General features: G+C 46.5%; 2 protein-coding genes across 24 annotated transcripts in view; both read right to left on the reverse strand.

The window, feature by feature from the left end:
* Window positions 1-52,615: 52,615 nt before the first annotated feature.
* Window positions 52,616-113,756, reverse strand: LOC146036271 (uncharacterized). 23 transcript variants are annotated; one of them, XM_083160164.1, is made up of 36 exons: window positions 113,596-113,756; window positions 110,343-110,476; window positions 107,314-107,425; window positions 107,045-107,141; window positions 105,576-105,671; window positions 104,689-104,769; window positions 101,933-102,031; window positions 101,558-101,629; window positions 100,900-100,998; window positions 100,363-100,434; window positions 99,748-99,846; window positions 95,740-95,811; window positions 93,995-94,093; window positions 93,689-93,760; window positions 91,125-91,196; window positions 89,243-89,341; window positions 87,171-87,242; window positions 85,443-85,541; window positions 85,134-85,205; window positions 84,515-84,613; window positions 83,595-83,666; window positions 83,016-83,114; window positions 82,722-82,793; window positions 81,512-81,610; window positions 81,197-81,268; window positions 80,742-80,837; window positions 79,035-79,121; window positions 73,025-73,096; window positions 72,404-72,502; window positions 72,103-72,174; window positions 71,081-71,179; window positions 65,072-65,170; window positions 64,808-64,879; window positions 64,016-64,114; window positions 63,120-63,191; window positions 52,616-53,781 (listed from the first exon to the last, which is right to left on the reverse strand). In XM_083160164.1, exons 5-36 carry the CDS (start codon window positions 105,634-105,636, stop codon window positions 52,733-52,735), a joined length of 3,669 nt encoding a protein of 1,222 aa, XP_083016290.1. In that variant the 5' UTR covers window positions 105,637-105,671; window positions 107,045-107,141; window positions 107,314-107,425; window positions 110,343-110,476; window positions 113,596-113,756; the 3' UTR covers window positions 52,616-52,732. The 23 variants fall into 23 exon arrangements, with proteins under 23 accessions (XP_083016290.1, XP_083016292.1, XP_083016291.1 ...); XM_083160166.1 differs by having other exon boundaries at window positions 105,576-105,694; XM_083160165.1 differs by lacking the exon at window positions 113,596-113,756 and adding an exon at window positions 113,449-113,555.
* Window positions 113,757-133,258: 19,502 nt separating this feature from the next.
* LOC146036275 (uncharacterized) overlaps window positions 133,259-144,179 on the reverse strand; it is a 15,273-nt gene continuing 4,352 nt past the window's right edge. The window contains exons 3-11 of the mRNA XM_083160187.1: window positions 143,726-143,858; window positions 142,371-142,472; window positions 141,682-141,750; window positions 141,514-141,594; window positions 140,842-140,940; window positions 138,505-139,623; window positions 136,784-136,885; window positions 135,958-136,050; window positions 133,259-135,044 (exon numbers count right to left, since the gene is read on the reverse strand). Of these exons, the coding sequence (XP_083016313.1) occupies window positions 133,318-135,044; window positions 135,958-136,050; window positions 136,784-136,885; window positions 138,505-139,623; window positions 140,842-140,940; window positions 141,514-141,594; window positions 141,682-141,750; window positions 142,371-142,472; window positions 143,726-143,858 (3,525 nt within the window). The 3' untranslated portion in view covers window positions 133,259-133,317. The remainder of the gene's footprint in view (window positions 135,045-135,957; window positions 136,051-136,783; window positions 136,886-138,504; window positions 139,624-140,841; window positions 140,941-141,513; window positions 141,595-141,681; window positions 141,751-142,370; window positions 142,473-143,725; window positions 143,859-144,179) is intronic.

Raw genomic sequence — 144,179 nt, forward strand, 5'->3', positions numbered from 1 at the left:
CAGGTGTGGAATTTCTGCACCAGGATGAACTCAGCCTATCCCACGGACAAATCTGATCTAGAATAGGAGCTGGGAATATGTCATTCCCCAGGAGCCCCATTCATCAATGGCTGAACCCAGTCTTTGATTGCTTGGATCTTGGCTGGGTCCATTTGAAACCCGCTGGGCGAAATGATGTAGCCAAGAAAAGAAATGTTCTCTTTCTCAAATTCCCATTTCTCCGCCCGTGCCGGCTGATGACGTAAGCCGTGCATGGAGCCGCCGAGCGGAAGTTCGGGGACGATGCCGAGCAACGCCCCGACACCTGGTCGGTAACATAGGCTCGGGACGTTGCCTGGCAACGTCCCCAGCGCTCCCCCGCTGCGTCATATCTGCCGCCCATCCGGGATCTCCGGTACTCGGACGGCGGCATCTAACAGTACATTTGTGTCCTGACGAAATACAGGGGCTGTGACTTTTCTGTAGGACAATGTCTCTTGGGAATAGTTCTCTTGGTTACAGAAGCTTATTTTCTATGTGACATTAGTTTTATTATTTCGCTGAAAACATTCATTTTTTATTCATAAAGATAAAATGGCGAGATATACCGAACCAATAATGTGGATCCATATCACAAGAAATGAAAAGATCAAATATAAAACAAATTAAACCTTTATTCTATAACTTTTAGTGTACAACAATGTAAACTTTATTAACTATATAAAGAGGGACAAACTGTCAGCAATGCACTGGGAGAGTGATGCCACAATAGCTTGTGATGTCACAATGGAGCTTGAACTGGAATAAAAAGCTGCGCACTGCACAGAGACCATTATTGTTGCAGTCACAGGACGGAGAAGCAGCTCTGACAGATTTTGTCTATTAATCTTCTCAAACTATGGCGGAAATACCCTGCAACGTAGCGGTACACAGTACTGTGTGTATGGATGAGCAAAAGATTGACTTGCTCTATTCAGTGAGGAAGAGAGTATGTGATGATGGTGAAATAATACATCCAGGGGATCTACAAGACGACCAACTGATGGTGACCATCAGAGATGGCTCTACAGAGATCGAGATGGTTGGTGCTCCAAAATCATGGAGCTATGATCGTTAATTAGGCTGGATAGAAGTGGCCTATAACTATAGTGCCAACTGGACCCTCACAGAAAGTCTACTGCCTCATACTGTCAGCACGGACATGCCTAATGCACACCTGATGCTCATCTCTTAGGTGTGGAATGTTTGCACCAGGATGAGCTCAGCCTTGGGGCTTCAATGGTCATCTCTCAGGTCTGAAATTTCTGCACCAGGATGAACTCAGCCTATTCCACGGACAAATCTGATCTAGAATAGGAGCTGTGAATATGTCATTCCCAGGAGCCCCATTAATCAATGGCTGAACCCAGTCTTTGATGGCTTGGACCTTGGCTGGGTCTATTTGAAACCCGCTGGGCGAAATGATGTAGCCAAGAAAAGAAATGTTCTCTTTCTCAAATTCACATTTCTCCGCCCGTGCCGGCTGATGACGTAAGCCGTGCATGGAGCCGCTGGGCGGAAGGTCGGGGACGATGCCGAGCAACGCCCCGACACCCGGCCGGTAACATAGGCTCGGGACGTTGCCTGGCAACGTCCCCAGTGCTCCCCCGCTGCGTCATATCTGCCGCCCGTCCGGGATCTCCGGCACTCGGACGGCAGCATCTAACAGTACATTTGTTTCCTGACGAAATACAGGGGCTGTGACTTTTCTGTAGGAAAATGTCTCTTAGGAATAGTTCTCTTGGTTACAGAAGCTTATTTTCTATGTGACATTAGTTTTATTATTTCACTGAAAACATTCACTTTTTATTCATAAAGATAAAATGGCGAGATATACCGGACCAATAATTTGGATCCATATCACAAGATATGAAAAGATCAAATATAGAATAATGGTTTAGTGTAAAACAGTGCAAACTTTATTAACTATATAAAGAGGGACAAACAGTCAACAAAGCACTGGGAGAGTGATGTCACAATAGCTTGTGATGTTACAATAGCTTGTGATATCACAATGGAGATTGAACTGAAATAAAAAGCTGCTCACTGCACAGAGACCATTATTGTTGCAGAGTCGCAGGACGGAGAAGCAGCTCTGACAGATTTTGTCTATTAATCTTCTCAAACTATGGCAGAAATACCCTGCATCGTAGCGGTACACAGTACCGTGTGCATGGATGAGCAAAAGATTGACTTGCTCTATTCAGTGACGAAGAGAGTATGTGATGATGGTGAAATAATACATCCAGGGGATCTACAAGACGACCAACTGATGGTGACCATCAGAGATGGCTCTACAGAGATCGAGATGGTTGGTGCTCCGAAATCATGGAGCTATGATCGTTATTTAGGCTGGATAGCAGTGGCCCATAATTATAGTGCCAACTGGACCCTCACAGAAAGTCTACTGCCTCATACTGTCAGCACGGACATTCCTAATGCACACCTAATGCTCATCTCTTATGTGTGGAATGTCTGCACCAGGATGAGCTCAGCTTTGGGGCTTCAATGGTCATCTCTCAGGTGTGGAATTTCTGCACACGGATGAACTCAGCCTATTCCACGGACAAATCTGATCTAGAATAGGAGCTGTGAATATGTCATTCCCCAGGAGCCCCATTCATCAATGGCTGAACCCAGTCTTTGATGGCTTGGACCTTGGCTGGGTCCATTTGAAACCCGCTGGGCGAAATGATGTAGCCAAGAAAAGAAATGTTCTCTTTCTCAAATTCACATTTCTCCGCCCGTGCCGGCTGATGACGTAAGCCGTGCATGGAGCCACCGGGCGTAATTTTGGGGACGATGCCGAGCAACGCCCTCGACACCCGGCCGGTAACATAGGCTCGGGACATTGCCTGGCAACGTCCCCAGTGCTTCCCTGCTGCATCATATCTGCCGCCCGTCCGGGATCTCCGGCACTCAGACGGCGGCATCTAACAGTACATTTGTGTCCTGACGAAATACAGGGGCTGTGACTTTTCTGTAGGACAATGTCTCTTGGGAATAGTTCTCTTGGTTACAGAAGCTTATTTTCTATGTGACATTAGTATTATTATTTCACTGAAAACATTCACTTTTTATGAATGGCGAGATATACCATTCCAGTAATGTGGATCCATATCACAAGATATGAAAATATCAAATATAAAACAAATTAAACCTTTATTCTATAACTTTTAGTGTACAACAATGTAAACTTTATTAACTATATAAAGAGGGACAAACTGTCAGCAATGCACTGGGAGAGTGATGCCACAATAGCTTGTGATGTCACAATGGAGCTTGAACTGGAATAAAAAGCTGCGCACTGCACAGAGACCATTATTGTTGCAGTCACAGGACGGAGAAGCAGCTCTGACAGATTTTGTCTATTAATCTTCTCAAACTATGGCGGAAATACCCTGCAACGTAGCGGTACACAGTACTGTGTGTATGGATGAGCAAAAGATTGACTTGCTCTATTCAGTGAGGAAGAGAGTATGTGATGATGGTGAAATAATACATCCAGGGGATCTACAAGACGACCAACTGATGGTGACCATCAGAGATGGCTCTACAGAGATCGAGATGGTTGGTGCTCCAAAATCATGGAGCTATGATCGTTAATTAGGCTGGATAGAAGTGGCCCATAACTATAGTGCCAACTGGACCCTCACAGAAAGTCTACTGCCTCATACTGTCAGCACGGACATGCCTAATGCACACCTGATGCTCATCTCTTAGGTGTGGAATGTTTGCACCAGGATGAGCTCAGCCTTGGGGCTTCAATGGTCATCTCTCAGGTCTGAAATTTCTGCACCAGGATGAACTCAGCCTGTCCCACGGACAAATCTGATCTAGAATAGGAGCTGGGAATATCTCATTCCCCAGGAGCCCCATTCATCAATGGCTGTACCCTGTCTTTGATGGCTTGGACCTTGGCTGGGTCCATTTGAAACCCGCTGGGCGAAATGATGTAGCCAAGAAAAGAAATGTTCTCTTTCTCAAATTCACATTTCTCCGCCCGTGCCGGCTGATGACGTAAGCCGTGCATGGAGCCACCGGGCGGAAGTTCGGGGACGATGCCGAGCAACGCCCCGACACCCGGCCGGTAACATAAACTCGGGACGTTGCCTGGCAACGTCCCCAGTGCTCCCCCGCTGCGTCATATCTGCCGCCCGTCCGGGATCTCCGGCACTTGGACGGCAGCATCTAACAGTACATTTGTTTCCTGACGAAATACAGGGGCTGTGACTATTCTGTAGGACAATGTCTCTTGGGAATAGTTCTCTTGGTTACAGAAGCTTTTTTTCTATGTGACATTAGTTTTATTATTTCACTGAAAACATTCACTTTTTATTCATAAAGATAAAATGGCAAGATATACCGGACCAGTAATGTGGATCCATATCACAAGATATTAAAAGATCAAATGTAAAACAATTTAAACCTTTATTCTATAACTTTTAGTGTAAAAACAATGTAAAACTTTATTAACTATATAAAGAGGGACAAACTGTCAGCAAAGCACTGGGAGAGTGATGTCACAATAGCTTGTGATATTACAATAGCTTGTGATGTCACAATGGAGCTTGAACTGGAATAAAAAGCTGCACACTGCACAGAGACCATTATTGTTGCAGAGTCACAGGATGAAGAAGCAGCTCTGACAGATTTTGTCTATTAATCTTCCCAAACTATGGCAGAAATACCCTGCATCGTAGCGGTACACAGTACCGTGTGTATGGATGAGCAAAAGATTGACTTGCTCTATTCAGTGACGGAGAGAGTATTTGATGATGGTGAAATAATACATCCAGGGGATCTACAAGACGACCAACTGATGGTGACCATCAGGGATGGCTCTACAGAGATCGAGATGGTTGGTGCTCCGAAATCATGGAGCTATGATCGTTATTTAGGCTGGATAGAAGTGGCCCATAACTATAGTGCCAACTGGACCCTCACAGAAAGTCTACTGCCTCATACTGTCAGCACGGACATTCCTAATGCACACCTAATGCTCATCTCTTATGTGTGGAATGTCTGCACCAGGATGAGCTCAGCCTTGGGGCTTCAATGGTCATCTCTCAGGTGTGGAATTTCTGCACACGGATGAACTCAGCCTATCCCATGGACAAATCTGATCTAGAATAGGAGCTGGGAATATGTCATTCCCCAGGAGCCCCATTCATCAATGGCTGAACCCAGTCTTTGATGGCTTGGACCTTGGCTGGGTCCATTTGAAACCCGCTGGGCGAAATGATGTAGCCAAGAAAATAAATGTTCTCTCTCTCAAATTCACATTTCTCCACCCGTGCTGGCTGATGACGTAAGCCATGCATGGAGCCACCGGGCGTAATTTTGGGGACGATGCCGAGCAACGCCCTCGACACCCGGCCGGTAACATAGGCTTGGGACATTGCCTGGCAACGTCCCCAGTGCTTCCCTGCTGCATCATATCTGCCGCCCGTCCGGGATCTCCGGCACTCAGACGGCGGCATCTAACAGTACATTTGTGTCCTGATGAAATACAGGGGCTGTGACTTTTCTGTAGGACAATGTCTCTTGGGAATAGTTCTCTTGGTTACAGAAGCTTATTTTCTATGTGACATTAGTATTATTATTTCACTGAAAACATTCACTTTTTATGAATGGCGAGATATACCGTTCCAGTAATGTGGATCCATATCACAAGATATGAAAATATCGAATATAAAACAAATTAAACCTTTATTCTATAACTTTTTGTGTAAAAACAATGTAAACTTTTTTTTTTAATCTTTTAATTAAAATTTTCAATAGCAATATGAACAAAAATCTCGCTTCACATGCATGCTTATGATAAATAACATATTATATAGATTCCCGCATTGACAGGGCTGAGCATATACATATCAAAGAACATACTTGGGTTGGTCATGCAACATATCGAAAAGAAAAAATGAAAGGATGAAAGGAAATTAAATGAATGTTGGTTTACATTCAGCAATTACCACTCCAGGCCTCATCATACGGAATAGCAATTCAAGCGTGCATACAAAATATCAGATGTAGCATGTATTTAACGAGTAGATATATCTGCTTAACATATAGACGTAGACTTATGGAGGAGGGTAGAGGAAGGAGGGGGGGAAGGAAATAACTCCAGTTGTGAATAGAGACATAGACTATAAACATAGCCATCTGTGGTTGAGGACTTAAAGTACAAAACATTATAGGCATTCATTCAAAAAGACTGATACAGTACTGATATAGTTTACATTAGATTATATAAAACAGAGTTATGTATCAGTGTTCAAATTAATTAAGGAGAGGAGGACCATCGATATCCCTAATAATCTGATTTCGGGTATTATTATCCAGGGTATTTATAAAAAGTGACCATTTCAAATAGAACTTGCTGGGCCCTTGAGGTTGTTCCAAGCAGGCATATTTTTTTTCAAAGTATTGGAGCATTTTCCGTTTAACGTCCATTAATGTTGGAGCTGCTTTCTTAGTCCAGTAAATAAGGATGCATTTCCGGGCCACTGTAATCAGGATAATTAAAAGGGGTATAGTATTTTTATGTATCGAGTCCATCGACCAATTTTGAAATGAGAGTCCCATGCAAGCAGCGGGGTCAAATGTTTATTTTACTGTGAACATTTTGTTAATATATTCGACAATTTTGCACCAGTATCTCCTAAGCTTTTAACAGTCCCACATACAGTGCATAAATTTGGCTTTAAAGGAACCGCATTTATAACAGTGACCCATTTCATCTGCAACCATGTATTTACGCTGGTGAGGCGTTATGTAGGCTCTGTGAATTGAACGAATATATACCTCTTGAAGGTAAGCCGATTTGAGGGATTTAAAAGTGAGGAGTTTTAGTTGAATAATATGGTCTAACTCATTAATGCAGGGTAAATCAGCATGCCACTTTTCAACCAATCCTGACCAGTGCATTGTATCAGTAAACATTTTCATAGTAAGTAATGTATATAGATAGGATAATTTGTAAGTTATTTTTTATGTATAATAATATCTGGACTATTGACTCTAGATTTGACATGTTACCGCTTATGGGATTTGTAGGGGCACTGGGGATGGATTGGGTCGCAAAGTGTTTGGCCTGGTAAAACATAAAAAAAAAATTAGACTTTGGTGTGTTAATTTTCTCAACCAATTCCAAATAAAGGAAGAGGACGGCCCCTGGGATCGAACATTTTACTTGACAGGTCAAGTCCATTATCTCTCCAGATGCTAAATCGAGCGTCCAGCAGTGAAGGGGGGAAAGCTGGGTTACCCCAAAGAGGGGTATAGGCAGTTGGGTTTGTGTTCCTGCGAAGTATGCGACTAATCCGAAGCCAAGCTCCAAAAGTATCTTTAAATAAGACATGATCTCTGATCTCTGGCGGCAGTGCACCCCGTGTTTAATGAAGCAACGCCCCTGGAGAGTAGGGATGAAAGATGTCCCTTTCTAAAGCTTGTTCAGTGTAAGTAGATTGGTTTAAAAGCCAATCTCCAATATACCTAAAGTGAATGGCTAATACATAACTAGATACCCATTACAGGAAATCGTAGATGTAGGTGAGGAATATAAAGTTTTTATAATGTCGATGAAACTGCTGGGAAATCCAAACTTTTCAAGGCAATTGATCAGATGAGGCCAGAGCACCATGTCAAATGCTTTCTCGGCGTCCAGAGTCAGGATTAAGTTGTCCACATCTCCAGACGCCGAGAGTGCATGCGACCGCTGAATGGCTGCTAAAAGCCTTCTCATGTTGGTTACCGAATGACGTCCAGTGATGAATCCCATCTGATCGGAACCAACAATGAGTGGCAAGATGCCCCTCAATCTCTCAGATAATATTTTTGCGAATAGCTTGTATTCTATATTCAAAAGAGAAATAGGCCTATAAGATCCGGGCTGATTCAGGTCTCTGCCTTTTTTAGGGATAACTTTAATAGTTGCATCGGCAAATTGTGGAGGAAGGGATTTCTGGTCTATTATAAGATTAAAACTTTTCGTTAAAGTTTTGGTAATAAATGGCTCCATTAATTTAAAGAATTAGTTCGAGAACCCATCCGGTCCCGGCGCTTTACCCGGCTTTAATCTCCCGATGTTCCGTGATCGGGGCTGACAAGGGGAGTTTTACATTTTCTGGGATTTGGGGATAGGGGAGGGAATACCAATATAAATGCGATGAATGTTGTGGGGAGGGCGACGTGTCTGTAGATGTACCTATAGAACCGATCAGGGGAGAGTCAGGTACAGAATATAAGTCCTCATAAAATTGTTTTAAAATCTCAGCAATTTGAGCATCCAATGTTGTCAGAGAGCCATTTTTCTGATATAGAGGTTGGACTGAAATACGCGGTTTGGATCCCTGTAAGCATTTTACCTATTTTATTACCGAATTTGTAGAATTTTGAATTTATGTTAAACAGGTATTTCTCTCCTATATTTTTGAGAAGGGAAGGGGGGGAGGAAAATACATAAGGAATACATAAGATGAATAAAGACAAACATTCTACCAAGTAACAATGCAGCCCAAGTTAGCATTAATATTACAAAAATATGACTTCCAACATGTGCTAATTAGAAGTCCTTAAGGGACTACTAGACTAGGAATTAGAGTATCAACCAAACCCGGCGGGCTGCATCCGGCCACCCCAGCCCTTTCAAAAGGAGATAATTAACGTTAAGCTTCACCTATACCATACCTTTCAATTCAAACAGATGGAGGAACTCCTTAAGAAATATTATAATAGCGATTATTTTTTTAAATTATTATTTTTTTTTTTCCCAATAAAGTAACTTACATAGGAAAGCAAAACTAACCCCAGTGGGCCAACTTTTAATAAGTCACTTTCTTCACTTCTTTCTTTTTTTTTGAGGATCTAAAAGAAAAAGAGAGTTCTTGAGTGAAAAAGAGGTTCAAAAAACTGTGGAGGAGGATTTTCGAGGACCACATATCTTAACACGGTAAAGATGTGTACAGCGAGAGGATTTAACCAGTATAGAGAGTTACAGACCTCATCCATTAGCAGACCCAGGATTGTCAGTAATGTCATCATCTCTCTGACGCCGTCCTTCAGTAGCAAGGAAGGATTCTGCGTCTGCGGCACTGGTGAAATCTTTATAACCTGAGCCTGAAAAAACTCGAAGAGTAGCGGGGAACCTGAGAAAGAATTTTCGGTTATCTTTTACAAGGGCAGAACAGACTTGAGTATAGGAGCGCCTGGCCTTGGACAAGGCAATCGAGAAATCTTGAAAAAGACGTAATGTGTGGCCCTCCCAAGAGATAGGGTTGATTTTCCTAGACGCATTCCACAACACTTGTCGATGTAAAAAGTTGAGGACTTTAAATATAACCACCCTAGGGCGGGTTTGATTTTGGGGATTTATGCGGCCCATTCTATGGACCCTTTCGATAACTATATCTGTGCACTGAGGCGAGACATTTAATAGTGAAGGAAGGGTATTTCTGACTAAATGGTCTAGTTGTGACCCTTTGATGTTTTCTTGGAGGCCAGTCAGTCTAAGGTTATTTCTCCTGGCCCGATTTTCTGCATTTTCTAGGCCTTCATGCAGATATTTATTCTCCTGCTCAAGTCTGCGGACCGATTTTTTAAGAGCAGAGAGCTCTTCCATATTTTTCCCCACGTGGAGCTCAACAGTGTCCAGCCTTGTAGTGAGGGAGCCTAACTGTGTGGTAATGTCAGCGACAGCTCTCTGAAGGAGAGGCTGAATGGCTGCCTGTATGAGAACTGTTAGCTCCTTACTTGTTAAGGAGGGAATACCTGTTGGGAGCTGTATCTCCTCAGGAGGTGAGAGGTCCTCCGTGATCGGTTTCTTTGAGGCAGGGGTGCCGCGTGTGATGTCTGCGTCCTGCGCAATACTGTGTTCACCTTTCCTTTTATCTTGTCTCTGCTGAAGCGGTGCCATGGAGGGTTTTGCTGCAGTAGCGGGACCGAGATACTTGTCCATGTCTGCAGGGACACGGCGTGGGGATCTTGAGCGGTGAGTTCTCGGGGTACTCAGCTTGGATAGATTATGAACTGAAGCAGGCAACAGATCTGTGAAGAGATGATGTTTATAAATATAAAGATCACATGGGAGCCTTCTTGTGATTTTTTATTTTATTTGTTTTTCATACACAATATAGAATGAAACTTGAGCCCAATAGCAGACGGCAGTATGACCAGCAGGCCTGAGGCTGCACAATGCATAAACAGTTCTATCGACTCAAGGATGGGTGACGTCTCATATATGTTACAGTTAAAGCAAAATCACGGGAAGCTTTGGGGTATTGGTGGAAGATGATAAAGTCCACTTGTGGCACCAGGGATAGAGAAAGTTGTTGTAAAAATGTAGTTTGAAGCACAAACTGTGAGTGTCTCAGGGTATGAAAGCCTGGAATATATGCTGTTATAGCCCGTTATATAAAGTTTACAGTATCCAACAGCCAAAGGGAGACTGCACAGAAATCAGCCCTGTAAAGATGGCCGCCAATGCTGCAGGGATGTGTAACAGAAACACCCTGTAAGGAGCTTCAGAGTCTTTAATAATGGTATATGGGGCTCTCTTAGGGGACTCCAAGGGTAGAGGAGGCTATGTAGAAAGTCAGAAGGTGATCAAATACCTTTTGCGGGTCCGTGTTCCCGCGATCGGCGCCATGGAGCTCGGGACCCGGCAGACCTCCAAACTTTAGTCCCCGGCTTCTCCGGCGGGGAAGGCCGCAGCCTGCAAAGACGCTGTGCAGCGTCTCCCGGCTCCGCAGCTTGGTCCAACAGGTGTCCCCGGCGTATGGCTTAGGAGGGCTCGATTCTGGGGGCAATATAGCAGGTGGTGGTCGTGCAATAAGCAGGCTAAGTTGGGTGATTGCAGGAGCTCCACTTATGTGCGTCCGTCCTCACTCCCGGTCAGGCCACCAAAAAACAATGTAAACTTTATTAACTATATAAAGAGGGACAAACGGTCAGCAAAGCACTGGGGGAGTGATGTCACAATAGCTTGTGATGTCACAATGGAGCTTGAACTGGAATAAAAAGCTGCGCACTGCACATAGACCGTTATTGGTGCAGTCACAGGACGGTGAAGCAGCTCTGACAGATTTTGTCTATTAATCTTCTCAAACTATGGCGGAAATACCCTGCAAAGTAGCGGTACACAGTACCGTGTGTATGGATGAGCAAAAGATTGACTTGCTCTATTCAGTGACGAAGAGAGTATGTGATGATGGTGAAATAATACATCCAGGGGATCTACAAGACGACCAACTGATGGTGACCATCAGGGATGGCTCTACAGAGATCGAGATGGTTGGTGCTCCAAAATCATGGAGCTATGATCGTTATTTAGGCTGGATAGAAGTGGCCCATAACTATAGTGCCAACTGGACCCTCACAGAAAGCCTACTGCCTCATACTGTCAGCAAAGGACATGCCTAATGCACACCTAATGCTCATCTCTTAGGTGTTGAATGTGTGCACCGGGATGAGCTCAGCCTTGGGGCTTCAATGGTCATCTCTCAGGTGTGGAATTTCTGCACCAGGATGAACTCAGCCTATCCCACGGACAAATCTGATCTCGAATAGGAGCTGGGAATATCTCATACCCCAGGAGCCCCATTCATCAATGGCTGAACCCAGTCTTTGATGGCTTGGATCTTGGCTGGGTCCATTTGAAACCCGCTGGGCGAAATGATGTAGCCAAGAAAAGAAATGTTCTCTTTCTCAAATTCACATTTCTCCGCCCGTGCCGGCTGATGACGTAAGCCGTGCATGGAGCCGCCGAGCGGAAGTTCGGGGACGATGCCGAGCAACGCCCCGACACCTGGTCGGTAACATAGGCTCGGGACGTTGCCTGGCAACGTCCCCAGCGATCCCCCGCTGCGTCATATCTGCCGCCCATCCGGGATCTCCGGTACTCGGATGGCGGCATCTAACAGTACATTTGTGTCCTGACGAAATACAGGGGCTGTGACTTTTCTGTAGGACAATGTCTCTTGGGAATAGTTCTCTTGGTTACAGAAGCTTATTTTCTATGTGACATTAGTTTTATTATTTCGCTGAAAACATTCACTTTTTATTCATAAAGATAAAATGTCGAGATATACCGAACCAATAATGTGGATCCATATCACAAGAAATGAAAAGATCAAATATAAAACAAATTAAACCTTTATTCTATAACTTTTAGTGTAAAACAATGTAAACTTTATTAACTATATAAAGAGGGACAAACTGTCAGCAATGCACTGGGAGAGTGATGCCACAATAGCTTGTGATGTCACAATGGAGCTTGAACTGGAATAAAAAGCTGCGCACTGCACAGAGACCATTATTGTTGCAGTCACAGGACGGAGAAGCAGCTCTGCCAGAATTTGTCTATTAATCTTCTCAAACTATGGTGGAAATACCCTGCAACGTAGCGGTACACAGTACCGTGTGTATGGATGAGCAAAAGATTGACTTGCTCTATTCAGTGACGAAGAGAGTATGTGATGATGGTGAAATAATACATCCAGGGGATCTACAAGACGACCAACTGATGGTGACCATCAGAGATGGCTCTACAAAGATCGAGATGGTTGGTGCTCCAAAATCATGTAGCTATGATCGTTAATTAGGCTGGATAGAAGTGGCCCATAACTATAGTGCCAACTGGACAATCACAGAAAGTCTACTGCCTCATACTGTCAGCACGGACATGCCTAATGCACACCTGATGCTCATCTTTTAGGTGTGGAATGTTTGCACCAGGATGAGCTCAGCCTTGGGGCTTCAATGGTCATCTCTCAGGTGTGGAATTTCTGCACCAGGATGAACTCAGCCTATCCCACGGACAAATCTGATCTAGAATAGGAGCTGAGAATATCTCATTCCCCAGGAGCCCCATTCATCAATGGCTGTACCCAGTCTTTGATGGCTTGGACCTTAGCTGGGTCCATTTGAAACCCGCTGTGCGAAATGATGTAGCCAAGAAAAGAAATGTTCTCTTTCTCAAATTCACATTTCTCCGCCCGTGCCGGCTGATGACGTAAGCAGTGCATGGAGCCACCGGGCGGAAGTTCGGGGACGATGCCGAGCAACGCCCCGACACCCGGCCGGTAACATAAACTCGGGACGTTGCCTGGCAACGTCCCCAGTGCTCCCCCGCTGCGTCATATCTGCCGCCCGTCCGGGATCTCCGGCACTCGGACGGCAGCATCTAACAGTACATTTGTTTCCTGACGAAATACAGGGGCTGTGACTTTTCTGTAGGAAAAGGTCTCTTAGGAATAGTTCTTTTTGGTTACAGAAGCTTATTTTCTATGTGACATTAGTTTTATTATTTCACTGAAAACATTCACTTTTTATTCATAAAGATAAAATGGCGAGATATACCGGACCAGTAATTTGGATCCATATCACAAGATATGAAAAGATCAAATATAAAACAAATTAAACCTTTATTCTATAACTTTTAGTGTAAAACAATGTAAACTTTATTAACTATATAAAGAGGGACAAACTGTCAGCAAAGCACTGGGAGAGTGATGTCACAATAGCTTGTGATGTCACAATAGCTTGTGATGTCACAATAGCTTGTGATGTCACAATAGCTTGTGATGTCACAATAGCTTGTGATGTCACAATAGCTTGTGATGTCACAATAGCTTGTGATGTCACAATGGAGCTTGAACTGGAATAAAAAGTGCGCAATGCACAGAGACCATTATTGTTGCAGAGTCACAGGACAGAGAAGCAGCTGTGACAGATTTTATCTATTATACCCCTTTCCCACTGCAGCTCTTAAACGGTAATTTGCCAATTTTTTTTGCCTTTTAAAATAGGTAGAGCTGCAGTGGGAATGCTCCAGGTTGTTGTACCCATTTAAAAATACCATTTTTTTTAAATGGGTAAAAAGCAGGGTTTTTCCCCTTTTAAGAGCCGTTTTTTTGCTAGTTGGAAAGGTTCTTAAATGGTATTTAGTAATAATAAAGGTTAAGAACATGATTGGCTTCCTGCTTGTGATGACTGTACAGTCACCACATCCAGGAAGTAATCACAGCAGACAGTAGACCGAGAAGAGCTAAAACGTTTTTGTGCTGTACTGCTGTTTGCATTCTGCTACCATGCCCAGTTGGACAGAGGAGGAGATCAGGGAACTCCTTCGAATTCATGCGGAAGAATAAATCATGTGTCAGATGACCAGTACGGTAAAGGATGCTGCAATATACCGTAATATCAGCAATATGATTGCAGCATCAGGATTTATAAGAACCACTACGCAAATTATAAATAAGCTAAAGGCATTGAAACAATCACATGCTGAATCCAGCAGCACAACAGCAGAAACAAGCATGAAATCAGCAGAGACATGTGCTCTGTCTGCCATTATTGCAACATTGATCAGACCACTCCTCACCCCTTCCTTTTGTTCTCTCAAAACGTCATCAGTGTGGGCCTGTGGGGGCAGAAATGTCCATTCTATATGACAGCCCATGTTTACTATGGGTTTAAACGGGTTGCTTAAACGGGTATATGTGAATGTGACAAAAACGGCATTTAAATGGCAAATTACTGTTTAAGAGCTGCAGTGGGAAAAGGTCTTTGTAACTGGGTCTTTAAACGGGTAAAAGCTATAAATACCTGGTCTTTACCCGTTTAGGCAGTGGGAAAGCAGCATTAATCTTCTCAAACTATGGCGGACATACCCTGCAATGTAGCGGTACACAGTACCGTGTGTATAGATGAGCAAACGATTGACTTGCTCAGTGACAAAGAAAGTATGTGATAATGGTGAAATAATACATCCAGGGGATCTACAAGACGACCAACTGATGGTGACCATCAGGGATGGCTCTACAGAGATCGAGATGGTTGGTGCTCCAAAATCATGGAGCTATGATCGTTATTTAGGCTGGATAGAAGTGGCCCATAACTATAGTGTCTATAGTTGCCCATAACTATAGTGGAAAGTCTACTGCCTCATACTGTCAGCACAGATGTGACTGGCGATGACAGGAGTGACAGAGAAATGAGCGGCCAGCAGGAGGAAATCATACAATCTACTCCAAATGACGATATGATGGATGCATTACAGCTCAAAAGAGAAGTGGAGGATGAAATAAAAAAGAAAGAAACTGAACTAAGAACTCCATCAAGTGAAGGAAAGTTTAAATAACATTCTACAAGAAAATAAACCATGCTCAGGCTGGCGAGTCTTCATCAGCAGGATTAGAGCGTCAGTGCACAATATATTTAGAAGACGCAGCAGCACTTCTTTCCTCACTACAGAGGGTGTAGCAGGCCCACTGGCTGAGACAGACATTCATCAATGGGGCTCCTGGGGAATGACATATTCCCAGCTCCTATACTAGATCAGATTTGTTCGTGGGATAGGCTGAGTTCATCCTGGTGCAGACATTTCACACCTAAGAGATGAGCATTGAAGCCCTAAGGCTGAGCTCATCCTGGTGCAGACATTCCACACCTAAGAGATGAGCATTGAAGCCCCAAGGCTGAGCTCATCCTGGTGCAGACCTTCCACACCTAAGAGATGAGCATTGAAGCCCCAAGGCTGAGCTCATCTAGGTGCAGACATTCCACACCTAAGAGATGAGCTTTGAAGCCCCAAGGCTGAGCTCATCCTGGTGCAGACATTCCACACCTGAGAGATGAGCACATGAAGCCAGAGCCAGATTAAGGTCTAAAAGGGCCTGGAGCTGAAAATGAACAAGGGCCTATTATGCGCAATAATAGGGGTTGTGGCCAGCGCCTAATAATGTGGGGGGCGTGACCAGTGTTCTGGTTGGGTGGTCTGCTCATGGGTGTGTCTCTATTTTTGTAAATACTTTCAACTAATTATGTATGCCTGGAAAAAGCAGGGGTCTGACATAGGAAAAATGCAGGGAGATATCCAAAGGTGCACCCGCAGGATGCCGATGTCCTAAGATACTTGCGGGGTGAGGCGGCACTCCAGTCAGAATAAAATATTGTGCCGAGCGTAGCAAGGCACCGTGCCCTCTGCTTGGTGAGTGCAGCGAACCTGAAAGGGGGAGCGATCCACAGCCCCCCCCCTTGTCGGCATTACGGCGGTCGGGAGTCCGGCGTCGGTATTTCGACCGCCAGCATATCATACCGGACCCCATATATCCCTTAGACAAATTATGCAACACAATAGTAACCCCTTTATACTGTACACACCCCTTTATACTCTTACACATTATTCCACATGGAATGAGAAAAAAATTCACACTGACTGAGCCAAAATTCACACTATGGTTCACGGATTGAGTCAAAATTCACGTTATGCCACACAGATTAAGGCAAAAATTCACATTCTGCCACATGGATTGAGCCAAAATACACACTACACCAAACAGATTGAACAATAATGCACAATATGATTCATAAACGGGCATTGCGCGCCAAAGGTGTGCATTAAAAATTACACCATATTATCCATTACATGTTAAGCCACACACCATAATGTCCATTACGTATTAAGCCAAACACCATAATGCCTATTAAAAATTATGCTACATAAGTGCTGCTTACCTATATGCTCATTGCCAGGGGTTCCATGCTCATTGCCAGAGTTTCCATGCTCATTGCCATGTGGGATTACATGCTCATTGCCAAGGGGGAATACATGCTTGTGGTAACTGAGGGACAGCCGCCGCCAGGCAGAAATGACAGCCACTGACAGCCGGACAGAGAGCAGGGGGCTGCCCGGCTGTATTCAGAGCAATGTAGGTCCCAGCTATTTGATATAATACCCCTTTCACACCAGAAAATGCAGGGATTTACCCAGGAATATTGACCCAGGATCATGCAGGGACATTCCCGGATTGGCCCCTTTTACACCAGCCTAGTTCCTGCATTTTCTGGTGTGAGGAGGAGAGAAAACTACCCTCCCCCTTTAAACAACCAGCTATATCTTCGGAACCAACTGAGCCATTTACACGAGGGATTCAAATTATTTTTAAATGAATTTGGTCCTGTGAAACTGGGCAATTTGGTTCCAGAGAAATCTGTCCTCAAACAACATGAACAACCATGAAATTACATTTCAAAAATGAAATTGGTTTACACGAAATATCTCTAGAACCAATGAACCCATATGGACCAGCCTGGTATCAGATTGAAGGCCCAGCAATTTGGGTTAGACTGAGATCAACCTTGAGCTTCTGTGATGCCGTTTGAACCAGGTGGGAGTTGGAATTTGTGGGTCCCATGTTATCCTATGGGGAAAACGTTCCAGCTTTGCCTGGCAGTATCTCCGGTTCCCGGGGGGCTAGAGACTCGGGGCTAGGCTCGTTGGAAAGCCCTGACCCTCAGCTACAAAATGGGCCTATTTAGAGAGTGGGCCTGGAGCTGTAGCTCCATCAGGCCCATTGTTAATCCGGCTCTGCATGAAGCCCCTGCCCCTTACACATCCTCTGCTGCACCACGTTATCCTGGAACAGAGATTCAACACCTGAGATATCATCACATACAGATTCTGGGGATTAGGGCTACTGGCGAAACCCCATTAAAAAAAATGACACAGTGCAGCCAATTCATGGGTGTGTTGAAAGAGCTGCTAATTATTTATAAAATGTTGATAGTTACATCCAACTTGTTGATAACTTAATAACCTGAATATTTAAACCCAGGCACCACTGGCTATTTCAGCTAGTGCAGTGATTCCCAACAGTGGTTCCCTGGGGTGCCACCTGACTCTTGCAGGGGTGTCATATTACAGTAGGTTGGTGGTCATGTACCAAATCTATTTATGGTCAAAACTATTGGCAAAACCAGCGCTAGTGGCTGCCAATGATAAAACATGTGGACAGACGCACAACTGTAAACCACCACAGAACTAAATAATGACAGGTAAGCAAAATTGACTTTATTGAATATTTTTCACAAATTTGTCACTATAAACAGCTTTTATCCTAGGGGTGCCATGAAAAAAGTGCTGATACTCTAAGGTACCGTGATTCAAGTAAGTTTGGCAACCACTGAGCTACTTTAATATATGTGCTGACTGTCATACCCAGTGCTCAGCAGCACCACAGCGCTCAGCTTGCCTGTCTTCTACAAGCCCACCCCCAGATTTCAGTAGGCTACTTTCCCTGGAATCTGGGGGGCGGGTTTATAGAAGATAGACAAGCTGAGTGCAGTGTTCCGTTCTACAGCAGGTCAGTGAAAAGCGGTTACGGTATAGGTGATGGACAATGTCTAGGTTGACAGTCACTAGGTCGACCACTAATGGGCAACTCTGCCAAAAGGTCGACACAGGTTTATGGTCAACATAGGCAAGATCAATAGTCAAAAGGTTGGTATAAGGGTTACATGATTTTTTGGTGTCTATGTAATCGTACGTCGACATGTACACCGTATATGTACCGCTTTGCTCGCCATACTATTATATTCCCACTTTCTGCACACTTGGATAGTAAAGTATAAAAAAACACCTTTTTCTGAAGAAAAAAAAATCATGAAAAAGTCATGTCGACCTTTTCACTCTCGGCTTTGCCCATATCAACCATAAGCTTGTGTCAACCTTTTGGCAGTGTCGACCTAAGCTAGGTCAACCCTTTTTAGGTGTCCATCTAGTCATTGTCGACCATTAGTGGTCCACCTAGTGACTGTCGACCTAGACACTGTCTATCCACTGACTGCGTAAACTGAAAAACACGGTGCTGCTGATCACTGGGTATGGTTGACAGCACATATATAACATACAACATTACATGTACATATGCCAACTGGCTCCCCCATGGTGCCAGATCACCAAAAGGTCATTGCTGGTGGCAGAGACAATGTGTTATTGATCTTGAGTGAAGAAGTAACCAATTAGTACAAACAGCAACTTCAGATTTGCAAGTACCTAGAAGTCAGCTAGGATTGTGAAAACGTCCCACAATGCACAATGGAAAGATTAAAAGAAAAAAAGTAATTCTGAGCATAAGCCATATAATAAAATCAAGGCTTTTAATACAAACTAGGCAAAAAAGAGAGAGATGAAGACCGAGAGGTTAGCTTAGGAAGAGCAAAAGTGTGGATTGTAGTGGGGAAGAGTAATGCCCCGTACACACTATACGATATCAATGACATCTTAAAACGAACCACCCGTAGGGTAAACACTGAACGATGGGCCTATTTCCGACTTGATCACAAAGCTGTTTTTTTAGCAAATGGACAAAACCATGCTGCACTCCAGGTGGGGCAGATATAACATGTGCAGTTAGATTTGGGTGGGTTATTTTGTTTCAGTACAGGGGAAAAACTGGCTGCTTTATTCTAACACTCCAATTTAGATTTGTCAAATCTAACTCTCAATGCACATTGAGAGTTAGCGCTATCCCGTGTGCTCCCAGTGGGGAGTGTGTTACCTTAAAATGAAGGTACCTGGCGTCCGGCGGTGGCTGTGGCTCCCCAATGCCCCGGGCCCCACCCGCATGTGGCGCTGCAGCTCCGGACCCGGGTGTTGGAGTAGCAGCACGGGTGTCTGATAGACCACCAGTTCTGCTCTCAAAAGCGGCCCCTCTCAGGTCTGTCCCAGCACCCTGAAAAAACTGAGTCCATTGGCCTGGAGGAGGGGTAGAGGAGGAGAGGAGCAGGGCTGCCTGGGAGGCAGTGAAGTTTAACCTCCTAATCCACTACTCACTGTAAAGCCTGTGGCCCCTGACGTATCCGAAGAGTAAAACAGAGTTAGCATTTACCCTGCACAGAAACAAAATAACTGCTCCAGTGACACCTAGTGGAGGAAGGAGAAACAAAATAACTAACCCAAATCTAACGCTCTCTGCACATCCTCTGCCCCATCTAGTGAACCAGAATTAGGACCACATTTTATTCAAGCAACATACAGTATTTGTCAATACAACTATGATGGGAAGAGAGTTCTGTAGAACTCGTCTTGCTAGATATATATGTAATTATTAATAAAATGGTTGAAATGACAAAACAATCAAGGTCAAAATAAAACAGTCATGTACCTTAAATGATATTTCAGTGGCCATAGTGAATCCGTGTGTAATTGTTGGGTCTTCCTCTGCAGTTCGCCCTTTCCAGCAGTCCAGTTCCAAACAGCGGCAGCCAGCCAGAAGCACTTGACGATACATCTCTACTGAGGAGTTACCAGCCAGCTGTCCCGCTGTGACAAAACGAGAAGAATGGAAGGAAAATACCATAAAATAATAACAATTAAATCCCATGTGCTATATGTTACTATGCTGCATGCTGATTGGCTGGTGGAAGCACTTATTTCACCAATAATAGAAACCAAATAGATTTTTCCAGACATTTGATTAGAGTAGTTTACTGCTAGACTACTAAGGGATATGCTTCAAAAAGTGATAAACTGTAGAGCAATAAACAACCAGCCAATCGGCTCCTACCTGTAATTTTTCATACAGCCAGGAACATGTCAGTTAGGGGCTGGTTGGCTGGTTGTTTATCACTCCATTTTATCCCTTTTTAGGTGCCCATACACGGTGCGACAGGGCAGTGCGATGAGATGTGCGCTCGCGTACACATCGCACAGCACATACAGTATGTGCTGCCCGTGCTTTTAGTACTAGATTGCATCGTATCTACCACAGAAAGCACAGTGCTATAGCACATTGTATGGTTTGTGTACTAGATTGCATCGTATCTACCACAGAAAGCACAGTGCTATAGCACATTGTATGGTTTGTGTACTAGATTGCATCGTATCTACCACAGAAAGCACAGTGCTATAGCACATTGTATGGTTTGTGTACTAGATTGCATCGTATCTACTACAGAAAGCACAGTGCTATAGCACATTGTATGGTTTGTGTACTAGATGCTATGCAATCTACTATAGAAGCACAGTGCTATAGCACATTGTATGGTTTGTGTACTAGATTGCATCGTATCTACCACAGAAAGCACAGTGCTATAGCACTATGTATGGTTTGTGTACTAGATTGCATCGTATCTACCACAGAAAGCACAGTGCTATAGCACATTGTATGGTTTGTGTACTAGATTGCATCGTACCTACCACAGAAAGCACAGTGCTATAGCACATTGTATGGTTTGTGTACTAGATGCTATGCAATCTACTATAGAAGCACAGTGCTATAGCACATTGTATGGTTTGTGTACTAGATTGCATCGTATCTACCACAGAAAGCATAGTGCTATAGCACATTGTATGGTTTGTGTACTAGATTGCATCGTATCTACCACAGAAAGCATAGTGCTATAGCACTTTGTATGGTTTGTGTACTAGATGCTATGCAATCTAGTACTGAAAGCACAGATGGCATCGCACCGTGTATGGGCACCTTTTGAAGCATGCTACATCTGGCCCATGGTTTATTATGTTGACATTCAAAATGTTGCTATTGTTTGATCGTCATGACATTTAGGATGTCAACATGTTCAGTAGCATTCACAGGGGAAAATTTACCAAGATGGAAGTTCTATTTCACATGGGATGTTGCTATGGGCAACCAATCAGATACTATCTATAATCTTCTAAAAGGTGCTAAATAAATAAGATTCTGATTGGTTGCCCATAGCAACATCCCATGTGAAATACAACGCCCATCTTAGTCAATTTCCCCACAATGTCAGCACTGACACAATAACGACTTTAAGGAGGACAACAGTCAAAATGTTGACAATGTAATTTGCAGATATAACTCACAATGTCAATGTCAACAATCTATGTGATATTGTGATTGGTCAACATGACTACATACTGTGTGCCGTACAATACTATCCAGGGATGGTAATAACCAAGTTGTTCATAATGGGGTGATGGATATTTCGGGGGAGATTAATCAAACCTTCTAAAGAGGACAAATTTATATGTAGCCTCCTATTATCGCTATAGATTGTAAGCTTGCGAGCAGGGTCCTCCTACCTCTGTTTCCTATTGTGAAGTGCAACAGAATATGCTGCGATATATAAGATCCAATAAATAAAATAATAAATAATGTAGCCCAAACCAACCAATCAGATCCTAGCCATCCTTTTTTAGTATGTACTGAATAAATGAAAAATTGAATCAGATTTGTTGTTATGGGAAAATCTTCATCTTTCGAAGTTTTGAGAACTCTCCAATTTGGAATCTGGAAGAACTAGATGCACAGTTGAACCATTTTATTTGTCACTGAAGGGGTCATTTGCAAAACAAAAAAAACGGCAGTTATGGTAGACTTATCTTCGTTTAACTCTCTTTCTTAGAGGGTCATGGGACCCACAGGGTGACATCGGTGTTGTAGGCAGATCCAGAGGACCGTGGCACCAATCAGCAAGGCTTTTGAGAAATCCCAGGATGCACGGCTCCTCTTCCCTATAACCCCGCCTCCATGCTCAGCTCCTCCTTTGTTAGCCAGCCAATAGCAGCAAGCAGAAAAGGAAGAAGACAGGAAAGAACATACCAGCACACGCATACATAGAGTGAGGGAAGCAATGACCAAGGTCGTTTAAGTCACATCTTGTACATCACAAAGGAATACCTCCGGCCTATAAGGGTGGGTGCCCTGTGCGTCCCATGAAATTTAAAGAAAGAGTTAACTGAAGGTAAGTCTACATAACGCTTGTTTTCTTCTTCGGGTTTCATGGTCCCCGCATGGTGACATCGGGGATATCCAATAGCAGTACCTAAAGGGAGGGCACAAGCCTGAGGTGTCAGTAGAACCTGACGACCAAAGGAAGCATCCTGGGAGGCGAACGTGTCAAATGCATAAAATGTCATGAAGGTATGAACAGATGACCACGTTGCAGCCTTGCACAATTGTTCAGCGGATGCCATCGGCGTGCAGCCCATGATGGACCTTCCAATCTGGCGGAATGTGCATGAACGGACAATAATAAAGGGAAATCAGTATGCTGGTAAGCCTGCAGAATGACCATTCATATCCAGCGAGCTAGTTAGTTTGTTCGCTGGCCAGCCCCTTTTGTGGAAACTGTAGAGCCCTAACTACATCCAAGGAACGATCAACCGGAGACAGATCCTCTGAGTTGAAAGCGGGGACAACAATTTCCTGGTTGATATGAAACCTGAACACCACTTTAGGAGGGTGTGTAGCTCTTGTTCTAATCAAGAAGAGGAAAGAGAAAGATTTGTCACTATGTGGTGCACCAAATTCAATGGGAGGTACTCCTAAAATGTAACTTTTATTAGTTAATCCAAAATGCGAAACATAAAAACACACGTACATACATGAAACTGATACAATACATAGATTGTCTAAAATGCTGGTGTGGGTGTTTCAATGCACTGTTTTTGTTGTACTTTTATTCCAATTATTTGCGTCTCCTTATATGTGTATCAATAGTGATCATTTTATGCTTTCCAGTCAAGTTCCAGACGGAGTGTCTCCATCTGCCCTCAAGACCTGTGCAACACATCTTTACCAGGATTTTCAACACTTCACTAGAAATGTGCAAGGTCCCCACCTGCTTCAAAGGCTCAATTATTGTCCCGGTTCCCAAGATCATAACTGCGAAAGACCTCAATGACTATTGCACTAACATCGGTGGTAATGAAAGTGCTTGAACGTATGGTGGTTCAGCACAATACGTTCAAACACTTTCATGACCACCGATGTTAGTGCAATCGGCCTGTAGTCATTGAGGTATTTCGCAGTCAAGCTCTTGGGAACTACCTCGTCCCCCTGCAGTTTGCCTACCGAGCAAACAGAAGTGTCGAGGATGCAGTCAACCTAGGGCTGCACCACATTCTACAGCAAATGGACAGTCCAGGCACCTATGCAAGGATACTATTTGTTGATTTCAGCTCGGCATTCAACACTATCATCCCTCACATTCTGGAGCCAAAACTCCGTTCACTAGGAGTCCCAGAACCTACATGCTCCTGGATCACTGACTTCCTGACTGAAAGGAAACAGGCGGTGAAAGCAGGCGCATTCATGTCAAACACATGCACAATTAGCACCGGTGCCCCTCAAGGGTGTGTCCTCTACCCCCTGCTCTTCTCCCTCTACACAAACGACTGCACCTCAGCAGAACAGTCAGTAAAAATTATAAAATTTGCGGACGACACAACGGTTATCGGCCTAATCATGGATGGAAACGAGTCGGCATACAGACAGTAGGTGAATCGGCTAACTAAATGGTGTAGCGGAAACAACCTTGACCTCAACCCCCTCAAAACGGTGGAGATGGTGGTGGACTTCAGAAGGAAACCAAATGCCATGCACCCACTCCTAATATCTGACAGAGTAGTGTCGAGGGTCGACTCCTTCAAATTCCTAGGAACAAAGATTTCCTGCGACCTCAAATGGGGTCCCAACATCATTACAACTGTCAGGAAGGCTCAGCAGCGGTTGTTCTTCCTGAGGCAACTCAAGAAATTCAACATCCCGCAGGAGCTGCTGCTCATCTTCTACACTGCCATAGTAGAGTCTGTCCTTTGCTACTTGATCACAATCTGGTTCGGAGGAGCAAACGAGAATGACAGACGAAGGTTGCAAAGAGTGGTGAGGATGGCAGAAAAGATCATTGGGGCGGAGCTCCCCACTGTCCAAGAACTATACATAGCCAGGGTCAATAAGTGTGCAGGAAAGATCTTGGCGGACAAGCTACACCCTGGCCACAACCTGTTTGAACCCCTTCCGTCAGGCAGACGTTTTAGGTCCATCCCAACAAAGACGACAAGAACTACAAAAGGCTTCTTCCCAATAGCTGTCCACCAACTAAACAGTACCAAATACTAAATACTAACTCGAACTGTTCTAGATATATGTGTAATGTATGTGATGTATGTTTATGCCCCTCTTCCCACCCCCCTTGTGTTCCCTGCTTGATGCTGCACTGTTACCACAAAAAATTCCAAGCATACTCAAGTATACCTGGCCAATAAAGATGATTCTGATTCTGAAGTCACAGATACATACAGATTAAGGTACACATAGGCCTGGAGCTGAACTGAATGAAGGGCATATTTTGTGACCAGCTAAACAGGGGTGTGACAAAAGATGTGAAGGGCACAACCAATGCTTTGGGATGTGGTCTATAAAGAAGGTGATATACACACACAGTATATTAGTGTATACATGAAGACGGGAGGAACACAGAGGTGGCTGAAGGTACAGTAGGCGGTACCTATGACCATCATATGCCCTAGCCCACACAGGTGTGAGTATTGCTGCCTGTGCTGCATTATCTTACCCTCAACACACTTGACTACCTGTCAATCAGTGCTGTATACAGAACCACTTACCTACTACTCATGGACACCAGTCACCATCGTTCCATGACCCCATACCACAGCCACTTAAAAAAATGCCCTTCACTTACCACCACCCCCTAACCCCATTTTTAACCATGTGGAATTTCTCTCAAGTAATCGTGATCCCCCCTTCACCTGCATGTCCTGTATCGCGCTCCCCCCTTCACCTGCCTGTCCTGTATCGCGCTCCCCCTTCACCTGCCTGTCCTGTATCGCGCTCCCACCTTCACCTGCGTGTCCTGTATCGTGCTCCCCCCTTCACCTGCGTGTCCGGTATCGCGCTCCCACCTTAACCTGCGTGTCCTGTATCACGCTCCCCCCTTCACCTACGTGTCCTGTATCGTGCTCCCCTTTCAACTGCGTGTCCTGTATCGCGCTCCCCCCTTCACCTGTGTGTCCTGTATCGCGCTCCCACCTTCACCTGCATGTCCTGTATCGCGCTCCTCCCTTCACCTGCGTGTCCTGTATCGCGCTCCCCCCTTCACCTGCGTGTCCTGTATCGTGCTACCCCCTTCACCTGCGTGTCCTGTGTCGTGCTCCCCCCTTCACCTGCGTGTCCTGTGTCGTGCTCCTCCCTTCACCTGCGTGTCCTGTATCGCGCTCCCCCCTTCACCTGCGTGTCCTGTATCGTGCTCCCACCTTCACCTGCGTGTCCTGTATCGTGCTCCCACCTTCACCTGCGTGTCCTGTATCGCGCTCCCCCCTTCAACTGCGTGTCCTGTATCGTGCTCCCCCCTTCACCTGCCTGTCCTGTATCATGCTCCCCCCTTCACCTGCCTGTCCTGTGTCGTGCTCCCACCTTCACCTGCGTGTCCTGTGTCGTGCTCCCCCCTTCACCTGCGTGTCCTGTATCGTGCTCCCCCTTCACCTGCGTGTCCTGTATCGCGCTCCCACCTTCACCTGCGTGTCCTGTATCGCTCTTCCGCCTTCAACTGCGTGTCCTGTATCGCGCTTTCCCCTTTACCTGCGTGTCCTGTATCGCGCTCCCACCTTCACCTGCGTGTCCTGTATCACGCTCCCACCTTCACCTGCGTGTCCTGTATCGCGCTCCCACCTTCACCTGCATGTCCTGTATCGCGCTTCTCCCTTCACCTGCGTGTCCTGTATCGCGCTCCTCCCTTCACCTGCGTGTCCTGTATCGTGCTCCCCCCTTCACCTGCGTTGCTCCCCCCTTCACCTGCGTGTCCTGTGTCGTGCTCCCACCTTCACCTGCGTGTCGTGCTCCCCCCTTCACCTGCGTGTCCTGTATCGCGCTCCCCCTTCACCTGCCTGTCCTGTATCGCGCTCCCACCTTCACCTGCGTGTCCTGTATCGTGCTCCCCCCTTCACCTGCGTGTCCGGTATCGCGCTCCCACCTTAACCTGCGTGTCCTGTATCACGCTCCCCCCTTCACCTACGTGTCCTGTATCGTGCTCCCCTTTCAACTGCGTGTCCTGTATCACGCTCCCCCCTTCACCTGTGTGTCCTGTATCGCGCTCCCACCTTCACCTGCATGTCCTGTATCGCGCTCCTCCCTTCACCTGCGTGTCCTGTATCGCGCTCCCCCCTTCACCTGCGTGTCCTGTATCGCGCTCCCACCTTCACCTGCGTGTCCTGTATCGCGCTCCCACCTTCACCTGCGTGTCCTGTATCGCGCTCCCCCCTCCACCTGCGTGTCCTGTATCGCGCTCCCCCTCCACCTGTGTGTCCTGTATCGCGCTCCCCCCTCCACCTGCGTGTCCTGTATCGCGCTCCCCCCTTCACCTGCGTGTCCTGTATCGCGCTCCCCCCTCCACCTGCGTGTCCTGTATCGCGCTCCCCCCTCCACCTGCGTGTCCTGTATCGCGCTCCTCCCTTCACCGTGTCCTGTATCGCGCTCCCCCCTTCACCTGCCTGTCCTGTATCGCGCTCCCCCCTTCACCTGCGTGTCCTGTATCGTGCTCCCCCCTTCACCTGCGTGTCCTGTGTCGTGCTCCCCCCTTCACCTGCGTGTCCTGTGTCGCGCTCCCCCCTTCACCTGCGTGTCCTGTATCGCGCTCCCCCCTTCACCTGCGTGTCCTGTATCATGCTCCCACCTTCACCTGCGTGTCCTGTATCGTGCTCCCACCTTCACCTGCGTGTCCTGTATCGCGCTCCCCCCTTCAACTGCGTGTCCTGTATCGCGCTCCCCCCTTCACCTGCCTGTCCTGCGTGTCCTGTATCGCGCTCCCCCCTTCACCTGCGTGTCCTGTATCATGCTCCCACCTTCACCTGCGTGTCCTGTATCGTGCTCCCACCTTCACCTGCGTGTCCTGTATCGCGCTCCCCCCTTCAACTGCGTGTCCTGTATCGCGCTCCCCCCTTCACCTGCCTGTCCTGTATCATGCTCCCCCCTTCACCTGCCTGTCCTGTGTCGTGCTCCCACCTTCACCTGCGTGTCCTGTGTCGTGCTCCCCCTTCACCTGCGTGTCCTGTATCGTGCTCCCCCTTCACCTGCGTGTCCTGTATCGCGCTCCCACCTTCACCTGCGTGTCCTGTATCGCGCTTCCCCCTTCAACTGCGTGTCCTGTATCGCGCTCCCCCCTTTACCTGCGTGTCCTGTATCACGCTCCCACCTTCACCTGCGTGTCCTGTATCACGCTCCCACCTTCACCTGCGTGTCCTGTATCGCGCTCCCACCTTCACCTGCATGTCCTGTATCGCGCTTCTCCCTTCACCTGCGTGTCCTGTATCGCGCTCCTCCCTTCACCTGCGTGTCCTGTATCGTGCTCCCCCCTTCACCTGCGTGTCCTGTGTCGTGCTCCCACCTTCACCTGCGTGTCGTGCTCCCCCCATCACCTGCGTGTCCGGTATCGCGCTCCCCCCTTCACCTGCGTGTCCTGTATCGTGCTCCCCCCGTCACCTGCGTGTCCTGTATCGTGCTCCCCCCGTCACCTGCGTGTCCTGTATCGTGCTCCCCCCTTCACCTGCCTGTCCTGTGTCGTGCTCCCACCTTCACCTGCGTGTCCTGTGTCGTGCTCCCCCCTTCACCTGCGTGTCCTGTATCGTGCTCCCCCTTCACCTGCGTGTCCTGTATCGCGCTCCCACCTTCACCTGCGTGTCCTGTATCGCGCTTCCCCCTTCAACTGCGTGTCCTGTATCGCGCTCCCCCCTTTACCTGCGTGTCCTGTATCGCGATCCCACCTTCACCTGCGTGTCCTGTATCGCGCTCCCACCTTCACCTGCGTGTCCTGTATCGCGCTTCCCCCTCCACCTGTGTGTCCTGTATCGCGCTCCCCCCTTCACCTGCGTGTCCTGTATCGCGCTCCCACCTTCACCTGCGTGTCCTGTATCGTGCTCCCCCCTTCACCTGCGTGTCCTGTATCGTGCTCCCCCCTTCACCTGCGTGTCCTGTATCGTGCTCCCCCTCTGTGTACATTATGTTGTCCCCCCTGTATCCATTACTAGATGTCCCCTGCAGTCTATTATTATGTCCCAGTCCCCTCTTACATCTATTAATAGATGCCCCTCCCCACTGTGTCCTGCTCCCACCTTCACCTGCGTGTCCTGTATCGTGCTCCCCCCTTCACCTGCGTGTCCTGTATCGCTCTCCCCCCTTCACCTGCGTGTCCTGTATCGCTCCCCCCCCCTTCACCTGCGTGTCCTGTATCGTGCTCCCCCCGTCACCTGCGTGTCCTGTATCGTGATCCCCCCTTCACGTGCGTGTCCTGTATCGCGCTCCCCCCTTCACCTGCGTGTCCTGTATCGCTCTCCCCCCTTCACCTGCGTGTCCTGTATCGCTCTCCCCCCTTCACCTGCCTGTCCTGTATCGCGCTCCCCCCTTCACCTGACTGTCCTGTATCGCGCTCCCCTTCACCTGCCTGTCCTGTATCGCGCTCCCCCCTTCACCTGCGTGTCCTGTATCGCGCTCCCCCCTTCACCTGCCTGTCCTGTATCTCGCTTCACCTGCGTGTCCTGTATCGCGCTCCCCCCTTCACCTGCGTGTCCTGTATCGCTTCCCCCTTCACCTGCCTGTCCTGTATCGCGCTCCCCCCTTCACCTGCGTGTCCTGTATCGCGCTCCCCTCTTCACCTGCCTGTCCTGTATCGCGCTCCCCCTTTCACCTGCGTGTCCTGTATCGCGCTCCCCTCTTCACCTGCCTGTCCTGTATCGCGCTCCCCCCTTCACCTGCCTGTCCTGTATCGCGCTTCCCCCTTCACCTGCCTGTCCTGTATCGCGCTCCCACCTTCACCAGCGTGTCCTGTATCGCGCTCCCACCTTCACCTGCATGTCCTGTATCGCGCTCCCACCTTCACCTGCGTGTCCTGTATCGCTCTCCCCCATTTACCTGCGTGTCCTGTATCGCGCTCCCACCTTCACCTGCGTGTCCTGTATCGCGCTCCCCCCTTCACAAGCGTGTCCTGTATCGTGCCCCCCTTCACCTGCGTGTCCTGTATCACGCTCCCCCCTTCACCAGCGTGTCCTGTATCGCGCCCCCCTTCACCTGCGTGCCCTGTATCGCGCTCCCCCCTTCACCTGCGTGTCCTGTATCGCGCTCCCCCCTTCACCAGCGTGTCCTGTATCTCGCTTCACCTGCGTGTCCTGTATCGCGCTCCCCCCTTCACCTGCGTGTCCTGTATCGCGCTTCCCCCTTCACCAGCGTGTCCTGTATCGCGCTCCCCCCTTCACCAGCGTGTCCTGTATCACGCTCCCCCCTTCACCAGCGTGTCCTGTATCGCGCTCCCACCTTCACCAGCGTGTCCTGTATCTCGCTCCCACCTTCACCTGCGTGTGCTGTATCGCACTCCCCCTCTGTGTACATTATGTTGTCCCCCCCTGTATCCATTACTAGGTGTCCCCTGCAGTCTATTATTATGTCCCACTCCCCTATTATGTCCCATTAATAGATGCCCCTCCCCACTGTGTCCATTATTCCTGTAAATAAGTACCCCCATGTCCATTGCTAAGCATCCCCCCTCTGGGTGAATTATAATCCCCTTCTCCCTGTGTCCAGTATAATGTTTTCCCACACCGCTATACATTATGGCATTCCTCCCCATAGGGTCTTGTTCTCTCCACCCTCACAATGGCTCACCTCTATTATCTGTTACTCGGCTCCTCCAGGCTCCATCCATGTGTCTTCTCTCGGTGCTGCCAGCTATAGCATAATGTACAGGCAGCGCTCCCCCAGCCACAAAAGTCTTGTCCTCAGTCCACCCCATCTCCATGCCGCCCAACTGCCCATGAATATTGGCGGCGGCAGTGCGGGACCCATGCAGAGGCCTGCGCGGCTGCGCTTATGTGAAGTCACGATGTGCGATGTCACATGAGAGGTGAGGCGCATTATGTGTGTATGCACTATACTAAATAAAATGGTGCGCGGAGGAGATGGAGGGGGCGGTGTTATTTCAGGGCAGCAGCATACTCCGTGACTTGATGGTGCGTACTGCGTAGCAGCGGGGCTGGGTCGGGGCGTGGTCAAACTGCCAGGGCCGCAGCAGGCAGAAGAAGTCGTTAAACCGCACTGCGCAGCAGACTCAGAGGCAGAGCAGAGGACGGAGCTGGGCGGGTCTCGTCCTCGACGCGACACGCAGGAGCGACGTCATGCGTGAGTCACTCACTGTCAGTGTCTGTCTGACCTCTGACGCCCAACTATGCACGGGGGGGTGGACTCTGAATCAGGCCCCTTGGCTGGAAGTAAAAACTGTTCACACCAGGCAGATGCGATGCTTTGTGCTCAGGGAACCAAGACATCTGTTACATAATCATTCTAAAAGAACAGGGAACTCCAACAGTTCCGTCTTGTCTGTATCCAGCTTTACATTGTAGGAAATCCTGATGATGGTGCTGCATCTCTGATAGGGGCCCATTTATCTTGTAATATTTGCAGCTAATTCCCCAATACCTTCTGCGATCCCTCAATTACCGGCAGCATCCTCCATAGGTTTCTATGGGCAACACACAGCACTGCCGCCTGGGCAGTAAGGTCAGTGGGGGGACCGCGCTAACTGCAAATGCACAGACCACGCGGCTAAGCGAATCGCAGGGACGGGCACCTTTTCAGGCTGTTACCCTGACACAATGGGCCCAATTCAGACTGGATCAGCGATAATTGATAGACTCTGCATGCGTAGGGATCACACTATGCATGTGTGACATCATCCTGTGATAAAGGGGGAAATTTACTAAGAATACGAATGCAAAAAGTTGCATTCGTATTCTTAATACTAATGGCTACGACTGCATATGTCGTGTTCCGAAGGGGGATTTACAAAGCAGTCAAATACGACTGCTTTGTAACCCTCCGATGGCGTATCCATTCGTATTTACCGGCCGCTAATATGAATTTGTGGAGCCAGTATGCACGGATCAGTCAGATCCGTGCAGGCTGCAGAGTGTAAAAAAAAAGAGAAAATTAAATAAATAAATGAAAAATAAACGGGGTGGGGTCCCCCACAGCCGCAACCAGCACCAGGCTGACAGAGCCGGGGCCGGTAATTAAAGATCAGGGAACCCGACAAATATGGGTTCCCCGATTTAACAACCAGGTCCGGGGCTGGTTCCCAAAATACGGGGGACAAAATTAGTAGGGGTCCCCTGTATTTTAAGAACCAGGCCAAACCAGCCAGCAGGGTAATGACACAGCCGGGGGGAGACTTTTTATACAAGTCCCCCCGGCCAAAGCATTCATCCCTACCGACCAGTCAGCCTGGCCAGGGGCCCAATAAAGGAGTCCCCCCCCTCCAGGACTTACCTGACCAGGCTGAAGCCTGGTGCTGTCCTGTGCGGTGGTCACCGGGCTGATAAAATGGTGTAAAAAAAAGAATAATCTATTGTTTAAAACTGTGGAACTATGAGTCCCAGCAAGCCTCCCCCGCAAGCTGGGACTTGGAGAACCACAAGTCCCAGCCTGCGGGACATTAAAGGACCCGCTGGGTCTTGTAGTTCCACAGTAATAAAAACAGTTAAATAAACACTGACACATAAGAAAAATAAAACTTTAATACATCCAAAGCCCATACATACTGATACTTACCTATCTTGAGCCCGTAGGTAGGTCCCGGGGTCCATTGCTCCTGGGTCCGGGCCTCCATGGTCTAGGTCCGGGGCTCCAGGGCTGAAGAGTCCAGGGTCCTGGATCCGAAGAAATCCATAGGGGGACCTGTAGAAATCCAACTTACCAAGGTCCTCCGGCGAAGATCACATCCTCTTCTGTCCGAAGTAGTCCTGGTCTTCTGAAAATAAGAAATTCCGGCGGTACCCGACACGGACTGAGATGTTTCATCTTCCGCGCCTCTCTTCCGAATGATTCTATTGGCCGCCTAGCGGCCAATCAGGAGCCGAGGAAGCCGGCTGCCACCGCAGCACAGTCTCTCTCCTCTGCTCAGTGCCTTGTGCTGAGCTAGGGAGATAGCTGCAGGGGCAGCCTGTCCTCTCTCTCCCTCATTTATTTATTTTTCATGGGGGGGCCTGCCCCACAACCTCCAGGAAGACCTCCCTTTTACCAAGCCTGGCCAACCTGTTGGCACTCCTTGCATTAGCCTCTTCAGTTCCCTGGCGCCCACACTTACCAAGCACCTCCAAGCCACCACTGGGTATATGGGGGCTATTGCTATGCCACTGTTGCCCCTAGCAACCAATTATATTCTGTCTGTCATTTTCTGCAATAGAGAAATTATCAGCAGAATCTGAATGGTTGCTATGGGCAACATCACCTTTTTCATTTTTAGAAACTTTAGCAAATTTACCCCTGAGGAGAGTTATATAAAATATCTCCAATTAGTAAAAGACAGAGAGTAACGCAAGGTGCTTAGACTTACTTTAAAAAGTTGTTCTCTTATTACTTCCTGTGGAATACAAGCAATAGAGGAGGAGCAGCAAATATATAACAGCACTGCAAGTTTAAACAGAGAAGCACATATTAATAACTAGCTGTCTGTTATACAAGGATACGGAGCAAAACTATTGATCTTAAAGTGTACACAATGATTAACCGCATACAGAGACTGTACCGTGTGTGTAATCACAGTGAGTGAAGTTTTTGAAACCTATTGTTGCTTTTATATATATATTGCTTGGATGAACCGGCACTTACGGGGTTAACTGTTGCTGTTAACTGTTAACTTGCTCAGGTGCCTTCCAGTGTCTGGAAGAAACTCCAGTATATGCAGAAATATGAAAGACAGCACTCAGAGAGGCATGAAAAAAGTGCAAATGGTGTTTTGGGGGCACAGCCTCCCCTTTCTCAAGCCTAATAAGTGAAAAAAAAAAAAAACCTGTTAAAATACCTGACTCCATAGATCTGCTCCTCCTCCGTCCGCGTCGCACGTGTCTCCAGCTGCTGGGATCCCACCCGGCGCCTTCTCCCCGGGTAGCTGACGTCACTAGAAGTTTACCCTGTCAGCTGGGATGCTCCGTGCTGAGCTGGGTGGTCAGGCATACAGGCGGTCAGGCAACAGAGCATGTTTTTCATGTCTCCACACACAATCAAAGGTGAAATAATTAGCTCCACCTGTGATCTTTTAAAATGTGTCAGTGACTAATGAGTGCACCTGTTCACCTGCCAGGTGACCTGGAAATTGTGCACTTGAGGACCGAGGTTGAGAACCACTGTCCTAGGTGACCGGCCTGAAAACAAGTATTTAATGAGTGCTGTAGGTATTAGCATGCAACAAATAAATGTATCAACAATATACAATACAAGCAGTACAATAATCAAACCCTGTGTATCAGGAAATAAATGTGTTCACGCCCTATAGTGCGGGCTCATTACTATATTATATAGTGAGTGTGGCATGGAGATAACCTAAAAGAAAACAGTGAAAAAGGCGCTGACTCCAACAGCTTGCTTTGCTGCGAGCATAAATTCTTAAAAGTGTTATACTCATCATTACTATATAATATAGTACTGAGCCCACACTATAGGGCATTTATGTGTCTTCTAAAAGGAATGAATGGCTGTTTAACCATCCAATCACTGCTGGTGACATGGGAGGCGTGTCAGATAATTGCATTTCTAGTTGTCTTTTGCAAGAGAATCTCAAACTTATGTAAAAGGAAATGTTTTCCAACTGTATGGCTATTATGATTTATTGGCGTATTTTCTGTTTTGCAGGAGCCAGCTCCATTGATTCCACTCACTACAATTAATGTGAACATTGAAGTTTGAGCAGAAGCATCTCTACTTGACTGCTCTGCTAGTGACAGTGTCGTACTGGGTGCAGCCAGCACTGCCTTCATGGGCATTATGGCGGAAATTTACTAAGATGGGTGGTCTATTTCACATGGGATGTTGCTATCTGCAACCAATCAATCTACTTATTTATTTTCTTCTATTTTCTACAAGGGTTGAGTATCGCTTTAAAACAGCAGCTGGTTGGACTTTAACCTGGTGCTTGCACTCAGTTTACAGTTTTCCTACTTGTATGTAGCACCTTCTAGAAGATAATAGAATCCGATTGGTTGCCCATAGCAACATCCCATCTGAAATCAAACTCCCATCTTAGTACATGTCCCCCCATCGCTGCTATGCAGTCTTGTAGTTGTTCCGTTCGCACTGTTTCTGTTATGTACGACCATATGTAATGCACTGTGACCCCCTGTGACACCATATAAAGAGTAATAATATTTACGGCTCATACGGAGCAGTATTGGAATAAAACAGTGGTCGTTCTAGCACTCTGCACCTTTCAACCCCCATTGCAGTTCCTCCTTTCTGCTTGGGGTGTCACTGTCTGCTATGTTGTCTTTATTACATTGCGGCCTGTATCTCAATACAGACTGAACTAGAAGCACTAAAACCAGACAGAGACACCTCAGGCAGGAAACAGGAACTGCACAGATGTTGCTATAATGATCACTAAATAAAATACTCTATTATACTTACAGTTCTTTGGGATACTTCCCCCCCCTTATACATCAAGCACCTACCCGTTATGTCCTCTCAGGTTTGTAGTTCTTACCTTGTCCCCGTAGATCAGCACTGGTAGTTGTCATTTATAAGATGGACAAATATATATGAGACTGTAGATTAGAACTTCAGCAGGAGCCAGTCCAATCACTGACACAAGAGGCCTCAATCCCATCACAGTGTACAAGAGGCCTCATTCAGCTTTGTTAGCAAAGCAAAAAACTCACAGCTGGGCAAAACCAAGCTGTGCTGCAGGTGGGGCAGATGTAACATGTGTAACCTGACTGATGTGTAAAAATAAAGCAGCCAGCATTTTCCCCACACAGAAATAATATAACCCACCCAAATCTTAATCTCCCTGCACATTTTGCATCTGCCCCACCTGCGATGCAGCATAGATTAGCCCAGATATGTGCATTTTTGCTTTGCTAACCAAGCTGACCCCAAGGCCAGACATTCCCGGGAACAGTAGTTACATTTTAGCTTCTATTTGTGTCATTCTGTGTCTTGTGTGTTTACGCAGATACAATATGCAAGTGCGGCTTTCTGATGGCAGATGCACTCCCTGAACACGACCAGGACACTCCTGTGTTATCCCACCCACACCAAATGGTCACTTCCTGTCCATGAAATTCTCATGCAAGCGGGATTGAAGCGGCCCCTCGGCACATGTGGATTGTGATCACGGCACATGCGGTCTGCTGATAATCTGTCTGTTACAGTGTAGTACCCGGCGGCAGGTGACACCCGTGTGCACCCCCCTTGTGATGGCACTGCAGATGTGTCCTGCAGCGATTGCCTGTGATGCACAAACATCGTGGGAGCGTCATACAGCAGGAAGCTGTGATCCATTCGCAGCCACGACCTTCCCATAGAAGCCAATGGTTTGTGTGTACGCTTGCACCTGCGTATCTCAGTCGTGCTGCATACAGTTCCCAGCAAGGCTGTAGCGGGATTCATCTATATATATATATATATATATATATATATATATATATATATATATATATATATATGACTCATTCCACATAGATCCACAGTAAATGTAATCGTTTCAACTTAAGTAACAGAATTAGGTCTTTTTAGGTTCTAACGGTCAAATTAGGTCATTTGATGTACTAACACCTAGAATAGGTAATTTTTGATCCTGTAGAAATTATGTATGTCGTTCCCGGGTACATAAAAGAACACTAACATTTTCATTAAATTCTGGTTTCATTACTTTTACTATGCTAAAGTATATTAATGAACCACTCTAAGACATCAGGACATAATTTTAACTAGATCGGAGCATCTTCACAGTTTTCGTCATTTTCACCAAAAAAGTGAAACTTTAGGCCTCTTGCCAGAACAGAAGATGTTGACTCAGATCAAAAAGCTTTTGCACGTTTCTTATTCAGGTCAAGTCACAACTTTCCCACACTAGCCGATTTTGAATTTCTCAATTTCATTTTTTTCACTCCGCCCTAATATGCAATTATTAACACTGCGAGTTCCGGCGATGTGCTGCCGGGGTTATTAGAGAATCCCGCCCTAGGTTAGTTGTATACCAGTCTTCATCTCTCTTGTTCTTAGGTGCAGGATAAAAAGCCAGCAGTAGTAGATCCTGATTCACATGGAAAGCAGTGATCACCTAGGGTAGAAAATTAGGACCACGATCTGTCAGCTAAGGGTGAAAGTTAGGCCTAGTGAGAAACAATTGCGCAGGCCGAAAACACTTCCTTCTTGTAAAAGAATCTGGATTACTTGCTCTGACAATACCTTCTGTCTCAACAGGTTCCCTTCAATCTCCAAGCATAATTTTGCTGGATCTGGATAGTATATCTGACCCTGATGCAGGTTTGGCGTGATTGGTAATGGACAAGGTTCCTGCATTGACTTTCCCAAAGCTGGTGTGAACCACACTCTCTTTGGCCAAAAAGGGGAGAACCGCTATAACCTCCACCTGATCAGATTGTCTTCAGGATGCCATTTATTAGAGGAAAAAAGGAGTAAAACCCATATCTACCTAGGCGACACTTCCAACAAATTAAAAAAGGTGTCTACTGCAGACATTCTGGAATAGAATGTCTGCCTTCTTGTTGACATGAGTTGCCATCAGGTCTACATCTGGCTGTCCAAACATGTTTATGAACCACAGAAAAACTGTGTCTCAATTCCCCTTCACCAAGAAGGATTTTCCTTCTGCTGAGAAGTCAGCCAATGTATTCTCTCATCTGGGAACATATACGGCCGTTACAGATTTCACATCTACTCTGCCCAGGACATAATCTTGCTGTAGTCTCCATTAATGGACTGCGTGTGGCTCCCCCTTGATGGTTCATCTATGCCAGGGGTGTCAAACTCAAATTCATCAGGGGCCGCATCAGCAGTTTGGTCACCCTCAAAGGGCCGCTGTATAATAATAATGCAATGACAGCACAGGCTGCTCCCGCTGTATAATATAACAATAGTAATGCCATGACACAAATTATTATACAGGGGGAGCAGCCTGTGGTGTCATGGCATTATTATTATACAGGGGGAGCAGCCTGTGGTGTCATGGCATAATGCCATGACACCACAGGCTGCTCCCCCTGTACAATAATAATGACACCAAAGGCTGCTCCCCCTGTATAATATAAAAGTAATGCCATGACACCACCAGATATATTGTTTTTTTTTTATGTAACTTACTGTATTTTATCCTCAGGCTCCTTTACTGCTGCTGCTGCTGCGGCTCCAGTAATTTCAATTCCACTCTCTGCGCCGCGGCCTGTCTGCTGCAGCCCCCCGACTCGGCCTGCCTTCCTTCCTCTCTGCAGACGTGTGGGTGGGAGGCGTCATCGTCATGACGTCCCCACCCAGCATCTGCCACTGCCTCGATAAGAGGGAACAGGCTGCCGGGCCCTCCTCCACGTAGCCGTGAAGGCCGGCGGCCATGTTCCTGTGGCCGCAGACATCTTAAAAGAACACAGGAGACGACTTCCGGTTCCGGCGGGCATGTGAGAAGCCGCAAGGAGACACAGCTCCGTGGAGTGGTGAATCGGGCGGCACCCCAGCACCACCGCCGAGCGGTCTCACCCTAGGGGAAGCTCCCCCACAGCCGCCGGACCACCGCCCGCTGCATGGAGAGATTCCTCTCTCCAATGCCAGGACGCCAACAGACACGCTGCACGAGTCAGCAAAAATCCAAGATGGCGGCCGCAAGCGCAAAGCCTCCCAAAGCAGGGAGAACGGACCCAGCCAGCCCACAGACGCCAGCACAGCACCTACAGATATCGGAGCCCTGCACCCATAGCCCCTCCACCGCTGGACTGCCTCAGGAGGAGAGGGGAGACACAGCAACCCGGGCTGCTGATCCAGCTACATACCAGGACATGGTAAGAGCGATCAAAGACACTATCACTCCCCTGTTTCAGCAGCAGGCAGACACATTTAAAGCCTCTATTGAGGAGCTTAAGGGACATTTAACACAAGTCACTCAGCGTGTCTCCCAGAATGAATCACAGATTGGGGCTATGTTCCATGAGGTGCAGGAGCTGAAAACACATAATACAGCCCTCCAGAAAACCTGCCACATGATGTCTAACAAAATTGACGACCTGGAAAATAGGTCTAGGAGGAATAACTTAAGGCTGGTGGGGTTACCTGAATCAGTGAGAGGACAGGCGCTGCACCATTTTATAAGAAACACCTTGCCCGAACTATTAGATGTAACCGCCGATTGTAATGACATGGTAGTGGAAAGAGCCCACCGTCTGGGCCCAGAGAAGGAGGGAACAAATACCAGGCCCAGAGTGGTCATATTCAGAACACTCAATTACCTCCATAAGGAGCTACTCTGGGCGGCATCACGCAAGATTAAAGGCCTAATGTGGGACACCCATAAGCTGCATTTGTTCCAAGATTATTCAGCGGAAGTCACTAGGGCCAGGAGAGAATTCTCAGTAATATGCTCCCAGTTGATCAAAGAAAACAAGAAATTTGCACTGATATACCCGGCCAGATTACGCCTGTTTGAAGATGGGTCGACTAAAGATTTCTCTACACCGGGGGATGCCCAGGCATACTTGGATGCAGGAGCAAACCGCAACCCTTCGAGGGAATACTAATAAGGGGACTTAACCGTGGGAATCCATAACTCATAATAATACAAGATCCAGATAAAAGGACTCATAACTGTCTGATAGGTATACCCCCCACTCATAATATACCTCTACATGGGGTAGGACTGCTTCATCTAACCGCAAGACACACCAGTTGGTGGGGAAGTCAAAGTATGTGACTTTGGGATCATGGGGGGGTCGCAGGACCCAAGCAGAACTTTTCTTGCTCCCAGAGGGAAAATTGCACTGGTGGAACACTTGGAAAAGGTTTATTGTATGAGTCCTGTCAATATATACTATAGCTATAGGAGTTGAAAGACTTTAGATTAAACAATGGGGTGCCAGCCCGCCTTGCTACTCCGGGAGGATCAGCGCGAGAGAGATGAGCCCTGAGAGGGGCCTTTACCTCCGGAGGTCAAGTATTAGGCAAATTGTTGCCGAGGAGAAAGACTTTCTCCAGTTTGGTTGTTCATGTTATGACCCGGATCTCATAGAGGTCTCGGTTTGTTTACTGTTTACTGTTAATTTTGTTTGTGGGAAGGGGAGGGGGAGGGGGGAGGTACAGGAGGGTAGATTTACAGGTCCTGGGGCAATGCTACTGATAAAAGTTAGAAATGTTATAGGATGTCAGTCTTAAGATTGTGCTCATGGAACGTGGGTGGAGTGAACTCTCCTATAAAACGTAAAAAAATTCTTATTTACCTTAAAAAACAGAAGGCAGATATTGCCCTGTTACAGGAGACTCACCTCACTGACACGGAACATGCAAAACTTGGGTCAATGGGATATGTTGTGGCAGCTTCAGCATCTTTTGGGTCAAAGGCCAGAGGTGTAGCGGTCCTTGTGAAGGCTTCCCTGAATGCTAAAATCACCCCAATTTACACAGACACGGAAGGCAGGATGCTCATTCTTAAAATACAGGTGCACAATAAGGAGTATACTGTATGTAACATTTATGCCCCCAATTCCTCCTCTAGACAATTTTTCCGTAAACTTTTGTCTAAGCTGTACCCCTATTCGGAGACCCCTTTGATAATAGGAGGAGACTTTAACATGGTAGCTAATCAGATACTGGATCGCTCGGCATGCCCTAGAAGAATACCCTCTCCACCCAAAATAGATATTAAATACATCACTGATCAATTACATCTGGTGGACTGTTGGAGATTACTATACCCGACAGATAAAGACTACACGTGTTTATCAGCTGCACATGGTACCATGTCCCGTATTGATTACGTGCTTACTGCTTCCTCCATTCTGTCCCACATTTTAGATGCCGGCATAGAGCCAGTCTGCATATCGGATCACTCGCTGATATGGTGTGACATAGCCACGTCGGTAGATACTGGGACTCACAGCCAATGGCGCTTCCCGGCTTATTTGTCTTCCTCTATTAGGTTTCGCAATATGTTGGAGGCAAAATGGGAGGAGTTTTATCATAACAACAATGGTCAGGAGTTGGACCCATTAGTGCTGTGGCAGGCTGCGAAAGCAGTACTCAGGGGGGAAATTATGTCATTTGTAGGTAAACATCGCAGAGATAGGGCCGCCCTGGTCCTAAAAGCCCAGGAAGAACTGACAACCTCCTTTGCCCAATTCAAAAGAACCCATTCAAATATAGACAAACAGAAATATATACAAGCTAGATCCCATTTTGATTCGATACTAGCGGCTGAAGCCACTAAAAATATATCCAACTCCAACTTTCAGTTCTATAACAATGGCAATAAAACGGGGAAGTACCTGGCCAACCTCCTTAGGGGAACCAGACCATCAGCAGTAGTCACCTCCCTCAGGTCCCCCGAAAATAAACTGACGCACAAAGGCAGTGAAATTTTGGAAATATTTAACAAATTTTATACTAAACTGTATAGTCAAGACAATATAGATCAGGCCAAAAAAGAGGGATTCTGGGGTTCAGTTGACAAACCTGAGATCTCGGACTTACATAGGGAACACATTAGCGCCCCCATCACTGAAGAAGAGGTCAAGCAGGCCATAGGCATGCTAAAACCCTTAAAAGCGCCGGGTCCAGACGGGTTTTCGGGGGAATTCTATAAGATATTAGGGCCAAAGGTGGGGGAAACGTTAACTAAAGTGTTCAATGCTATCATTTCTGGTGAGCGGGTGCCATTATATTTTAATTCGGCAGTGGTTAAAGTCCTGCCTAAACCGGGTAGAGACATGGAAGACCCAGGATCATACAGACCGATATCACTACTCAATGTAGACTACAAACTATTGACCAAAATCATGGCGGAAAGGCTAAAATATATCTTGCCAACGGTGATTGACCCGGACCAAACGGGATTTATATGCGGCAGACATTCTGCAATAAATGTCCGCAAGGTATTAGCAGTGATTCAGGGTGTAAAGGGAGGGGAGATCCCAGGTGATCAGGCGATTATATCTATGGATGCTGAAAAAGCGTTTGATATGGTCACCTGGGATCATTTATTTGAAACACTTCAACGTTTTAAGTTTCCATCAACATTTGTAGATCTTCTTAAAAACTTGTACTGGCACCCGCGCACCCAGATAGCTTGCAACGGATACCTTTCTGCCCCTTTTGAAATACAAAGGGGGACCAGACAGGGATGCCCCCTGTCACCCCTCCTGTTTGCGCTTGCACTGGAGCCATTGGCTATTGCATTAAGGAAATGTCAAGGATACAAGGGAATAAGAGTAGGGGATACAGAGGCAAAGATTTGCCTTTTTGCTGATGATATGCTCTTGTTTGCTTCTGACCTAGAAACATCCATGCCAGCGATAATAAAGGTAATCAAATCCTTCGGATCATTTGCGGGATATACAGTAAATGTGAGTAAGTCCGAGATCTTATGGATAGGGAAACGGGGATCACTTCAGGTGATGCCCCCGACCCTCAGTCAATTCAGGGTCACTACAGAATCGATTAAATACCTAGGAATTCAGATTCCGGGAGACCTGTCCAAATTATATCAGTTGAATTTTACCCCTATTGTTGACAAAATTATAAATATACTAGACAACTGGAACAATATACCCTTATCTATGATGGGTAGAGCGGCTGCACTACAATCCATAATTTTCCCCAAAATCTCTTACTGTATCCAGATGCTGCCTATAAAACTAACAGGGAAAGATATGGTCAGACTAAATAAAAGTTTCTTTCAGTTCCTGTGGCAGGGAAAGAAGCCACGTATGGCAAGACATAAGACATTTATCAGAAAGTCCGAGGGGGGGTTGGGGATCCCCAATATTGCTGCATTCACCCAGTCAGTATTTCTACGCTACATCCTAGACTGGCTGTTGAACAGCCAGTTATATACACACAGGGCTTTGGAGGGAGAACTGGTAGCCCCACATGCTCTAGCGGCATTGCTACATATGCCAAAGAACTTACTTCCTTCAGGGGCCCTGAATAATATAATGTTTGCTGACACCTTTAGAGTCTGGGTTGATATCAACAAGAAATTAAAACGAAAACACACGGTCACAAAATTTGCCCCACTGATGGGCAACCCAGCCTTCCCTGCTGGGACTGCTTCGGCAGGTTATCGCAGATGGGCAGAAAAAGGAATAATATCTATCAAAGACGTATTTGACCCTGGGGGAAAAGTAATGTCCTTTCAAGACCTTAAAGATAAATACACGATACCCAACAGTGACATGTTTATGTTTTTCCAAGTGCGCCATTATGCGCAATCGCTACCACCCCCCATGTTAAATCCAGAATTACCAGATATTCTACACTCGATATTTGTACTCAGCACAACAGGACCGTTCAGATTAAAATATATATATAGTGATCTTTTGCCGGCATTGCCGGATAATATTTGGACTGAGGCAGTCAAAGCATGGCAAAAAGACATACCGAGTATTGTAGAAGCTAAGACCTTTATGAAACCGATGGAAAAGACCCTTAAAATACTTAAATCTGCCCAATTGCAAGAGGTTCACATCAAGACCCTACATAGGGCCTATATATCCCAGGCACAGAGGAAACACTTTGTGCCAGGAGAATCGGGAAGGTGTTTGAAATGCAAGGGCATGGAGGCGGACTTCTTTCATAGTATGTGGGATTGTGGACGCATCAGGAAATTTTGGGATAAGGTGATGGGATTCATAAATGGAATATGCCATTTACACTTGACCAAGGATCCTCTGGCAATGCTATGCGCAGATTTTAAAAACTGGAACCTGCAGGGCAGGAAAACCGAACTTAGGCCATTTCTCACTATGGTGGTAACGGTAGCCCGGAAAACGATACTAAGAAGTTGGACGGTGCCCTCCCCACCATTTTTGCATTCAGTAAAGCAAAGTTTACTAGACATCCTTCACCTAGACAGGCGATCCACAATCCCACATATAGAGCAGGGAGTCAAAGGTTTTATGCGCAAATGGGGGGTGTACATAGATTCACTGGATGGGGAAACCCAACAACGTATTTATTCTTTATATGAAGGCACAACATGGTATTTAACTAGATCTCTTAGTAGGGATTGAATTGCACTCAGGACCTGATGTGGGCGGGTGGGTAGGGGGGGGGGGGGGGGGGAGGAGGGGAAGGGGTAGGGGAGGAGGGAAGGGAGGTTAAGTTGGGGAAACCAGTTAAGGGTATGTTGTTCTATATATATTCGTATGTCACGATATGTTTTGTGAGAAGAATACAGAAGACACCGAACAACATAGCTTGTTAAAACGTCATGTTTTATTTATGTTCATTATGCTCGTATGGGAAGAGACAGTATATTTTGAATATATGATGTACATGTGCAAAGCGAGATCCCTACTGTTAACAGACTGTTATTTACCTGTACTCCGACAAAACCAAATAAAAATTGTTTTGGAAAAAAAAAAGAACACAGGAACATGGCCGCCGGCAGTGCAAAAAAAAACCCTCTCAAAAAAAGATCTAAAAAAAGAGAATAAAAGGTGAAGGCTGGCGGCGGCTGCGCGGGCCACATGACGAGGTCTGTTGGGCCGGATTTGGCCCGCGGGCCTTGTGTTTGACACCCGTGATCTATGCTATGACAGTAACATGGCTGAGAAGACTCTAAAGGCCCATACACACTGGGTGACTTTGAGCTGAAAGTCACTCAAAACAGCAGGTTTGAGCGGCTTTCAGCTCAAAGCCGCCCAGTGTGTATGGCCCGGTGATGAGCAGTGAGCGCTGCTGCGCGCTCCCGCATCATTGCTGGGAAAGCCGTTCATCTGCTGTTAATACCAGCCCCCTTTGATGATGTCGGCAGCCTGGGACCGCCCCAGCTGTGACCTCGGCGGGCGGGCCGGTCCGCCCCCTGGCGCCCTGCCCGCTCTAAATGCTAGAGTGAACACTAATACATAACCTAGATCCTTTCTAACTTCTTCTGAACTGGCTGCAACATGACAGTCTAAATATGGGCAATCTGAATACGCTACTCTCCCAGATGTGCGATCAAGTTAATTAAAACCTTTGAAAATATCCCTGGCAATGTAGCTAGGCCAAAGGGTGGCAGATAAATAGGAAGCATTAGTTCTGTATACAGAATCGTAAGACCTTCCTGTCTTCTTGACTAACTGATATATAATATAGTGCCTGTCTTTCAGATCTATTGATGCCACGGAATCCTGTAGAAATCTTTTTAGACCTGCCAGTATAGTATACCCTGACAAATATATTTAGGAACTTTAAATACAGGATATTCTCCTGTACCTATCATCACTAAAAACGGTTTGTAGTAAAGACTTTTCTTTCTCTGGGTATTGGTTCTATCACCTTGATGTCTTCCTGGCAGTCTTGATTCCAAAAGCTTATTTCCCTTTGGATACTGTAGAAATGATATGTTGCAGTCTATTTGAGTTACACCAATGACCCACTTGACACAAATAAAATGTTTTCACTCTTCTACATAGGCGAATCTAGAATTATGGTAATGGGTGGTCCCAGATCTAGATATAACAGCAGGGGGACCTTTGCGTGGCGTAGCCGCGTGCCAAAAAGGGGTGTGGCCTCATGGGAAGGAGGCGTGGCATCACAAAAAGGGGTGTGGTACCCATTACACATGATGCCGCACACCATAGTACCCATTACACATGATGCCGCACACCATAGTACCCATTATACATGATGACGCACACCATAGTACCCATTACACATGATGCCGCGCACAATAGTACCCATTACACATGATGCTGCACACATAATGCCGCTTACACATGATGCTGCACACCGTAATGCCCCTTACACATTAAGCCACACATTATGCATAATGCCCCCACATAATGCCACTTGTAGCGTCCCTTAAGCAATGCCCCCAAAAGTGCCACTTACTGTAAATTTTTATATGAGCCTTCGCTGCTGCTGCAGGGAGAGATGGAGAGCGGTGCAGCTGCTTCTATGGGGAGAGGAGCAGAGCGAAGCGCAGAGCACGCTCCCACTCCCCTCCTGGTGTCCCCTCTAGCCGAGTGGACATTTGAAATATTGTGCGCGCTGTTGTTGTGCGTGAAGCTGCAGGGGTGACAGTCATTGACAGTTGGGCAGAGAGCAGGGGGCTGCCCGGCTGTATTCAGAGCACTGCAGGTCACGGCTGTTTGAAATAATACCCCTTTCACAACAGAAAATGCAGGGATTTACCCGGGAATATGTTCCCAGGATCATGCAGGAACATTCCCACGCTGACCCCTTATACACCAGCCTAGTCCCTGCATTTTCTGGTGCGAGGGGGAGAGACAGCCACTCCCCTCTCCCTACCCCCCTTTAACCAACCAGCTATATCTTCGGAACCAACTGACCCATTTACATGAGACCAGTATCATATTGAAGAACTTTTGAGTTGGCTTCAAATGATTTTGGTCCCGTGAAACTGGGCTGTTTGGTTCCAGAGAAATCTGCCCTCAAAGAACATAAACAGCCATGAAATTACATTTAAGAAATGAAAAAAAAAAAAAAAACGGTTTAACCTCAATATCCCTGGAACCAATTAACCCATATGAATCCAGCCTGGTATCAGATTGAAGGCCCAGCGATTTGAGTTCGACTGAGATCAACCTCGAGCTTCAGTGATGCCGAAGGGGGAACAGGTAGCCATTGAATTGGGTGGGGGTCGGAATTAGCGTGTCCCATGTTATCCTATAGGGAAAATGTTCCAGCTTTGCCTGGCCGTATCTCCGGTTCCCAGGGGGCTAGAGACACGGGGCTGGGCTCGTTGGAAAGCCCTGGTCCTCAGCTACAACATGGGCTAATGGGTGGTCCTGTGCACCCCCGGACCACCCCCTAGATTCGCCTATGCTCTTCTATAAAGGTCAGAAGCCAGGCTTCTACTAGAAGAGAACCGCTGTTATTATTATCTGGATTCTTCCTATGACTGCTATCTTGTCTACAGCTCTTGAATCCTTAAATGGTTGTTCGGACAATAAATAAATAAATGAAGGTAGAGGAAATCTAATTCTGTCCATCTGGGGTAGTCTGACAGACTTTCCTCCCGCAAGACTAGAATCACAGAACCCAGCAAAGTAGCACCAACATAAGCAACCACAATGCTCTTCTTGCAGTAACTTCAGCCAGGGCCGGTGCCAGGTTCCTCAGCACCCTAAGCAAATCTATCTCCTGCCCCCCCCCCCCTCACCTAAGTCGCGGGGGAGACCTCCACCCTCAGAGGCTACTGGAGACCCCTCTCTCCTTCCACCCCCGGCACTCAGAGTGCCTGTGGGAGCTCTCTCCCCCACCCGGCTCACCTGATCACAGCCCAGCTGCAGGAACCCTCTCTCTTCCACCCAACCCCAGTGCTCGGAGTGACTGCTGGAGCCCTCTCTCTCCTCCCACCCCCTCGCACTCAGAGCAGCTGCGGGATCTCTCCCCCCCCCTCGGTTCACCTGATCACAGCCCAACCACAGGAGCTCTCTCTCTCCCCCCCACCCCTGGTGCTTGTGTGGCACTTTCTCTCTTCCTTCTCTTCTCCCCCCCCCCCCCGTCGCTCAGAGCGGCTGCGGGAGCTGTCTCCCCCCCCCCCCCCCCCCCGGCTCACCTGATCACAGCCCAGCCACAGGAGCCCTCTCTTCCCCCCACCTCCGGTGCTTGGTGTGGCAGCGGGAGCCCTCTCTGCCCCCGGCTCACCTTGGCGTAGCTCAGCAACAGGAGCCACCTCTACCCCTGACGCTCAGCGGGAGCAAATCTTGTACAGGTATCGGGTATGCAGCGCAAGTAATTTTTTTTTCAATCAGTGCCGCCCTTGCAATGCTGCCGACCTAGGCAGGTGCCTAAAGCTCCGGTCCTGACTCCAGCAGCCATGGATCTAGCGGAGAACCAGATCAGCGCCAGAAAGGCTTTATAGAGAGCAACTGAATTTTTTTTCCAGCTTATCCTCTGTATCCGTATGCATATTAGAGCTCCAAACGCTGAGAGCCCTAGATGCTGAAAATACATACACCCAATTTAACACTGAGCACCAAGTAAATTTGTCCAAAAGGTGAAATTGCCAAACAAACATTTTATTCATCGTAATGACTTGTAATGTTTGTCTTGCAGCATATTGTAGTGGGTAAGTATCAGATGACCAATGGAAGGCAGAGGTATTGCAAACAAGTAAGCTTTATTTCTGGCTGCTATCACTAACCAGCTAAATAAAAAGTAAAACACAAATGCCCTTAATAAGGGGATTACCTCGTTTGGGCATTATGGGGGGGGGGGGGGGGGGGGGGGCATTTCCATCTAAAAGGAGAGACTTGCTTCTAGCATTCTGTATGCTGCATGAACAGGCAGCTCAGTGCCATCGTTAAAACATAAAACATGTACTCCTGCTGCACAGACGTACCCCCTTCTGGACTTAGGCAGACGCCAGATATAGTGAGAATGCTGCTGATCAGAAGTGCCAGGGATGCAGCAAAGCTCCTGGCACTGGGCTGCTGCTGTACCGGGGCCATGCTGCACAACAGGGCTCTCTGGCCGTCCAGAAGCAGACATGAGGCTTTCAGCACTTGGTGAACTGCAGATACATAATGGCCTTGGTGCCCTCATGGCTTGGTACTCTCGGTGTCCGCGATCCTCAATGTGGCCCAGTGCAGTTTTTTTTTTTTTTGGCAGCTACAGCCGAATAAGCAGGCGGCCAGGAGTCTCAAAAGACTACAATCCCTAAAAGGTACCAAGTCCTAGTGGACACGGACAGGACTCTATACAGGCCACACTCCCTAAAAGGTACCAAGTCCTAGTGTACACGGGCAGGATTCTATACAGGCCACACTCCCTAAAAGGTACCAAGTCCTAGTGTACCCGGACAGGACTCTATACAGGCCACACTCCCTAAAAGGTACCAAGTCCTAGTGTACACGGGCAGGATTCTATACAGGCCACACTCCCTAAAAGGTACCAAGTCCTAGTGTACACGGGCAGGACTCTATACAGGCCACACTCCCTAAAAGGTACCAAGTCCTAGTGTACACGAGCAGGACTCTATACAGGCCACACTCCCTAAAAGGTACCAAGTCCTAGTGTACACGGGCAGGACTCTATACAGGCCACACTCCCTAAAAGGTACCAAGTCCTAGTGTACACGAGCAGGACTCTATACAGGCCACACTCCCTAAAAGGTACCAAGTCCTAGTGTACACGAGCAGGACTCTATACAGGCCACACTCCCTAAAAGGTACCAAGTCCTAGTATACATGGTCAGGACTCTATACAGGCCACACTCCCTAACAGGTACCAAGTCCTAGTGTACACGGGCAGGACTCTATACAGGCCACACTCCCTAAAAGGTACCAAGTCCTAGTGTACACGGGCAGGACTCTATACAGGTCATACTCCCTAAAAGGTACCAAGTCCTAGTATACACGGGAAGGAATCTATACAGGCCACACTCCCTAACAGGTACCAAGTCCTAGTGTACATGGGCAGGACTCTATACAGGCCACACTCCCTAAAAGGTACCAAGTCCTAGTGTACACAGCAGGACTCTATACAGGTCATACTCCCTAAAAGGTACCAAGTCCTAGTATACACGGGAAGGAATCTATACGTAAATGTCGTAAATGGAGTGCATTCTATGGAGGGACATGTTACCAGTGGAGTACCCCAGGGATCTGTACTTGGACCAGTGCTCTTTAATATCTTTGTTAGTGACATTGCAAATGGTATTGAAGGGAAAGTATGCCTTTTTGCAGATGATACAAAGATATGCAACAGAGTAGACACACCAGGAGGGGTAAATCAAATGACTGATGATCTAAGTAAACTTGAGAATTGGTCAAGAGAATGGCAACTACAGTTTAATGCTAAAAAATGCAAAATTATGCACTTGGGACTCAAAAACCCAAAGGCTCAATATAGTATCAAGGGTACTATAATGGAAACTACTGAGGAGGAAAGAGATCTAGGAGTCACTATTTCAAGTGACTTAAAGGCAGGGAGGCAATGTAACAAAGCAATGAGGAAGGCTAGTCAGATGCTTGGTTGCATAGGGAGAGGAATCAGTAGCAGAAAAAAAGACGTAATAATGCCACTTTATAGGTCATTGGTACGACCTCATCTGGAATACTGTGTCCAGTTCTGGAGGCCATATCTTCAGAAGGATATAAATACATTGGAGAGTGTACAAAGAAGGGCAACTAAAATGGTTCATGGCCTACATCACAAAACTTACCTGGATAGACTAAAAGATCTTAACTTGTATAGTTTGGAGCAGAGAAGGGAAAGGGGGGACATGATAGAAATCTTCAAATATATCAAGGGTTTTAACATAGTACAGGTGGGAAATTTTCTTCAAAGGAAAACAAGTAATAAAACACGAGGACATGCACTGAAACTGGAGGGAGGTAGGTTCAGGGGAAATGTTAGAAAGAATTACTTCACAGAAAGGGTAGTGGATAAGTGGAATAGCCTCCCATCAGAGGTGGTAGAGGCTAAGACAGTAGAACAATTTAAACATGCTTGGGATAGGCATATGAATATCCTTACAAAGAAATAAGGATTAAAAAGGGTTGAGTTTACCTGAAGGGTAAAAAAGGGGCAGACTAGATGGGCCAAATGGTTCTTATCTGCCGTCAAATTCTATGTTTCTATACAGGCCACACTCCCTAACAGGTACCAAGTCCTAGTGTACACAGCAGGAATCTATACAGGCCACACTCCCTAAAAGGTACCAAGTCCTAGTATACACGGGCAGGACTCTATACAGGCCACACTCCCTAAAAGGTACCAAGTCCTAGTGTACACGAGCAGGACTCTATACAGGCCACACTCCCTAAAAGGTACCAAGTCCTAGTATACATGGTCAGGACTCTATACAGGTCATACTCCCTAAAAGGTACCAAGTCCTAGTGTACACGGGCAGGATTCTATACAGGCCACACTCCCTAACAGGTACCAAGTCCTAGTGTACACGAGCAGGACTCTATACAGGCCACACTCCCTAAAAGGTACCAAGTCCTAGTGTACACGGGCAGGACTCTATACAGGCCACACTCCCTAAAAGGTACCAAGTCCTAGTATACATGGTCAGGACTCTATACAGGTCATACTCCCTAAAAGGTACCAAGTCCTAGTGTACACGGGCAGGACTCTATACAGGCCACACTCCCTAAAAGGTACCAAGTCCTAGTATACACGGGAAGGAATCTATACAGGCCACACTCCCTAAAAGGTACCAAGTCCAAGTATACACGGGCAGGACTCTATACAGGCCACACTCCCTAAAAGGTACCAAGTCCAAGTATACACGGGCAGGACTCTATACAGGCCACACTCCCTAAAAGGTACCAAGTCCAAGTATACACGGGCAGGACTCTATACAGGCCACACTCCCTAAAAGGTACCAAGTCCTAGTATACACGGGCAAGAATCTATACAGGCCACACTCCCTAAAAGGTACCAAGTCCTAGTATACACGGGCAGGACTCTATACAGGCCACACTCCCTAAAAGGTACCAAGTCCTAGTATACATGGTCAGGACTCTATACAGGCCACACTCCCTAACAGGTACCAAGTCCTAGTGTACACGGGCAAGAATCTATACAGGCCACACTCCCTAACAGGTACCAAGTCCTAGTATACATGGTCAGGAATCTATACAGGTCACACTCCCTAAAAGGTACCAAGTCCTAGTATACACAGGCAGGAATCTATACAGGCCACACTCCCTAAAAGGTACCAAGTCCTAGTATACACGGGCTGGACTCAATACAGGCCACACTCCCTAAAAGGTACTAAGTCCTAGTATACATGGGCAGGAATCTATATAGGCCACACTCCCTAAAAGGTACCAAGTCCTAGTATACACGGGCAGGAATCTATACAGGCCACACTCCCGGATACTCTTCTTCCCTGCCGGGGAGCCACCCCTTTCAGCTCCATGCTGAGATAGAGGTAAGCCCTTGCAGGAAAGAAAAATAACACTCCCTACCTATCCGAACTAGTTAGAAGACAGGAAAAAGACAAGGAGGAGTGAGGTTATATACCACCAGGGGGGCGGTCCCTAGGAAGAAAAACATCCTGTCTAAACTAAAGGGAAGATATCCCAGAGTTATGGCTGCCATGGGGATCGTAGAAGAAAGCAGTGAATTATACTCACCGATAATTCCATTTCTTCTCAGAGATCCCATGGCTGCCATCTGAGTTATGGCTGCCATGGGGATCGTAGAAGAAAATACTTTTGGAAAGTTACTCTTTTTCACTGTAACTTCGATTTGATTGTATTGATTTCTTCTTTCTCTTCTTCATCTTATTTTATTTCTATGATTGTTTAGAAATCTATTGATATGACCTTAATTGATATCAGTATTCTGAGATGTTTTTAATTTTATTTCCATCCTGTTTAAAATGTCTGCACTTTACTTCAATCCGCTTGTGATTTTACTGTTTTTGTCATATCTTTTTATGTGCTAATTTCATTCAATAAAATGTTGGAAATTAAATTATTGTTTCATTATTACTCCTATAACTTGTTCTGTGCCATGATTTCTGTTGTACATTATTATCTATATATATGTCTAGTGTCTGATTTGTGTGTCTCCGAAACACTGACATCTGTTGGCAGCAGGTGAAACTACAACACTTTCTCTCTCACACATGCACCAACACAGAGGCAATCACAATGTAGCAGACTAGCTTTCGAAGCATTTGCTTTGAGTGGGCTTACTAGTAAAAGACGTTCTGTTGCTGGAAAAGTGTTGACACCCCACCTACAGGCCGCTTTAGATCCTGCACCCAGCGAAACTACCCAAATGTTGTACAATGATCCTGCTGCTGACCATTAGAATGTAATAAATAAATGCAATGCCTTCCGTTATTTTATTTATATGTTTGCTCAGTAGTTGTTGCTCGGTCTCATTTATTAATCTTAGTACATAGAAATGATTGCCTGGTGTATTACTACAGCTTTAGCGTTATAGGAGTCTAATAAGATCCTAGAACCTTTGCATATAATTTCTGGAGACGTCATTAGCAGCTGTTTCATAGAATTCCAACTCTCGTTTCAGTACAGCCATCCTTTAAACAGTAGGTCATATATAAAAACTACAGTGTTACCGCTTTAATCCAAAATGGTTTTAGAACATAATACCAAAAACAAGATTCATAATACAGTCCATAATAATTTACATGACACTAGTTGGGCACCAGTTGGGGTGGCGGGTTACAAGATGACATATGTGGGTAGAGTTTCCTCATCGTCCTGCACATACTGAACGAACGGTTGGTCATTTTTGTGGATTTCTTGATGGCGTATGAGATCGTACTGGTTGAGGAAACTTTCGCCGCACTGTGGGCAGTCCTGCGGCTTGTCCTCCGTATGAATTCTCAGGTGGCGGTTGAGGGCCGAAGTCTGCCGGAAACATCTGCCGCAATGGGGGCAAGGAAAGGGACGTTCCCCCGTGTGGACCCTGAGATGCCTAATCAGGCAGCCGTTATACAAGAACCGCTTGCCGCACTCCTGGCACACGTGTGGTCGCTCACATGTATGGGCCCTAATGTGTCTGTCGCAAGCGGCTTTGACGTTAAACAATTTCTCGCACATGGTACAAGGATAGAACACCTCCCCGGCGTGGAGGCGCATATGCATGTCATAGTTTGATTGCTTAATAAAGCTTTTGCCGCACTGCGGGCACGGGAGTGGGCGGTCCCTGATGTGCAGCATCCGATGCCTCTCCAGGCTGGACCTCGTAAACAACGTTTTGCCGCATTCGTAGCAAGGCCAAGAGGTTCCGCCTCTGTGTGTCTTCAAGTGTGTTTCCATATCAGATTGTGAGGTAAAACACTGAGCACAAACCGGGCAGACCCGTATCTTCTCCTCCATGTGACGGATCAGATGTTCCTCCAGAGAGGCCTTATCTTGGAAGCATTGACCACACTCTGAGCAGGCCATGTTCAGCTGGCCGGGGTCTGCCTGCTGTTTGGATAACCCTGAGATGTTGCTGAGGTTTCCCTGAGGTACAGGAGAGTTATAGTTTGTAGCTGGTTTCCTCTCACTGTTTGTATAACCCTCCGTTACATGATTGTCAGGTCCTTTCTGTTGGGAATTATTTCCTTCCCTGTGTTGTAGAACGTACGAAGATTCCGCTTCATCTTGGTTGTTGACCACGACTCTCTTCACGAACCACACATTTACTGAACTCCCTGAAGAAGGATCTTGACCCTTGTTGGCCTGTAGTGGGGTAACCACATCTTCAATTACCATGTCTGAAACTGAGAAATATACACAGTGAGTACCTGCTGCTGATGGGGACAACTATATACCTGACAAAGGAAATTATGTAATAGCCTGCAGGTTGCGGGTTCCACTTGATTCCAGCGAGTAAGAACTTAATTTGCAAAAGCATTTATTTTATCCAGCTCTTCAGTTTATTAGTGAATAACATTTCTCAATAACAATAATAGTCATTTCTAAACAAATATTAAAATGTCAATGACCTGCAAGTGCTCTAGGAACGTGGGGCCATACATGCATGTGCCCAGCACTTCAACTGGACGGGCATTCAAGGAAACCCGGGATGGCTTTGTTAAAGCCGATGGATTAATCATTGCTTACATTTCCCACCGTTTGATAAATATTGGATTGCTATCATAATGGTTTATGGCTCATTGCAAAATTGAGCCTTATCTCTTATATCCAACCAGCCACTAGCTACTGGACTAATCCCAGAGGACTGGAAAACAGCTAATGTAGTCCCACAGCACGAAAGTGGAAGCAAGGAAGAGGTAAGCAACTATCGACCAGTGAACCTTACATCAGTAGTAGGGAAATTGATGGAAACACTCTTAAAACAAAGAGTTGTAGAATATCTCAAAACCAGCAATTTACAGGATCCAAAACAGCATGGGTTTACTGGGGGAAGATCATGTCAAACAAATCTTATTGACTTTTTTGACTGGGTGACTAAAGTAATAGATCAAGGTGGGGCTGTAGATGTTTAGTAAAGCTTTTGACACTGTCCCACATCGCAGACTTAAATAAACTTGAAAGCTTGGGATTGGATTCTAAGATAGTTGAATGGATAAGAGCGTGGTTGCAGGACAGAAAACAGACAGTTGTATTAAATGGAGTACAGTCAAAGGAGGGAAAGGATACAAGTGGAGTACCCCAGGGATCTGTACTTGGACCGGTGCTTTTTAATATCTTTATTGGTGATATTGCAAATGGAATTGAGGGTAAAATGTGCCTTTTTGCAGATGACACAAAGGTATGCAACAGGGTAGACACACCAGGAGGGGTAAAACAAATGATTGATGATCTAGGTAGATTAGAGGAATGGTCAAGAGCATGGCAACTACAGTTTAATGCCAAAAAATCATGCACTTGGGTTGCAAAAATCCAAAGACTAAATATAGTATAAATGGCACTATAATGGAAACTACTGAGGAAGAGAGGGATCTAGGTGTCACTATTTCAGGGGACTTAAAAGCAGGTAGGCAATGTAACAAACCAATGAAGAAGGCAAGTCAGATGCTTGGTTGCATAGGGAGAGGTATCAGCAGTAGAAAGAAAGAAGTAATGCCACTGTATAGGTCATTGGTACGACCTCATCTAGAGTATTGTGTTCAGTTCTGGAGGCCATATCTCCAGAAGGATATAAATACATTAGAGACTGTACAAAGAAGGGCAACTAAAATGGTGCATGGCCTACATCACAAAACGTACCAGGAAAGACTAAAAGATCTTAATATGTATACTTTAGAGCAGAGAAGGGAAAGGGGGGAAATGATAGAAACTTTCACATATATCAAGGGTTTTAACAAGGTACAGGTGGGAGACATTCTTCACAGGAAGAGGAGCAGCAGAACACGAGGACATGCACTGACACTAGAGGGAGGAAGATTCAGGGGAAATGTGAGGAAGAATTACTTCACAGAAAGAGTAGTAGGTAAGTGGAATAGCCTACCATCAGAGGTGGTAGAGGCAAATACAGTAGTACAATTTAAACATGCTTGGAATAGGCATATTGATATCCTTACAAAGAAATATGGATCAAATATGGTTTGAGGTAACATGTTTAAAAAAGGGGCAGACTAGATGGGCCAAGTGGTTCTTATCTGCCATCACATTCTATGTTTCTATATATTTAGCCAGATCTGTCACTCATCCCCTGTGTGTATAACGCTGGGCGTGGTTACAAGAGTGATTGACAGCGTTATACACACAAAGTTCCCACCCAGCGTTATACACAAACCCGCCCCCCCTAGGGAATAGACCAGCGTTATACACACCACCACCCCCTTGACATCACCTCCCCCCGCCCAGCCAGGGCTACAGTACATGCCCACCATCCACCATGGTGTAGTTGAGCGGCAAAATCCCCCCCCCCCCCTAAACCCCATGCCCCCTCCCGCAATACGCGGAACCCCGCAACCTCCTTCCCGCGATGTCCCACCTGCAGTGCAGATGGTTTTGCCCATTTGAGAACAAATGTGTACTGTGATCAGATCTGAAGGGGCCATAACTCACCACCATCATCCATCGATATAATAATAATAATAGAGATTAATGTGAATATACTATATTACAAGTGGCTATTACACTGGGGAAATGATGCAGCTCTGTGTGCTTGGGTTAAAAGTTCTGTGGTTGGTCCTGACATGGACTCTGGGTTCATTGGGGACTGGGTCCTGATGTCACTATGGGGGTATACTGATAAAAGAGGTATGGTCCACAAGCATTAGGTCGACATGCTGAAAGGTCAACATGTCATTAGGTCGACACAAGCGTTAGGTCAACATGGGCAATGTCGACAGTTAAAAAGGTCAACGTTGGGTTTTTCACTTTTTTTTACCCGAATGTCGACACTGAAACGTAGCGCTTCGGGCACGGAGTCTCGCTACGCTCAGCACACTATTTTATTCTCCCACCGCGCCCTAATGCAGTGATGGCTAACCTCCAGCTGTTGTTGAACTACACATCCCAGCATGCCCTGCTACAGTTTTACTATTTGGCCATGCTAAAACTGATGCAGGGCATGCTGGGATGTGTAGTTCAACAGCTGCAGTGTCAATGTTAGCCATCACTGGCCTAGTGGATGGTAGGGCGTGAAATACTGTACCACCTGTCGGCACATGTTGCCTCAACAAAACAGTGAAAAGCTTCATGTCAAAAGGGGCAGACTAGATGGGCCAAGTGGTTCTTATATGCCGTCAAATTCTATGTTTCTATGTCGACCTAATGACCTGTCAACCTAGACCCATGTCGACCTAATGACCATATCCAGGTAAAAGGTAGGGGAGCATTTTGCCCTTTGAACCAGCAGGGCCCTTTCTTCGGAAAAGAGGATTTTGGTACTTACCGGTAAATCCATTTCTCTGAGATCAGCAGGGACCACTGGAATCACATCGGGTATTAGAGCTGGGAATGCTGGGAGCTAGGCACTTCTTAATATTAATTAGGGGATACTGGCTCCTCCCCTCTAAGACCCACAATCCCCCAGTGAGGAAATTGGCCCACCAGAGGAAAGGGTTACAGAAAACCATAAACATAACTATACATACAACACGCAGGTACCGGACCGGGCCGCAACAGCAACCACAACAGGCAGAATCCAACAGCCGGGCGGGTGTCCAGTGGTCCCTGCTGATCTCAGAGAAATGGATTTACCGGTAAGTACCAAAATCCTCTTTTCTCTGACATGCAGCAGGGACCACTGGAATCACATCGGGGAGGTTCCAAAGACCAAGCCCCGGGAGGGAGAGTGCTGAGGATTCTGTAGAACCAGACGACCAAAAGTTGAAGCCGAAGCTGCAAAGGTATCGAACTGGTAAAACCTTACAAACGTGTTCTGAGACGACCAAGTGGCCGCTCTGCAAAGGTGAGAGATAGAAGCCCCTCTCTCAGCGGCCCACGACGTACTCCCCGATCTGGTAGAGTGCGCCGTCAAGGAGACAGGAGGCACCTGTCCCGCATGAAGATAAGCACTACGGATCGTCCACTTGATCCATCGTGCAATTGTCTGTTTTGACGCAGGCCACCCTCTGCGGAAAGCGTCATAGAGTACAAATAAGGAATCTGATTTGCATATAGACCTGGTTCTCTTGACGTAAATCCGAAGAACCCTGACCACATCCAAAGAGGATTGTTCCGGAGAATCTCCCTGGAAGGCCGGAACCACAATAGGCTGGTTAATGTGGTATGAAGATACCACCTTCGGAAGGAACCCGGCCTGAGTACGCAGTTCTGCTCTGTCCTCGTGGAAAATTAAATAAGGAGGCTTACAGGACAGAGCACTCAGCTCCGAAACCCGGCGAGCTGAGGCAAGGGCTAGCAAAACTACTGTTTTCCAGCACAAGAACTTCAGTTCCACTCTGTTCAGTGGCTCAAAGGTCTCAGACCTCAAGAAGGCTAGTACCAAATCCAGATCCCAAGGAGCTGTGGGAGGTACGAAGGGAGGCTGGACTCGAAGAACCCCCTGAAAAAATGTCTGTACCTCAGGCATGAGGGCTAATCTCTTCTGAAAAAGGACAGACAAGGCTGAGACCTGGACCTTAAGAGAACCCAGTCTCAGACCCCCGTCCAACCCTCTCTGTAAGAACAATAGAAGGCGGGACAATTTGAAGACTCGGAATGGCCAGCCCTTAGACTCGCACCAGCCCGCATATGAGCGCCATATTCTGTGATAATGCGCTGCTGAGGCCGGCTTTCGGGCCCTTAACATCGTAGGGATTACCGCTCTTGGAATTCCCCTCTCCCGCCAGACCTCGGTCTCAACAGCCACGCCGTCAAATGTAGCTGTGGCAGATTCTGATGAAAGAAGGGTCCTTGAAGGAGCAGATCCGGTCTGAGGGGCAATCGAACTGGCTCGTCTGCCAGTAACCTCTGGATGTCTGAGAACCACGTTCTGCGAGGCCACCAGGGCGCTATGAGAATAGCCTGCACTGGTTCCCTCTTGAGTCTCTTCAGTAACTGGCCCAGAAGTGGAAGTGGAGGGAACAGGTAGACGAAGCTGAACTCCCACGGAGTTGACAGAGCGTCTGCCGCTATGGCCTGAGGGTCTCTTGTACGTGCCACGTATGCTGGTAGCTGGTGGTTCTTCCGAGACGCCATCAGGTCCACCTCGGGAACTCCCCACCTGTCGGTGAGCTCCCGAAACACCTCGGGGTTGAGAGACCACTCGCCTGGGTGTAGGTCCTCCCTGCTGAGGAAATCGGCCTCTAGATTTTCCCGGCCTGGAAGGAATACCGCCAGCAGAATTACTCCTGACCGTTCCGCCCACTGAAGAATCTTCCTTACTTCCTTCATGGCCATGCTGCTTCTCGTGCCGCCCTGCCTGTTCACATAGGCGACTGCCGTGGCATTGTCCGACCTTATCTTTATGTGTTGACCCTGAAGAAACTCCTGAGCCTCCAGCAGAGCATTGTATATGGCTCTGATCTCCAACACATTGATGGACAAGCGACTCTCCTGCAGGTCCCACCTGCCCTGGAGACAGAGGTGAAGCACTACGGCACCCCAGCCGCGGAGGCTTGCGTCCGTCGTCAAGACAATCCAGTCCTGGACTGCAAACCGACGACCCTCTATCAAGTTCCTTCTGTGTCGCCACCACAGTAGTGAATGTCTCGCCTCGGCCGACAAGTGGATCCTTCTGTGAAGATTCAGGTGCGAGCCCGCACCCTTTCTGAGAAGATCCCACTGAAACGGTCTTGAGTGGAAACGTCCCCACGTCAGAGCTGGGAAGGCTGCCACCATCTTCCCCAGAAGCTGCGTGCACAGATGGAGGCTGATCTTCTGTGGAAGTAAGATCCTCTGAACTAGGAGCAAAATCGCCTGGACCTTGTCTTCCGGCAGGAAGATCCTCAGAGCCTCTGTGTCTAGCCAAAGACCTAGGAACAAGATCCTCCTGGATGGGACTAGAGAGGATTTCTTGAAATTCATTATCCACCCCAGGCTGGTGAGCGTCTGAGTAGTTAACCTTGCATGACTCTCCAGTAGCTCCCTCGTTGGAGCCTTGATTAGGAGATCGTCCAAATAGGGGATTATTGTCACCCCCTGACATCTGAGGTATGCGATGGCTACTGATAGAGTCTTTGTGAATACTCTGGGTGCTGACGATAATCCGAAGGGCAGAGCCCTGAACTGAAAATGATCCCGACCTATGGCAAAACGGAGAAAGGCCTGGTGAGAGCTCCAAATCGGGATGTGTAGGTAAGCATCCTTGATATCCAAGGATATCATATACTCCCCTGGTTCCAATGAAGCAATCACTGAGTGGATTGATTCCATCTTGAATGGTTGATATGAGACTAACAGATTCAAGGGCTTTAGGTTGAGAATGGGCCTGACTGACCCATCCGGCTTGGGAACTACAAAGAGGGTCGAGTAGTACCCTGTGTTCCTCTGAGCTGCTGGGACCGGCATGATGACCTGAGCCTCCAGCAAGATCCGAATGGCCTCTAGCAGGCTCGTTCTCTTTTCCTGAGATGTTGGTAGAGCCGTTGTGAAGAACCGTACCGGAGGAGTGGCATCGAACTGAATACGGTACCCCTCTGAAACTACCCTGCGAACCCAAGGATCCTCCGAAAGGGAGAACCATTGGGTTCCGAAGGCCAACAGACGGGCACCTACCGGTAAACTGCTGACGGAAGCTGGTAAACCGTCATGCCACCGGCTTCTGCTGGGGCTTAGGTTCCTGGACTCTTGGAGCAGCCTGAGGACGGGCTCTGGCTCTGGAACCTCTGGATGACTGGAAGCCTCTTCCTCTGCCCCGGAAGGGGCGCTGAGTCCGAAAGGACTGAAAAGACGGACCTGCGAACTGTCGCCTAGGAGGGGGAGGAGCTGCAGACGGTAGGAAAGCCGACTTCCCCCCCGTCGCCTGTGAGATCCATTTATCTAATTCAGGACCGAAGAGGATGTCCCCAGAAAAGGGAAGACCCTCCACAGCCCTCTTAGATTCCGCGTCCGCCTGCCAAGAGCGAAGCCAGAGGGCTCGCCGCGCAGAAATGGCGCTTGCTGAGATTCTAGAAGAGATCAAGGATACATCCTTAGCCGCCTCTCCTAAGAACATAGCAGACTCCCTAATGTGTTCCGCTAAGCAGCGTATCTCATCCATAGGCATACCTGCCTCCAATCCCTCGATGATTAACTCCGCCCATTTGACATTTGCCCTATTTACCCAGGCTGAAACTATTGCCGGTCTGAGTTGAGTCCCTGCTGCTACATAAATGGCCTTGAGAGTAGCCTCCATCTTTCTATCAGAGGGATCCTTCAAGGCCGAAGCCCCCGGGACTGGCAGTGTCGTCTTTTTGGACAGCCGGGAAACTGAGGTGTCCACCGGAGGCGGAGTCTCCCACTTGCTTAGGGCGGCTGGCTCAAAGGGATACAGAGAAATAAAACGTCTGGGAATCTGGAACCGTTTGTCCGGGTTCTTCCATGCTGCCACAAGCTGATCCTGATTTGGACAGGGAAAGACTACTGATGTTTTCTGAACCCCACCAAACAGATCAAATTCCTGCGGCTCTGGTCTGGGATCCTCCGGTAAACGAAGAACCTCCTTTACCGCCATAATAAGAGCCTCTATCCCTAAAGGAGTCGTTTCTCCCTCAGGAATGACATCCTGAACCTCTTCCCATTCACCATCCTCCATTTCGTGAAATGGATCCTGTTCCTCCTCTAAATCATCCTCCACAATAATAGCCTGATAAGGTCGCTTATTGCTGGATGTGGAAGGCCTCTCTGGTCTGTTCATGGAGCTAGCTAACCCCTCCACAGACCTTGCTAGGGCTGTAGCCCATGAAGGCTCAGCTCTGCGAGCCAGCGCCAACTCAGAAGTGAGTTTTGACATAGTACCCACTAAGGTTGAGGCCCACTGGGGCGCCTGAGACCCCGCCAGTGATGCAGATTCAGCACCTGAACATGACTGACAAACAGTGGCATTACCCTCAGCTGTGTATTGAGAAAACTTTGCTGTACAAACAGTACAAGCGAAAACCTTCTGAGAGGCTTTGGACTTGCCCGTCATGATCCCTGCTCGCCCGGTCCAATACAGCGTGCGATACAGGATCTTACACACACACACACACACACACACACTGAGTACAGATACACCTCTCACAAGCCAAAAACCTCAGGGTTCCGTGAGACCTGGAGGAGAATGAGCCCTGTTACACCAACACCAATACAGCGCAAAACACTGTGTCAGTGATAAACCTCTTTCAGAGCCTTCTAAGCTGCAGTCACCTGTGAACAGGAAAGAGTCAGCCTTACTGTGTATCTGCGTAATGGCCGCGCCATGCCCGCCTCATTGAACAGCGTGTCCCCTCTCCCTCTTACCTAGCCAGCGTGTGCAGACCTGACAGCGCCCAGAGCCACCCGCTTGCTAGCGCTCCTCCGTGTAACGGCACCGGCACTTAGTTCTGCCGCGTGAGACCTGTACACGAGGACGCGCCGCTGTCAAGATGGCGGCGCCTCACAGCGCTGCAGAGAACCGCGTACAGCGCGGCAGACGGGGAGCAGGGGACGGCGTGTGGAAACAGCGCTCAGCGCCTACTCACCACCGGAGGCTTCCACTTCGTGACTGGCGTCCCCTTTGCTGGAGGGGCGGCAGGAGCACGGAACTCGTGCAGGCAGGCACCTTTAGTGAGGTCCTGACTGACGACCTGGATCTCCAGGGGCGCTGAATACCCGGACCCACACCTTTCAATAGGTGGGGAAGGGATTCACAACTACTACCAAGCAAAAAGTACTTGTAAAAAAAAATATATCTAGCCAAAAAGCTTGAAAAAAGTGCAGGAGCAGAAAAACTGTGACCTAACTCCCTGGCACAATTTTCTCACTGGGGGATTGTGGGTCTTAGAGGGGAGGAGCCAGTATCCCCTAATTAATATTAAGAAGTGCCTAGCTCCCAGCATTCCCAGCTCTAATACCCGATGTGATTCCAGTGGTCCCTGCTGCATGTCAGAGAAATAAAGTGTTCCCATATTTGCCTGTTTTCCTATATGAACAAGAACACAGTCTTTGAAGCAGTTACTGGTTTGCTACAATTACACTATAACTATTATTAATTGCCAGACCACCTGAGTGCTACAGCAACGGCGCGATTGTATTATATGGGCGATGTCAGTAGTGGAGCGGATGGTAGAACAGAAAGAGTGACAAAATGTTCCGTATATTACATTGGATTGGCTTCTATATCAGGACTTGGGGATCCGTATGATCAGAGTCCTGACGTTAGTGTAGTGACGGCCAAGGTGATACAGATATTGGCTCTAAAGTAGTCAAAGTCAGGTATAGCTGATAGTAGTAATATAAGTGTAATATGTGTACAAGACTGCTCTTGTCTGTTACCAGTATATACAGTACTTATGTTCATGGCACCAGTGACTGAATTGGGCCATTGCGGATTGTTATTAAGGTATATAAATGTAAACCGGTCACATGTCACGTGTCGGCGCCAAGATTGGTTATTAGAACACAGCCTGTACCACTGGGGGCAGTCCGTGGGGGGTAACCCTTCCGTACATTATATCCCTGCATACTTCTTATCTATGAGAACACAACACTTGGTCGATGACACAACTTCTGTATATTTCACTTTATTGTCACACACCTGGAACTGGTTCCTTTGTGGGTTTGTTTCCTTGCTTAATCCTCGGAGAAGTGTCAGGAACTATGTACACAGCTGTGGGCACAGGAGGAGAACGTGACATCTAATTATAACATATACACTAATACAGTAACAAATGCCATAGCTCATACACTCAGAGCGAGTATTTCATGTTTTTTTTTTTATTTGGGTGTGCTGAAGCTTAAATTCTATGGGGTTGATTCGATAAGCTGTGACCCCGTTGAGGTGCAGCGTGAAACCCGCAGCGACAACAGAAGAACTCGCCCCAATCTTGCAGATCTTTGTACACAGCACTACGGGGCTGCAAACAGATGTCTGTGAGTTCAGGGCTCACACTCACTTGCGGGGAGAGACACCCTTAAGCCAAGTGCAAAGGAACAGACATGCCAGCACCGCTCCAACAAGGTTACCCACACACCGCAGGCTGCCTGGCAGTGATGCCACCAGAGGACACTGCAAACAGTGCTAATCACACAGAAACTTACACGACTGCACAGATAACTAACGGATGTAAAGGTACAGGAGCTTTTGTGTAATTATTTAGTGAATTATGAAATCTTTTATATAAGGAAATCTGTATTCTATTAGTAGACCAGCGAATTGAGCAGCATTACACGGGATGAGGTTGGGTGAAATCTGTACAAGGGTGAAAGATAGGGGTCACCAGAGATGGTGATTCTTTCACCATCATCCATTAAGCTCAAAGTAAAAACTAAAGTACGGCAGTTTGTGCATGAATCATACGAAAAAATAAAACAATAAATAGTTATTAATCTGCATTATGCAAAACAGCATAATATAAACATTTTTTTTTCCCTAAAAATCAAATGCACCAAACACATTTATGAAACACTGGTAAGAAATGAATGGTGTCCTACCTTCCGCAGGTGCGTCACTGTTACCCTGTGCCATCCCGTGCTGGAGGTTGGCACTCGGCAGGGCATCCTTGTGGGTTCTGCTCTGTGCCCATCTGTCACCTGGGAAACAGACAGTAACCGCACATATAAGAAAGGTTCTCCCACCTGACACATGTCTGCCCTGTACACCGCAGCTCATAGTACACGTTACACCGATCCTCCAACCTTTTGTACGCTCGCTATGGAGATTTATATCGCTGCTCATTGCAGAACCGTTACGTCTTGTTACATGTGGTGCGTGTGTGAGTTCTGCTCTACTTACAGCAGTGGTTCCCAAACTTTTTTGAATCATGGGACCACCAACTCAGGGCACCCCTGCAAGTGTCCCAAGGCACCCCAGGGTGCCATGGCACACAGTTTGGGAACCACTGCCTTACAGAATGAGCCCAGGCACCCATTATTATCAGAGGGGCAGAATGGATTTAATTCTTCATCTGAGAATAAGGACCCAGCGCTGTTACAGAGATTATTGTACGCGGGAAATGTATCGGTCATGTGACAGCGCTGCGCTCGGGGATTATAGAATAAGAAATGACAGCGTTACACTGTGAGATGCTATGGGGTACAAATGACCGTCCTGTACCACTGGGGGCAGTCAGGGGTTGGTAATGTTACATGTTGTTCTGTACACTTCTGATGTATGAGTAAGAAACACTATTTATTACAGTTTCTTATATAGCGCAGCATATTCCGCTGCACTTTACAGACGTGTCTGATGCCACCACTCCTGTATATATCCTTATTGTTACCCACCTGGCATTGGTTCCTTCGTGGGCACATTCTCTTGTTTAATCCTTGGAGAGTCATCAGGAACTATGTACACAGCTGTGGGCATAGGAGGAGAACGTGACATCTAATTATAACATGTACTGTAATATAGTAACATATACCATAGATAATACATCACAGACAGCTCGTATTTCTTTCTTTTAAATGTAAGTTATATGTATATAAAAAAATAATATGAATTAAAACAAACACATTGCTAACACTGGTAAGAAATTAATGGCGTCCTACCTTCTGCAGGTGCGTCACCGTTACCCTGCGCCATCCCGTGCTGGAAGCTGGCGCTCGGCAGAGCATTCTTTTGATTTCGGCTCTGTGCCCATCTGTCACCTGGGAAACAGACAGTAACCAGCACATATAAGACAGGTTCTCCCACCTGACAAGTGTCTGCCCCCCGTACACCGCTGCTCATAGTACACGTTACACCGCTGCTCATAGTACACGTTACTCCGCGGCCCATAGTACACGTTACACCGCTGCTCATAGTACACGTTACACCGCTGCTCATAGTACACGTTACACCGCTGCCCATAGTACACGTTACACCGCTGCCCATAGTACACGTTACACCGCTGCCCATAGTACACGTTACACCGCTGCCCATAGTACACGTTACACCGCTGCCCATAGTACACGTTACACCGCGGCTCATAGTACACGTTACACCGCTGCTCATAGTACACGTTACACCGCTGCTCATAGTACAGGTTACACCGCTGTCCATAGTACACAGTACACCGCTGCCCATAGTACACGTTACACCGCTGCCCATAGTACACGTTACACCGCTGCCCATAGTACACGTTACACCGCTGCCCATAGTACACCTTACACCGCTGCTCATAGTACACGTTACACCGCGGCTCATAGTACACGTTACACCGCGGCTCATAGTACACGTTACACCGCGGCTCATAGTACACGTTACACCGCAGTTCATAGTACAAGTTACACCGCTGCTCATAGTACAAGTTACACCGCTGCTCATAGTACAAGTTACACCGCGGCTCATAGTACACGTTACACCGCTGCCCATAGTACACGCTACACCGCTGCCCATAGTACACGCTACACCGCTGCCCATAGTACACGTTACACCGCTGCCCGTAGTACACGTTACACCGCTGCCCATAGTACACGTTACACCGATCCTCCTAGTACATGTTACACCGCTGCTCATAGTACATGTTACACCGCTGCCTATAGTACATGTTACACCGCTGCCCATAGTACACGTTACACCGCTGCTCATAGTACACGTTACACCGCTGCTCATAGTACACGTTACACCGCTGCCCATAGTACACGTTACACCGCTGCTCATAGTACACGTTACACCGCTGCTCATAGTACACGTTACACCGCTGCTCGTAGTACACGTTACACCGCTGCCCGTAGTACACGTTACACCGCTGCCCATAGTACACGTTACACCGCGGCTCATAGTACACGTTACACCGCGGCTCATAGTACACGTTACACCACTGCCCATAGTACACGTTACACCGCTGCCCATAGTACACGTTACACCGCTGCCCATAGTACACGTTACACCGCTGCCCATAGTACACGTTACACCGCTGCTCATAGTACACGTTACACCACGGCTCATAGTACACGTTACACCGCTGCTCATAGTACACGTTACACCGCTGCTCATAGTACAGGTTACACCGCTGCCCATAGTACACAGTACACCGCTGCCCATAGTACACGTTACACCGCTGCCCATAGTACACGTTACACCGCTGCCCATAGTACACGTTACACCGCTGCTCATAGTACACGTTACACCGCTGCTCATAGTACACGTTACACCGTTTCCCATAGTACACGTTACACCGCGGCTCATAGTACACGTTACACCGCGGCTCATAGTACACGTTACACCGCAGTTCATAGTACAAGTTACACCGCTGCTCATAGTACAAGTTACACCGCTGCTCATAGTACACGTTACACCGCTGCCCATAGTACACGCTACACCGCTGCCCATAGTACACGCTACACCGCTGCCCATAGTACACGTTACACCGCTGCCCGTAGTACACGTTACACCGCTGCCCATAGTACATGTTACACCGATCCTCCTAGTACATGTTACACCGCTGCTCATAGTACATGTTACACCGCTGCCCATAGTACATGTTACACCGCTGCCCATAGTACACGTTACACCGCTGCTCATAGTACACGTTACACCGCTGCCCATAGTACACGTTACACCGCTGCCCATAGTACACGTTACACCGCTGCTCATAGTACACGTTACACCGCTGCTCATAGTACACGTTACACCGCTGCTCATAGTACACGTTACACCGCTGCCCGTAGTACACGTTACACCGCTGCCCGTAGTACACGTTACAACGCTGCTCGTAGTACACGTTACACCGCTGCCCTTAGTACACGTTACACCGCTGCCCATAGTACACGTTACACCGCTGCCCATAGTACACGTTACACCGCTGCCCATAGTACACGTTACACCGCGGCTCATAGTACACGTTACACCGCGGCTCATAGTACACGTTACACCGCGGCTCATAGTACACGTTACACCGCTGCCCATAGTACACGTTACACCGCGGTTCATAGTACACGTTACACCGCTGCCCATAGTACACGTTACACCGCTGCCCATAGTACACGTTACACCGCTGCCCGTAGTACACGTTACACCGCTGCCCGTAGTACACGTTACACCGCTGCCCGTAGTACACGTTACACCGCTGCCCGTAGTACACGTTACACCGCTGCCCGTAGTACATGTTACACCGATCCTCCTAGTACATGTTACACCGCTGCTCATAGTACATGTTACACCGCTGCCCATAGTACACGTTACACCGCTGCCCATAGTACACGTTACACCGCTGCTCATAGTACACGTTACACCGCGGCTCATAGTACATGTTACACCGCTGCCCATAGTACACGTTACACCGCTGCCCATAGTACACGTTACACCGCTGCCCATAGTACACGTTACACCGCTGCCCGTAGTACACGTTACACCGCTGCCCTTAGTACACGTTACACCGCTGCCCTTAGTACACGTTACACCGCGGCTCATAGTACACGTTACACCGCGGCTCATAGTACACGTTACACCGCTGCCCATAGTACACGTTACACCGCTGCCCATAGTACACGTTACACCGCTGCCCATAGTACACGTTACACCGCTGCTCATAGTACACGTTACACCGCGGCTCATAGTACATGTTACACCGCTGCCCATAGTACACGTTACACCGCTGCCCATAGTACACGTTACACCGCTGCCCATAGTACACGTTACACCGCTGCCCGTAGTACACGTTACACCGCTGCCCTTAGTACACGTTACACCGCTGCCCTTAGTACACGTTACACCGCGGCTCATAGTACACGTTACACCGCGGCTCATAGTACACGTTACACCGCTGCCCATAGTACACGTTACACCGCTGCCCATAGTACACGTTACACCGCGGCTCATAGTACACGTTACACCGCTGCTCATAGTACACGTTACACCGCTGCTCATAGTACAGGTTACACCGCTGCCCATAGTACACGTTACACCGCTGCCCATAGTACACGTTACACCGCTGCCCATAGTACACGTTACACCGCTGCCCATAGTACACGTTACACCGCTGCCCATAGTACACGTTACACCGCTGCCCATAGTACACGTTACACCGCTGCTCATAGTACACGTTACACCGTTTCCCATAGTACACGTTACACCGCTGCTCATAGTACACGTTACACCCCTGCCCATAGTACACGTTACACCGCTGCCCGTAGTACACGTTACACCGCTGCCCGTAGTACACGTTACACCGCTGCCCGTAGTACACGTTACACCGCTGCCCGTAGTACATGTTACACCGATCCTCCTAGTACATGTTACACCGCTGCTCATAGTACATGTTACACCGCTGCCCATAGTACAGGTTACACCGCTGCCCATAGTACACGTTACACCGCTGCTCATAGTACATGTTACACCTCTGCTCATAGTACACGTTACACCGCTGCTCATAGTACATGTTACACCGCTGTCCATAGTACACGTTACACCGCTGCCCATAGTACACGTTACACCGCTGCTCATAGTACACGTTACACCGCTGCTCATAGTACACGTTACACCGCTGCTCATAGTACACGTTACACCGCGGCTCATAGTACACGTTACACCGCTGCCCATAGTACACGTTACACCGCTGCCCATAGTACACGTTACACCGCTGCCCATAGTACACGTTACACCGCTGCCCATAGTACACGTTACACCGCTGCCCATAGTACACGTTACACCGCTGCCCATAGTACACGTTACACCGCGGCTCATAGTACACGTTACACCGCGGCTCATAGTACACGTTACACCGCTGCCCATAGTACACGTTACACCGCTGCCCATAGTACACGTTACACCGCTGCCCATAGCACACGTTACACCGATCCTCCAACCCTTTGTATGCTCTCCGTAGGACATTTATAACTAAAGTTGATTTTTATTAACAAGAAATATTGTGGCACAACGCTTTCATCAAAGCGCTTATTAGACAGAAACATACATAGTCAAACATCTCAAGCAGGTTAACACATCATAAACATTGACTCGGATACAACGCCGCTGGTGCTCATATATAACAACCAGAAGATATACAGTAAACAGTGACACCCCTGCGAAAGGTTACAAATACACTTCAGCCAGATTCTCTTACATTTAGCCCTGGCTTGCCTACTCATATAACCATCTCTCATGTTCAGTAGTGGAGGTGACCAGAGCCCGTAAGGCGGAGTATTCAGTACCAGCGAGGGGCATCCAGGAGCGGGCACATACATTTATAACATACAGCAAAGTCCCATCCACAGCAGCCCTCAGAACACATAATGTAGGCGTCAATAGAATCGAAGCAATGCCCGTGTGGTCCAGAGCGTGCCATACCCCAAGACAAAAATCCCAAACAAGCGGGCATTGCCATAGTAGCTGCCAAAAGGTGCCCACTCCGTTACACCGCTGCCCATAGTACACGTTACACCGCTGCCCATAGTACACGTTACACCGCTGCCCATAGTACACGTTACACCGCTGCCCATAGTACACGTTACACCGCGGCTCATAGTACACGTTACACCGCTGCCCATAGTACACGTTACACCGCTGCCCATAGCACACGTTACACCGATCCTCCAACCCTTTGTATGCTCTCCGTAGGACATTTATAACTAAAGTTGATTTTTATTAACAAGAAATATTGTGGCACAACGCTTTCATCAAAGCGCTTATTAGACAGAAACATACATAGTCAAACATCTCAAGCAGGTTAACACATCATAAACATTGACTCGGATACAACGCCGCTGGTGCTCATATATAACAACCAGAAGATATACAGTAAACAGTGACACCCCTGCGAAAGGTTACAAATACACTTCAGCCAGATTCTCTTACATTTAGCCCTGGCTTGCCTACTCATATAACCATCTCTCATGTTCAGTAGTGGAGGTGACCAGAGCCCGTAAGGCGGAGTATTCAGTACCAGCGAGGGGCATCCAGGAGCGGGCACATACATTTATAACATACAGCAAAGTCCCATCCACAGCAGCCCTCAGAACACATAATGTAGGCGGCAATAGAATCGAAGCAATGCCCGTGTGGTCCAGAGCGTGCCATACCCCAAGACAAAAATCCCAAACAAGCGGGCATTGCCATAGTAGCTGCCAAAAGGTGCCCACTCCATTCGAACATTTGGGACATGCAGAGGAAGAGCGCGCCCGAACCTGGCCAGTCGTACCGGTGTCAGATATGTTCCATGTAAGAGAAATAATTGAATTTGTTGAAATCCAACACCGGTAGTAGGAAGGCGAGGTAACTCCCTAGCGGCTATACACTCATTATCTATAGGGTCCAGGTCAAGCACCCACTGTCCCTCTGTAGGACATTTATAGCGCTGCTCTTTGCAGATCCCCTGTGTCATACTTAACATGGTGCGTGTCATACCTGGGGCTGTACAGACCAAGACCGTCATCCTTCCTACCTGCACCTGCCCCCTGACTCCCACAGATCCTACAATGACAGCCCCCTATAACTCCCTTTAGTCAGTGCAGTTTCTAAGCATGGAAATTCCAGGCTTGCAGCGTACAGATAACTAATGTTAAATAAAACATTATAAAATATTTCAATTAAGAGAAACACGTGCCTGAAACACTGGTAAGATATAAATGGTGCCCTACCTTCTGCAGGTGCGTCACTCCTACCCTGCGCCATCCTGTGCTGGAAGCTGGCGCTCGGCAGGGCATTATTGTGGTTACGGCTCTGTGCCCATCTGTCACCTAGGAAACAGACAGTAACCAGCGCATATAATACCACGTTCTCAATGTTGCACCTGCAAAATCAGTTTTTTTTGTTGTCGGGTTTTTGGTGGGACACAGATCATCTCTGCTCTACAGACCCCATTCATACTGCACCTTAGACCTGGCAAATTCCCGTGTCTGTCCCGTTCACACTGCTTCCCCTGGTATGCCTGCCAACAAGTGTGTGGAATCTAAGAGCAGCTTTGATTGGCTGTTGAAAAATTATCTTTGATTGGCTGTTTAAAAAGCAGATATGAGCAATGCAATGAGCTTGCTTTTTTGCATCTTGTGAGGACAAACCCGGATCTAACCTGTTCACACTGCCACACACCCGTGTATTACTCAGGAATAACTCTGCAAAAAACCTGTGCGAAATTAGTGGGTCAGTACACCTGGGAATTTCACTCACACTGAGACACGACACAGGAAATTACCGTTTGCCCTGGCAAATACCCGGGTTTTTGCGGCAGTGAGAAAGGGGTAAGACAGGTTCTCCCACCTGACAGGTTTCTGCCCCGTACACCGCTGCTCATAGTACATGTAACACCGATCCTCCAACCCATTGTACGCTCACTATAGGACATTTATATCGCTGCCCATTGCAGAACTGTTAGGTCTTGTCACACATGAGCAGAGACACCCAAAGGGGCAGAATTGATTTTATTCTTCATCTGAGAATAAGAAATGTATCAGTCATGTGACAGCGCAGCGCTCGGTGATTAGAGAATAAGAAGAGTTACACTGAGATTACAGTTACAATGTAAGATACTGAGAGACAAATGACCGGTCTGTACCACTGGGGGCAGTCACTGTATGTATACTGTACTTCTGGTCTATGAGATGGTAACACTACAGACTTGTCCGATGCCACCACTCCTGTATATATCCTTATTGTTACACACCTGGCATTGGTTCCCTCGTGGGCACATTCTCTTGTTTAATCCTCGGAGATGCATCAGGAACTATGTACACAGCTGTGGGCACAGGAGGAGAATGTCACATCTAATTATAACATGTACTCTAATAGTAACACCATAGATAATAAATCACAGACAGCTCTTATTTATTTTCAATGTAAGTTATATGTACAAAAAATATATATATAAAAAAAATAATATAAATTAAACAAAACATACAATATTTCAATTATTTATTTTAGACAAACACATTACTAACACTGGTAAGAAATTAATGGCGTTCTACCTTCCGCAGGTGCGTCACCGTTACCCTGCGCCATCCCGTGCTGGAAGTTGGCGCTTGGACGCACATCCTTGTGGGTTCTGCTCTGTGCCCATCTGTCACCTGGGAAACAGACAGTAACCAGCGCATATAAGACAGGTTCTCCCACCTGACAAGTGTCTGCCCCGTACACCACTGCTGATAGTACACGTTACACCGCTGCTCATAGTACACGTTACACCGATCCTCCAACCCTTTGTATACTCGCTATGGAGATTTATATCGCTGCCCATTGCAGAACCTTTGTCTTATTACATGTGGTGCATGAGATCTGCACTACTTACAGAATGAGCCCAGGCACCAATTATTATCAGAGGGGCAGAATGGATTTAATTCTTCATCTGAGAATAAGGACCCAGCGCTGTTACAGAGATTATGGGAAATGTATTGGTCATGTGACAGCGGAGCGCTCTGTGATTAGAGAATAAGAAGAGATACACTGTGACACGCTACGGGGTACAAATGACCGGTCTGTACCACTGGGGGCAGTCAGTGCATGTATACTGTACTTTTGATCTATTCGCCGGTAACACTACAGACTTGTCTGATGCCACCACTCCTGTATATATCCGTATTGTTACACACCTGGCATTGGTTCCCTCGTGGGCACATGCTCTTGTTTAATCCTCGGATAAACATCAGGAACTATGTACACAGCTGAGGGCACAAGAACAGGCAGAACATATCTTATGAACATTTGCTATGGGGTTTTAAACAAAAACTATTAATATTTCCACCCAGTACAGTGCCTCTGCCTATATGTGGTGGAGGGGACAGTGATTTTAGGCTTTATGAAAACAGCTCCATAAACTACGTCCTAGGCTTGCAGGCAGAGATATATAGACGACGTGAACTGTGCAAAGGTTCATAATCCAAAATCAGATCTGAATAAACACAAGATTTTGCACTTACGTTAAATCCTTTTCTCTGAGTCCACAGGTGGCGCTGGAGTGCTTTACAGTGGGGAATAGAAGGTGACCACAAGGAGCATGGGCTCCTCCACGGCTGAGCTGCTGCTGAATGGACACCCCAATGGCAGCCGCCCAAGAGGTGGAGGCTGAGAGGCCGCCACATAAGCCTAGCGTATGGTCAGGCGAATCCACTGAGCCAGTCTGCTTGAAAGCCGGCCAACCCGGCTTAGCAGCATCATAAGGAACAAACAAAGCATCTGACTTACGGACATCCGGCTTTCTGTCCACATAAAAGCGGAGTGACCACACCACATCCAGCAGTCAGGGTCCTTAAGAAGGAATGGGATCATTCGTCAGAATGCATTTAGGTCTACAAGCATTAGGTCTACACCATTAGGTCGACTTGCATTTAAGTCGACCTGACTGAAGGTCGACATGGGTTAGGTCGACAGGGTCATTAGGTCGCCAGGTTCATTTGGTAGACAAGTGTTAGGTTGCCAGGGTCATTAGGTCGCCAGGTATAAGGTCAACAGGGTCATTAGGTCGACAGTGAAAAAGTCAACATGTTTTTTTTTTTTTAAAGGTGTTTTCTTTCCATTTTTTGCAAGCGTCGACAGAGTCAACATAGCACCGCGTTCCCTCGTATGGCTTGCTGCACTCGCCATGCTTCGGGCACGGTGCCTCGCTACGCTCGGCACACTATTTTATTCTCCCACCGCACCCTAGTGGATGGTAGGGCATGAAATACTGCCTGTCGGCACATTTCAACTCATAAAACAGTCAAATGACCCCATATCGACCTTTTGCCTGTCGACCTTCCCCATGTCGACCTAATGACCCTGTCAACCTTATAAAAGTCGACCTAATGACCCTGTCGACCTAATGACCCTGTCGACCTTCAGTCATGTCGACCTAAATGCATGTCGACCTAGTGGTGCTAGAACTAATGCTTGTAGACCTAAATGCTGTAGACAATATGACCGTATCCCCTCAAGAAAAGCTGGAACCACAATCGGTTGATTTATATAAAAAGCTGTCACAACCTTTGGGAGGAAAGACAGACTGGTGAAAAGCTCTGCTCAATCCTCATGAAATACCAGGTGAGGAGGACGACGACAAGATAAGGCACTGAGGTCTGACACGACGGGCGATATTTTATGTCCACAGATTCCTGAGGTTCAAACAGACTATATTGGAGGAAACATCCAAATCCCACGGAAGGGTGGTTGAATCCTCAAAACCCCCTGGAAGGTTTGTACCTGGGGTAACAACGTCAGTTAGTATTGGAAGAAAACCGAAAGGGCAGATACCTGCACTTTTAGAGACCCAAGGCATAAACCCGCAGAGTCCCTTCTGTAAGAAAAGGAGGTGACTAGCTACCATGAAAGTAGATGGAGAGTCCTCACACCAGGAAACATACACCCTCCATATACGATGGTACTTGGCGGACGTAACTCATAATGGTAGGGATTACCGCAAAGGGAATCCCAGCTTTCCTTAAGATGGACCTCTCAACAACCACGCCGTCAAATGAAGCGCCCTAAGTGGGGATAAATGAAGGGGCCTAGAGACAGCAGGTCATCCTGCAACGGTAGAGGCCATGGCTCGTCTATCAGAAGAGTCGTGATGTTGGTGTACCAACTTCTGTGTGGCCAATCCGGCACTATGAGCGGAACTGTCACCCTCTTCCTGCTTATGCACTGGAGAATCCGAGGCAGCAGCGGGAATGGAGAAAAGAGATAGATGAACCGGTAAAACCAAGGGGCTGTAAGGGCATCCACTGCCATGGCCCCTGGATCTCTTGTGCGAGCACAATAATGAGGCAGTTGATGATTGTGATGAGATGCCATTATGTTGATCTGAGGACACCACCAACGCCTCACCAGCCTCTTAAACAGTTGAGGATGACGACACCACTCCCCCTGGTGAACATCCTGCCGACTGAGATAGTTGGCCTCCCAGTTCTCTATGCCTGATATGAAGACCGCCGAAATCACCCAGAGCAGAATCCGACTGCGTGTGCCTCCTTGATTGTTTATGTAGGCCACTGCTGTGGCATTGTCAGACTGCACTCTGATAGCTCGGCCCTGAAGAAGGACCTGTGTCTGTGCCTGTACCAGTGCATAGAACACCGCCCGAAGCTCGAGGACATTGATCGAGGTCAGATACGATTAGGCACTTGATGTGCCATTTTTTGCATGTGATAAATCGTATGCGATTTATCACAAGTAAATTCCTGGGGAGCTGCAGGTGGAGGAAAGGGGGGTGGCATGACAAGAGCTGGGCTGCAAGAGAGGTGGCGGGGTTGAACCAGGAGCCGGGCAAAGGAAACGCAAATAGGCGACGGGGTGTCTCTGTGTCCCCCCGTCTGGCACTGGCTGCACATAAGATTTATCAAATCTTATATGCAGCCTGTCCAACCTCCCAACTCGATCAATGGGACCGCGCATCAGATCGGACGGGACAAGACAAGAGATTTGGTTTGATTTCTCGGTCCAACCTTCGGAATCGGGTAAAATCGGACCAAATCTCACTAGCCCATGGGGACAATAGGAGAGAATACCTTGGGGGAAGTAAAAGGGGAGGAGCTAGCCACACTGTTTAATATTTAAAGTTCCCATGCTCCCTGTGGTCGCCTTCTCTCCAAAAAAGTTGGCCTTTAGGAAATGTAAGCAGACGCAGAAGAATGAGGACAAAGAGGTGTATCTTGTTAGACAGAAGGGGGCTAAGAAGGTAATCAGATGTGCAAAAGCACAGGCTAAAGAGAAAATGGCCCAGTCAGTGGGTAAAGGGGGGAAAACTTTTTTTAGGTATATAAGTGAAAGGAGAAAAACAAAAAGTGGAATAATTAGACTGAAGACAGAGAGTGGAAGTTTTCTTGAGGGGGACAATGTAATAGCAGATAATATTAATAATTATTTCTGCTCAGTATTCACTGCTGAAAGAGAGGGAAAGGGGCCACAGTTAAGTTGCAAGTATAGTCATAAAACTGAGGGAGAGACAAGTACATTTACAGAGGAGAAAGTCCTCACAGAACTCTCAAAACTGAAAGTGGACAAGGATACTAAAAGAGCTTAAAGGGAAGCTGGTAAAACCAATAACAGAATTATTCAACCAGTCACTAGCTACTGGAGTAATCCCAGAGGACTGGAAAACAGCGAATGTAGTCCCACTGCACAAAAGTGGAAGCAAGGAAGAAGTAAGCAACTATCCACCAGTGAGCCTTACATCAGTAGTAGGGAAATTGATGGAAACAATCTTAAAACAAAGAGTTGTAGAATATCTCAAAACCAGCAATTTACAGGATCCAAAACAGCATGGGTTTACTGGGGAAAGATCATGTCAAACAAATCTTATTGACTTTTTTGACTGGGTGACTAAAGTAATAGATCAATGTGGGGCTGTAGATGTAGCTTATCTAGACTTTAGTAAAGCTTTTGACACTGTCCCACATCGCAGACTGTTAAATAAACTTGAAAGCTTGGGATTGGATTCTAAGATAGTTGAATGGATAAGAGCGTGGTTGCAGGACAGAAAACAGAGAGTTGTAGTAAACGGAGTACAGTCAAAGGAGGGAAAGGGTACAAGTGGAGTACCCCAGGGATCTGTACTTGGACCGGTACTTTTTAATATCTTTATTGGTGATATTGCAAGTGGAATTGAGGGTAAAATGTGCCTTTTTGCAGATGACACAAAGGTATGCAACAGGGTAGACACACCAGGAGGGGTAAAACAAATGATTGAGGATCTAGGTAGATTAGAGAAATGGTCAAGAGAATGGCAACTACAGTTTAATGCCAAAAAATGCAAAATCATGCACTTGGGTCTCAGAAATCCAAAGACTAAATATAGTACAGTATAAATGGCACTATAATGGAAACTACTGAGGAAGAGAGGGATCTAGGTGTCACTATTTCAGGGGACTTAAAAGCAGGTAGGCAATGTAACAAAGCAATGAAGAAGGCAAGTCAGATGCTTGGTTGCATAGGGAGAGGTATCAGCAGTAGAAAGAAAGAAGTAATAATGCCACTGTATAGGTCATTGGTACGACCTCACCTAGAGTATTGTGTTCAGTTCTGGAGGCCATATCTCCAGAAGGATATAAATACATTAGAGACTGTACAAAGAAGAGCAACTAAAATGGTGCATGGCCTACATCACAAAACGTACCAGGAAAGACTAAAAGATCTTAATATGTATAGTTTAGAGCACAGAAGGGAAAGGGGGGACATAATAGAAACTTTCAAATATATCAAGGGTTATAACAAGGTACAAGTGGGAGACATTCTTCACAGGAAGAGGAGCAACAGAACACGAGGACATGCACTGACACTGGGGGGGGGAGAGGTACAGGTGGGAGACATTCTTCACAGGAAGAGGAGCAGCAGAACACGAGGACATGCACTGAAACTAGAGGGAGGAAGATTCAGGGGAAATGTGAGGAAGAATTACTTCACAGAAAGAGTAGTAGATAAGTGGAATAGCCTCCTATCAGAGGTGGTAGACGCAAATACAGTAGTACAATTTAAACATGCTTGGGATAAGCATATTGATATCCTTACAAAAAAATAAGGATCAAATATGGTTTGAGGTAACATGTTTAAAAAAAGGGGCAGACTAGATGGGCCAAGTGGTTCTTATCTGCCGTCACATTCTATGTTTCTATTATCCACTGTAAAGAACCACCTAGTGGATGAAGGACAATTAACACTAAATACCCTGACATCTTTATTGATTAGAGGCCAATGTTTACTAACAGTGCCTAACCCGAAATATTCTCATCGTGACCGGCAGCTCAGTCTTAGAACATGCTGGTTACTAGCGTTACAGCAGGACATGATCCTTTAATATAGAGAATCCTCTCTAAAATACGTGAAACAGAATTGGAAACTTAGAACATCAAGGTGGTACCATAAGTGTAGCATACACCCGCACTTCAGGTCCATACACACTGGGGGTTATTTTGGTTCACTCTTTCTGACAAAATCCTTCTTAGATGGACAAAACAAAGTGCACTGCGGGTGGGTCAGATGTAACATGTGCAGAGAGAATCAGATTTGGGTGAGTTATGTTGTTTCTGTGCAGGGTAAATACTGGCTGCTTTATTTTACACTGCAATATAGACCTCACTTTGAAGTAAACCCCACCCAAATCTAATTCAAGGTACATCTGCCCCACCTGCAGTGCACATGGTTTTGTCCATCTAAGAAGGATTTTGTCAGAAAGAGTGAACTAGAATAAGGGCCACTGTGCCCAGCACATATACACAGGGAAGATGCAGAAAGTTACTGGCCTGAAAATCGTTCAGTGTGCGATGTTCGCCCATCCAAGCAATTTTCGTGGGCGGGGACACTTTCCATTGCAGGATGCTACGGAAAGCCATACACCCCGCCGCTCATCTGCTGGTAATACCGGCGATGATGCGGTAGCTCGCATCACTGTTCACCATACGCTGTACACACTCGGCAGCCTTTGAGCTGAAAGCAGCACAAACGCTAAAAGAGAGCTCAAAATCACCCAGTGCATATGGGCCTTCACAGCTTAGTGGATGGACCTCCATGATTAATGTATACAGATGAAACCAATAATACAGTAAAACAGCTCAAAATAAATGTTTTTGTTTTTTTGAAGACAATCAAATGTGACACATTACAAACACTGGTAAGAAATGAATGGCGTCCTACCTCCCGCAGGTCCGTCTCTGTTACCCTGCGCCATCCCGTACTGGAAGCTGGCATTATTGTGGTTGCGGCTCTGTGCCCATCTGTCACCTGAGAAACAGACAGTAACCGGCACCTATAAGACAGGTTCTCCCACCTGACACGTGTCTGCCCCACACAGGGGCAGACCAGGGAAATAAAGCATGTAAAAAAGTCCGATCCCCGGCGAGACTGAGGAATTGGCTTTTTACGCATGTAGTATTGCCACAATATACCCATAAACCAGTGTCCCAGCTGACAGTGTGTGTGGAGTAAATTTACAATCTCCAATAGTTCTTTAAATGGCAGCTCCACTCTGCCTCCTCTCAGAGGCAATCCTGAATCCCACAGGTGATCTCTACCACAACAATGAGAGAGAACGCTCCACGGTGCATGAATGAGTTTTAAAAGTTTATTATCAAACACACAGAAACAAAGTACTGCAGGCAGGAATCACGTACCCCACAAAGCGGTACTACACACCGCAGATGATTCGCCAGAGGTATGTGCTGCGCGCACACAAAGCTGATGGAGTGGTTACACTCGGCGGTGAAACTCAGCAGCGATGAGGTAGTCACCCGGATTTTGGCCATCTGTCACCCAGTATAACACCCATAATACTGAAATTCAAAAAATTCTCACTAAACACTGGTCTGTTTTTAAAATGGACCCTGTTCTAAAAGATTGCATAGGCCCCTCTCCAGATTTAGTTTTTAGAAAACCCACAACTTTACATACTAGACTGGTACCTAGCCTTCTGTCAATTGAACCAACGGCCACTAACAGACCAGCATCTTTACAGTTTCCATCTCCTTTAGTTGTGGAAGATGTAAGATGTGCCAGCATAGCATCAAAGGTCATAAATAAATCATAGGAAAAGGGGATAAAACAATGGAAAATAAAAGGGATCAGCAACTGCAATACCACTTATGTGGTTTGGGATGCAGTTAAAATCCCGGCGGTCGGGATCCCGGCGTTCAGAATCCCGACCGCCGAAATCCCGACACTTTCTCCCTCCGTGGGTGTCCACGACACCCCTGGAGGGAGAATAAATTAGCGTGCCAAGCGTAGCGAGGCACCGGGCCCGCTGCGTGGCGAGCGCAGCGGGCCCGCTGCGTGGCGAGCGCAGCGAGCCCGCAAGGGGGGGCGATCCACGTCCCCCCCTTGTTGGGATTTCGGCAGTCGGGATTTTGAACGCCGGGATCCCGACCGCCGGGATTTCATACTGAATCCTGTGGTTTACCTTTTGATTTGTGCCTGCGGTATTAGATATGTAGGACAGACAAAAAGAGCTCTAAAAATTTGCATCTTAGAACATTAAAAATTGCATTACAAACCATTAGTGTACCACGACACTTTGCAACTTGTCTAAATGGGGACCCGAGGGGCTCTCTCTCGTTGTTGTCATAGATATATATATATATATATGCCTAGGGTGGGGGTGGGACATAGAGGAAGGAGGAGCCTGGGCTGCCAGGAGGCAAAAGGTTTAACCCGTTTGGTGCCAGGCTAATACTCCAACCCTACACCCCAGCGTCATCCCTGTGTCCCATATGGAGCGAAGAATATATTTTATATATAAAAAAAAGCTAATATGTACTGTATTAAACAAAACAACATAAAAAAATGAAGTTATTTATTTTAAGACAAACACATGTATGAAACACTGGTAAGAAATGAATGGCGTTCTACCTTCCGCAGATGCGTTACTGTTACCCTGTGCCATCCCATGCTGGAGGTTGGCGTTTGGCAGCGCGTTGTGGTTTCGGCTGTGTGCCCATCTGTCACCTGGGAAACAGACAGTAACCAGCACATATAAGACAGGTTTTTGATAAAGAGATTTTCATCTAGAACCGTGTTGGAAGGAGAAATTGTTTTATTCTAAGGAGTCTGTATTGTTAAAGGAACATGGAGTCGCAGTGTCCAGAATGGGAAGGTAGGACACTGTTATTAATATCAGAAACTATAATACCAGATATACTGTAGTACTGTGATTAACCTGTCTGTCCCCTGAGAACTAAAAGATGACCGGTCTGTACCACTGGGGGCAGTCACTGTATGTATACTGTACTTCTGATCTATTCGACGGTAACACTACAGACTTGTCCGATGCCACCACTCCTGTATATATCCTTATTGTTACACACCTGGCATTGGTTCCCTCGTGGGCACATTCTCTTGTTTAATCCTCGGAGAAACATCAGGAACTATGTACACAGCTGTGGGCACAGGAGGAGAATGTGACATCTAATTATAACATGTACTCTAATATAGTAACATATACCATAGATAATACACTCACAGACAGCTTGTATTTCTTTTTTTTAAATATGAATGAAATGAAAAAAAAAAATTATATATATATAACTAATCTAACTTTACCGAAAAAACATAACATAAAATATTCACATTTTTAAGACACACACATTACTAACACTGGTAAGAAGTGAATGGTGTCCTACCTTCCGCAGGTGCGTTACTGTTACCCTGTGCCATTCCGTGCTGGAGATTGGCGCTCGGCAGCGCATCCTTGTGGGTTCTGCTCTGTGCCCATCTGTCACCTGGGAAACAGACAGTAACCAGCACATATAAGACATGTTCTCCCACCTGACAAGTGTCTGCCCTGTACACCGCTGCTTATAGTACACGTTACACCGCTGCTCATAGTACACGTTACACCACTGCTCATAGTACACGTTACATCGCTGCTCATAGTACATGTTACACTGATCTTCCAACTCTTTATACAGATGTAGTCCCTACCATCCTTGGCCGGGGCTCGCCAGACCCTGCCCAACTGGGACGCGCGTGCGTCTCACATGCACGCGCGTCCCAGTCTCTCGGTGGGGGCGCTGCGTGTCCGCTTCAGGGAGACGGGCAGGGTTAGGGGGGCGACGAGGGGTACCTGCGGCGATGGCGGGGCGGGGACCGGAGGCAGGCTCCCTTGCTGGTTAGAAACGCAAGCCCTGCAAAGATGTCCTGAGCCCCATCTGTATGCTCGCTATAGGACATTTATATCGCTGCCGCCCATTGCAGAACCCTTGTGTCTTGTTACATGTGATACGTGTGTAAGATCTGCACTCCTTACAGAATGAGCCCAGACACCCATTATTATCAAAGGGGCCCGAATGGATTTAATTCTTCATCTGAGAATAAGAACCCAGCGCTGTTACAGAGCTTATGGGAAATGTATCGGTCATGTGACAACGCAGCGCTCGGTGATTAGAGAACAAGTTATGATAGTCAGAGTTACACCGGCAAGATGCTACGGGGTACAAATGACCGGCCTGTACCACTGGGGGCAGTCAGGGGTTGGTAATGTTACATGTTATTCTATACACTTCTGATTTATGAGTCATGGTGCCCATACAAGGTACAATGGTGCTGTGCGATGCGCGCTCCCGCAGGCATCCCCTCGCACAGCACATAAAGTCTGTGCAGCCCGTGCTTCTTTATATAGGCTTATATTGGATCATATCACACGCAGATCGCATGCAAATGGCATGCGATTTGCACGCAATGCAATCTAGTTCAAAACACACCTGAATATTGTATGGGCAGCTTAAGAAACACTATTTCTTTACAGTTTCTTATATAGCGCAGCATATTCCGTTGCACTTTACAGACTTGTCCGATGCCACCACTCCTGTATATATCCTTATTGTTACCCACCTGCTATTGGTTCCCTCGTGGGCACATTCTCTTGTTTAATCCTTGGAGAAACATCAGGAACTATATATACAGCTGTGGGCACAGGAGGAGAATGTACACATCTGATTATATAATGAACTCTAGTAATAAATACCATAGATAATACATTCATAGCTATCGCTTACATGTGAATTCTATGTAGAAATAAAAATGAAATATATAAATATAACTAAACTTAATTAAGTGAAACAAATGAAAATATTAAATGTTTTTAAGACTAATTACTAACACGGTAAGAAATGAATGGCGTCCTACCTTCCGCAGGTGCGTCTCCGTTACCCTGCGCCATCACGTGCTGGAAGCTGTCGCTTGGCACGGCATCCTTGTGGGTTCTGTTCTCTGCCCATCTGTTACCTGGGAAACAGACAGTAACCGCACATATAAGACATGTTCTCCCACCTGACACGTGTTTGCCTTGTACACCGCGGCTCATAGTACACGTTACACTGAACCTGCAACCGTTTGTATGCCCGACATTGAATATTTATATCGCTGCCCATTGCAGAAGCCTTATGTATTGCTACACGTGAGCCGAGATACATATTATTACCAAAGGGGGCAGAACTGATTTAATCCTCATCTGAGAATAAGGACCCAGTGCTGTTACAGAGCTTATGGGAAATGTATTGGTCATGTGACAGCGCAGCGCACGGTGATTAGAGAATAAGAAATGATAGTTAGAGTTATACCGTGAGATGCTACGGTGTACAAATGACCGACCTGTACCACTGGGGGCAGTCAGTGTATGTATGCTGTACTTCTGAGCCATGAGAAGGTAACACTACAGACTTGTCCGATGCCACCACTCCTGTATATATCTTTATTGTTACACACCTGGCATTGGTTCCATCGTGGGCACATGCTCTAGTTTAATCTTTGGAGAAACATCAGGAACTATGTATACAGCTGTGGGCACAGGAGGAGAACGTGACATCTAATTATAACATGTAGTCTAATATAGTAACAACTACCATAGATAATACACTCACAGACAGATTTGATGTAATTAGTTTTACATGTACAGTTTTGTACAAGAACTATTAATATGTATTTCTACCCAGGCTAAACCCAGTAAGGAGCAGGGGCCTATATGAGGCGGGTGGGACAGTAACCTCAAGATCTATGAAATCAACAACTTTTTTTTTCTTTCTAAACTCAGATCACTGACAGTCATAATTTAGCCAGCTCAGTAGCGAAACACGTGTGGTTAGATGACCAGGGCCCTGTTTCTGTTCTAATTAGAGTATGCTATGCATTGTCTATGGGCCAGATTCTCTCAGAGGCGAGGTTCAGATGCAATGTGCGGCTACACACTCTCCAGGTCAGTAGCTAAACCCTTTCTTATTTCTGCTTGCAACTCTATGGGTAAAAGTAGTGTCTAGAGCCAGTGGAGGAGGCAAGCTGAAGCTTAATTTCAAAGGGGTCTCTTCAATAAGATGCAAAAACGCGTGATGTGCTGTTGATATGGTGCACCTACTCCCCACCATCACCCCACAGTCTTGCGGGTGTCTGTACGGAGCACTATAGAGCTACAAACATAGATCTGCAAATCCAGCGGTACCATAAGTGCCGCACTAACTGCCACCTGCAATTAAATCTCGGCTAATTGGATGGACCCCTAGGAATTATATGCAAAAATAAAATAAAACTAATCTGCATTAAGTGAAACAAAATATCTTTACATTGGTTTTCAAGAAGATTAAACCTAACAAACACATGACTGAAACACTGGAAAGAAATGAATGGCGTCCTACCTTCCGTAGGTGCGTCACTGTTACCCTGTGCCGTCCCATGCTGGAGGTTGGTGCTCGGCAGCGCATCCTTGTGGGTTCTGCTCTGTGCCCATCTGTCACCTGGGAAACAGACAGTAACCAGCACATATAAGACAGGTCCTCCCACCTGACACGTGTCTGACTCGTACACCGCTGCTCATAGTACACGTTACACTAAGCCAACACTGTATGTTCACTATAGGACAGTTACATCGCTGCCCATTGCAGAACCCTTGTGTCTTGTTACATGTGATACGTGTGTGAGATCTGCACTCCTTACAGAATGAGCCCAGACACCCATTATTATCAAAGGGGCCCGAATGGATTTCATTCTTCATCTGAGAATAAGGACCCAGCGCTGTTACAGAGATTATTGTACACGGGAAATGTATCGGTCATGTGACAGCGCTGCGCTCGGGGATTAGAGAACAAGAAAGGATATTTATCGTTACACTGTGAGATGCTACGGGGTACAAACGATCTGCCTTTTTACCACTGGGGGCAGTCACTGTATGTATACTGTACTTCTGATCTATGAGAAGGTAACACTACAGACTTGTACGATGCCACCACTTCTCTATATATCCTTTTGGTTACACACCTGGCATTGGTTCCCTCGTGGGCACATGCTCTTGTTTAATCTTTGGTGAAACATCAGGAACTATGTACACAGCTGTGGGCACAGGAGGAGAACGTGACATCTAATTATAACATGTAGTCTAATATAGTAACAAATACCATAGATAATACACTCACAGACAGCTCTTATTTCTTTAAATATGAAATATGTACAAATAAGTACAAATAAAAACAAGTATATAACTATTGTTAATTAAATATCATTAAAAAAATGAACATTTTTTAAGACAAACACATTACTAACACAGTTAAGAAATGAATGGCGTCCTACCTTCCGCAGGTGCGTCACCGTTACCCTGTGCCATCCCATGCTGGAAGCTGGCGCTCGGCAGGGCATCCTTGTGGGTTCTGTTCTGTGCCCATCTGTCACCTGGGAAACAGACAGTAACCAGCACATATAAGACAGGTTCTCCCACATGGCACGTGTTTGCCCCGTACACCGCGGCTCACAGTACATGTTACACTGAACCTGCAATCATTTGTATGCCCGACATTGAATAATTATATCGATGCCTATTGCAGAACCCTTATGTATTGCTACACGTGAGCCGAGATACACATTATTACCAAAGGGGGCAGAATGGATTTAATTCTTCATCTGAGAATAAGGACCCAGCGCTGTTACAGAGCTTATGGGAAATGTCATGTGACAGCGCAGCGCTCGGGGATTAGAGATAAGAAATTATAGAGTTACACTGTGAGTGTCAGCAGCGCTAACATTCCTGCTGCTGCGGCACAGCCGTAGCAGAGTCCCGGCGCCCTGAGAAGGGCAGCCCGGGCACTTCCGCCCGGCGGTGTCAGTGCCATTAATGTCATGTCCACCTGGCCGGGGCTCATCACTTCCGCCCGGCCGGAGGACGCTGGTAATACACAGGCCGCGTTGCTCGGCGGTTGCCTAGCAACCAGGGGACGCCGTCCAGCGCACGCTCGGCCACCTGAGAATAATTCCAATTACAGGAGGCCGGCCGCACAGCGGGGGTTGATTGGCCAGAGGATCCCTTTTAGGGGATCTGGTACAGCTCAGCCCCACCGGTGATATTGTTTGCTAGCAGAGTTTTTTATGCTCTCTGCAGTCCAGATCCTGTCTTGGTCTGTCCCAGTCCTGTCACGTCCTGGTCCTGTCAGGGTTTCGTCCTGCTACAGTTTTGGTCCGGTCATCGTCTAGTTACTGTCCTGGTACAGTCTATGTCCGGTCCTTTACTGGTCCAGTCATTATCCCATTCTGTCCTGGTCCAGTCTTGATCCGGTTCCAACCTGGTCAGCGTTATTGTCGTCCAGTCCTGCCGAGTCACTCCTGGTGTGCGCTATTCCATCCCATGCTGCCGGAGTGCGCAGTCTGGTCATGTAAGTGCTCCCAGTGGAGCCTGGTTCCTTATCTTCTTTATTCCTGTGGGCAAGCTACCCTTTATCCTTTGTTATATTTATTGTCTTGGTCCAGCTCTCCAAGGTTTGGAGAGGCCCGGCAGTTTAAGTGTATCCACTATTTGCTTTGGCGTGTATTTGGTGGCACCCCGTTCCTGGTATATCCGATGCCTGAGACTAGGTCACACTCCACTTCCTTGGCCTGGTGCCGTGAGTCAGGGTGTTTCGTCCAGTTAGCGCTTATTAGATTTCCTCTTGGTCCTATCTCTGACTTGTAACATCCTAAAACCTGGTTGCATCAGGGTCGGAGCGAGCTTAACTCGCTCCTTCGAGCGTGGCGAGTACAGGAGAAGCGTAGATTACCACAGTCTACGGTCACTTGCCTGAGAAGGCCAATAGAGTTAGTGTAGGGTTTTCCGTGGCTGTCCTAAACAGCGGTCCCGGCTGAGGGCTCTGCCCACTACCACTGTGCGCACGTACCCGCCTCGTTACAGTGAGACGCTACAGCGTACAAATGACCGGTCTGTACCACTGGGGGCAGTCACTGTATGTATACTGTACTTCTGATCTATGAGATGGTAACATTACATACTTGTACGATGCCACCACTCCTGTATATATCCTTATTGTTACACACCTGGCATTGGTTCCCTCGTGGGCACATGCTCTTGTTTAATCCTCGGAGAAACATCAGGAACTATGTACACAGCTGTGGGCACAGGAGGAGAATGTGACATCTAATTATAACATGTACTCTAATATAGTAATGAATACCATAGATAATACACTCACAGACAGATTTTATGCAATTAGTTTTACATGTACAGTTTTGGACAAGAACTATTAATATGTATTTCCACCCAGGCTGAACCCAGTAAGATGCATCCAAGCACCTACATGTGGCGGATGGGACTGTAACCTCAAGATCTACGAAATCAACAACTGGTTTTTCTTTCTAAGCTCGGATCACTGACAGTTATAATTTAGCCTTCAAAATGCTCAGTAGCGAAACGCATGTGGTTAGATGACCAGGGCATTTGTTCTATTCTAATTAGAGAACGCTATGCATGATCTAGAGGGAGGAAGAAATGTGAGGAAGAATTAATTCACAGAAAGGGAAGTAGATAATTGGAATAGCCTTCCATCAGAGGTGGTAGAGGCAAATACAGTAGAACAATTTAAACATGCTGCCGCCACCGCTAATGCCCGTCTGTGCCTGCCACGCACAGCAATACTGGGAGTGTGGGAGGGGACATGATGATGCGCCAGCCGCCTCCTGCCATTGGTTGGCGTGGCTGCGTCACCGCGTCCCCTCCCACGCTCCCAGAAATGCTGTGCGCAGCAGGCACTGACGGGCATTAAGGGCGGCAGCAGTAACAAAGTGTCACAGCGTCCACCAGCCAGGCTCCCAGAAATGCTGTGCGCGGCAGGCACATTTGGACATTGGCGGCGGCAGCAGTAACAAAGTGTCACCGCGTCCCCTACCAGGCTCCCAGAAATGTTGTGCGCGGCAGGCACATTTGGGCATTGGCGGCGGCTGCAGTAACAAAGTGTCACCGCGTGCCCTCCCACACCACAGTAATGATGTGCAGGGCCGGCGCAGTCAGGTTTTGGCGGTCACATCTTTGAGGCGACAGAACGGCTACGCAGCTCTTCTAGCTTCTGCCTCTCTCAAGGAACACCACACCGCACAGAAAAATAATGGTAAAGTAAATCAAAGTAAGGAGCAGGCAATTATTTTATGTGCATTAGTTATACCCCACCTAGGCTTTCATTACCAAAGAAACGCCAATGTGTTTGTGGTTGTGGATCCAGTGTATTGGTTTGGCTGCCCTTATCTTGCTTGCTCTTTCTCTCTCTGGTCGTCTTGCCTGCCCTGGAGTCCTGACTAGAGAAGCATGCAGCTGCTGGTGATCTGGTGTGCCTTTGGAGAGTGCAGTGGGACTAAACCTCTAGAACAGGTTAGATCTGACACCGTGGTGTATACTCTGGCCAGTGGAGCCCCTTCACTCCCCATAACGTAAATTTGGGCTCAATCTGGGAGGCATAATGTGAATTTTGGCTTAATCCCAGTTGCATAACATGCATTTTGGCTTATTCCGTGTGTCATATTGTGAATTTTGACTCCCTCTGTGTGAATTTTGGCTAATTTTGTGTGGCATAATGTGTAAGGGGCAAGTATAAAGGGGTCTACTATTGTGTTACATATTGTGTATAAGGGGTATATGGCGTGGTACACTTCACTCAAGGACTCCCTCTATTTGCATGACCGCACCCCCTTTTGCATGGCCACACTCACTTTTCAACATTTACTGGAAGTGTTAAGCGGCCCCCCAGCTGAAATTAATGCCCACCCCTGGTCTAGAGCCAGGGGAGGCAATAGGCTGAAGCTTAAATTCTCAGGGGTCCATTCAATAAGACACAAAACGCGTGATGTGCTGTTACAATGGGGCATCTGCTCTCACCCCACAGTCTTGCAGGTGTCAGTACAGAGCACTAAAGGGCTGCAAACAAAGATCGGCAAATCCAGCCGAACTAACTGGCACCTGTAACTAAATCCTGGCTAATTGGATGGACCCCTAGGAATTATATGCAAAAATAAAAATAAAATAAAACTAATCTGCATTAAGTGAAACAAAATATTTTTTTAAAGATTAAATGTAACAAAAACACGTCTGAAACACTGGTAAGAAATTAATGGTGTCCTACCTTCCGCAGGTGCGTCACTGTTACCCTGCGCCGTCCCATGCTGGAGGTTGGCGCTCGGCAGCGCATCCTTGTGGGTTCTGCTCTGTGCCCATCTGTCACCTGGGAAACAGACAGTAACCAGCACATATAAGACAGGTTCTCCCACCTGACACGTGTCTGCCCCGCACATCGCTGCTCATAGTGCCCCGTACACCGCTGCTCATAGTACACGTTATACCGATCATCTAACCCTTTATAGGCTCGCTATAGGACATTTACATTGCTGCCCATTGTAGAACCATTACACTTGTCACACGTGATGAGATCTGCACTCCTTACAGAATGAGCTCAGACACTTAGGGGCCAGAATGGATTTAATTCTTCATCTGAGAATAAGGACCCAGCGCTGTTACAGAGATTGTGGTAAACAGGAAATGTATTGGTCATGTGACAGCGCAGCGCTCGGGGATTATACAATAAGAAAGGATATTTATTGTTACACTGCGAGATGCTACGGGGTACAAATGACCGGTCTGTACCACTGGGGGCAGTCACTGTATGTATACTGTACTTCTGATCTATGAGAAGGTAACACTACAGACTTGTCTGATGCCACCACTCCTGTATATATCCTTATTGTCACACACCTGGCATTGGTTCCCTCGTGGGCACTTCCGCCCGGCGGTGTCAGTGCCGTTAATTTCACGTCCACCTGGCCGGGGCTCATCACTTCCGCCCAGCCGGAGGACGCGGGTAATACACAGGCCGCGTTGCTCGGCGGTTGCCTAGCAACCAGGGGACGCCGGCCAGACGCACGCTCGGCCACCTGAGAATAATTCCAATTACAGGAGGCCGGCCGCACAGCGGGGGTTGATTGGCCAGAGGATGCCTTTTAGGGGATCTGGTACAGCTCAGCCCCACCGGTGATATTGTTTGCTAGCAGAGTTTTTTATGCTCTCTGCAGTCCAGGTCCTGTCTTGGTCTGTCCCAGTCCTGTCACAACCTGGTCCTGTCAGGGTTTCGTCCTGCTACAGTCTTGGTCCGGTCATCATCTAGTTACTGTCCTGGTACAGTCTATGTCCGGTCCTTTACTGGTCCAGTCATTATCCCATTCTGTCCTGGTCCAGTCTTGATCCGGTTCCAACCTGGTCAGTGTTATTGTCGTCCAGTCCTGCCGAGTCACTCCTGGTGTGCGCTATTCCATCCCGTGCTGCCGGAGTGCGCAGTCTGGTCATGTAAGTGCTCCCAGTGGAGCCTGGTTCCTTATCTTCTTTATTCCTGTGGGCAAGCTACCCTTTATCCTTTGTTATATTTATTGTCTTGGTCCAGCTCTCCAAGGTTTCGAGAGGCCCGGCAGTTTAAGTGTATCCACTATTTGCTTTGGCGTGTATTTGGTGGCACCCCGTTCCTGGTATATCCGATGCCTGAGACTAGGTCACACTCCACCTCCTTGGCCTGGTGCCGTGAGTCAGGGTGTTTCGTCCAGTTAGCGCCTATTAGATTTCCTCTTGGTCCTATCTCTGGTGGTCGCCGTAGACTTGTAACATCCTAAAACCTGGTTGCATCAGGGTCGGAGCCAGCTTAACTCGCTCCTTCGAGCGTGGCGAGTACAGGAGAAGCCTAGCATACCACAGTCTACGGTCACTTGCCTGAGAAGGCCAATAGAGTTAGTGTAGGGTTTTCCGTGGCTGTGATAAACAGCGGTCCCGGATGAGGGCTCTGCCCACTACCACTGTGCGCACGTACCCGCCTCGTTACATTGAGACGCTACAGCGTACAAATGACCGGTCTGTACCACTGGGGGCAGTCACTGTATGTATACTGTACTTCTGATCTATGAGATGGTAACATTACAGACTTGTCCGATGCCACCACTCCTGTATACATCCTTCTTGTTACACACCTGGCATTGGTTCCCTCGTGGGCACATGCTCTTGTTTAATCCTTGGAGAAACATCAGGAACTATGTACACAGCTGTGGGAACAGGAGGAGAATGTGATATCTAATTATAACATGTACTCTAATATAGTAATGAATACCATAGATAATACCTCACAGACAGATTTTATGCAATTAGTTTTACATGTACAGTTTTGGACAAGAACTATTAATATGTATTTCCACCCAGGCTGAACCCAGTAAGATGCATCCAAGCGCCTACATGTGGCGGATGGGACTGTAACCTCAAGATCTATGAAATCAACAACTGTTTTTTCTTTCTAAGCTCGGATCACTGACAGTTATAATTTAGCCTTCAAAATGCTCAGTAGCGAAACGCATGTGGTTAGATGACCATGGCGTTTGTTCTATTCTAATTAGAGAACGCTATGCATGATCTGGAGGGAGGAAGAAATGTGAGGAAGAATTACTTCACAGAAAGGGAAGTAGATAATTGGAATAGCCTTCCATCAGAGGTGGTAGAGGCAAATACAGTAGAACAATTTAAACATGCTGCCGCCACCGCTAATGCCTGTCTGTGCCTGCCACGCACAGCAATACTGGGAGTGTGGGAGGGGACATGATGAGGCGCCAGCCGCCTCCTGCCATTGGTTGGCGTGGCTGCGTCACCGCGTCCCCTCCCACGCTCCCAGAAATGCTGTGCGCAGCAGGCACTGACGGGCATTAAGGGCGGCAGCAGTAACAAAGTGTCACAGCGTCCACCAGCCAGGCTCCCAGAAATGCTGTGCGCGGCAGGCACATTTGGACATTGGCGGCGGCAGCAGTAACAAAGTGTCACCGCGTCCCCTCCCACACCACAGTAATGATGTGCAGGGCCGGCGCAGTCTGGTTTTGGCGGTCACATCTTTGAGGCGACAGAACGGCTACGCAGCTCTTCTAGCTTCCGCCTCTCTCAAGAAACACCACACCGAACAGAAAAATAATGGTAAAGTAAATCAAAGTAAGGAGCACGCAATTATTTTATGTGCATTAGTTATACCCCACCTAGGCTTTCATTACCAAAGAAACGCCAATGTGTTTGTGGTTGTGGATCCAGTGTATTGGTTTGGCTGCCCTTATCTTGCTTGCTCTCTCTCTGGTCGTCTTGCCTGCCCTGGAGTCCTGACTAGAGAAGCATGCAGCTGCTGGTGATCTGGTGTGCCTTTGTAGAGTGCAGTGGGACTAAACCTCTAGAACAGGTTAGATCTGACACCGTGGTGTATACTCTGGCCAGTGGAGCCCCTCCACTCCCCATAACGTAAATTTGGGCTCAATCTGGGAGGCCTAATGTGAATTTTGGCTTAATCCCAGTTGCATAACATGCATTTTGGCTTATTCCGTGTGTCATATTGTGAATTTTGGCTCATTTTGTGTAGCATAATGTGTAAGAGGCAAGTATGGTGTTGCATAATGTATATAAGGGGTATATGGTGTGGTACACTTCACTCAAGGACACACTCTATTTGCATGACCGCACCCGCTTTTGCATGGCCACAGACACTTTTCCTAAGCGCGGCCCTGGAACATTTACTGGAAGTGTTAAGCGGCCCCCCAGCTGAAATGATTGCCCACCCCTTGTCTAGAGCCAGGGGAGGCAATAGGCTGAAGCTTAAATTCTAAGGGGTCCATTCAATAAGACACAAAACGCGTGATGTGCTGTTACAATGGGGCATCTGCTCTCACCCCACAGTCTTGCAGGTGTCTGTACAGAGCACTAAATGGCTGCAAACAAAGATCGGCAAATCCAGCCGCACTAACTGGCACCTGTAACTACATCCCGGCTAATTGGATGGACCCCTAGGAATTATATGCAAAAATAAAAATAAAATAAAACTAATCTGCATTAAGTGAAACAAAATATTTTTTAAAAGATTAAATGTGACAAAAACACGTCTGAAACACTGGTAAGAAATGAATGGCGTCCTATCTTCCGCAGGTGCGTCACTGTTACCCTGTGCCGTCCCATGCTGGAGGTTGGCGCTCGGCAGCGCATCCTTGTGGGTTCTGCTCTGTGCCCATCTGTCACCTGGGAAACAGACAGGAACCAGCGCATATAAGACAGGTTCTCCCACCTGACACGTGTCTGCCACGCACACCGCTGCTCATAGTACACGTTATACCGATCATCTAACCCTTTATAGGCTCGCTTTAGGACATTTACATTGCTGCCCATTGTAGAACCATTACACTTGTCACACGTGATGAGATCTGCACTCCTTACAGAATGAGCTCAGACACTTAGGGGCCAGAATGGATTCAATTCTTCATCTGAGAATAAGGACCCAGCGCTGTTACAGAGATTGTGGTAAACAGGAAATGTATTGGTCATGTGACAGCGCAGCGCTCGGGGATTATACAATAAGATAGGGTATTTATCGTTACACTGTGAGATGCTACAGGGTACAAATGACTGGCCTGTACCACTGGGGCAGTCACTGTATGTATACTGTACTTCTGATCTATAAGATGGTAACACTACAGACTTGTCCGATGCCACCACTCCTGTATATATCCTTATTGTCACACACCTGGCATTGGTTCCCTCGTGGGCACATGCTCTTGTTTAATCTTTGGTGAAACGTCAGGCACTATGTACACAGCTGTGGGCACAGGAGGAGAACGTGACATCTAATTATAACATGTACTGTAATATAGTAATCAATACCATAGATAATACACTCACAGACAGATCTTTTAAATTTCTTTAAATATGAATGGAATGGAAAATGAAATATATACATAACCAATCTGAAATCACCGAAACAACATAAATAATTAAAACATTTTAAGACAAACACATTACTAACACTGGTAAGAAATGAATAGTGTCCTACCTTCTGCAGGTGCGTCACTGTTACCCTGCGCCATCCCGTGCTGGAGGCTGGCGCTCGGCAAAGCATTCTTGTGAGTTCTGTTCTGTGCCCATCTGTCACCTGGGAAACAGACAGATACCAGCGCTTATAAGACAGGTGCTCCCACCTGACAAGTGTCTACCCCATACACCGCAGATCGGGGAAATCAACCAAGTAAAAATATCCAGATTTCACGATTCCCCCCGAAATCGAGGAATTAGGGTTTTTACGCATGTGGGATTGCCACAAAACACTGCTGGTGTATGGGCCCTTAACCCGAAATATTCTCAATGTGACTGGCAGCTGAATCTTAGAACATGCTGGGTAGTAGCTGCATTATGGCGTTAAAGCAGGACATGATCCTTCATGACAGGTGGAACTGAGCACAAATCTGAGAATCCCCGGCCCTTACTGTACGGACCTCGGTATAGAGACAGAAGTGGCTGGATAGACGCATTGTGTCACACAGTCACCGACTATTTGTTTTTTGAGTTCTGTTTTTTAAACCCAGATCACCGGCAGTCATGATTTAGTGGCTACAAGAAAAAGATAAAAACCGCGCTAATATCTAAACGTAGGGGTAACAGCAAAATAGTAAAAATGTATTATATTTAAAAACATACCTTGAAAAAGCTGTAGAGCGAAACGCGTCGGTGAACAGACACAGACACCCACCATTTGGATTACAACTTTATTGCCTTTGCCAAGACCAGACCAGCTTTCCCCTTTTCCCTTCAGCCATATTGACATAAGGATACAAACAAGCCAGCCTTCCAACAACAGGACTTCGTCTCTCAGATGTTCCTGTGGCTGGAGAGCGCAGCCTCTCCTTCAAATATCCTCCAAGTGGCTTCCAAATATTGGGAACTATAAAGAAAGCCACCTAGGAACGGACATTGGGCACCATTCCATCTGGACCTTTGGGTGACTATATCTGTGTACACACATATATATGGTACCAAAATACCTTACGGCAAAACACATATATTTTAATCTTCCTTATTAATTCTTTTTAAATATAATACATTTTTACTATTTTACTGTTACACCTGTTGCATGTGTTTAGACATTACCGTGGTTTATATATTCTTGTAGCCATTTCCTTATTGGGTCTGACACCCCAAATTAATTAAACTGCAGCTACGAACCTCAGCTCTCCCCAGGCACCGTCTTGGACAGCTAGTATCCTCCTTTTTTTTTCTGGCAGTCATAATTTAGCCTTCAAAATGCTCAGAAGCGAAACGCGTTGATGATCTGAATGGTCCAAGATTTGTCCTGATTACGTTATGTATGGTCTATGGGACAGATTGCAGCTGCAAGGTTCAGGTCAGTAGCTGAAACTTTGCTTATTTCTGCTTGCAAAACTATGGGTAGAAGTGGTGTCTAGAGCCTGGTAAGGCGATAGGCTGAAGCTTAAATTCAAAGGGGTCTGTACAAAAAGATGCAAAATACATGATGTTCTGCTAAAACGGTGCATCTGCTCTCCACCATCACCCCACAGTCATGCAGGTGTCTGTATGGAGCACTATAGGGCTGCAAACAAAGATCTGCAAATCCAGCGGTACCATAAGTGCCGCACTTACTGCCACCTGCAACTAAATCACATGACCGGTCTGTACCACTGGGGGCAGTCACTGTATGTATACTGTACTTCTGGTCTATGAGATGGTAACACTACTGACTTATCTGATGCCACCACTCCTGTATATATCCTTATTGTTACACACCTGGCATTGGTTCCCTCGTGGGCACATTTTCTTGTTTAATCCTCGGAGAAACATCAAGAACTATGTACACAGCTGTGGGCACAGGAGGAGAACGTGACATCTAATTATAACATGTAATCTAATATAGGGCCTTATTCTAGTTCACTCTTTCTGACAAAATCCTTCTTAGATGGACAAAACCATGTGCACTGCAGGTGGGGCAGATGTAACTTGTGCAGAGATAATTAGAGTTAGGTGGGGTTTTTCTTCAAAGTGAGATCTATAGCGCAGTGTAAAAATAAAGCAGCCAGTATTTACCCTGCACAGAAAAAAAAATGACTCACCCAAATCTAATTCTCTCTGCACATTTTACATCTGCCCCCCTGCAGTGCACATGGTTTTGTCCATCTAAGAAGGATTTTGTCAGAAAGAGTGAACTAGAATAAGGCCCATAGTAACAAATACCATAGATAATACACTCACAGACAGTTCTTATTTATTTAATTAAAATGCAAGTTATATGTATAAAATAAATAAATGTATATATACTGTGTATGTATATTATACACACACACACACACACACACACACACACACACACACACACACACACATATAAAATCCTTTTTTCTGAGTCCATGGTGGTCACTGGAAACAGTGGGGTGTGGGTGGAGCTTCGGCGACAGGGCACCAAGGAGTTAAAACTTCTCTGCGTGCAGCCCAGGCTCCTCCTCCCCATACTACGCCCGAAAGCAGAGTCAGACGAAGCAAAAGTTTCAAAATGATAGAACTGAATAAACGTATGAACGGAGGACCAGGTGGCAGCACAACACAACTGCTCCGCCGAGGCTCCCCGACCAGCCGCCCAGGAAGATCCCACCGAGCGAACTGAGTGAGCCCAAATGGAAGAGGGCACCGGTTTGTGGGCCAACAGGTAAACCTGCCTGATGGTAAGACGTAGCCAACGGGCTAACGCCTGAACAGATGCCGGCCAACCCCGCTTGCCGGCATCGTATAACACAAACAGTGAATCACACTTGCTCAACATGTATAAATATTTTAGGGGCCAATATAAGGAACTGTCAAACACCCTTTTTTCTACTAGAAAGAAATGTAGGACGCGAGGGCACAAGTTTAGATTAGAAGAAAAAAGATTTTGTTCATCTATAAGAACAAATTTATTTACAGTCAGAGCAGTCAAACTTTGGAACTCTCTTCCTGGAGAAGTGGTGTCGGCAGACACTATAAATACTTTAAAATAAGGTTGGATAAACATTTATTGGTTAAAGACATTCATGGGTACGAATAAGTAACATAATCTGTCTTTAAAATATCAGAACATACAGTACAACTAGGAATAAGCTACTATAAACATAGGTTGAACTAGATGGACGCAAGTCTTTATTCCACCTCACCTACTATGTAACGGTCTAGTCCGATCCACATAAATACGCAACACCCTGACCACATCTAAGGAGCAGAGGTCAGGCGAATCTTCAGAAGGGGAGAAAGCTGACACAACTATCTCCTGGTTAGGAAGGCCAAGTCATGTGCAGAGAACTGCCCTGCCCGGGTAGAACACTAGAAAAGGGGAGGCCTGAGAAAAGGCCGACAAGTCGGATACCCTCCGTGCTGAGGCAACGGCCAGCAAAAAGAAAGACTTTCAAGAGAGCCAACGTAGATCCACAACATCTAGAGGCTCAAAAGCAGATCTCTGGAGAGCTTGTAACACCAGATGCAAATCCCATGGGTGTACTTGGTGCACAAAGGGGGGCTATATATGCAGTACCCCCTAAAGAAAAGTCTGGATGGCCATGCGTTTAGCCAAATGCCTCTGAAACAGCACAGAAAAAGCCGACACTTGAACCTTCAGGGAGGCCAGACGAAGGCCCAGATCCAGACCTGCCTAGAAAAAAGTTCACACCCGAGACAAACAGAAATCTTTGCCCACTCTCCCGCCTGAATGTCCTGGCGGCTGAGAAAGTCGGCCTCCCAGTTTTCGATGCCCGGCATGTATACTGCTGAGAGGGCGAGAAGTTGGCATTCTGCCCAGGACAGAATCTGGGTAGCTTCCTTCATAGCCGTGTTGCTGCAAGTTCTGCCTTGATGATTGACGTATGCCACCGCCATGGCATTGTCTGTCTGAACCTTGACTGCATGACCGTGTACAAGGGGCCCTGCCTGGTTAACAGCGCAGAGAATCGCTCTCAATTCCAAAACGTTTATTGAGAGGCTGGATTCCACTCTTGACCATCACTCCTGAAATGAATGCTACTCCAGGACAGCTCCACAGCCCCTCAGACTGGCGTCTGTCATGAGCAGGGTCCAGTGTATAATTGCGAACGGACGGCCACGCGTCAGATTTGGAGCGTGGAGCCACCAGGTGAGGGAAGCACGCACCTGCCAGGGTAGAACAATAGTCTGGGACCTGAGGTTCTGAGATGATCGGTCCCATCTGTGGAGAATCTCCAGCTGCAGGGGACGTGAATGGAATTGCTCGAACTCCACCATTTCGAAACAAGCGACCATCTTCCCTAGAACCTTCATGCAAAGATGTATTGACACTGTGCGGCCTTTGAGGAAATCTTGCACCAGTGTCCGATGGACCAACACCGTCTCCTGTGGAAGATAAACCCTCTGAGCCTGCGAGTGGAGGTGGGCACCTAAATGTACCATGGACTATGCTGGAGTCAGCCAGGACTTCTTCCAGTTGATGATTCAAAGGTGGGACTGTAGTGTTTGAATAGTCATCTGCAGGTGGTAAGACAGGGTCTCCGGAGACTGCGCCAAGAGTAGCAGATCGTCAAGGAAAGGTAGTATGCGAACCCTGTGAACACGGAGGGAGGCCGCCAAAACTGCTATGATCTTGGTGAAAACGCCGCCCGATCAGGTTCGGTTGACAGGACCGACCCAGAGGGCCCAGCCTGAGAGCTCTCAGCGGAGCAGCGGTCACAGACCCCCATACAGTCGCTTAGGAGCTGAACCATCCCTTGAGGGCGCAGCCCTAGAACCTTTGGAAGACATTCCTTCCAATGGCTTAACAGAAGCAGAGCTGTAACTGCTTCAGAGTGCTCAAGGATAATTATCAGAGAGCACAAGGCCTGACAGTTTCTGTTTACCAAAGTGAAAGTTAAACAGAAGGATTACAGAGGGCGAACAAGGCACGTATAATCTTATATAGTGTGATAACCGAGTATCAAACCTGAGCCTGGACAGAGAGGGGTCACAGGGAACAGGAGCTGGGGTGCACTTCTCCGGATCCAGCAGCGTGAGAAATGGCATCCAGACACTGAGGAGGGGGCGTGGGGAAAGTGATCCCTCAGCGCGGGTGGACCTATGCAAAGTCCCGCTGTTGAGGGGTGAAGGAGGGAGCTAAGACCTAAAACCCCGTCCCCTCCTGGAACCCCGTAGGGATGGTAATGGACACCCAGCAAGCCCCAATCCCTGGTCTAGTGGGGAGTTACAACAGCAGGGCGCCACTGCCAGGGTCGCCGGAGGAGCCCCCCCTCCAGTGACTTAACAGCCGTGCCACAGTATCCCCCCGCCGCCACCTCCGTCCTCGCACCGGACACCCCCAAACGGCAGATGGACCGCGGCGGACGGCGCATCGGGGACCCAGTTACCTGGACTGGATGGCGGTGTCCCCCGATGTGCTGCAGGAGATACTGACGGGTCTGGCCATATAGGTCAGCGTGTCAGCCAGTGCAGGGAGGCAGCCGCGCGGGAGCCTGTAGGGTGCACCGCCGGCCTGCCTCAAAGTGACATTAAAAATAAAATAAGGAAATAAATAGTCTTGACTACCTTGTATTAAAAAGGGCTTCAGAGCCTGCCTTAGTGACCTGTTCTCCAAGCACCAATGAACAAACTGAGGCCTGGGGGCGGGGTATGGGGGACGAGGAGCCTGGGTTGCACGCAGAGAAGTCTTAACTCCTTTTATATATATAAAAACAAAAACAATCTGTATTTCCATTATTTATTTTAAGACAAACACACGTCTGAAACACTGGTAAGAAGTGAATGGCGTCCTACCTTCCGCAGGTGCGTCACTGTTACCCTGCGCCGTCCCATGCTGGAGGTTGGTGCTCGGCAGCGCATCCTTGTGGGTTATGCTCTGTGCCCATCTGTCACCTGGGAAACAGACAGATACCAGCGCATATAAGACAGGTTCTCCCACCTGACAAGTGTCTGCCCCCCGTACACCGCTGCTCATAGCACACGTCACACCGATCCTCCAACCATTTATATGCTCACTATAGGGCATTTATATCGCTGCCAATTGCAGGAACCTTGTCTTGTTACACGTGTGCGTGTGTGAGATCTGCACTACTTACAGAATGAGCCCAGACAACCATTATTATCAAAGAGCAGAATTTGTTTAATTGCTCTTCTGAGAATAAGGACCCAGCGCTGTTACAGAGTTTATGGGAAATGTATTGGTCATGTGACAGCGCAGCGCTCGGTGATCAGAGAATAAGAAGAGTTACACTGAGATTACAGTTACAGATTACATGTAAGATACTAACGACCGGTCTGTACCACTGGGGGCAGTCAGTGTATGTATACTGTACTGCTGGTCTATGGGAAGGTAACACTACAGACTTGTCCGATGCCACCACTCCTGTATACATCCTTATTGTCACACACCTGGCATTGGTTCCTTCGTGGGCACATTCTCTTGTTTAATCCTTGGAGAATCATCAGGAACTATGTACACAGCTGTGGGCACAGGAGGAGAACGTGACATCTAATTATAACATATACACTAATATAGTAACAAATACCATAGATAATACACTCACAGACAGCTCTTACTTCTTTCTTTTAATTGTAAGTTATATGTATATAAAGTAAATAAATGTATAAATAGGTCAAAAGCACGGGCACTCAGGGACTCCCAATTGCAGGTGTACACTGTATACCTGTTTACACGTCCTGACGACGGGGGCTTGTCCCCCAAAATGCTGACCGACCACTGTTATGAAATAAACCTGGTCTTTGATCCACCTGCAATTGGGAGTCCCTCCAGTGGTTGGCACCGGGGCGTCATCTATTATGCCGCAGAAGTAAGTAAGCCCTGAGTGACGGTCCTTCTCTATCCTGATATATATATATTTATAATTCAATTATTTATTTTAAGACAAACACATTACTAACACTGGTAAGAAATGAATGGCGTCCTACCTTCCGCAGGTGCGTCACTGTTACCCTGCGCCATCCCGTGCTGGAGGTTGGCGCTCGGCCGCACATCCTTGTGGGTTCGGCTCTGTGCCCATCTGTCACCTGGGAAACAGACAGTAACCAGCACATATAAGACAGGTTCTCCCACCTGACACGTGTCTGCCCCAAACACCGCTGCTCATAGTACACGTTACACTGAACCGCCAACACTTTATATGCTCGCTATAGGACATTTATATCGCTGCCCATTGCAAACGTTAAACGTTGTGTGTGTGAGATCTGCACTCCTTACAGAATGAGCTGAGATACACATTATTATCCAGAATGGATTTAATTCTTCATCTGAGAATTAGGACCCAGCGCTGTTACAGAGATTATTGTACGCGGGAAATGTATCGGTCATGTGACAGCGCAGCGCTCGGTGATTATAGAACAAGAAATGACAGCGTTACACTGTGAGATGCTGCGGGGTACAAATGACCGGCCTGTACCACTGGGGGCAGTCAGGGGTTGGTAATGTTACATGTTATTCTGTACACTTCTGATTTATAAGTAACAAACACTATTTATTACAGTTTCTTATATAGTGCAGCATATTCCGCTGCACTTTACAGACGTGTCTGATGCCACCACTCCTGTATATATCCTTATTGTTACACACCTGGCATTGGTTCCTTCGTGGGCACATTCTCTTGTTTAATCCTTGGAGAGTCATCAGGAACTATGTATACAGCTGTGGGCACAGGAGGAGAACGTGACATCTAAGTATAACATGTACTCTAATATAGTAACATATACCATAGATAATACACTCACAGACAGCTGTTATTTATTTCTCTTACATGTGAATTCTATGTTCAAATAAATACTATATACTGTGCGTATATATATATATATATATATATATATATATATATATATATATATATATACACACACACATACATACTCAATTAAGTAAAACCACAGAAATTATGAAATGTTTTTAAGAAAACCACATGCCTGAAACACTGGTAAGAAATGAATGGTGTCCTACCTTCCGCAGGTGCGTCACTGTTACCCTGAGCCATCCCCTGCTGGAGGTTGGCGCTCGGCAGCACATCCTTGTGGGTTTTGCTCTGTGCCCATCTGTCACCTGGGAAACAGACAGCAACCAGCGCATATAAGACGCAGCGTAAAGAAGTGCTAGTACAGTATATGAGAATATAAGATATCAATATGGCTGTGGAATAATGTACACTGAAGCAATGTGCTTATAATACAAATAAAATCCAATAATTTTCCCCAACAAATGTTTAGTCTCTTATGAGGATTCATTAGTGATGCGGGAGAGCTGGAGCTGCTGAAATGTCAGCGCAGAACAAATATTCCAGTTACATGGAAGACACACACAGATGTTCTGTATATGTATTTGTATCGTACACCCCACTGTTCAAAGTATACGAATCACTGAACCATCTAATAGGCACTACGGCAGGCATGGCCAAACTGTGGCCCTTCAGCTGTTGTGAAACTACACATCCCAGCATGCCTTGTCATAGTTTTAGCATTCTCTAAAAGCAAAACTGTGGCAAGGCATGATGGGACTTGTAGTTTCACAACAGCTGGAGAGCCATAGTTTGGACATGCCTGCACTGGGAGGGGTGGACTTATGGTTAGGTGGATGCAGGGAGGATAGGGTAAGGCCAGTGGTTCCCAAACTGTGTGCTGTGGCTCCCTGGGGTGTCTCGGGACACTTGCAGGGGTGCCCTGGGTTGGTGTTCCAGGACCAACTCAAATTATTAATGGTTAATTATTTATGGGCAAAACCAGTGCTGATGGCTGCCAGTCATAACGTGTACAAACAGAAGCAATTCCTGCCCTTTACCACATAACTGACCATAGGAATCGCATATAAGCCCAATCTAATAAAAAAAAAAATTGGCCTAGGGATGCCGTGAAAAAATTCTGATAATCCTCTAGGGTGCCCTGATTTAAAAAAAATTGGGAACCCCTGGGTTAGGCACTTAAAAGGGGGGTTAGGCTGTGGGGGAGGGGTTACGTTTAGTCTGCAAAGTAGGTAGTTTAGGGTTAGGCAGTAACATGGAGGGTTCGGCTGCAAGAGAGGGGGGGGGGGGGGGTTACTGGGAATCTCTTTATTGGATATTCTGACCAATGACATCCCATCTGCCAGTCTATATGTACTGTAGCTATCAATCTGAATTCCTTGTTACTTTAATATTCCCTTTTGTGATAGCTGCAGGTGGATTACGATCTTCTGGATTTCAGCAGCAGGACTTCCATGTTAATCAGGCCATTACAAGCCCTTAATCCTTCCTACCTACACATACTCCATTATTCAGTATGCTGCAAGTTTTTCACCAATGCCCCGATGGAGAGGGGTAAATCTACTAAAACCTTCTAAAAATAAAAAGCAGTGATCAGATTCGGTCTATCATTCTCTAGGACACAATAGAGAATTGATGGCCAGAAATCTACTGGGGAGGGATGAGATCTGTGCAGGGCCTTTGCCTGTGAGCGTACAGTTATGAACCTGCCGCGTATCAGCAATGTGCCGGCCCAGACCATTCCACAACTGTAATTCATCTAATTGTCAGTAAAACGATGTAAGCTAATAAGTGATTAGTTGCTATGGGTTGCAAATCCCTAAATACTCCTGGTTAATATTCTTACTGTGCCCTTAACAAAGGGGTCACCTTACCCAAACCTCCTGCGGGTACACCGCAACCTCTACACAGTAACAACACCCACTGTGAGCAATGACGGACGAGACTCTGCCTCCCTCGCACAGTACTGTTTCTTCTAGTCTCAAGGGAGGTGACACATTGAGCTGTGAGGTTCTGGGGGAACCTGCCCTCAATGTGCACAGCCGGACAGCACACGTGTCGCTGTGATAGAAAGGGCCGCGCAGAATACCTAACAGATTCCTAGACCCAAACTCCTGTGCTTGTTGCCAGCGACCATATATGTTATGACGGTAATATAAGTGTACAAGACTACTCATGTGCATTAGAACTATACTAGTTAAAAGCCTGTTAAAACGATGGACACTGGGGCTGGTCTTCAAGGGGGAGCAGTTGCGACTCACACAGGAGCCAGAGGTGTCAGAACAAGGGGCATCGTGTGAGAGCGGGTTACCTCTGGAATCCCTGTGGGCGCATACCAAGCAGTCTGCTGACGCAGGGTGCTGTTCTATCTCCTGTCTTAGCCGGCTCTGCCTCTCTTTGCTGATGCATTAGTGGGAGGAGGCGTGGCGGTGATCCCAGGATGTCCCTACAGACTCAGCTTGGCCACGCCTCCTCCCAGTAATGCATCAATGAAGACTCAGACAGACAGAGCCGGCTAGGACAGAAGACGGGACAGCACGCTGCTGCAGCAGACTGCTTGGTAAGGTGATGCGTCCACGAGAATACAGAGGTAAGCGCTCTCCAGCCCTGGGTGTGTGTGCGTGAACGCCCTCCAGTGGCTGCTGACGGCACCACAGAGGGGAGAGGCAGCGTTAGGCTTTTATTATACAGGATAATAACTATGTCCAGGACATCAGTGACGGGATTTGTGCATTTCTGATTGTTAAAGTCATAAAAGTGATTTTAAATGAAAGCGGGAATGTGTCGCGCAGAGAACAAGGAAGTATATTTAGAGTAACACTGTGAGATGGCACGGGGTACACATGACCGGCCAGTACCAATGGGGGCAGACAGTGGTTGGTAAACCTGCCGTACATTTCTGTATACTTCTGATGTACAAGAACACGACACTACAGATTCTGTATAGTTCTTTAGTTATACTGACCTGTAGAGACGTTTTCTGGCATTGGGTCCCTCGGGGGCTCAGCTTCTTGTTTAATCTTCGGACTAATAATTACATGAACATCTGTGTGCAGAATAACAGGACAGAGAGATCTCAGAATGTAAAGGGACAGTCGCATAGTAACGATCACTATATTTATATAACGACAATAAGGAAAACCCCTGCACTCAGGGACCTACATGGGAACTATGTCCTGGGCTTACAGCCGGAGTAGGGTTTCTCCCCCAATGTGTGAAGGTGATGGGTGCAGATTTAAGGATTCCTAAACTACTATTGCAAACTATCTCTATATACAGCTACTGAGAACATTGATAAATAGATCTAAGCGTTACGGCCCTATGTTTTTAGCCCAGTAATTAGGGTATTTATCTGTATTGATACTGGTTGTGAAGTGGTTCCTAAACCCGGGATCTTTGCAGTCATCCCATTTTAGGGTCAGACGCATCAAGCTTCAAAAAGTGATAAATAGCCAGCCAATCAGCTCCTATCTGTCATTCCCCAAACCCAGCCTGTAATGTGTCAGGTAGGAGCTGATTGGATACCGTTCCCTTCAGCAGTTCCCCAATGTCATTATATCACACAGCAGCGAAGCCACTTATCCCTCTGAGTGCCAAGGAAATGTGTCAAAACAGGTGCGAAAATTGGCAAGCAAAACTTGTTATCAACCCTCTGAGCACCAACGTTGCTGCGATAGATCCTCAAAGCTTCCCTTAAAAATGCCACTGTTCTTCTTTTTTGGGGTGCAATATTTAACAAAAATTCAATGAATTGACTTTGAGGATCGCTCACCGCAACGTTGGCACTGAAAGGGTTAAAGTCCCCAAAGCTTCTAGTACGTAACACCCAGTATTCTCCCTAGAACGTCTCACCTGGAGGCTTGCGCTCCGCCTGGGGCGGAGTCCGTATAACCGCATGTTTTTCTTCTTCCATCCTTCACACAGTATGAATCTACACAGTGATAGGTTCTGGAATGTAGATTTTTCTGTTTCTGATTAAGGACAATGACAGAAAGATCCTCCCAATATATAAAACAAATGCATTTAAAAAAACATTCTCATTTTTACAGTGCAAATCCAACTGGATATACATATAGGACACACGTTCCCCTAGGGCACAGGTCTTCAACCTGTGGCCCTCCAGATGTTGTAGAACTACATGTCCCAGCATGCCCTGACAGTTTTGGCATGCTATCATAGGAAAAAATGTGGCAATGCATGTTGGAACATGTAGTTTCACAACATCTGGAGGGCCACAGGTTGAAGACCCATGCTAGGGGAATGATGGGTCTATGAGCTAATCCTTGAAGAGAGATTAAGTGGAGGGAGATAATGTAGAAGCAAATCAGCTCCTAACACTGCCCATAACATGGTAGTTAGGAGCTGATTGGCTTCTACTTTATCTCGGACCACTTTATCTTTATCTCCGAGGCTTAGTACATAGATGCCTTTAATAAACTGCGGGGATTTTAATATTTGAATGAATCCATTTGTTTTGTAATTACATTGAGTGATGTCATCATTTTTTATTCTTTAGACCCTTTAACTTGAGCTCTTAAACTAATGTAATGTTATGATGTTTTGTATTATTCATCATGAATTTAAACCAACACTACAATATTACAAAAAAACTGAGCTTCCCGTCTTGGAGGCGGGGTAGAGGAGGGGAGGAGCCTGGCTGCCCTGGGAGGCAGCAAGAAGTTTAACCTCTATAGGTGCTGGAATGCTCACTCCACTACCCCCTGTTAAGCCTGTGGCCCCTGACGTGTCCCAAAGAATAAATTACAATAGTAGCAAATCTTTTGTTACAGTAAAAATCTTGTAAACTCTCAGTAACAACCTACAGTATGGGGAGGAGGAGCTCCTGGGCTGCACTCAGAAGTTTTAACTCCTTGGTGCCCTTACGAACGCAAAAAGTAAAACATTAAAGTGCTTTATAAAATGGCTCAATGGGTATATACCAGAAATTACTTTGTTAATTCTGTATTGTTTCTAAAAGCGTCACCTTGCACAGAGGAGAAATTAATACAGTTCTACTATACTTTAGGGCAGTGGTTCCCAAACTGGGGTGCCATGGGCAACTTGCAGGGGTGCCCTTGGTTTGTGATCTTGGACCAACTAGCCCCTGGCCCTTCTGGACAAAAAAAATAACTATTAATTCATGCTTGACATCGATGGAAGGAAACCTTCTGATTGTCCCCCATCGATGGCAAAAGTATTCTACACGGTCATAAATCATCGACAATTACATGTCATCGATGGTCGATGGCCATCCCTAAGATGGAGCTTTGAAGACAGAGACTGGAGGACTAAACCATCATTTTGACGTATTGCCTTCTCACCTGGAGGCTCGCACTCAGCTCCGATGGAGGTTCCTTACAATCGCCCGTTTTCCTTCTTCCAGTCTTGATGCAGTTTCAGATTTCACATTAAAAGACTCTGCAAAATAGTTTATTCTGATTAAAACCACCAGGTAATCACTGACAATGAGGGGAATATCTTCCCAAACTCCTAGACCCCATGAAAGCAAGAAGCACATGTCAATAAATATTCTCTTTGGGGTAAAAACTGGAACTCAAATGGGACTTTCTGCTCTGGAACGGACTCTCACCTGGAAACGTGGCTCAGCTTGGTGGAAACTCCTTACAGTCGCCTGAGATCCTGATGTAACGTTAAGTTCACACAGACAGATTCTATATGTTTTTTCTGGTTGAAAATACCAACTAAAAATAACACAATAAAGCAAGAACTGGTCAGCGCTAATTAGTTATGCACAGAACCCTAACAGCTCCCAATTATAGGGGGGCCTCACTCGCTTTCAAATGGATGTGAATAACAATCATAGAGCATTCTGGCATGCTTGTGTGTGCTCTATATATACCCACCTGTGTCACCTGTGTGTGTCTGTCTGCCCCTCCCCTTTAGAATTTAAGCTCTCACGAGCAGGACCCTCTTCCCTCATGTGCTCTTTGTTTGCTTACATAAACCAATTCTGACAGCACCAAACCCTGACGTTTTCTGACCATTTTCACCCGTGATCAGGTCTGAATTGGGCCCTTTGCCCCAGCCCCAGAGTGTACCAGGCTTTCAAATTAGACTGTATGTCTAAATGGGCCGAGGTCTGATGTATGCGGACAGAAATGTCATTGGTGGTGATTTGGGGGCATGTGAAGTGTGCGGCCAATGGTTCCCTTGGTTATCATGGGGCTGCTTAATAGAGGAACAGAAGTGTAATGATGGAGAACTACCAGACCCTCTGTTCTCTGGGTAGGAAAACTGGAGAGACCAGTTCTGTGGTCACTAAGAGTCCTCTGATTTCTGCTCCCAGCTTGTTGCCATAAATAACCGGCCAGATTTAGGCTTTTATAGCTGGTCCTTGCAGTGCCTAGAACCGGGCAGGCCTCTGTCCTAGCTGCTGAGGTCACATAGGGAGCTGACCCTGGCTGGCAGCACGGTGAGGATTAGCCGGCACTGGAGGTAGCTTAAGCATTGCCTTGCATTAGGTGGAGCATTACTGCATTGTTTATGTACAGTATGTTCCCCGCAGCCGGCATGCTTATTACCCAATGGGTGCTGTCGATTCAGTAACCTGTCTGATCCAACACAGTTAATATCGAAGCCTCTAATGCTGCTTTCAGACCGCAAAACCTGCTTTAGACCAGGTATTTAAAACGTTTTTTTTTAAAACAGGTCAGGGGAAGTTTACCCCCTTTCACACCGCATCTCAATACCTGGTCTAAAGCAGGTTTGCTGTGTGAAAGCGGCATGATTAAGTTGCCCGGCATTTACTCATCACCGGTAACCGGCGCACTACTGGACCCAGCCACTCAAAGAGATAAGGTGTTTTTTTATGGATTAACCTGGCGCTGTATCAGCACGCCTGGCGCTTACCTTGAAGCAGCACTTAGAGCACTACTGATCCCAGCTGCGGGGGGTCCTCCCGCAAAGCTGATTAATTTATTGGGGGGGGGGGGGGGACACAGGACTCGTGCGGCGTCCTGCACTGGCCAACGGAGGAGAGAAGCGCACTTCTATAGAGGGAGAAGGAGTGAGTGACACCCAGCGAGTGCGCGGCGGCTCGGAGCAGGAGTCCGGTCCCAACATCCTGACCACGCTACTACAATGCTGTCAACGTGGCAACCGCAGAGCAGCCTAAACAAGTGACATTTTTCTGGGCAGCCGCGCGCACGCCCCCCCCCCCCCCCCCCCATAAATGATGTCACTTGTTTAGGCTGCTCTGCGGTTGCCACGATGACAGCATTGTTGTAGATGGTTGCAGCGTCTCTCCCCCCAGATCAAGTCCCGAGTAGTGCCAGTTACAGATCATGTCCCCACCGGTGCCAGTTACAGATCATGTCCCCAGTAGTGCCAGTTACAGTTCATGTCCCCAGTAGTGCCAGTTACAGATCATGTTGCCAGTAATTCCAGTTACAGACCATGTCCCCAGTAGTGCCAGTTACAGACCATGTCCCCACCAGTGACAGTTACAGATCATGTCCCCAGTAGTGTCAGATACAGATCATGTCCCCAGTAGTGCCAGTTAGAGATAAAGTCCAGAGTAGTGCCAGTTAGAGATCATGTACCCACCGGTGCCAGTTACAGATCATGTCCCCACCAGTGCCAGTTACAGATCATGTCCCCAGTGGTGCCAGTTACAGATCATGTCCCCAGTAATGCCAGTTACAGATCATTTCCCCAGTAATGCCAGTTACAGATCATGTCCCCAGTAGTGTCAGATACAGATCGTGTCCCCAGTAGTGTCAGATACAGATCATGTCCCCAGTAGTGCCAGTTACAGATCATGTCCCCACCGGTGCCAGTTACAGATCATGTCCCCAGTAGTGCCAGTTACAGATCATGTCCCCAGTAGTGCCAGTTACATTTCATGTCCCCAGTAGTGCCAGTTACATTTCATGTCCCCAGTAGTGCCAGTTACAGATCATGTCCCCAGTAGTGTCAGTTAGAGATCAAGTCCCGAGTAGTGCCAGTTACAGATCATGTCCCCACCGGTGCCAGTTACAGATCATGTCCCCAGTAGTGCCAGTTACAGATCATGTCCCCAGTAGTGCCAGTTACATTTCATGTCCCCAGTAGTGCCAGTTACATTTCATGTCCCCAGTAGTGCCAGTTACAGATCATGTCCCCAGTAGTGTCAGTTAGAGATCAAGTCCTGAGTAGTGCCAGTTACAGATCATGTCCCCACCGGTGCCAGTTACAGATCATGTCCCCAGTAGTGCCAGTTACAGTTCATGTCCCCAGTAGTGCCAGTTACAGATCATGTTGCCAGTAATTCCAGTTACAGACCATGTCCCCAGTAGTGCCAGTTACAGACCATGTCCCCACCAGTGACAGTTACAGATCATGTCCCCAGTAGTGTCAGATACAGATCATGTCCCCAGTAGTGCCAGTTAGAGATAAAGTCCAGAGTAGTGCCAGTTAGAGATCATGTACCCACCGGTGCCAGTTACAGATCATGTCCCCACCAGTGCCAGTTACAGATCATGTCCCCAGTAGTGTCAGATACAGATCATGTCCCCGGCAGTGGCAGTTACAGATCATGTCCCCGGCAGTGGCAGTTACAGATCATGTCCCCACCAGTGCCAGTTACAGATCATGCCCCCACCAGTGCTTTGGACTTACCTCAGGTAAGTGTCTGTCAGGAAAGCACGGTGCCCCACTGGGCGGCACATTCATTCGGGCACATCTTACTTCCCTGTGTAACTGTTCTCCAAGGCTGGTCCAGCGCGCCCTATCACTCCAGCCTGACGCCGAAGCTGGTGGAACAAAACAGAAGCTTATGCTGTACATAGCGGTACATCGGGACCCACTTGGCAGGGAGGAGACTGGACACAGTCTCCTATACTGCCAGCCGCCGGATCCAACCGCAGCATGACCAAATTTCAAGACCAACATATACATTTGAATGTTTGTGTTCACACAGTGCGGCTGTGCCACTCTGTGTTCTACTTGAAGTCCGGTCAGCCGTGGTCGGATCCTGTTCAGAAGGATCAGGCCAAAATGCTGCTGAACAGGACCTGCTTGACCGCTATGTGTGGCCCAAGCCTTAGGGTAAATGGGATGCTGGTCACACTGCTAGGAGCAGGAACAGGATTCTGGGCAGAGAATGTATAATTGGTGGGCTGGGGGAGGAGCCACGTAATTGTGTATGACATTACTCTTCCCCAACACAGACCAACCAGTACCGCTGGTTCTGTTACTAATAGTAAAGCAGACAGGTTACACAACTCTGCAATAAAGGATTTACTATACCTGGAGATGTGAATAATCAAATGTCTATAAACCATTAGTGGCAGCCAGCCAGTAAGACAAACAAATAGAAGTTCTTGGAAACTTGTAGATTTACTACACAGGATCACCACTGTTCTCTCTTCTTTATCTCTAACTCCAGGTGTCATCTCCACTTCCTCCTCCTCCTCCTCCTCCTCCTCCTCCCCCTGCACTCAGCCTTCACCTCACTCCCTGTGCCTACAGCATCTCTCCCCCTTATCTCTTACTCCTCCTCATTGTGCTCTGAGTGCCAGATGTATCAAGCTTCAAAAAGTGTTAAAGTGGAGAATGATAAACGACCAGCTCCTGCCTGTCATGTTACAGGCTGGGTTTGAAAAATGACAGGTAGGAGCTGATTGGCTGGCTCTTCACTGAATCACTTTTTGAAGCTTGATACATCTTCCCCTACGTCTGTTATGTTGCACTGCATCCCCACTAACCTCTCATCCATATTATGCCTCTCTCATGCTTTTCCCGTCTCACCTGTGTATAAAACCGGTCTCATTCCTCATCTCCTTACTGCCCCTCCCCATCCAGTGACTATCCCTACCTTCTCACACTCTCCCGCCATCGCCCATCTCCAATTCCAGCCTTATACCTTTCACCTGCTCCCCGTCTCAGGACTGTCCACACTAACCCTCCATATCCCAGCTAACCCATCATTAGTTACTGGCTTCTTCAGATGACCCACTTCTAACATGGTTCTCCCAAATCAATCAGCTGCTAATCTTCATAGCTTCCAGCCAACATACTAGTCCCTGATTCATACCTTCTGACTACCCAGGAAATCTCCGCAAACCAAAGCTTCATTGTTCCACCCTAAACTTCCTCCTGACTTCACCAACAATCCTATATCCACCTTCCATATTACCCAGTATCCACATGATGCCCCCAAACCTCAATTCCAAGAACCATTAGGAAATCTCTTAATTTCAAGCCCTCCGGCCAATCCACTATATTTTCTTTACCCCTGTCTCTGAGAACTAGGGCCATGCTCTCTGATAATCTATTAACCCCTCTACAACAAACTCCACCTCAAACCAATGCACCCTATCCTCTTCCACTGCCATCTCTGGAAATGATCTTCGTGCAACGTCAATGTCTTTCCTTCAACCTGCACCTATACATCTTCTCCTCTCACTTATTTATTTAGTTTCTAATATAATGCAGCAGATTGCAATGCGCTTTACAATTGCGCTCACTTTCTCTGATACTTCTCTTCCAACACTAGACTATCTTCGCTCTTCCAGATCTACTGCGGGTCACACACCTAAGCGGCGATTCCACATTCAGCCAATGCCGACTCCGGAACCTCAAAATCTTACATGTTACAGAACGCTCACCTGACAATTATGATAATTTTTGGGTTGGAACCGGCGAATCGTGAAGAGTTTTCAAAATGTTGGGTTTTACCAACGACCCAACTCATGCACTGGCCAAACTGGAAATTTCTGTAATCAACCATAGACATATGGGCACCATAACCCTGCACGTCATTCTGCACCTCTCTGCTGCTTTGGACGCCGTGGACCACCCATTTCTGCCGCACTCCATAAGCCTTAGCCAAGCGATGCTCTCTGGTTCCCTTCCAGCCCTGCCAAGTGCTCCTTCTCGGCTACCTCCTACCCTTCCCTTACACCGTGCACCCTTCCCTGCACTTTCTATACGCTATATATCATGTTTCTAATCATATTTAAAAGCGTTGTTTTATGCTTTTACCCCTACGTCTTCCAGGTGGTAATAAGTTATTCTTCCTGTGGGTCCCTTTTCTGTTTGCAACTGATATGTTACAAGGGATTCAGTATGAAATCCCGGCGTTCAAAATCCCGACGCCGGAATCCCAACCGCCGAAATCCCGACAAGGGGGGGAAGTGGATCGCCCCCCCTTGCGGGCTTGCTGCGCTCGCCATGCAGCGGGCCCGGTGCCTAGCTACGTTCTGCACGCTAATTTATTCTACCTCCAGGGGTGTCATGGACACCCACGGAGGGAGAAAGTGTCGGGATTTCGGCGGTCGGGATTCTGAATGCCGGGATCCCGACCGCCGGGATTTTAACTGCATCCCGTTACAAGCACCATTGTGCAAACATTACAAAAAAAAGTCACAGTTCAGAATCCGCCTACACGGGCAGCTCACGGATAATAGGCCCCCTAAATGCGGTTACTAGTCTCGCCTATGGGGAAATGTTGGTATAACACAACAATGCATCATACAACTTTGCAAGAGGCTGGTAACCCTTACAAATAGCTATATAACAATTGTCTCTATACACTGATTTACATACATAGCACTGCAATAACAGACTCTATGGTATACATGTTATTACACCACAGTATATTGCATAGATCAGGAATTTTTGCGCTGCTTGCAATGAGTCTCTTGCAGCAAATATGAGAATAGGAACTGGTTCCAGCACCACGGAGCCTGGACCAACGACAACATAAATCAGGGTTCCCTACCGTCCACGGTGCTGGAATAGTACATAGGGCTGCACATTGCATTGCATAAGGCAGCAGGCTGTACCAAAGAGACCATGCACCCCTCTATACTGCGGACATGTGAGCGCCCAAAGCACCACACGACAAGTGAGAAGGACGCAACCATACCTGCTGCTGCACAAATAAGGAGGCTGTGCAGGAAGGGAGCCCCGGCTGGCGGGCCCGTTCCTGTTTACTCTGCCATTTCCGGGAGTTGTAGTTCAGCGGTGAGGAGAAAGCATGAGACAGGCGCGCAGCAGGACTACAACTCCCGAAGACCCTTGTAGGGAGACTGACCATGTGACTTCTAGTAGCCAATCCGTACAGAGACTTGGTGTTTTCACTTCCCAGCGCACACTGTATGTCAGTGCATTCATTTGAATGGACTCAATGATGTGGAAAGGGAATGGCAGACATACTGTACAGTTTCAGGGAGATCCAGGCCAGCAGAACTTGCAGAAGGGAGCAGTGGAGCACAGTGGTGGTGTGTGCTCTGTGCTAGGACTGATGGGGATGATGTGTGGGTTGGTGGACTCAAATCCCAGGCTGGAATCAGAATAGAGGTCCAGAATTGGGGTCCAGATGGCTGATAGACAATGGAATCAATCCTATTAGCGCCGAAGGGTGCAAGGTGTTGTTTAAATGCTGAAAAGGGCACCCAAATTAAGCTGATCTCGCACACTTCGCTGGTTCAAATTCGCTTAAAATTGCTCGCACCCATATGCAGGTGCGAGCACTTCTAAGCAAATTCAGTCTGCCATAAAGTGCACCCGGAGCCATGATGATTCATGAGTGCGAATCATCCGCACTTAACCCCTTGAGTGGTACAGTATGCCTGGAAATTTTCTAGAGCCCCCGGTCACATCCTTTCATTCCCCCCATCACCTTTTCTCCGGCGATCGGTGCGCCAGAGCTCCCTGCCCTGACCCGCCCGCCGTCACTCACTTTACAGTGACGTCGGCAGCAGGCTCGGGTATGGTCGGCACGGCTCGGGGGGACTCGGGAGCACTCAGGCACCTGAGCCGCCAAGAACATCCCCCAGCCTGCCGCCGACGTCACTGCTGAATGCGACAGCCAGGCGGCTAAGCCTGGCAGCGGGGGCAGCGGCTGCAGGGACGCTCCGGCGTACTAACGCCGGAGCAGAGGTGAGGGGGGCTTCCAACTTCATGTGGTGGGTTTTGCTGGGGCAGGACAAACCTGCCCTGGGAGGTTTGTCCTGCCCCAGCAAAACCCACCACCCAAGGGGTTAATAGGATCAACCCCAATGTCTAGTCAGATGTTCAATAAGTCAACACCAAAAGTTAGACATGCATTAGTTAGACATTAACAAAAATTAGTCATTAATTAGTTAGACATTAACAAAAGATAGACATGCATTAGACATTAACAAAAGATACACATGCACTAATCAGACATTGACAGAAGTTAGACATGCCAACACACTCAATATCCCGACAACTGACTTGTTCATAATCCCAATGGGCACAGAGGGAAAATAGAATAGTGTGCCAAGCGCAGTGAGGCACCGAGCCCAAAGCATGGTGAGCCATGTAAGGGTACGCGGTACACTTATATGGTGGCCATGTACATTAATTGATTTTCCATGTCGACATTTTACTTGCGTCATTACTTTTGCCACTGTCAGACTAATGCATGTCTAACTGTTGGTATCGACCTATTGACTATCTGACGAGACATTGGCCCTTATTCGCAAAGACAAATTCCTTCTCAAATGGACAAAACCATGTGCACTGCAGGGGGGGGGGGGGGGGGCAACATGTGCAGAGTGTTAGATTTGGGTGAGTTATTTTGTTTCTGTGAAGGAATATAGATCTCACTTGGAAGTAACACCCCACCCAAATCTAATCCTCCCTGCACAAGTTACATCTGCCCCCCCCCCCCCCCCCCTGCAGTACACATCTTTTTTGGGGGGGAAGGAATTTGCCTTTGCGAGTGAACCAGAATAAGGGCCATCGTCTGTGAGCTATACCACACCCATCCAGTTGGTGGACCAGCATTGATCATATCACTAAAGGCCTCTTTTTTAACTCTTTATTTGTTCTCTAAAGGCATCTTTGAATTTAATACATATAATAATCATGCAATTAATATTGTACTCCCAGATCCATAATATTTTTGCAAGGATATATAATTGGCATTAAAGCTCGTGCACTCGCAGTTAAATACCAAAATAAAAGGTCCTGGATACTTTATGGCAGGGATGGTGAACTTTCTGCCCTCCAGCTGTTGTTGAACTACACATCGGGGAAACTTTTCACCAAAGAGTTGTCTGGAAAAAGTGGATCCATGATTATATACGCCGGAATGGATGAAGAAACTATGGTTGTGAGTGAGGAGCAGGTGGATTTGGCAGGGAAAGGTTCCTCTAGCAACCAGATGAATACGCCCTCTGGCAGTGAGGGTAATTCAGAGGGGAAGGGCCCAAGGCAGATAGTGGTGGAAGGGGATTCAATCATCAGGAAAGTGGATCATCAAGTGGATAGGGCAATCTGATATCGGGACCGCGATAGACGTAGTCTGTTGTCTCCCGGGTGCTCGGGTACATCATAGCGCGGCGGACTGGGTGAACAGATTATTGGGAGGGGCTGGGGAAGACCCAGCAGTCTTGGTGCATGTTGGCACCAATGACAAAGTCAGTAGTATATGGGATGTCCTCAAAAAAGACTTTAGGGATCTAGGCAATAAACATAGGGCGAGGACATCTAGGGTAATAATCTCAGAAATATTGCCTGTGCCACTAACTAGCCCAGGGAAACAGAGGGGTATTAGGGAGTTTAACATGTGGCTCAAAGATTGGTGCAGGAGGCAGGGTTTTGAGTTCCTAAAAAAATGGGCGGACTTCTCGGTAAGCCGCCATCTCTTTTGCCACAACGGATTGCACCTGAACGAGGAGGGTGCAGGGGTGCTCGGGGGTAGAATGGTGGGAAGGTTTGAGGAGATTGGGGGGAGAGTATAGTAAGAAATCTTAAACCAAAAAAGGATTGTAGAAAATAGGGCAAAGACAGCTATATTGTGGACGAAGCAATGGGATGGAAGGAAAAAGGGAACAAGGTATACGAAAGGCACACAGCCAAATACAAGGATTGTCCATGATACTGATTTATCATTTCAGGAACCTTCTGCAATTGTAACTGGTAACATGACAAGGGCAAAGGAAAAACGTGGTCTGAAATGACTGTATCTGAATGCTACGAGTTTAACTGGTAAAATGGGGGAACTAGAGACCCTAGTTTTGGAGGAAGATTGATCCCATAGGTATTACTGAAACTTGGTGGGATGAATCACATGAGTGGGAGGCTAACATAGAAGGTTATAGTCTGTTTATAAAAAATAGATTAGGTAGAAGGGGAGGGGGTATGTTTATATGTTAAACCATCCTTAAAACCACACACAAGGAAAGACATAAACGAGAGCACAATGGAGTCAGTAGAATCGGTATGGGTTGAAATCACGGGTAACAATACAAGGGGCTAAAAAATGTATACAGTAGTATGTGATAAACCACCTAACGTATATACAAAGGAGGAAAAAGACCTCTTGCTAAAGGTGGGAAAAGCGGGCAGCTTAGGGGACATTATTATGGGTGACTAACTACCCAGAAAGAAACTGGAAAGATAGGTCAAGTATTACCGCTAGGGGAAATGTTTTATTGGATGCCCTAAATGACCGCTATTTGTATCAATTTATTGAAAGTCCAACCAAAAACAACAATATCCTGGATCTCTTGAAAAGCAACAATAGGGACATTGTTACTAACATAACCATAAGGGAGACATTGGGGAACAGTGTGATCACAATATGATCACGTTTGATTGACATTTTAACAAAGATAATTATATTGGAGCAACTAGGTCCTTAAATTTCAGAAAAGCAAACTTTGGTCAATTTGAGGAGTCCTTTTTTTTTTGGCGTAAACTGTTTTTATTGAAGCAGTAGACAAAATCATTGATTACAACATATTCAATCCACAAAATTTAATCGGTAATATGTCAACTTTACAAGTAAGTCAATAGATAAACTACAGATGGATAGGAAAGAAAGGAAGGAGAGAAAGGAAATAGAAGAAAGTGAGGAGTAAAGGTTACGTGGACATATATGACCTATAAGTGGGGGTAAGTTTGAAATTATGCCATAGACGATAAGTCTCCAATGGAGTAAAAGGACAATGGTAAATAAAAGGACAAATGTCAAAAGGAAATCTATGTGGCTTAACAGCAAAGTCAAATTTGAAAAAGCTAAAAAGAAAAAGAGGGCATTCAAAATGTTTAAACAAGATGGGACACCCAAATCATTTGCCGCATATAAAGAATGTAAATGTTAAAATACAATCAAGATTGCTAAATTAGAGACTGAACATAAAATAGGCACTGATAGCAAATCTAATTCCAAAAAATTATACAGTTATATAAACAGGAATTGGTTAAGGAAGGAAAATATTGGCCCACTAAAAAATAAGCAGGGTACCCTGGTAATAGAAGGAAAAGAGAAAGCAGAACTATTCAATTTTTTATTTTTTTTTTTGCTTCTGTATTAAGGGCAGAATCCTTAGAGGATCTCCCACGAATGCTCGGCTCTTGATTGCTCCCAAACCGTATGGTTGAATGAGGAAATAGTCAAAAATATATTACAGAACCTAAATAGTAACAAATCTCCTGGCCCAGAGGAAATACACCCTAGGATACTAAAATAATTGAGTTCTGTCATAGCACTACCATTATATCTGATATTCAATGAATCAATAAACACGGGGACGGTACCAAGAGACTGGTGCATAGCTAACATAGGGCCTTATTCTAGTTCACTCTTTCTGACAAAATCCTTCTTAGATGGACAAAACCATGTCCACTGCAGGGGGGGGGGGGGGGGGGGGCAGATGTAAAATGTGCAGAGAGAATTAGATTTGGGTGAGTTATTTTGTTTCTGTGCAGGGTAAATACTGACTGCTTTATTTTTACACTGCAATATAGATCTCACTTTGAAGTAAAACCCCACCCAACTCTAATTCTCTCTGCACAAGTTACATCTGCCCCACCTGCAGTGCACATGGTTTTGTCCATCTAAGAAGGATTTTGTCAGAAAGAGTGAACTAGAATAAGGCCCGTAGTACCAATATGGAAGAAAGGTAGCAAAACTAACCCTGAAAATTATAGTCCAGTCAGCCTTACATCCATTGTGGAAAATGCAGTTTAATGTTGATAAATGTAAAGTAATTCATTATGGGAATAAAAATGAACAAGTTACTTATAGGCTAAATCGAGTTATTATAGGGAATTCTGCTGTAGAGAAGGACTTTTGGGGTTATCATAGATGAAAAATTGGGTAATAGTGCACACTGCTCAAGTGCAGCAGCAAAAGCAAACCGGGCACTGGCATGCATTAAAAGGGGAATGGATTCAAGGGATGCCAATGTGATAGTGCCTCTTAACAAGGCATTGGTGAGACCAGACATGGAATACGGTGTTCAGTTCTGGGCACCACACCTGACATAAATGAATTGGAACAGGTACAGAGAAGGGCGACTAAGCTGGTAAAAGGTCTCAAATCACTAGAATACAAAGAAAATAAACCAGGCTGAATATATTTTCACTGGAGAAACGGAGGCTGAGAGGTGATATGATTAATACGTTCAAATACAGGATTGGGAATCATATGGAACTGGGAGATTTATTGTTCACTATCAGGCCTATACTTAGGACACGCGGCATGTACTGAGGCTCGAGGAACAGAAATTCCATACTGAATTAAGAAGAGGATTCTACACCAATAGAGCAGTAAAATTCTGGAACTCATTGCGGTGGGGGTGGTTACAGCAACTACTGTTAATGAATTTAAATCAAAACTGGATGCATTTTTGGGCACTAAGGGAATCCTAAAGATATGACTTATTCAAGTCAGTAGTTACAACTCAAATAGGTTGAACTCGATGGACTAACGTCTTTTTTCAACCTTAATTACTATGTTACTATGTTCTAAAGGGGGCCAGCCTCCAGGCTGCTCACTACCTGGGTAAAGTCACTGCCCTTGGGTGGATTGATATTACATGTTACCGCAAATCCACCGTCCGGGCAGTAATCCCCACAGTGCCACCAAAGGACTAACAATCTACCAAGCCTGCCAAGGTAAGCCATTTATCTTCATGGAACAGCTTTTACCAAATGGATGTAAAAGACAATGCTGAAATTACCTGAATGTTGTGATATGGACTCTGCCTCGACCAAGCTTCTAATTGGATGTATGGATATAATTGGGCCTGTATTTGCAAACATAGCTCAATGCTGTTTGCAAACAGGAATTTTTAATTGAATCATTAAAAGGAAGCAATTGTTATATCTCTTCTAAATAAAAATTAATTTCTAGGAAAGGCTATTAATAAAAAAGGGTTGCATCTCAACTATAAACCCACCTGTCAACCCCTGAGATTTATGATTCTTTCCAGTCAGGGTTCAGAAGACATAGCAACTAAACAGCATTGGGGCGACATGTAATAGGGTGCGATTTTTAGTCATTTTTTATAATCAAATGCTAAAAAAAAAAAAACGCAAATTTTGTGAAAAAGTCGAAAATGAAATAGGGTGCCGTTTTTTTTTTTTTCTGAAAATGTGCAAATTCGGCTGTGCTTTATCAAAAATCGCACATGTCTAGAAAATCACACCCTATTACATTTTGCCCTTGGTGTGTGTGTGCTTACTGATCTTCTGATGCCAAGAGACAGAGGTAATTGTTCAATCTTAATCCTACTGGATTATTATTATTATAATTTTATTTATAAGGCGCCACAAGTGTTTCGCAGCGCCGTCACAGTGGACTATGAGGTACTAATTGAACACCTGAAGAATTTTTGTGGACTGGGTGGCACAATCCTTAGCTGGTTAGAATAATTCCTTGATGGCAGGTCACAGAGAATTTTTGTGGAATATGGAAAATGTCATTGACTTTTTTGACTCCGTGACCAAAATACTAGATTAAGGGGGGGGGGCTGTAGATGTGGCATATTTAGACTTTAGTAAGGCATTTGACACTGTCCCACATCGCAGGCTGCTAAATAAACTTGAAAGTGTGAGATTGGATTATAAAACAATTAAATGGATAAGAACCTGGTTGCAGGATAGTACCATTCTATGGAGGGACATGTTACCAGTGGAGTACCCCATTGATCTGTACTTGGACCAGTGCTCTTTAACCCCTTCCCGACATTTGACGTATATATACGTCATGGCCGGGATGTACTTCCCGACACATGACGTATATATACGTCATGACTTCAAAGTGTCACTGCGTCTAGAGACGCAGTGACAGAGGGACGATGTCTGCTGTCCCTGACAGCAGACATGTCCCTGCATGCCCATCGCCGCCCCCCCGTCGGCGATCGCTGTGATTGGCTGTTCAATGTGAACAGCCATTCGCAGCGTTTTCCTGTGTTACCGGCGAATCAGACGCTCGGTAACACAGGTGTCAATCACCGCCGGGTGCCCCCAAGGCTGTGATTGGTCCGTCGGACCGACGGACCAATCACAGCCAAGGCGCGCCATTCAAACTAACGGTAGCTGCGCTGCAGACGCCATTCCGGTCTGGAATTGCGTGCAGAGCGGTCACCGGCCACTCTGTCCTGCTATACATACCTGAACCTTGCCTGATACTTACCTGATCACCGCTGATCATCGCTGGTAGCGTGCTGCCAGCAGCTGGATGCTTCCTGGATCTTGTGACTTCCTGTGTGCTGCTGCTGCAGTGTCATAGAGTCACAGATAGTGATAGATAGTCAGAGATAGTGAGAGATAGTGACAGAGAGTGATAGAGAGTGCTATATTTTGTGTCTGCTGCACCCCCTTTTGTGCTGATCACTATATCTGAGCTGATCAGCAACTTTTTGGGGGTGCAGAGGTTTTTTTTTTTATATATATATACCTGTCAGTTGCACCAAAGGTTGTGCTGCCTGTGCAACTGACTGCTGCCCCCCCCTTTTGTGCTGATCAGTTTAAATTAATTAAGATCAGCAACTTTTTGGGGGTCCAGGGTTTTTTATTTTATATATATACCTGTCAGTTGCACCAAAGGTTGTGCTGCGTGTGCAACTGACTGCTGCCCCCCCTGCTGCCCCCCCCTTTTGTGCTGATCAGTTTAAATTAATTAATCAGCAACTTTTTGGGGGTCCAGGGTTTTTTTTTTATATATACCCTGTCAGGTTGTGTGCCTGCTGCCCCTCACTGCTAATCAGTGTTGCATCACTGCATCACAGATCTGCAGGTTTTTTTTGGAGTGCAGTGGGGTTTTGTTTTTACACCCACGTTGCTTTTGTGGGTGTCCTGTGGCCGCTGAGCGCTGATCAGTGACGTACAATCACTGAACAGCATTTTTGGCACAGGGTTGATATCATTTTTTTTCTGCAGTTTTTTTAAATTGTTTTTTTTTTTTTTTGGAGAGTGCTGTGGTATATTTTTTTAAATTGTTTTTACACCCACGTTGCTTTTGTGGGTGTCCTGTGGCCGCTGATCAGTGACGTACAATCACTGAACAGCATTTTTGGCACAGGGTTGATATCATTTTTTTTCTACAGTTTTTTTTAAATTGTTTTTTTTTTTTTTACACCCACGTTGCTTTTGTGGGTGTCCTGTTGCCTTTGAGCGCTGTTCAGTGACGGACGTTACTGACCAACATCTGTGCTCAATTTTTGGCGCAGGACCTTTTTTTTTTTTTTTTAACCCCTTCAATTTTTTTTTTTTTTATTGGGATCAAATTCCTGTATAAAGTATTTTTTTTTTCTGCACTACATACACACTACACACTACATACCCCCCGTGTTGAAATAAAGTTTGTACCCCCCCTACACTATACACGTGTTGAAACATTACACTTACAGAAACACAAAAATAAAAATGGCATCCCAAATGGCATCCCAAATGTCATCCCAGTCATCCAGAAGAATGTATTCAGCGGAGGAGGCATATGCCATGCTTGCCTCTGACTCTGACACAGCCAGTGATGCAAGCGGGGAATTTGAAGGATTCGTCTTAAGCTCCTCTTCCTCCTCTAGTGATGAGGGACCCCCTCAAAGACGCCCCCGTAGAGCAGCTGAGACCCCCCCCAAATGATTGATCCCGTATGGACCCCACCACCAGACAATTTTGAGCCCCAGGTTCCTGAGTTTTTGGCCATCCCAGAAATCCAATTTGATTCAACAGGTCTCAGAGAAATTGACTTTTTCAAATAATTTTTCTCTGATGATTTTATAAATTTAATGGTGGACCAAAGTAATTTATATGCCCAGCAGTTTATTGCTCAAAACCCCACGTCATCATTTGCTAGGTGGACCCCTGTAGATGCAGTAGAGATGATGATGTTTTGGGGTCTGGTGTTACATCTGGGCATAGTAAAAAAGCCAGAAATTAGGCAATATTGGAGTACAGATGTTCTGTAAAGCACCCCACTTTACCGTATGGCCATGACTCGGACTCGTTTTGAGATAATCCTTACATTTTTACATTACACCGATAATGCACAGTGCCCACCCAGAGATGATCCCACCTTTGACCGGCTATTCAAAGTCAGGCCGGTCATTGATCATTTCAGTGCCAAATTTGCAGAGATGTACATCCCTGAAAAATGTATTTGTATCGACGAGTCCCTTATACATTTTAAAGGAAGGGTTAAATTCCGCCAGTACCTTCCCAGTAAGAGGGCAAGGTATGGCATAAAAATGTATAAGCTGTGTGAAAGCACCTCAGGGTACACCCACAGGTTTAGGGTATATGAAGGGAAGGATTCAACAATTGAACCGGCAGAATGCCCCCCCTCCCTCGTAGGTGTTAGTGGAAAAATTGTCTGGGATTTAGTGCACCCCTTCCTGGATAAAGGTTATCACCTCTATGTGGATAACTTTTACACTAGCATCCCCTTGTTTAAGGCCCTTGGTTCAAGAGGTACAGCAGCTTGCGGTACTGTGCGCAAGAACCAAAGAGGCCTCCCAAAAAAACGCACATCGCCCAAGTACTGAGAAGGGGTGAAAGCAGGGGAATATGCACCGAAAATATGTTGTTGGTCAAATATAAGGACAAGAGGGATGTCCTTATACTGACAACAATTCATGGAGACAGTACCACCTCCGTCCCTGTACGAGGTACCAGTACCCACACCTCAAAACCTAATTGTATCCTAGATTACAATAGGTACATGGGCGGAGTGGATCTTTCAGATCAGGTACTGAAGCCGTACAGTGCCCTGCGGAAAACAAAAATCTGGTACAAGAAGCTGACCGTGTATATCATCCAGATGGCACTGTATAACGCTTACGTGCTATTCCGTTCTACCAGCCAGAGGGGGACATTTATGCAGCAAGAGGAAGTCATAAAGGGCCTAATATTTGGGAACCAGCAGGCAGAGGGCCCCAGTACTTCTAGTACTGGCCCCCGTATTGTACCAGGGCAGCATTTTCCAAACGAAATCCCCTCCACTGCAAGAAAGGGCAGGACACAAAAAAGGTGCAAAGTTTGCTATAAAAAGGGAATAAGAAAGGAAACTATTTTCCACTGTGAAACTTGCCCCGACAAACCTGGCCTATGTATAAAGGAGTGTTTTAAAATATACCACACATCTATGGATAATAATCCATCATAAGGTTCATCATTTCACCGTGCTTCGGGGGTCTTGCTAATGCCACATAGCACCCACCATTCATTCCACCAGAATCTGAGCTGCAAAATCCAAAAATCACTCCTTCCCTTCTGAGTCCTGCCATGCACCCAACTGGTATTTTTTGGTCACATGTGAGGCATTGCCATACTCTGGAGAAATTGGGGCACAGATTTTGGGGTGCTTTGTCTCCTTCATTCCTTGTGAAAATGAAAAATTTTGAGCCAGAACTGCATTTTTGTGTAAAAAGTTTAATTTTTCATTTTCACTGCCCAGTTGTACCACAATTGGTGAAACCCCTGGGGGTTTGAAATGTACACTATAGCCCTAGATGAATTCCCTGAGGGGTGTAGTTTGCAAAATGGGGTCACTTGTGGGGGGGTTCCACTGTATTGGTGCTTCGGGGGTCTTGCTAATGCGACATAGCACCCACCAACATTCCACCAGAATCTGAGCTGCAAAATCCAAAAATCACTCCTTCCCTTCTGAGTCCTGCCATGCACCCAAATGGTATTTTTTGGTCACATGTGAGGCATTGCCGTACTCGGGAGAAATTGGGGCACAGATTTTGGGGTGCTTTGTCTCCTTCATTCCTTGGGAAAATGAAAAATTTTGAGCCAGAACTGCATTTTTGTGTAAAAAATTAAATTTTTCATTTTCACTGCCCAGTTGTACCACAATTGGTGAAACCCCTGGGGGTTTGAAATGTACACTATACCCCTAGATGAATTCCCTGAGGGGTGTAGTTTGCAAAATGGGGTCACTTGTGGGGGGGTTCCACTGTATTGGTGCTTCGGGGGTCTTGCTAATGCGACATAGCACCCACCAACATTCCACCAGAATCTGAGCTGCAAAATCCAAAAATCACTCCTTCCCTTCTGAGTCCTGCCATGCACCCAAATGGTATTTTTTGGTCACATGTGAGGCATTGCCGTACTCGGGAGAAATTGGGGCACAGATTTAGGGGTGCTTTGTCTCCTTCAATCCTTGTGAAAATGAAAAATTTTGAGCCAGAACTGCATTTTTGTGTAAAAAATTTAATTTTTCATTTTCACTGCCCAGTTGTATCAAAATTGGTGAAACCCCTGGGGGTTTGAAATGTACACTATACCCCTAGATAAATTCCCTGAGGGGTGTAGTTTGCAAAATGGGGTCACTTGTGGGGGCGTTCCACTGTATTGGTGCTTCGGGGGTCTTGCTAATGCGACATAGCACCCACCAACATTCCACCAGAATCTGAGCTGCAAAATCCAAAAATCACTCCTTCCCTTCTGAGTCCTGCCATGCACCCAAATGGTATTTTTTGGTCACATGTGAGGCATTGCCGTACTCGGGAGAAATTGGGGCACAGATTTTGGGGTGCTTTGTCTCCTTCATTCCTTGTGAAAATGAAAAATGTTGAGCCAGAACTGCATTTTTGTGTAAAAAATTTAATTTTTCATTTTCACTGCCCAGTTGTACCACAATTGGTGAAACCCCTGGGGGTTTGAAATGTACACTATACCCCTAGATGAATTCCCTGAGGGGTGTAGTTTGCAAAATGGGGTCACTTGTGGGGGGGTTCCTAACTTTTAGCATCTTATGGTGCCTAGAAACCTACATGGTGCCTAAAAAATAATCTCATAAAAAGGAGGCTCCAAAATCAAGTAGGTGCTCCTTCTATTATGAAGCCTGTGGTTTGGTCAACGTGCACACTAGGGCCACATATAGGATATTTATGAAAACAAAAGAATTGGGGGAATCAATTTTTAGTCACATTTCTCTAGTAAAATCTACTGTGTTCCTTAGAAAAATGTATTAAAATTGCAAATCTGCAAAAAAAATGAAATTTTGAAATTTCACCTACACTTTGTTTTAATTCCTGTGAAACACCTAAAGGGTTAACAAACTTCCAAAATGCTGTTTTGAATACTGTGAGGGGTGCAGTTTTTGAAATGGCATCATTTATGGGGGTGTCTCACATACAAGTCCCTCAAAGTCACATCAGAACTGAACTGGTCCCTAAAAAAATCAGTGTTTGAAATTTTCTTGAAAATTTGAGAATTTGCTATTCATATTTTAAGCCTCCTAGTGTCCAAAAAATGTAAAAGGAAGTTGAAATAATGATGGAAACATAAAGTAGACATATGGTCTATGTTATGTATTAACTATTTTGAGTGGTATGATTATTTGTCTCACAAGCAGAAAATTTAACATTTTGAAAATTGCTAAATTTTCCATTTTTTTTACGACATTTTGGTATTTTTCACAAAAAAACACAGACTTTATCGACCCAAATTTACCACTAATTTGAAGTACAATGTGTCACGAGAAAACAATCTCAAAATCACTGGGATAAGTAAAAGCAAAAAAAAGTTATTCCCACTTAAGTGATACATGTCAGATTTGAAAAAAAGGGCTCTGTCAGGAAGGCAAAAACAGGCTGCGGCGGGAAGGGGTTAATATCTTTGCTAGGGACATTGCAAATGGTATTGAAGGGAAAGTATGCCTTTTTGAAGATGACACAAAGATATGCAACAGAGGAGGGGTAAATCAAATGACTGATGATCTAAGTAAACTTGAGAATTGGTCAAGAGCATGGCAACTACAGTTTAATGCTAAAAAAATGCAAAATTATGCACTTGGGACTCAAAAACCCAAAGGCTCAATATAGTATCAAGGGTACTATAATGGAAACTGCTGAGGAGGAAAGGGATCTAGGAGTCACTATTTCAAGTAACTTAATGGCAGGAAAGTAATGTAGCAAAGCAATGAGGAAGGCTAGACAGATGCTTGGATGCATAGGGAGAGGAATCAGTAGCAGAAAAAAAGAAGTAATAATGCCACTTTATAGGTCATTGGTACAGCGTCATCTGGAATGCTGTGTCCAGTTCTGGAGACCATATCTCCAGAAGGATATAAATACAGTAAAACAGTGGTAGCCAACTCCAGTCCTCGAGAGCTACCAACAGTTTATGTTTTCCAGCTCAACTCACAGGTGCATTCATTATTGACTGACACTTTTTGAAAGATCCACAGGTGGAGCTAAGTACTTCACTTGTGATTCTGTGAGGAGATCTGGAAAACATTAACTGTTGGTAGCTCTCGAGGACTGGAGTTGGCTACCCCAGCATTAGAGAGTGTAAAAAGAAGGGCAACTAAAGTGGTGCATGGCCTACATAACAAAACTTACCTGGATAGACTAAAAGATCTTAACATGTATAGTTTGGAGCAGAGAAGGGAAAGGGGGGACATGATAGAAATCTTTAAATATATCAAGGGTTTTAACATAGTACAGGAGGGAAATTTTCTTCAAAGGAAAAGTAATAGAACACAAGGACATGCACTGAAACTGGAGGTATTGTAGGTTCAGGGGAAATGTGAGGAAGAATTACTTCACAGAAAGGGTAGTGGATAAGTGGAATAGCCTCCCATCAGAGGTGGTAGAGGCTAAGACAGTAGAACAAGTTAAACATGCTTGGGATAGGCATATGAATATCCTTACAAAGAAATAAGGATCAAAAAGGGTTGAGATTACCTGAAGGGTAAAAAAGGGGCAGACTAGATGGGCCAAATGGTTCTTATCTGCCGTCAAATTCTATGTTCGTCGTCACCAGTGCTACTGCCAGTTGGAGTCCCACAAGGTTCTATAAAATCTCCCATGCCTTTTGCAGTATAAATGCTACCACTGGGTGAAATTATCAGATTTCATTGCCTGGTCTACCAGTGCTGTGCAGATTATACACAGCTGTACCTGTCCTTTGCTCCTAGTACAGGGAACCCAATAGCAACCCTAAATGGCTCTCTAGCTAAGCTCCATGACTGGATGATGGTAGTTAGCTGCAACTGAACCCAGATAAACATAGGTCCTTATGATACGTTACAGGACAGCATAGCCATCCAACAATTCTTACACTTGGAATCCTTGTATAAAACACTTGTGTGGAATCCTGGTGTTGTCCTGGATAGTGACTTGACACTTCAGGTATCAGCCACAATCAAATCTTCATTCTGTCATAGCCAAAAACAAGCACTTAATTCCCCCAGATCTGCCTACATTCATGCATGCATTTGTACTACTGCAAAGCCTTTTAACCGCTTGAGTGGTATGCCCGGAAATTTCTCGGGCTCAGCTGCGCTGGCGCAGCAGGCTGTCCCGGAAAATTTCCGGGCATACCACTTTACATTAGGTGCGCGCCAGTGGTGCCTCCAGCGGAGCACCACTGGTGCACTACCTTAAGGGGTCCCCTCCTGTTAGCTCCACCCCCTCCGCTCCGGCGACCATACCTGGAGCTCCCCTGACGCCAGCCGCCATTCACTGTGACGTAGGCGGCAGGCTCGGGGATGGTCGGCTCGGGAGAGTTAAGGCGACAGAGTCCTCCTGAGCCACCGCGAAACATCCCCCGAGCCTGCCGCCTGTATGGTGACTGAGAGGCAGCAGGGGGAAGCGGTGGCAGGGGTGAGGAGCAGCGGCTTCCTAGATTCTGTGGTGGGCTTTGCTGGGGCAGGACAAACCTGTCCTAGTAGTTTTGTCCTGCCTCAGCAAAACCCACCACTGAAGGGGTTAACCTTGGGCTCCCAGCTAAAGAATTGCACCACTTGCAAATGGTACAAATTGCAAAATGACAGACTATAACCCACCAACCAGCCCCGTTCCAGCCACACAACACCCATTCCCTACTCCCTCCACTAGCGGTCTGTAAGATAGGGAGTTTTCAAGTTTGGCTTGCTCACTTTCAAAGCTCTATATGAGCAGGGCGCAAGGTACCTAAAGCAGGTTCTGATTCCTGACTGTCCCAATTACTGACATGTGTAGCTAATTGACTACTAACAGTACCTTGATCTTCCTTACCTCATCTGGGGGTCGAGCTTTCAGCTTTGTGGCTCAGACTCTATGGAACTCTCTCCTCCGCACAGAAGCCTCTAATATGGAATCCTTCAAAAACAGACTCAAGACTTACCTATTGATGCCGCGTTTTACGAATATATCCACATTACACTAGTTTTGTATTTTGTGCCGTAAAGGCAAATGTAAAGCACTTTGGTTTCTACTAGGAAAAAAGTGCCATATATAATGTCTTATTATTTGTATAGTTACTTTAATGACACTTGCGAATCCACCCAACACTTTTGTTGGTAAGCTGCTCAATCAGAGGTGTGTCACTCAGGTGCCAAAAGGGAGGAGGTAATTCTGTCTAGGAAAAAACATTTGGTATCCCAATTGCACACTGAGTGAAACATAACTACTTATGAATCCACCAAACACTGCAGTTAATTCTCAAGTAGTGGTACTAGTAGGGTAGTCCATAGCGGGATCCATGAATGTATCTAATGCCTGGTGGATTGCTAGGTGATGCTTGGGGCTAACAGCATAAGGAGCTGATTGGAGCAGTGGCAATTCACCAGTGTTGTAGGATGCTTGGCAGCACCAGTTACTCTATGTTATTGCATATGACCGGCAGTCACCAGTGATAAATGGCATACAGAAAGTAGGCTCTGTAGATTTAGAACTCAACAACTGAATGATCAGACAGTGAAAAGCAATTTTAACTGGTGAAAAGGACTGTTTCCCATTTTCCCCATGTACTAATTGGTTTACCACCCTGAGGGAACCTATTTATCAAATTACAAAATGATATAACTGGCTTTTCATAACCAGTTGGAGCTTCAAACAAAGCCATCTTTTTTTGCAGAACGTCATCTCCAAAATCCACATAAATCAACCTATTGTACTTCTGGTCCTTGTTAATGGGAATTCCTCTATCCACTCCTTAGAAGTCACACAGGCTTAGCAGTAAAATCCAATTCTCAGATTCCATGGGGATAACGGACACCGTACCTGCATAGTTAAATGCATATGGTTCTGTTTGGGTCTGGCTGCTGTTATTGCTGTGTTTGGTTACTGGGTTTTGTTCACAGAGTTGAAGTTTTATTTACTTTTTTTGACCATCTGTCTCTACTTGACTTGGTTAAACTATACTGACTTCAGGTGGGACATAGAAGGGGAGGATCCTAGCTCAAATCTCTCAAGATTCGAATTGCCAGGCTCCACACACCATCGCCAATACCCCAGTGTTACTCCATGGTCCACCGTGGAATTAAAGATATGGATTTTATTTGTAAGTACAAAAATCCGGTTTGAAAAATGATACAAATAGCAAAAGCATGTGTCAGCTACGGGGTAGTACGGATGGTGTAATGGTTAGCATTACTGCCTCACAGCGCTGAGGTCATGGGTTCTATTCCCACCATGGCCCTAACTGTGCAGAGTTTGTATATTCTCCCTGTGCTTGTGTGGGTTTCCTCCGGGTACTCTGGTTTCCTCCCACAATCCAAAAATATACTGGTAGGTTATTTGACTCCTAACAAAATTAACCCTAGAATGTCTGTGTGTGCGTGTGTGCATGTGGTAGGGAATATAGATTGTAAGCTCCACTGGGGCAGGGACTGATGTGAATGTTCAACTATCCTCTGTACAGCGCTGCGGAATCTGTGTGTGCTATATAAGAAACTGTTAATACATAAATACTTAAAGTTGATGAAATCATAGCACTTTGGAGAAATGGAAATGTGCCATTCTTTGCTATGACGTGGCAGCAGGTGGCCAGCAACTCAATCAAAGTTATCTGACTATTCCTTTACAAAGTGGCTGGGTGGAGCAGAAAATTTACAGCTGCACTAACATTCGGTGTAAAGTCTGGCTTGCTTTACACTGGCAAGCTGGGTACACACTTCTCGCTCTATAGGGCCGATGCTATTAACCCCGAAGGGTGCGAGTTCTCGTTCGGGTGCCATTTTAACGCTGAAAACTGCACCCAAATCAATCCTAACTCACACCCTTCGGAGGGCTGAATTCGCTGAAAAGTGCTTGCACCTCTATGGAGGTGCGAGAACTTTTCCGCGAATTCGGCCCGCCGTATAGTGCCTTTGGGTGTAATAGGATCGACCCCTCTGAATGATATAGTTAATGAGAGTTTCCACAGAACTCCTGGGCAAACAATGTCATGTATACGATATCGTTCATTGATGTCAAGCGGTCTCCACTCAGAACATGCAGTCCTTGTTGATATGGTCAACACTGAGCTGAATGTACAGACAACGGAGAACATCGTTAACAACCCACAATAACAATATAGTTCGTACACACTAGACCATATGCACAATCGTTAACGATAGTCACAATAATGATTATCGTTAACGATGAGTTGTTAAGTGTGTACCCAGCTTTAATGCCAATTTAAACGTTGACCTCCAACACCCCACGTAAATATCACCCTACATGTAACATACAAGCAGAAAAATCAGCATTTTGCGTTCTGAACGAATTCAGCAAGAAACCAGCTCTGGAATATTAGTTGTGAAATAACTTAGGCCCTTATTCTGGTTGGTGCAGTAATGTCCGCGTGCGGTCGGTCCGCCGATGTTTTGTGTCTGCGCATGTGCAGATGCATATCTACGTATGTGCGAACGGAACACACGTCCACATTCCGCATGAAATGTGGACACTACGAACAGGGGGTGGAGAGGGGCGTGAAGGGCTGTTTGGGCTCATTACCATATGTGTACGCCCCGTGTTTCATGGGCGTTCCCATGAAAACGCTGGGCTTACGTATGGTAATGCGGCCGTGACGCACGTGTAGGGGGTGGACATATGACATTGCCGGATGTCAGCTGCCCGCCCAGATCCCTGCTTTTGCACGGAGAAATGCCCGTGTGGTCTGAGGTTGTGGGAGCTGCCTGACCATCGAATGATGGGGGAGGTTCCCTGAGATGGAGGAGGTGTATTCATGAGAAATACACTTGCGGTCCGTTCGGACAGCTTCTTACCGCATTCGGACGGAGTGAGCGATCCATACGCAAGGCGGGGTTTAGAACGCACGGTCCTGCCGCATATTCGGCTCCTTCCGCACAGACCAGAATAAGGCCCTTAATGACGTCACTTGTCTTCAGCAAATGAGCTTCCGCATTCTTAGGACCGGTGTTTGTAAACCCGTAAGTAACAGATTCATTAACCAGCTATGATTAAAGTCTACAAAAACTGCCATTTTAAAGAAAAAGAGAGAGACTTGGTTTACATTTTTTAGTTGGAAATTTTAAATAGAATCATATCTACAATGCACAAAACTAATATGTAAAATATCATTTTCCAAATTTTTCAAACCAAAATAAATGTTACATACCTTAAAAAATAGCTTATGGTGCCTGATATCAATCACTTGAGATTCTGTCTGAAAGGCAATTTCTCTTTGAACTTCTCACCTGACTCTAATGTATATGCTCTATATAATATTATGAACGCATGTCTCACATCCTGAAGCTCTGTAAACATAATTGTGGACACTTAGGAAAACTGGCAGCGCAGATATCGAACTCCGAAACGACAGGATCTATCAGTTGTTACCGCTAACGGTACATATTGTTCTGCACTACTTTCACGACTGCCCCCGTATATAGTCTATCCTGCCGTCCTGTATACGGTATATTGTCATTAACCCCTTCAGTGGTAATCCCGATAATTTTCGGGGCTATGCTTCAGTGCCCAGACTGGCAAACCCGGAAAATTCTCGGGATTGCAACTGTTTAGCGCCGAGCAGCACTGCCGCCACGCCTCCTCTCCCCCCCCCCCATGTTGTGTTACAGCCTGCGATGCCGGCTACTGACACGCCGGGTTGCCAGGGGGCAGCGTCTGACATAGTGTTCAACAGCGCTTCCCGGACCCAAGACGCAGCGTGGTGTTTTTTGTTTTTTTTTAGGTATCGCTCCCCCTAAAAAACTCGCCCAGTGGGGAGTGCTACCTTAAAAAACACTGAAGGGGTTAAAAGACAGTTTTTGTGATTAAATATATGTAAACCTCATTTTGCGCCTCGCAAACACTGATTGATGCTAAAAATATCAATGTGACACAAAATAAAAAAACATTAAAAAAAAACTTCAAATCCTACAATTAAAATAATGTAAATTTTTCCTAAAAAAAAATTGTAGTTCTCGTTTTTCCTTCATCTATACAGAGATGACACATACTGGTAATCTAAGTTTTCTTTGCTTCTGTTTTCATAGTATAGCATATTATAACAAAGTGACATATTTAAGAAAATGTTTTCTATAACGCAGAATGAGAACACGTTAAACTACCGCTTAAAAAAAATAAATACAGAAACCCGCAAACTTCTTTCTTAAGAATGTAAAATATTTTATATAAAAAAAATAAAAATAAAGGAAAATGCGTCAAAGGGTCTGTGAACACGTCATCCTCTTTTGGTGTTTTAAAAGGTAAGACCTCTGCGAAAATTCTTTCCCACACCCGTGGCATAAAAAAGATCGGTCCACTCTGTGAATGGCCTGATGCCGGAGAACGTGAGACTGGCTGGTGAAACCTTTTCCACACTGGGGGCAAAGAAAGGGCTTCTCTCCTGTATGAGTCCTCTTGTGGCAATTGAGGCTGGAAGTTTGAGCGAAACACTTTCCGCATTCCATACAAATGTACGGTTTCTCTCCCGTGTGAGTCCTGAAATGTTTTACCAGACAGCCGTTGTACAGAAAGCTCTTCAGACAGACGGGGCAGATGTGCTGCTTTTCTTCTGGCTTAGTGGTTATATCCATATCGCTAAACGGGATATCAATCATTGGCCTCTCGCTATACGGGACATTGCTAAAATGCTCGTCGATATAAGAGACATCGCCAAGAGGCTGCTCGCCAAATGACAAGTCGATAACAGGTCTCTCGCTCACATGTCTCTGGCTAAAAAATGAATCGATAATATTAGGTCTCTCACTGAATGAGGTATTGCTAATGGGCCTATCGCTATAAAGTGAATCGATAATAGGTCTCGCAGTGAATGAGACATCGCTAACGGGCCTCTCATTAAATGTGACAGCGCTAACAGTATTCTCGTTGGCCGCGTTAGTAGGCGGTTCACATGCAATTTGGGCTATTTCCGTAAGCAATTTCTCCTTGGCGTGAATCTGCAAATGCATTTCATAATTGAATTTCTTGGTAAAGCACTTCCTGCACTCAGTGCAGACAAACGGTTTCTCGTCCTCGTGAAGCCGCCTGTGACAATTCAGGCTGGAACTTTGAGCGAAACATTTCCCGCATTCAGGACAGCAGAAGGGCTTTTCCCCCGTGTGCACCCTCATGTGCTTAATCAGGCAGCCGTTATACAGGAACCGTTTCCCGCACTGCGGGCAGCCGTGTGGCCGCTCCATGGTGTGAGCGCGGATGTGTCTCTCACACGCGGACTTGGTGCTGAACAGTTTCTCGCAGTCGGTGCAGGGGTACAACTCCTCGCCAGCGTGGAGCCGAAGGTGCATCTCGAAGTTGGACTGCTTGACGAAAGATTTCCCGCATTGTGGGCATGGGACCGGCTTGTCTCTTATGTGTATTAGCTGATGTCGGTCAAGACCAGACTTGGAATAAAGACATTTCCCGCACTGGGGGCACGGCCATTGTTTTTCTCCTCTGTGAATTCTCATGTGAGCCTCCAGTTCCGATAGTGTTTCGAAACACTGCCCGCATTCCTGACACACCCGTACCTTCTCATCTATGTGAGTTAGCAGGTGTTCCTCGAGAGCGGCTTTATCCCGGAACATCGCCCCACATTCCTGGCAAACTGGCGTTTTTGTCTCATGAACTTTATGATGTTCGAAATACTCCGACACGTTGTCAAATGTTTCTGGGCATACAGGACACATGAACTGTACGTTTACATTGTGCGTTCTTTCATTATCGACGGACTCATTAAGGAACACATTGGGGCGAGCGCCTTGTACAGCAGTGTTTGCTTCTACGCGCTCTAAGACACCGCTGGATCCTGCAGCATTTATGCCTCTGTCCGATGTCCCATTGTTTATCACGGTTTTCTTCACAAACCAAACATTGATTTTGTTCTCGGTCTCTTGACCATTGTGAAATTCATGATTCACTGGAGTAACGACATTTTCAACCATCCAGTCTGGGGGGGAAAAAAAAGCAAAAACAATACCCAGATTATTTTAACGAGTAACGAACAAATATTTTAACATTATGGCGTGAGACGGACTAGAGCGCTACAGATTTTACCAGTCATCACTGCGTACGAAGAAAGTACTTAGACCGATTCTCACTATGGGCCTGATGCTGGTTCAGTTACTGCCGCGTCTGCAACTTTTGTCGGTGGCATATCAATAGGAAAACGTCAGCGCACTGTCAAAAAACGTCTGTGAATTCGACAATCAGGGCCCGTTTTCGACAAAACAGATCTGACTTGTTTTAAAGTCAGACCTGCTTTGTCGGAATCCGCCTTCAATGCCCATGTCGGAAATAACAGCCAAGATTGAATACCCCCCCAAAGTCAGAACCATCTTAATGTATAGGCACAGTGGGCAGCAGCCCAGGGTACCACAATGTTAGGGGCCTTTGAGCACGGCAGAGTGGTGGTCGTACAATCCCAGCCTGCAGCCAGTTGGTTGTCAGCCTGGTGATTGGTGGATGGCTGGAGCTATCCACCAATCAGAGTGCTCATGGCCATTCACTGCATGTAGAGAGGACCACAGAAGGGGCAGGGCTGTGAATGGGTGTGTAGGGAACCCAGTGAATTACTTTGCCAAGGGCCATCAGTGCTGTTACGACAGCCCTGGACAAAGTAGATAACTTTTTTTTGCATGTCTAGATACATCTATTTTATGCTATATACAGTCTTTTACATTCAATGATATATGTGTATGCTGTGGGTAGGGTTACTAAATATGTACTATAGGGAATGCTGGACTTTCAGAGCCTACGAATAATGGAAACAAAGATCACTGGCTATGACCTAACTACATTGTCTGTGGCCTGAAGTAAGGTAATACTGCTGAAGAACTGGCGAGCCAGCCAGCTTTCCTTACCATCTCCATTTGTATCTGCATCCGCTTCTTGCTTCCAATGTTGAAAGTGGAGGCTGCTGGGTGGGTCAGTGCCCTTAACACCCGGGGGTTCCACTGGGGGAGCACAAACAAAAAAATTAGTTGTTTATCACATTTTATATAAATGCTCAATGAGTTATTCGCTCTCTCTCCTCACGCCTGCTTAACAGAACAATCTTCTTTACCAACAGGCAACCTCCCTGGTTGCCAAAAGGCCCATACACTCTGGGTGACTTTCAGCTGAAAGCCATTCGAAACATTAAGTTTGAGCGGCTTTCAGCTTAAAGCCGCCCAGTGTGTATGGCTCGAAGATGCCCGCTCCAGCATCATCGCCGGGAAAGCCTCTCATCTGCCGCTGCCAACTTTTAGGCGAATCAGGCATTCGGCGGACTGGGCAAAGGGTGCGAGATGCTCTGCCATTGCTGGCATTTAAATTCAGCGACACTGCCAATTCACACCCTTCCCCGGCAATTGAATGCCCCCCCTGGTGTGTGTGTGTTTTTAAAAACAAATATAATTTACAATTTAGACTGTAAACTCCACCTCGGCAGGGGTCAATAGAAATGAATAAACATTCTCCGCTAAGCACTACACAATATGTTGTCTCTACATGCAGAGTAATAAAGTCTACAGTAACTTCTAGGTGGTGCCTGGGAATTGTGAAGAAGGTGCTGACACCTTGAGGTAGATAAAGGCAACTGCACCCTTGTAGACATTTTGCAGGTTCCTGGAGCCACATACACAGTGGAGGGTGATATCATCATAGTGATTTAAGATGACAAGGTAAGATTTTATCTCTCACACTCACTTATACTAATGTCTTCATCCACATAATGCTCTTCATATTTCACAAATAACTCTCTTCCCATATCCATCTTTGGTATGGTCTCCGGCTCCACAACGAAACAATCTGTATCAGAGAGGCGTGTTACAATACAAACATACAGCACAACACAACAGGTAAGGGCCAACAGCTGCAAAAGTCGGGTTCTAGTAAGGCTGACAGCACTTCTGTGTGACTGTAACAAGCTGGTCGGTACTTGAGTACTAGCACGGCGCCCACTAAGCAATTTGCTTAGTGGGCTATTCTATGTAGGAAAATCGCATCGCATCGCATGGGCCATTTTAGTGCCATGCGATGGGCGACGCGATTTTCCTATGTAATTTATTCACTGCTCTTTCAGCCCCGGGCCATCGCATCGCATCGCTGGCAAAATCGCATGCGATTTTATAGGGTGTGCGTTGCCATGACATGAGGTATACAATCATAGGATTGTATGTCCCAAAAATAGGTTTAACGCACCCTCCCACTATCCACGCCACCCCGAAGCGTGGCGAGCCCCGCGAGGGGCGGCGGAAGGCGTCCTCCGACGCTTTCAATACCCCACTATTCACGTCGGCATGGAGTTGATTTTACATAGTGTGGTGAGCATGTAAAGTAATCCGCGTGCGCTCGCCACACTATATAAAATCGACTCCACGCCGACGTGGATAGTGGGGGAATGAAAAGGTCGGAGGACGCTTTCCGCTGCACTCACCACGCCATATGATTGTATAGGTAATGTAATGGCATCGCACATCCTATAAAATCGCATGCAATTTTGCGGGGCATGCGATGCGATGGCCCGGGGCTGACAGAGCAGTGAATAAATTACACTTAAAAATCGCATGACCCTTAAATGGCTCATGCGATGCGATTTCCCTATGGTGCCGTACATATGCAAATTGGGCGCCGTGATAATACACAAGTACCAGCTGGTCTCAGCAAGATAGAGCCCTGGAGATCATCGTAGAGGGACAGGGAAATCAGATCCCAGAAAGAACTATGCCCCCTCTGAGAACGCCGTCCAAAAATACATATAGGGGTCAATTCAATTAAAAGTGATGCAAAACTATGTGTTCTGGAGATGTGCAGGGTACACAAGTACAAAACATACAGATGATTTTTTCCTTCTGGCACAGTCTGGTTTGTTTCTCAGTGCTGAGATAGAAACCAGGATATGCAAGAAACACCACAGCAGAAAGGCAGGAAAGAGGAACTGCAGGGATTTTACAAAGTGCAGGCCTGCATATCGCCCCTGCATCATTGCTAATTGACTGCAACATGCCCTTTGGCTTCCTGAATCTGATGTGTCAGTTTTAGGGTCGCACCCTTCCCTATTACAGGCACAGCCACTGCTTTATCTGCAATTACATAATTACACAGTCCGATCGGTATTTGTCAGAATCTTTGAGAAAAGTGTAAACCCCCCAAATAAGGTTTCAGCGCATCTTTGGTCCGAGTGTAGTATATAAACAATACGATTGATCTAGTATTAAGCATAGTGTGATGTTTAGTTTCTATCTAGGAAATTACTCTACAAATCTATTTCTCCACATTTATAATCTGCCTATTGCCTCTGTATCCAGCAGATGCGTTCTAGTGGTCATTCTTGCACCCGCCATCTTTCAAAACCTGCGCAGTTCCTCTTCCTTGCCTGGTTTTGAAAGATGCAGTGATGCTAGAATGAGTCCTGCGCTGCTCGTTACCTGAAGAACTGTCCTCGTCATCATCCCAATGAGCTTTGTCGTCATCATCATCATCATCCCAATGAGCTTTGTCGTCATCATCATCCCAATGACCTTTGTTATCATCCATGTGAGCTTTGGCAACATCATCCATGTGAGCTTTGTCAGCATCATCCATGTGAGCTTTGTCAACATCATACTCGTGAGCTTTGTCAACATCATCCTCGTGAGCTTTGTCAACATCATCCTCGTGAGCTTTGTCAACATCATCCATGTGAGCTTTGTCAACATCATACTTGTGAGCTGTGTCAACATCATCCATGTGAGCTTTGTCAACATCATCCATGTGAGCTTTGTCAACATCATACTTGTGAGCTTTGTCAACATCATTCATTTGAGCTTTGTCAACAACATACTTGTGAGCTTTGTCAACATCATTCATTTGAGCTTTGTCAACAACATACTTGTGAGCTTTGTCATCATCATCCATGTGAGCTTTGTCAACAACATACTTGTGAGCTTTGTCATCATCATCATCCATGTGAGCTTTGTCAACAACATACTCCTGAGCTTTGTCAACAACATACTCCTGAGCTTTGTCAACAACATACTCCTGAGCTTTGTCAACAACATACTCCTGAGCTTTGTCAACATACTCCTGAGCTTTGTCAACAACATACTCCTGAGCTTTGTCAACAACATACTCCTGAGCTTTGTCAACAACATACCCGTGAGCTTTGTCAACATCATACCCGCGAGCTTTGTCAACATCATACTCGTGAGCTTTGTCAACATCATACTCGTGAGCTTTGTCAACAACATACTCGTGAGCTTTGTCAACAACATACCCGTGAGCTTTGTCAACAACATACCCGTGAGCTTTGTCAACATCATACCCGTGAGCTTTGTCAACATCATACTCATGAGCTTTGTCAACATCATACTCGTGAGCTTTGTCATCATCATCCACATGAGCTTTGTCAGCTACATCCTCGAGAGCTTTCTCTTCATTACTGTCATTATCATCGTCACCATAGTAATAATCATCATCATCACCATCCTCATCGGGCTCTAGTTCTGTGGCTGCCATATCTCTTCTTTGTTCATCGTCTTCCAGTTCAGGCTCCACATATATACAGTCTGCAGACAACACGTAACAGTATTGAGACCTTTCTCTGTTCATCATTAGACACTTAAGGCCCACATACAATGGGCCGATTTTGGCCGATTCCAACAGATCGGGCAGTGAAATTGGCTGTATGTGACATGCCGTCGGGTTAGATGTGTGGTCCCACACGCATTGGACCCGGACCATGAGGTTGCACCTGAGGGACAACAGATGGCTCTCAATCAGTGGCACATCGCGGGTGTTTTTTTAGTACCCGTGATGTGTTGGGTCCGATCCGTAGGTGTGTGCCTGCGGTGAAGCACCGCTGGCACACACCAACAGTATGTGCAGCAGCGGGGTCTGGGTAGCGTGGTCTGAGCGGCAGCTGGTATCGGTATTTGCCGGCCGGATTTGAAAAATATTTTTAAAAAACTGGCTGGACGCTGACTGGCTGAGAGAATTCTCTCAGCAAATAAACGGCCGGCCAGTCTTTTCAAAATATTTTTTCAAATTCAGTAGCTGCTTCCTGCCCTGCCGCCTGGTAAACGCCGCTACAAGCTCCCGCCCCACGCCGCTGCTGCAGCAGCTTCCTGGGAGATATTACGGGGAATAAATCACATGCCATTTATTCCATGTAAAAAATCGTAAGCGAGCCTCCCGGGGTGCTGCCAGGGGAGCAGAAGGGCAAACTGGTACAACTTGTCCGTAGGACAAATCAGCCCATTGTATGGGGGCCTTTACATGAAATAAGAGTGCTCGGAGTGCCGCAGCCTTAACATGTCTCTGACCTGTACACATAGTGGAGGTAGACTTCTGAAAGCTGATATTATATAATAATAGGACTGCAGCCTATGAAACAACTAAGAACCAGAGATCTCATAGAGATACATTATGAGCACATACATGAGAAGCCGGTCCCTGAGAAGCTTGGCTCAGAGGGCAAGATGGCTGCTCCCACTGGCTTTAGGTGGTAGATGTACTACAAATGCTCTGAGTGCAGACTACTGTAAAGTATTCTATGAATATCAGACTTATGAGTTGCCATATTCACATCCCCACGTACATAGCAATAACCAAACTATGTCTATTCTAAGCCTCTATGGTAGTATATACAGCCTGTACTAGCACGGAGCTACAGACCATCACAAACAGGAGGAAACAGTAGCCGAACGGTCTGCCTGGATATCTGTTCTACTAACGGCTGTGACGTAAGCCCTATTGGCTGGGCGTCCGTTCCTGCCGCTACTAACCTGACGAGTCATCATCCTCGTACAGCTCTGGATTCTGGTCCCTCATCGCTGTTCTAGGTTCAACCATTGGAAAATCTTCCGGCTCTACAAAGACACAATCTGTATGCACAGGACACAATTCCCATTAAATATATAATACATCCCCAGTCGTATCTCCATCTTCATAATTTGCTCTTTTGTAACTTCTATAAATGTTTTTGAGCCAGAGGACTTGGCCAAAATGTAACGGGGGGAGAGAAGCCAGAGGTGCGTAACTTTTTTTGGGGGGAGAATGGTCATATTTTTAAAGCGGCAATCATTTACAAGGGGAAACTAGGATGGTTTGCCTAGTAAATGATTGCCGCTTTAAAAATATGGCCATCCTTGCACAGTTACGGTCTATAGGGTAGACAGTGCCTAGGTAGACAGTCAATAGCTCCGAAGGTAATGGTTGACACATAAAAAAAAGGTTGACATGTTGTGGTGTCAAATTGTACATTTCATCACGTGGGCCCTCAATGAGTGTACTGCTCCCCATGCTTGGGGGCCAACTTATTCACTGGCAACCGCATAACCTTCTCACAACCCTATTATATTTGCCCCTTTATTTGTCAATAAGTAATGAGCAGCGGCTGACGATCACATGACCACCGCCCTCCCGCCTCCCAGAAAGGTGACCTTCACAGTACTAACCTGATTGGTTATCATCATCCTCCAATTGCAACTGGCCCTTTTCTTCCTCACTATCGGAATCAATTTCCACATACACACAGTCTATACGGACACAACAACGGAAACCAAATTAGTCTAGACACATTTCTAGTCTGCCACTGTATATATTATAATATCTATATGACTAACCTGAGGAGTCGTCATCATATAGAATTTGTTGAAGCCTTGATACCATTTCTGCATTAATAATGATGCATGCTGTAAGGAGAGATGATTAAGCGGTCAGGGTACCAATCTAGTATCTTATTGATGCGACCGAGCCAGCAGCAATTGTGCTGGGACACAAAGTAAGCATTAGCACAGTTGAGTGAAGCTGTAGTAACACAGAACAGTCACAGAGGGGCGACGCTGCACAACATTACATGTTATGGCCTATTGAGGACTACAGAAAACATCTGGAACAACATTGTCAATATGTTCGGTGCTGGGGTGTGGTCGGGTTGTACAGTAATGGAGAGGTCCAGACAGAAGAAAAGTGATAAGGTTACACGTGAAGCCCCTCAAGAGCAGATGCATGACTCGGGTCTTAGCTGATACGTGATATGGTCCTGGGGATCTTATGATTTCATTCAGCTGGCTGCTATAAAGAACCTGCTACCGGCCTGACGTACAAGAGAGTCTGTGAGGGCCCGCTCAGAGACATACAGGAATAACAGATACATCGATGCAACAAGGGCTGTCACTGAAAATAAGCCACTTGGGGGTGACAATAAGACACATTGCTGGTTATTATAAGTTATCTGTTGCCATTGATGGTTAAGGGGACAGAAATGTAACCCCTAAAAGACAGATAGAGAAGAGCTTCCCCCCACACTGACCTGTAGTGATCTCCTCCTCCTCATTTTGGTCCTGGTCCCTCACACAGGGCTCTTTTCCTCGCTCAATCTGGGATATTACTTCAGGCTTCATAGTGGAGCTGCCTACAATCATTAATGATATTGACGGTAAGACAAAGCATTTCCCCTCAAGGGGGGGGATTCAATCTTGCTACTTCTGACAATGCTGCCATTTCCGACAGCATTGATGGCGGATCCCGACAAAACAGATCCAACCTTAAAACAAGACGGATCTGTTTTGTCGGAAATGGCCGCGGATTGTCAAGTTCATGGCCGTTTTACGACAATCCGCGGCTGTTTTTTGCCTACACGCCCACTTTTCGACACTCGACACATTGAATTCCACCTGTCGAGCGGAGCAAAAAAGGCCCGGGATTCCAACTGTCGGGACGTTCCCGCAGTCAGAATCCGGGATTACATACCACCCTAAATTATCACAGGATCTTAGCAAGTTACCACAGAATGGCCGCCACACGTGTGGTCAGCAGATGGCAGAAGCTTGGCAGCACTGCGGAGGCACATAATAATGTGAGGAGACTCAAGTAATAGACAACAGATTTTTCACACTCCTTGGATACCTGACTGACTGAAAGATCAGAGAAGTCATCAGCAACCCCATGCTGAGATGTTCAGGACCCACTTTGAGGTTTGGACTAGAGATGCCAATCCCAGGGAATTTTTTAAATCCTGGGAATCGAGATTGAAAAATGCTCAATCCCGGGATCCTCGGGTTTGGCATCCCTAAAAGAAAAATGCCCCCCTGTTCCCCACATTAACTTTCTTTGGGGAGCGGGCTAGTATTGCGGCGGAGTCGCCAGGAGAATGCAGCTGGCGGGTGTTACGCCGGGTGTCTGAGGTACTTGTGTGTCGCCAGGATCAGTCGTCGGGGGGGGGGGGGGAGCCTGGTGGCGGAGGTGTGACCTGCACAGCGTGAAATATGACCTGCTGTGCAGAGCCACATGCCGGGGTCAGAAACAGCCAGGTGCTCAGATGCTGCCCGGCATTAGGCCGCGCCCGAAATCCCAGGATTGGATACACCAATCCCAGGATCCCAAACACCAGGATTAGCCACCCTAGTTGGGACCCATAGTTTGAGAACCGCTGCCTTTCACACCAAAGAAAAATAAGCACCACCCTGGACCCACCCACTTTTGTGTGACTCTCCACCCCTTACAGTCTGCACATGGGGCAGTTTGAAGGTCTGCTTACAAACTTAACAGAAAGTGCTATAAGTAAGCATTATCTCTTGTAGACCACTGGTGGTCCATGGCACTGTGGAGTCTTGTTTGCATGTCCTGAAAACATGGACATGCCACATCACCCAGTTATTGCCTCACCTAGGGAATGCAGTGACTGGTAATTCTCCATCATAACATCTTTGTAAAGTCTCTTCTGCTCATCTTCTAGCGAGTCCCATTCTTCCTCAGAAAAGTGTACTGCAACATCCTCAAACTCTTTATCGCCTACATCCTGAGAAAGACGATGACAAAGCAGCCATGCTTAGAGAATACACACTCCTGTATCTGGTGTCTAACACACCCAACTGGTCAGTGATCATTCCCAGGCTACTAATGATAAATATCAGCCTTACACATTGGTATAGCTATGGTGGGAACATGGGGAGCAAATGATCCCCCTAACACAAATATTAGCCTACTTATGTAATCCACAAAGCTGCCAGTGAAGGACAACTCAGCAGTGTATTGAAGCAACAGAAAGATGGTGCTGCCCACAGGCTACACCAAAATGGTGGACACTAAGCGTTAATCCTGGGGTCTGATGCCAACTGGA

Source organism: Crinia signifera, chromosome 9 (assembly GCF_055691185.1).
Source record: "Crinia signifera chromosome 9, ASM5569118v1, whole genome shotgun sequence".
In the NCBI taxonomy this organism is placed as follows: Eukaryota; Metazoa; Chordata; class Amphibia; order Anura; family Myobatrachidae; genus Crinia; species Crinia signifera.

Bases quoted from the DNA above. Each gene is read 5' to 3' on its own strand.
- LOC146036271 (XM_083160164.1), bottom strand. From the start codon at position 105,636: ATGGAAGAAGAAAAACATGCGGTTATACGGACTCCGCCCCAGGCGGAG. The intron at 101,630-101,932 runs GTAGGACACCAT...CTGTGCCCACAG, and splicing joins CAGTGACGCACCTGCGGAAG to CTGTATACATAGTTCCTGAT. The intron at 71,180-72,102 runs GTGTGTAACAAT...TCTGTTTCCTAG, and splicing joins CACGAGGGAACCAATGCCAG to GTGACAGATGGGCACAGAGC.